Here is a 144179-nt window from a genome sequence, read left to right on the forward strand (position 1 = left end):
GGTTCAGCTGAACAATCGATAGAGCCTCACTGTGCCACAACACCAGATTTTTCTTGTTGCCAAATGTTGGAGTAAGGGGATAGATGTAAACCAATTATCAAAATACAATCGATTGTTTCCTGGTTGGATGTTTTGAGCCAGATGGAGCACGACATTTGAGGTCACTTTCAGATCGGGAACCTTGGAGTCACTGACTGGATCTATCGTTCCTATATATGGAATGCATACATGTAGCCATCATAACCTGCCAGCACAAACAACTTGAACCCCCACTTCATTGGTTTATTTGGTAGATACTGCTTGAGTGTAAATCTACCTTCATAGAGTACAATTTGTTCATCAATTGATAAACGCTGTGACTTGGGTAATTCTTGAAACTTTTATCATTGGCCTTACTTTGTGCAAGGGATCATAATTTGGGCTACCCCGAGTTCCTTGTTTTGTGTTGTCTGGTATATGCAAGTTCCTTTTTATAATTTCGAAGCGATCCCTTGACATATAGTACATTCTGCAGCATAATCAGTCATTTTGAGATTGAGAAACATTATATCAATCCCAGCCACTTCAAGCTCTTCTTTGGCGAGATACAGGGGCTTATTGATGTTATTTTGCATTGCATAGAATTTCAACTGTTCAACAATAATATCCATCATTTTTTCATCGAAAATCCTTTGAAAATATTTGAATAGTGATAGAAGTTCATCAATGCAACAGTCACGGCTGTGTCCGATGCCAAAATGTCTCCATCAACATGGTCATCTATTTCATTCTCATCAGGATCTGGAAAGATATACAGTACATGGGTATTTTAGAAAAAACATATGGGCACAGCAACATTCATCTCATCTCATCTCATTTTCCATACCGCTTATTCCTCATTAGGGTCGCGGAGGTTGCTGGAGCCTATCTCAGCTGTCTTCGGGCACAAGGCAGGGGACACCCTGAATTGGTTGCCCGCCATTCGCAGGGCACACAAAGACATACAACAGTCACTTTCACACTCACACCTAGGGACAATTTGGAGTGGTCAATCTGCCTGCCATGCATGTTTATGGGGTGTGGGAGGAAACCGGAGGACCCGGAGAAAACCCACGCGGGTCCGGGGAGAACATGCAAACTCCACACAGGGAGGCCGGACTGGGACGCGAACCGGCGACCTCTGCACTGTGAAGCCGGTGTGCTAGCAAAAACTATACCAAACGAACCATTTGATCTCAATGCTCTGATCTTACCATGAAATGGGCATCTCTTTCCTTACATTACATCACAAACAGAATTTCAGTCCTTTCAGATGCTTTATCTTCAAGTCAAAGTACTGTATTTGAGAATGTGAAATGTAGTGGGGACTATTTTGTCCACTAGGTGGCAACAAAACCTTACATAACACAAGTGGAAATGCAACCTATTACGTTATTCAAAACAATCATTTCTACATTTTCTGATTACAAATTCTTTCTCTCAGATGATTTTACTTCACATGCCAATCTAATGTCCTCAATGCCTTCAGAAGTAATTTTGCTGTCTTTGATTTGCCCCAATGATGATGTCACTGACGCTCTTAAAGGCATAGCTGCACATAACCTGTGTTAAAGGGACATGTAACTTGTGCTGCATCATTTCCAATCGAAACTTGAACTGCTACCTTTAATTTTTTCGATCTATAAGCACTTATCTTTAGTGTACCAAATATGACCCCATCGTCTGTAAAGGGTTAATAGCGATATGCAGGACAGCAATGCGGTCTCACTGCAGAGCAAGCCAGCACAGTAAGCATAGTGATTGTGCAATTCACAGCGAGGCTCAGCCGGCTTCTGCCTCACCGCTCGTCTCTACTTAGTATTTGAACGGTAAATGTGAAAATTCAGCGATTTTGAAAAAAATCCTAAAACGGTGAAGTTAAATGGACAAGAACTTTAAAGTACAAATCACTAAATACATATAACTGTTTAATTTATTTTTTCATTTGATATTTCCATGACAGCTTTCCATGATGACGGGTGAGGCACTGCCTCACCTGCCTCCCCTGACTGCACGTCACTGGTCAGCACTAAAAAGGAAAAGCCCATGTTGCCTTCTCTCGACCTTCCGATTCCATCAGTTCCAGTAGCGCCACATGCCGCCAAGCAGATGCCACATCAATGCCCTTCACAAAGCCCTACGCCGTCCTCGTGCTCCTTCACCTCCTTCCCCGCTGTTCTCCAGAGAACTCACTGTCAGCATTCGAAGTTGGAGATGTCTCGCTGGATGCAAGTGTCAATTCATGGCAGGTCAGCCAAATGCACCCAAGCATTTTGATATCTGTCTGCAACCATTCCCACCTGCCCTTCTCCTCTCCCCTGCCCCTGCTACTTTCCCACATTCAATTATCAATAATGCAACGCGGATCTCCATGAGCAGCAGGTGCATGCACACGCACCCATACATGCACGCACGGTCATAAATGCACCGAGTTGAAAATACAGTGGTACCTCGGTTCTCGAACGCCTCACTGTTCGAACAAATCGGTGTTCGAACAAAATATTTGAGATATTCTTGCTTCGGCGTTCGAACATCAATCGGTGTTCGAACGCCAATACGCGTCATATTGGCGTTCGAACACAGATGTGTGTGCGTACGCGAGGGTGGGGAGCTGAGCGGTGCATGGGTGTATCGCTCTGTCGTGACCAACTGTTGTCGCTAGCGGACGTGCTGCGTTTTGCTCTAGCGTTTAATATAGGTGTACGAAGAGTTTTAGCCCCTAATCATGCCTCTAAAGAAAGTAAGTGCTGCTTAAAGTGACAAAAAAAAAGTAGTGCGTACAACTATTGCATTTAAGAAAGAAATAATGGCGGTGTGCGAGTGTCTGATCGGGCGAGGGAATACAGCATGGCGAAATCTACGATCTGTACGATATTAAAGAATAAGGAGGCAGTGAAATCTAGTGATGTGACTGTGGGCGTGACAACAAGTGTCATTGGATAGATATTTTAAGAGAAAACAACATCCTGTATCCGAGTCATCCGTAGCTGTCACGTTCCGAGCGAGAGTGACGGCAGCTGACTCGTCAGAACGTAGTGGAATGTTTGGGATCCCAAAGCAGGCGGCAGAGACGTACTACCCAAGCAGGATGTTTATTCACAAATAAAAGAAAACACAGCGAGTAAGAAGGCAGGGGGTGATCCGACCCGCTTACTACGCCAAAAAGCAAATGGCACACGAGGGTGCAAAATTACGCAATCCCGGAAGATGACATAAATTTACGGGACGCGGGGAAAATACATCGGACCGGATACACTCGCGCATCAAAGGAAGAGTCCAGGCACGGTGGCGAGTTGAGTCAATCATCCGGCATTGGCGAGGTGATCGCGAACCGTATAAATGCCCCCTGTCCGGGATTAGAGAATGACAGTGGGTGAAGAACGGCCGGGAGAGGCAGCCCCCTCCCCCCGCTGTCAACTCGCAAGTGACAGGAGGAGAGAGGTGGTTTCGGTGTTCGAAAAAAATCGCTTTTCGAACAGGGTCCTGGAACGAATTATGGTCGAGAACCGAGGTACCACTGTATTTAACGCAGAAGGCTCAGTCAGCTCTGTGTCCCCTGTGTGATTTATAGATCGGCACTGAAAGGGGCTCCTCCTGTGAAATCCATTATCATGCAGGCTGGCACATCTGCAGACTTCAATGAAGGTGATCGAGGGGGGTCCCAAGGTCCCCGCCATGTGGTGCTTTTGGCGTCAGCGCGATCCCTCCTTCATTGTCGCCGTCTTTTCAAAAGGGGAAACAACAAATGGCACCTCCTCATTTCTCCACACTGACTGTCTGTTGGTGGGTTTGAAGAACTCAAAGAGCAATGGGCCTCCCAAGACGTGTATTGACATGGGTGAGGCCAAAGAAGTAACTCAAACCAAGAGCAAGACAAAAAATGCACTTACTCAAATGAGGATTTGTGTTTTCCATTCAGTTTTTTTTCTTAGAAAAAGTGAAGACCACAGTTACATAATACAGTAATCTGTTTGCTTTGACATTCTCCAAGGATCAGTGGTGGGCCGTCAGAGCCAGCAAGGCCTTCTCTGCTGGCCTAACATAATCAGACATCATTATCATAATTATAATAAAAGTCAATTTCATTAAAAAAGTATTTTTTTCTAAATATATATATAATTATTCTACATACTGTTTTCTTGATGTTATATTATATCCATTTGGTTATGCTCCTTTCAGTATTGTAGTTTTAGGTCAGAGTTTTTAATCCAATCAGAATTCAGCTAGCTTGTGTCGCCAGGCTGTATGAAATCTGACCGACGCCTTCAGAATCAATAGTGAGGGTGTCTGTGCGCTGTACATGAACGGGCACATCAGAATCAGAATCATCTTTATTGCCAAGTATGTAGAACACACAAGGAATTTGTTTCCGGTAGAACACGCTGCACTAGTATCGTCGTCAAAAAAACTGCTAAGTGGAACTATACAGTTCCATTTTGTTTTATATGTAGTTGATATATAGTTGCGATCGCCAATCAGGTCACGCGTTGGCACAGTAAGGCCAGCTAGAGGGCCTCGCGTTGAACATGACATGTACGCGTCCTGTGATTGGATACTCATTTTACTTCAGCCCTCAGCGGAGGCAGCGCTATGCAAATCAACCAAGCTAGAACAGATCAGACCCGGAAACTTTAGCAGAAAAACAAGTATATCTACTCGCTTTTTTAACCCACAATGGCTGAAGGAGAGAACAACTCGCTGTCACATGTCGGTAAGCCTATTCTCAAGAACAAATGAAAAATATTTGTTTACTTTTATTTTCAACAAATAGTTCGTTTTGTGAACGTCTTGTTGTTTTTCTTATATTAAACTGACATTTTGTAATTTAGCGTAAAATCTTGTTAAAGATTGCATATTCTTGGTGGACTTCATAAAACTTTGTGGACAAATGAAAAGTGTTTGCTGTATCACGTATAGTGACAAGTTCTAATTGCTGATGCAGATTTATTGATGTGTAATTGCTCCGGAAAATAGCCTGTGTTGTAGACGATTAAGGTGATGCCACGCCCAGTATTGCGTGCGTGTGCTTTTGTAAATGATATCTCCAGCCGTTGCGTCATAAATTATGGTATTACAAGGGATATTTGTCGGACGAAGCAGGACTTCACTGAAGGCCTAGGTGTGAAATGCACGGACCACCACTGGCAAGGATATAGCTTTTTCCACATCTGAAGGTTTTACTTCTGTTCATGTACATTAACAATCCTATCCATAATGTTGCATTTTTCACAAATAGTCCATATCTCAAACACTGAAACACTTTTTTAGAATTGTCGATCACCTTTTGTAGGACCTCTCGTGGCGGTTGATGATCTGGCCAACGTGAGTGTTCTTTCTGAAATTCATTTTTTTGCAACAGCCATCAAAAAAATGTTTCGATCCATTTTATAAATGGAGTTTCAGAGGATGGAAGACAAGAAGCCTGAAAACAGACCAGTAGGCTAACGGCAAGAGAAGGACTGGGTGAGAAAGAGGGAGAGTGTCAAAGTCAGAGAGATCAATGCGCAGACTTTGCATGCCGCATCCAAGGGAGCAGCAGACTCAAAGCACTTCAAGCCTTCAGTTCAAAGTGGTGACATGCCTGTTAGAATTTCTAATTCTGAGCTCATTGACAGGCACAGGGCGGCAGGAGAAGCCGCGAACAGGGCAATTGGGACTAAGACTGGGATATTCCTCCATGCTATTTTATTGCATCACTATTTAAAACATCCACCTGCTAGTTCTTAAGTGCATTAATAAATATCCATCATTCATACATTCGGCAGTGAAACGTTTCTTATAATAATAATAATAATAATAATAATAATAATAATAATAATAATAATAATAATAATAATAATAATAATACATTTTATTTCAAGCGCCTTTCAAAGCTCTCAGGACACTTTATAGTCACACACAAGCAAAGATACAATAATACATAAAATACAATTATAAATAGAATCTTCTTCTTCTTTGCCTTTCAGCTTTTCCCTTCAGGTGTCGCCACAGCGAATCAATGTCCTCCGTCTATCCCGGTTTTGTGCATGCTCTTCTCTCACACCAGCTACCTTCATGTCCTCTTTGACCACATCCATAAACCTCCTCTTCGGTCTTCCTCTCGGTCTCCTGTCAGTTCAAGGCTCAGCATCCTTCTGCCGATGTAGTCACTCTCTCTCCTCTCTACAGATCACAATGTCATCTACAGATCACAATGTCATCTCCAACCCATCTCAGTCTGGCATCTCTGACTTTCTCTCCAAAGCCTCGAATATGAGTTGTCCCTCTAATGTACTCATTCCTGATCCTATCCAACCTGGTCACTCCCAAAGAAAACCTCAACATCTTCAGCTCTGCTACCTCCAGCTCTGCTTCCTGTCTTTTCTTCAGTGGCACTGTCTCCAGTCCAAACATCATGGATGGTCTCTCCACTGTTTTATACACTTTTGCTTTCATCTTAGCTGAAACCCTTCTATCACACATCACACCTGACATTTTTCTCCAGCCGCTCCAGCCTGCCTGGACACGCTTCTTCACCTCTTTTCCACACTCTCCATTGCTCTGGACAGTTGACCCCAAGTACTTAAAATCCTCCACCTTCTTTATCTCTTCTCCCTGTAGCATCACTCTTGCACTTGGATCCCTCTCATTCACACACATATTCTGTCTTGCTGTGACTGATCTTCATTCCTCTCCTTTCCAGGGTGTATCTCCACATCACTAGTTTCTCCGCCACCTGTTCCCCGTTCTCGTTACAGATCACAATGTCATCTGCAAACATCATGGTCCAAGGAGATTCAATTATAAAGGAGACAATTATAAATAGAATACAATAAATAAAATACTATTATAAATAGAAACAAGAGATAGAGCTACACAGAAAATGCAATTTTAAATAGGTGGGGTTTGAGATGGGATTTGAAGGTGAGAAGAGAATTGATGTTACGAATGTTAGGAGGAAGTGAGTTCCAGTGTTTGGGGGCAGAGCAGCTGATAGCAGTGGTGGGGGGATGAGAGACGGGCGAAGATGATTGATATTGCATAGGTGGAAGTACGCAGATCGGGTTATTTATATGGGAGTGGAAATATAGTTTGCTGTCAAGGATGATTCTTGTGTTATGGCCACCTCCCGTTCGAGCTAATGTACAGTAAATCGAGATTATCCGAAAAGAATGGAAGAAAGTGTCCTGCAATAGTGTGTCAAGTCTGTTGTCTTTTACTCAAGGGGCTGCTGTGTGTAATGTATCTTGTAATTTAATCATAAGATTAAATACATAAGTGACTTTTCATTCATGATGACAGTATTGAGTGTCTTTGCTACCTATGCAAGTCATCAGTGTGATATTAGGAGCACAAAAAGAAAACAAAACATTTGATATACAGTACATTCAAGACGAAATATAAATATGTCAAGGTCATAGCTTTTGATTTTCTGGTAGATATCGGGTGCCATACTCGCAAGCCTGTCAGTTTTGAAAGTGGTCCAATGATATTTTCTGTTGTCACTTTTCAATTATGTATAAGTTTGTGACATCAATGTCAATCATCATCATGTATTTTTCACATTTTGCTTGCGTTGGTGCCAAGTGAGGCAGTGACCCACCAGATCAGCGAGATGAAATAACGCTTGTTGTGTCGAGCAGTTGGCACCCTTTTTGAACGCCCTCCTCGTAGACACTCAGGTCTTTGGTAGAATAGTATCGCCCAACACTTTTGGGTCTTTTGGTCTCTGCTCCACTTGTGGTGCCTTAGTTATGACTCAACAGGAAAGAAAAGAGCTGCCAAGTAAGAAATGAACGCTGAAGTCATTGCCGAAAGCATGCTCCACCTGTATGGCTGCTTTTTGATCCAGTGGTGATCCTTTCATACCGTTCGCTATTAAGACCTGAAATCGTTCAAATCAATGTCATACGCATCAATAAGGAGCCTTATTATTGTGAGAACGGGGACAATTTGCTGGCTGATGGGGGATGTGATGACACCGGTATAAGGCACCGAGGGGGTGGCAGGAAATTTGTGGGATTTACAGCTTAATCTTCTTAGGCACTTCCCTGTCAGCTGAGCTGCAGACTGTGGCAGAGGGAGTGTGCTATCTTAGCACAGCTGTCAAGAGCCGCCTGCCACCAGATCAATACTTGTCTTTTTCCACTCTACCTTTCACGTACATACTCTTTCTCATGGATGCAGCGTATCGTGTTCCATCGCTGCCTTCTCAGCCTCATCCTGTCAGCCTCTCCTGCTGGTACTAAATCAATGCATCCTGAAGCTGATTAGCAGGTTCACATTCAGGTCGTTTCACACAGCCAGAGGACACTTACTCGAACGACCATGCTGGCAGCTATTCACCCCGACTGTGCATGAAGACCGTGCTTACTGAATAGTACATGCATTAGCATAAATAATGATTCTCAGTGGAATGCCGATTTATTCCAAGCCAACATACATTTTTTTTCTGAGGAAAGCACGAGAGTCATTATTGTTGATACTTGAGTGTAATGCACAATTTGTCTGGGTCAGATTGCGTGAGTGATGGGCATGATCATTTCTAGGCGTGACATCAACTTCTGATTGTGTCTGCGATTTACTGGCGACCAGTCCAGGGTGTAGCCTGCCTTTTCTCCAAAATTCTCTGAGGTGAGTGAAGGATACTACAGTGACATTTTTCAGCTGCACTTTTGGGGTCAGCGAGGGGCGGCGAGGTTATTGTAGTCGACAAAACTAGCAAAATAACTGAAACAAAAATTGAAATAAAAAGCCCAAAGTTTTTAAGAAAATGAAACAAAATTGAAAATGTTTTGGGGAAAAAAATTAATGAACTGAAACTACATCTTACATTTCTAAAATTAAAACAAAAATATCCGCTGTCGCAATTTGCAATGTGAGGGTAGTGGTGGACCCCAAAAAAGCAGGAATCAAAATCTCGGAAAACAAAGTCACAAGAGCAAAAAGGTCCAGAATAGCAGACAAAACCATGAGTAAAACATGATAAGATGAAACAAACCCGACAGGGTGAAAAAAAAACAATTACCCGTGACTGAATGGTCGTGCCAGGAGTCGTTTTAACTGCCACTGATTAAAACGACCAACGTGCAGCTGCAGGCGTGTCCCTACAATGCCACACGTTGCTCGCAAACTGAACATGTGACATCCGCTGTTTTCATGTTTGTCAATTTGATGCATTGATGAGCTTTCAGGTTCATATTAAGTGTATTACATTTAGTCTTGCTGTCCATCTGTGTCGAAAAGGGAAGGGTCAAGCAAAAGGTTGAGCATTGTAGTGTGCTTTCAGACGCACAACTAAAACTAATAAAAATGACATTGAAGCATTTTCAACAAAAATAAATTCGACAAATGTGCTCTATAAATAACGAGTAAACAAATGTCAAGGGAACCACCCTGGGTTAGCATATCTGGCTCACAGTCAAGATGTTTGCGCAAAATTGAAACCCTCTGATGTACGGTTATCTGGTTCCAGAAAGAAACATCTGAGTTTCACGAAAGAATAAAATTTCTATAGGTGTCAGCCGGGGTAATATAGCAATAGATGAATGATGATGACGGCACATTATCGACACTCATGGCCAGTTAAGTCTTCACCAATAAACGGCAGGGAAACTTGGTGGCATGCTTTCCAGGAGTACCTGAAATGCAGTGACGTGCGGTAAGGTTCATGTCATCACAGTCAGATTTACAAAAATATGAACTCCGCAGAGTAGCTTATTCACCATTTGATTGTCAGCAGTTAATGTGTTTTGTTTAAAATGTCATGTCAGCATTCTTTATATACTGTTTACAAACTGTAGCATAGAAAAAATAATTTAAAAAAATTATTATCGTGTTACCTTTACTTATAAATGAAGTCCACGTCTTTCTGTCTCAATGGAGATCACTGCCAGTGAAGAAAGTCGTCCTTGATCAGTCATGTTCCGACTGTACGTTTCAGTCTTTTGTGCTGAGAATGACCGCTCCATTGATGCCGTTTGGAAGGCACAGCCTCACCTGCCTCCCCTGACAGCACGTAACTGCTGAAATGAATGAAAACTGCTGCTTGTCAGTAGAAATCCAATAGCACACTCAAGAGGGGAAAGGGAGAAATAACTGCTGTCAAAACTGCAACGAATTCCATCCATTGACTCATTTTCTATGGCCACGGTTGCACTTGAAATAAGGTTGGCGTGGTTATCAAAGAAGTGCTAGGGGTTATTGATTGGAGCTGGGTTTTTCTTTTTGCTCGTTGGAAGTTACAGCAGTGATGCTCATTTTTTCCCCTTTTGCCGAACAAAATCAATGGGAGAAAATGTCATTTCATCGAAGCAAATCTTGATTTTTACACTACAAATTGGATATGTTGCAAAAAGGGAAACGTTGAAAATGTCGACTCATGCGTGCTATGGAAGAAACACATCAGTTGTAGCACAAGTGGTCTCAAAGTGGGAAAATCAACTTAGTCATACTCCTTTTATGTTTTTGAAGCATCACATTCTTACTGGCGAAAACTGTAAATAGCATTTCTGCTGGAAAGCTGGATGTTTCGCATTCTACTTGGGATACTGAGACTCCTGCACTTTTGACTTGATATTTGTAAACAAAATAGCCAATTCTGATCGTGTTCAGCAGCACTTGGCTGATGGCAACTTCACCTAAGTGCTTCTGAATGAAAATATTCCGCCACATCTGGTGCAACATATGTTTTGCACCTTGCCAGGCGTCTCAATAATTTTGTCCCTGCAATTGACATGCATGATTTGATCCTCCATTGCTGGTGAGGTGACTTACTCCTCTGATGACTTCACCAATCATTCCTTTCCAGTTTCCGCTGGAATCCATGGCTCCGTAGCGGTTGTCCTTCAGCAGTTGCACTTTGTATTTGAAGCCGAGCATTTGGCTAAGCTCTGACATCAGGCCGATGCAGTAGCCCTCCAGCTCTCCTCCTGAGCCTTTGGTCATTGTGTATGGGTCTTGCTGAGAAAACAAGTGGAGTATTTGATTTTGATTGAGCATTGGAAATGCTCAATCAAATGAGCAAAAAAAATCACCCTGAACTGTGACCAGTGGTGTTCCCAGCACGTCTGTGGGACCTTACATCAGCGGAGGGCAGCGGGGATCAGGAGGTGCCAGGGGCGCATGTTCATCATAATTTCATGCAAAGACAAAAGTGGTCGCCGCTGGGTCAAACGAAGTTCAAGACACCCGGTCAGCCTCCTCCAGAGAGGATTGCAAGAGCTACGATTGGTGGAGATGCCTATCACTTCGTCGTCTGCCTGCCCGCCTGCCAGCGGAGTGTCGGTGACGGTAATTGATTTATCACAGTGCTTTGAAAAACCCAGCATGGCTCCAGCCCCTCCACTGGTGAGAAATGCGAGGCCATGATACAGGATTGTGCTGTGACAGGCCCCCGACCGTCTGGCAGGGTCAGAATCGCATTGAAGAAAACCAGTTGGGATCGAGACTTTTTTTTTCAAAAGGTCAGCCAGAGCTCAACGTCTGCAAAAGTGAGCTTAACTCCACAAATGCAGTTGGGTGTCTGCGCTATACTCAGAAAAAGTTGTATTCGATAATTAGCTTTGGAGTGAAATTTTAGGACATGCCCATAATGCACTTCAACATTTAAAGGACAGCCGACACCATTTTTTTGTTTCCTAACTGACATCAGAAAAACGTTTTATAGCATCTAAAATACCCCAAACACGCAGGCTGATATTTTTAGTGTAATGAAAAACACCAATTAAAAACTACTTCATAATGCCCTCAGAAAGTTTCACTTTCAGAAGGTCCCGCCCCCTTGTTCATGACATCACGCCAAGATGTTTTGCCTTGCTCAAGAATCAAAACAATGGCTTCAGATTTCTTGTTACTCATCTAGTTCTGAAGAGGAAAGGATAAATGTTTGCACTCGATTAAAGAAGTCCTGCCGTGTCATTTTGTGGTGTCTGGACTGCAATGTAGCGTTCCAGAAAATGCACAAGATGGCGCCCAAGCTCCGTTGGAAATGGGCTGATTTGTCTGCTGGGAATTTGTGTCAGCTAATATCAAATAGTAGTCTTGGTGCAACACACAATTCACCATCACGTTATTCATTTGTTTTCTTCTAATTTCGCCATGAACACAAAGTTTTCAGACCAAACAAAGTACCCAATATGCATTGTGTGTCGCTTTCTCGGTCAGTGACGATACCTACCGTGACATCACGGTAGGTATCGTCACCAACTCAAAAACACGACTTCCTGAATATTCAGCGTGAGTCTTAAAACGTAAAATATAGCTATATGCGGTGGAATCTCTGTAAAATATGCTCAATAGAAGTCATTTGAAGTGATTTTACAGATTATGGACACAACTTGTCCGGGGGCGTCGGTTGTCCTTTAAAGTTGAATTTAAATTAGACTGCAGAAAAAAAAGTTGGGTGAATTAAATATTCCACAGTAGCAAATTCGATAAAATTTTAAGATAGACAATTCCATTGAATATTTTGAGTTTGTAAAAATTGGCTTTGCAGCATTTCCCAACAAAACTTTGCCAAAGAAAAAGTTAACAAAACGACTGACATTTATATCACACAATATACCTCCTACATTGACTCCCTCAACTTAAAGACAAAAGAGAAAATAATTATAGTGTTAAAGTTACTCCAACTTAAAGCACCGATTTATCCCCCAAATTATATATATTTTTTGGTTAGTGTAATGTTTTTAATCAACACTTCCAACATTAAGTGGTTAAGTACTGTATTTTCCTGTGTATAAGGCACACCGGGGTATATGGCGTACCCCAAATGATTAGTGTATTTTCAAACTTTTTCCATACATAAGGCGCACCAGACCATAAGGCGCACCTTCGATAAATGAAAAAAGTTTTACAAGTGTAATATATGAATATATAAAAGCTTTCCAAATATAATATATACAGATATAAACATTTTCGAAATACAGTATAGGGCTCACTACATTATAAGGCGCTATTGTAGAGGCTGCAGTTACGCACGACTTCTTCTCTGGGGAGAAATGGAGTCAGTGGCTGCTGACAGTAGTTGCGAGACCTGTTATGACTCAATATTACTTCACATATCAGGCCCAACCGCATGCAAGGCGCAGGCTCATTTTTTGAAGAAAATTGAGGCTTTTGGGTGTGCCTTATACACCGGAAAATATGGTAATTTTTGCACCACTTGCTGTTCGCCAACAAGACGCTGAATGGCAACATTTTCTGTTTGATCAACGACGGGTGGACAAATACGTAGACTGGTTTGATTCTAATTGTTATTTTAACAATAATTTTTGTCAAATGTTGAAATGATGAGAGGAAAGGAAACCTCTCACAATGGATCACCAGCGCCACACCGTTAAAAGCCTGAAACTGAAGAATCTCAGGGGGGAACAAGCGGCCACTGAGCGTAGAATGTCACAAAGTGTCATCAGCAGGTTGCAAGAGCAAGAAATGTAGATTGCAAGTGGAGCGGAAAATCATTCAGGTGGATTTCCTTGTGAGAGACGTTTTGCAAAAAGTCATGTTTACACATTTTGAAAAGTGAATTTTAAAGTTAAAAGACCTCAAATTGAGTCTTTGGTCTTCCTGAATTTTCAATGGAAAGAATCAGAAAACCTTTATTCGTCCCACAATGGGGAAATTTGCAAATCATTTCATTTTTCTTCTTTAGACAATAGACAAAAATTACACCGGAGTAATCATCAGTAAATGATATTGCATATTTATGCCCATCAATAGATTCGGTGCGCATAGGGCCTGTAAGGTCAGTGTGTATCAACTCAAGAGGGTTCTTCGCTCTTGTATCAGGATTCCTGATTCTATTCTGAGTGAATTTCCTCTGAATACACACCTCACACTCTTGCTCAGGTTTACATGCTTTACCCTTAATCTGCATTCCATTAACCACATTCTGCAATTTAAGAATATCATCGTAATTGCAGTGGCCTAATACCTCGTGCCATTCTCGTATATCACGACATGTGTTACATTTGTCATTAGGCTTATTTTCACCATGTAAGTAGTACAACTTTCCATCCACATGTATACCATATTTTGTCCCACCTTTCGTAATCAGTGAATCTTTACCGTCTTTAAATATCACTGTTGCCCCGTTGGTGGTTGCCTTCTTTACAGAGAAAATGTCTTGGGGGTAAGAAGGAATGTATAAAGCGTCTCTCAGCGTTGCTTTATGTCTTTGTACTTTGATGTCAATCAAAGAGACCTCAGCATCTCCCGTTTTATGTGCGACTCCGCTGCATTGTGTGCCGTCCGCGAGCTCCACGCGGTGTCTTTCCGGTCTGAACGTGCTGTCGAAATTCTTGAACATGTTCACGTCGGTGATGATATGCGAAGTGGCTCCCGTGTCCATATCCAATCCATCCAATCCAAACCTCTCTCTCGGATGTTGCGACTCAACTGCTCCCTGGACCTGGTCTCGCCGTCCCTCATCTCGAGCAGGTTGTCGGTGTCGCCATCTTCTGACACTTTACTGGCGTCATCTCGTCTGTCCTTACGCCTGCACGTGATGTCTTTGTGTGTCTTGCTTTTGCAATGACTGCGCCATGTCTTCTGTCGATATTCTTTTGGTTTGTGGCCTTTGATGCCACACTTGAAACACACTATGCTTGTGTCATCACTGTGCTGGTCACGGGTGTTGGTTTTGGTCGTTTGTCGTCCACTCCGACCCTGTGTCTTCATCACACTGTCCCCTGACTCAGTGTTCAATTTCTCAGTTGCTTCAAAACTCCGTAGCTTAGTCTTGAAATCTGCAAATTTGATTTCATCATTTGAATGCGCCACATGTATTGCAAACGGCTTGCAACTTGCTGGTAGTCCTTTTAATACTATGGCCACAAGTAGTCCATCCCCCAAAGTTTCACCCGCATTTCGAAGTGCTGTGATGGCGGTTTCGGCTTTGATATATAGTCTGTAACACTTTCATCGTTCCTCTTTTGAAGCGACGTGAGCGTGGTGTGCAGATTTATTTTCCATGGTTTTCCTTTCCCGGCATAATATTCTCTCTATATCTTCAAAGACGTTCTTCCATCATCAGGTGCATCTCTCATTATTAGTGAGAGGCTCTTGTCATCAAGCATATTTATCAATTCGGTGTACGCATCTGCATTTTTCTCTGCATCCATAGCCATTTCGGAACTTGTTGCCGGCTCACTTAGCACGGTCTTCTTTAGTCCCAATAAATGAAAATGTCCGAGCATTTTTGTTTCCCATATCTCGTACTTAGCTTCATCTCTGTCGAATACCAGTCGAAGGTGCCTGCTTGCCCTTCCTTGATCTATCTTGACCGCTGTTTAGCCGGTTAGAGATAGCCTCGTTTGCTCTCCGCTCTTTCAAGTCTGGATACACTTCTGGCTTCACTTTATCTCCCAAACGTCTCCAGCGCCCATAACCTGTTGAGATCTTCAGCGCTTTCGCGATGCATTTGGGAGAATAATGATAGAGTGTTTATGCACATTAGTAAACATATTATGTTATCCCATGTTAGTTTAGTACATATTATGTTATTGCATGTTCAATTCAGTCTAACCGTATGAAAGCAGGATGTAACGAGTATCAAGTTTCCGTCTATGTCCAGCCAACACTGAGTTGTCCGTAGCTGATTGGACAAGAGATCGCTGCTGTGGACGTTCAAAAACTAGTGAGAGCGGGAGCTCTCCCCTCTTTGTTCCTATCTTTGTTCGTGTGCTCTGACTTCGCTCCTGCCTAGGCCATAGAAGTGCTTTTTCTGTCTCACTAGAATAAAGTAGTTTTTTGTTCACCATCTATCATCGTCACTGATATTTTTATCACTGAACTTCGTTGAACACCGAACCAGAAGAGAAACAAGAATTTGAACCGAACAAATAGAGTCGAGATGGTCCTCTTGTTTAGATCACACAAGTAGGATATTTATTTGCCGGAGCACAGAGAGCAGCCGCTGCGCTCATCGTCGTACGAAAAGTCAAACACATACACTGGCTTTTATCACTGTCAAGTCACGTGATGTAGCATAGTGGCTGGGTTGCCAGATCAGCTCAGTATGACAGCATTACACAAAATGAGGATACAATTTTCTTAACAAAGGGACTACAACGGGAGAGGATATTTTTGACCAAGTGTACCAAACCATGGAGAAGTTGGACCTGAGTTACAGAACTGTGATGGTCTGAAAGACGCATTCAAGCCCAACAGTCTCATTGACTTCTATGCCGCCCTCCCAAACGACAAATATCCAAACATCAAAAAACCCACAAAGAAAATGTCCACAGTTTTCAGCAGCACGTATATCTGCGAGAAAATCTTTTCTCACATGAAACTGCTAAAATCTCCGATGAGATAAAGATTGACAGAAGAACATTTGCATCAGTGCTTGAGACTGGCTGTAACTAGAAGGGAACCTAATATTCAACTTCTCACCAGCCAGATGCAGACCCACAGTTCACACTGATGAACATACATAGGTAAGCTCACTTTTCTGACTTGAATGAGTCATTCTGAGCATAAACAAATATAATCATAATAAAATTTACTGGGATAAAATCCATCTTTACAGCCATACTGGTAGTGAAATGTATTGTGTTGTGTAGGTGCTGTATAACTTAGTTCACTTTCTCAATCTGCTTCCTTTGTGGTTTTCACAGGGAAGTTGATGAGAGAGAGCTGCAAACAGCGGTGTCTACAAGCCTACTGGAACCTACAAAAGGATCATAAGGAACACAAGTAAGAGACTGCTCATATGTGTCAGAGAGATTCTGCTCTGACAACTGAGATTAACTTTTATCTGTTAAGATTGCGCATGGCACAACAGTAAGTTAATGTTCCACGGCTTTTTTTTTCGATGAACAACACAGAGAGAGTCATTTAGTTATTATTTATTTCATAAATAGTGTTATTTATTTCCAATTTTTTTATGTGAAGAACTCAGAGAGGGTTATATAGTTGTTATTTATTTAATTAATAGTGTTATTATTTGTTTCCTGCCTTTTGCTGTAAAGAACCTGGAAAGGGTTATTTGGTTATGTGTGGCTTTCTGGAAAACATTTTTTTAAGCTCCCCTACGATCGTCACATTTTTTCTGTTACAAACTGACACCGGTCCCCCATCACAGAAGGCAAAAGTTATGTGGCCCTCACAGGAAAAGGTTTGGGGACCCCTGGTGTAGACAGTTGTTGTCCTACCACATCTATTGTATTATTTTCTTTTAAAAGGGGTACCTCAGGAATAACCAGGCAGTGGGTACATCATGTACAGGATTTTTGTCTTACCTGCAGCAAACGCCCATTTACCTAGAGCTGCCACACAGAAGATAACCGCAATGAAGTTTTCCATCTTGCCAAAAGCCTGAAAATGACATTTGCATTCATCTCAAGTTGAAGGATAAAATGGCTATCTGATTTTTTTGTCTTTTTGTGGCTGTGGAATTAATTTTGTACTCACCGATGAAGTGTGGATGTCACATTGACGGAAAAAAGGCAAACAAAAAGTGGAAAAAATGGTCAACAAACGCTCCAAGGGGTAAGTAGTTGTGCACAGCAGACGGTTGTGGGGGAGTTCAAATGTGAGAGATTGAGGGAGGGTCTAGATGGGGGAAATCTCAAACTTGTTTGTTGAGACAGAAGATGGAAAAAAAGTCTCAAGATGAATGGCGCTGTCTGGTATGGAAATCAGATTTGGTGGTCGTCGTCGTAGATTTTGCAAGACACCAAGTTAAAACAAAACACATTTTCTGTCTTTATCAATACTTCGGCCCAGATCGAATGTTGCATGTTTTTAACACTGTCAACTGACAAAAGCGTTTAATGAAAATAAAAGAATACTTCCCCCCCAAAAAAAAATGTGACACCAATGCAGATCAATCTTAGATCTTAATTGTGATATAGTTATTTGTTCTTAAAATGTAGTCATGAAAAGTATTTTGTTTCTTTAAAAAACATGGAAAGGGATTAAAGTCACGCCAAATGTAAATAATATTAGAGATGTATATCTCAGGGTGGCCAGTGGCCCAACCCACATGATTCAGACCAGTGACGTGCAGTCAGTGGAGGCAGGGGAGGCAGTTTAAAGTTCTTGTCCATTTAACTTCACCGTTTTAGGATTTTTTTTTAAATCGCTGAATTTTCACATTTACCGTTCAAATACTAAGTAGAGACGAGCAGTGAGGCACCAGCCGGCTGATCCTCACTATGGATTGCGCAATCACTATGCTTACTGTGCTGGCTTGCTCTGCAGTGAGACCGCATTGCTGTCCTTCTGCATATCGCTATTAAAGCGTTCAAACACGTTTAGTATATGAACTAAATTTCTACAGTTTAGCTGGTGTATATAACGTAGAGTCATTGTACATTATAAACACTGTACTCCAGTGTTTATTTTGTTTTATTTTTATCAAAACGCTGTGCGTAGGTGAGGCACACAGTTCTCCCGCCTCATGACAGGCAGGGGGCGCTTGTGATTCCAGAGATACTTCTTACTCCACGTCTAGAGACAATTAGAAAATTAGAGACAGAAAGCTACAGTAAACAGTTAGCAAGTAAAGTGCAACCGTGCAGTCATTTTTTCGTGTTGCTTGGCCTCACTTTCAGAATGGAGGATTACATATCTAAATTGAAAGAATTTTCTAAACTGGACTTTCAATCGAAGCAGGAGGTAATAATTAAAGGAAGACCAACACCGGAGCTAAAAGGTTTGCTTCAGACAACGGGACACAATAATCGCTCTTTTCAGGCGGACTGGTACACACGAAAAGGCTGGCTGTGTGGATGTCCAGCAAGAAACCGCCTTTTCTGCTTTTCCTGCCTTCTGTTCTCAATTATTGACAATGTCTGGACTCAAATGGGATATTGTGACCTGAAAATTTTACAACGGAGCCTCATCAAAAATGAGCGAAGACTCAACATCAGCATCCACAATGCTAAAAGGTAAAGGAGAACCGGGAGATTTTAAAAGATCTCATCAATGCCACCTGCTTCCTTGCCAAACAACAGCTGAAAGTAAGGGCTCTGCTCATCGTGGCAACTATGTTGAACTATTACATGCTTTCGCTCAGAAAGATGACAGGCTAGCGAGTCATTTTGGGACATCCACTATATTTTCTAGCCTGTGAAACAGAATACAGAACGATTTAATTGAAGCAGTTGGTGATGTCATTAGAAATGACATTAAAAAGGAGATCGGTGCAGCCCCATTTGTTGCTGGAGAAGTAGACGAGATTGTCATTCTCAGCACTGAAAACATACAGTCGGAACAGGACTGATCAAGGACGACTTTCTTCACTGGCAGTGATCTCCGTTGAGACAGAGAGACTTTTAAAACTGAAGAAAGATAAGGAAGGCTTCTACAAAGAAGTTATCGATGCCTTTCTTCAGAAGGAGCGGCGCATGGACTAAAGGTAACACGATAAAAACTTTTTTTTAATTATTTTTTTCCATGCTACAGTTTGTATATATAAAAATGCTGACATGAAATTTTAAACAAAATACGTTAACTGTTGCCAATCAAATGGTGAATAAACTACTCTGTAGAGTTCATATGTTTGTAAATCTGACTATGATGACGTCAGTGCCTCACCAGCCATGAACCTCACCGCACGTCACTGATTCAGACTTGATCGTAGAGTTGCTTTCTACTATCTTTGTGACTGTTTATGTCCTGTATATGATATCTGTCAATGTTAAGTGCTTTGTTACAGTTTCAGTTCTTGTTAAAGCGCTATATAAGTCAAGCTATATTGTATTGTATTGTGGTACCAGCTCTGGACTCGCTGTGTGGAGTTTGCAATGTCCTCCCGTGCATGGAATTTCTCTGGTTTCTCCGGTTTGCTCCCACAGTCCAGAAACATGAATGGCTGGCGGATTAAAAACTTCAAATTGTCTCATGGTATGAGTGTGAGCGCAGTTAGTTGTTCATTTTTTTGTGCCCTGTGATTGGCTGGCAAGTGGCTCAAGGTGTTCCCCGCCGACTGCCCAAAGACAGCTAGAATCTGCTCCAGCATCTCACACGACCCTTCGAAGGAAAAAGCGATTCACAAAATGAATGACTGGATACATGTGTATTTCAGACTCAAGAAAACTCAAGTCCAGCTACAGTTGACCACATCATTTTACATCGCTCGTGAAGAAAACACAGCACTTCATGTTTTCTGACTAAATTGATTGGTCCTTTTTGGGGGTAAAAAAAGCCCTTCTTAACATAAATTGAAAAAAAGTTTAGTGGCCCCTATTCTTCTATAAAAATTGGCAGTGAGAGACAAAACAAGTAATGATGCAGAAGTGACTTTTTAAGCGTGCATATCCTTTTTTGTTTTGTTTTAGTACATTATTTTTTTTTCATGTCCTACACTGTAAACCCGAACAGTTCTACTGACTCAAAGTCATTGAGGTCAGTCAACTCAAAAGCCGATTTTTTGTTTCAAAAACTTAAACGTTTTGAGTTTTCTGAATAGTCATGCGTTTTTAATTTGCAGTAAATCAATACTTTTGAGTTCATGGCTGTCGTATACTTATATATTTTGAGTAAACGGCAGAACGCTGCGTGATGACGTCACCGTAGGCGTGGTCTCACCGGGCGCGGTCTCACCGGAGCCATTTTTACTTCTCGACGGCTGAAGCGTGCAGAGACCCACGAATTCAGGTGAGAAGAAAAACAACATTATTTAATATTACAAGGACCCAGTGTATCAATGCTGTAGTCGGTGCACAGAAAAACGATATTTTGTTGTGTCGACGGCAAAATTGGAAAGTCAGTTTGTGAAACTTGCCGCCTTTCACAAGTTAGTCTTTCACAAGTTAGTTAGTTAGTCCGTGGTCGTGCTTGCGACTGAGGCCTTCTCATCCACTCTTTCAGCTGCGTTGTCTTGAGCCCGGGACTTCTCCTATGTTAAGCGCTGTGGCGATATATGTATGAATTTTTCTTAAACGTCTCTTGTCTGTTGAAAGACACAGAAGTGTTATTTAGAGAATAGTACCGCGCAGGTTTAGTTGGGCGGTGGCCGAGTAATATCTGTTGCAGGTTATGTTTGTGTCCGCGAAGGTCCGAGAGTAATCGTCAAATGGGTGTAAAATTAAGATTTATCTAAAAGGGTCACACGAAATCCTCCACACCGTGGCTGCAACGGCCAGCAGGTTAGTGCTTTGAGTTAACTTTGTTTGCAAACGACCGTACCGCGTGTCATTGTCCAGCACAAGCTATAGGCTTAAGCTATCTATACACGTGCAGCGGTAGTGCTGCAGTTTTAAGAATGCACTAAGTAAATATAATGATAGCCAAAAATGTACAGTGGATTGGAATATGTACCATTGATGCAGTTTAAATGGTTATGCATGTGTAAATTAAACATGAACTTTTCTTAATATGTATTTTTGGCATATTCAGGATACCGAGAGAGCTGCTGGAGGCCAAGTCATCAAACTGCAAACGCCTGACTGGTTTGATTGCATCATTTAATCTGGTACTTTAGATTTATTAAACTTAAAAAGTTAACATGGATAAATGTGTTTTATTAAATTAAAGGATTACATTCATTGTCATGTTTTTTTCTCTTCAACCTTTCAGCCCCCCGGTGCAAATTGAGCAACACCACCATTATCGAAGGTATGTTTACATTTTTATTTATGCTATATTCTTAATTACCTGATGAATATCATACTACATGTAGGTATTTTTTATATTGAACAGAATTTTACCTTTTTAACATATATTGGAGTATTTTACACCATTACTTGAGACTTCATTGATTGTTCTTTCTTTAAAACAATCTCAAGTCTCACATTCTCCTCTGCTCTTACCAGCAACTGATGTTCATTAATCATTACAGTGATGCAGTTGTTAAATTGCAATAGGGATAGTGCGGAGGTTCCAAACTATTACGAAGGATATGCTTGGATTTGAGCTATAATAATCCGTAACTGTCTTTAATTTGGACCCACTAGAATCACACCAATTTTTCTTTGCTTATCCAAACACGTACTGATTCTTGAAAAATGTTTAATGTAATTGCAGGCCTAACATGGACTGGAGATGCAAACTGTGTTCTACATCCCTGGATACTCGGGCGAAGATGACTCCGAGTTCTTCAAGACATGCAATGTATGTATTACCTGACTTAACACAAATGTCTATCTATGGCCACAATATATGCTATAACCTTTTACTTTATTCTGTATGTGAACGTTTGTGTGTATTTTGCAGTGGGAAGAGGATCCAGACATTGAAAACACTCCTGTCGCACTTCTCTCCGTAACAACTGACAACCTCACTAGTGCCATCTTGTTTAACCCCGACAGCATTTCTGTTGTGATAGAAGATGGCATTATTGTGAGATGTCTCCCCAGGTTGGCTGATGCACACCTCCTCTTGTTTGGTTTAATGTATGCATTGCATTTAGATTATCCAAGAAAATTAATCCTCACATTCACCTTCATTCAGAAAATACTGCTGTGTCTTGATGATAACAGACCACTCAGACCACGCTTGCTAAGTTTGAAAAATGCTTTGTTCCGCAATATTGAAGGCACCAGTGCCTCCAATATTACGGAACAAAGCAACACTCGATAAGTAACTTCAGTTTTACTCTGCTTTGTATACCTGTTTGTGACTGATTTTCTATTAATACGTTGATATGTAGACTTGGATTCCACCAAAATGTCTTTTTTCGTTTTAGGAATACTGTGTTTGTTTTTAGTAAGTTTTACCTTGATTTGCACCTTATAACGAGTACATTGAAATGTATTCAGTTGTATTTATTCAAGTATATGCTTTTCAAAGAATTTATTTTTTTAACAGAACAGCAGAGTATAATTTGTTGTTTTTTCTGTTGTGTTTATTTCACATCTTCTCAGGGGTTTATTTGTTGTTTTGGTACGTGGACATGCTGTGCATTTTGGTACTGTTATTTGTTTTATCAAAGGTTGTTTTAAACCTTAATAAAAAAATGTGAACTAAAACAGACGTGAGGTGTGTTTTTGTCACATCTCGTTGCCATCCGGGGCGCGCCCCGCCCCTCCTGTCACCTCCTCCGCCAATCTTGGGAGACGGCCCCTCCAATCATCATTCACCTGGGTTCCCACAGCTGATTGTCATTCACTGATTGTGCCTTCTGCCTATATCTGCCTGTCGCTCACTACCGTCTCCGTCGGAGTATTTTTGGACATTGCCGTTTCCACTTCCGTGTTGCCAGGTCTGCTGTCATTTAGTTATCTTCCTCCACTCTTCCCTGTTTGCTATTTTTTGATGCATGTTCCAGTAAAGACTCTTGCTCCATCCAAGCCTGTCACGCCGTGTATTTCGGGTCCTTCCCTATCGCCAAGATTCCGTCGCTCGAGTCCTGCCTCTTTGCACTCGAGCGTCGTAACAGTTTTTGTTTTTAGACATAGAAGGCAAATGTAAGTACAGTATACATGAATATATGTTTTCATGAAACATTATAAATTTGAGTTGGTTAAGCTTAAATATAAAAACTAATTTTAATTTAAAAATTAAGAAAACATTAGAGTAAACTGAAAGTACATCTTTTAAGTTCAGGCAAACTCATAACATTTATGTCCAAACAAACTCATAACATTTAAGCTCAATCAAACTCATAACTTTTAAGTTCAGACAAACTCATAAAATTTATTTACACTACTCAAACATTTTGAGTAAACTACTTGAACATTTTGAGTTAACTCTACTCAAACATTTTGAGTTAACTGTACTCAAAAATTTTGACGTAATCAGTTGCCATATAAATTTTGAGTACTTTCAACTTGTTGGGTTTTACAGTGTATGAAATCGATGTTCCTGTGAGTTTTGGCATCGTCCAACAAGTTGATGGACCTTTAAAATAAGTGGTGACTTCATCACGAGGGAGGAGTTATATTCACTTTTTGAGACAAAGCATTCTGTTCGGCCTGAACCAACGTGCCAAACTGTGAAGGCAGTTGCGGCAAGCTTTCTAGATAAATACATCTTTAAAAGAGCACCTGGGATTATCTGGGAATCCTAATGAAGCCGTCTTTTGTATTTCTTTGCCGGCTAAAACGAGCATGTTGCGCTTTACAGTCTCTCAGAGCTGAAGAAGAGGCCCAGCAGAATGTGACAGCCCACCAGAGGAGGCCATCACTTTTTGGAAAGCACAAAGTAACAATAGATGAGGCTTGGAAGAATCAGTGTCGCGAGAAAGCATCAAGTGGCTCTGTGCCTTTCTGGATGTGAAAACTGAATGACCCAACTTGGTGTATTAATTGCTCTGCCATGCAATGCAGATTGTGATCTCACTCATTACAAAAAGAGAATTAAAAGGGCTTGTCGGCGTTTAAATTGATTTGTTGATCGACATGTTCTAAAGATTTCCAACTGATAGTTCTCTTGACAAATTCAATTTTTGTAATTTAGTAATCATGAGGCAATGGGTGACCGTTTACTGGCAGAGGATGACATCCACTGCGCAAACGGAAAATAAACCACAAACAGAACAAACAAAAAAAACATTGTCCCACCCGCAGGGGGTCTGCTGGGTTTTTGCCAAAGGTCACTATTGGAAAAGACACCAAATAGTTGATAATTGGACCTGAAAGCACAGGCACCAAATCCAAGGTCAAATCCTTCCACATGTCAGCTTTGGTAAGGCTCATTGACGGTGGAACCTCTGAAGCGGAATGCCTCCAGAGCAAGTCCACAATTCGACCAAAACTTTCAGCCGCTTCAACCTCAGAAAACTGGAACCACAGAGGTTTTTTGTTGTTGTTGTTTTTTTTTGTCACGGATCAGGAGCACTCAGAAAAAAAAAAGAAAAAAAGAATGGCATCTTAACTTGCTTTTAGGAATTTATTTATTTATTACATACTGCTAAATTAAATATTGGCCCTAAAATGTTCGGACACAGAAATGGCATGTCAGTATAAACAATACAGCAGGCCCACAAATAAACATGCTTTGTTTTAGTAGCATTGACTAATCTTGGGAACACCAATAAAAGTGTCCTACATGACGTTCGGGAGATCATACAACTAAATAAAAAAAAAAAAATCTTATAAAGCCCAGCCACGGGATAAATAATAGAGTGCATATAACGCATGCAGTCACCTAAAAGGGGCTACTAAAAAAAGAGGCGTTCTCTCAGTGCTTGCAGCTTAGCAGCTTGGTTTCAATACAAGAAAGCACGACACAAACTATTGCATAAATAAAAATGTTGCTCTTGCATTGCAAACATATGAACAGTGTTAATTTTTCTCAGCAGGTAAGACAGCCCAGCGTTTAGCACAAAACTGCACATTATGTTTGTGACAACAACACCGTCCTTCTTCTAATATTGCTTGACGGGTGGGCTTCAAATAATAATCTTCTTCTTTTCCTTTCGGCTTTTCCCCTCAGGGGTCGCCACAGCGAATCAATGTCGTCCATCTATTCCAGTTTTGTGCATCCTCTTCTCTTACACCAGCGACCTTCATGTCCTCTTTGACCACATCCATAAACCTCCTCTTCGGTCTTCCTCTCGGTCTCTTGCCTGGCAGTTCAAGGCTCAGCATCCTTCTCCCGATATAGTCACTCTCTCTCCTCTGGACATGTCCAAACCATCTCAGTCTGGCCTCTCTGACTTTCTCTGCAAAGCCTCTAATATGAGTGGTCCCTCTAATGTACTCATTCCTGATCCTATCCAACCTGGTCACTCCCAAAGAAAACCTCAACATCTTCAGCTCTGCTACCTCCAGCTCTGCTTCATGTCTTTTCTTCAGTGGCACTGTCTCCAGTCCAAAAATCATGGCTGGTCTCACCACTGTTTTATACACTTTTCCTTTCATCCTAGCTGAAACCCTTCTATCACACATCACACCTGACATTTTTCTCCAGCCGCTCCAGCCTGCCTGGACACGCTTCTTCACCTCTTTCCCATACTCTCCATTGCTCTGGACAGTTGACCCCAAGTACTTAAAATCCCCCACCTTCTTTTCTCTTCTCCCTGTAGCATCACTCTTGCACTTGGATCCCTCTCATTCACACACATATATTCCATCTTGCTGCGACTGATCTTAATTCCTCTCCTTTCCAGGGCATATCTCCACATCTCTAGTTTCTCGGCCACCTGTTCCCTGTTCTCGCTACAGATCACAATGTCATCTGCAAACATCATGGTCCAAGGAGATTATTGTCTAACATCGTCTGTCAGCCTGTCCATCACTATAGCAAACAAGAAGGGGCTCAGAGCTGACCCCTGGTGGACTCCCACCTCCACCTTGAATTCCTCAGTCACACCGACAGCACACCTCACAACTATATAATAAATATAATAAAATAAGGATTATACATGTCTGGATGTTTTACCTCCTATAATATGCAAACACAAGATGAGATCAAAGTCATCATCAAGAAACGTAACATAAAAAAAATCCACTCTAACATTGAGTGTAGATTTACAGGGGTTTCTAATCTTTTGCTATGAGAAGTGAAATCTATTTCCATGTCAGGAAAACGTTTTGGAAACGGAGCCACCTTGACGAGACCTCAAGTAAATAAAACAATACTTTTTACAAAAGTGGATCACTGTCAGTGTGTCACACCTGTACATTTTAAGGGATCCAGTTACCAAGCTTGAAAAGGACCTCAGTGTTTTCAGGCTCCGGGAAATTTCTTGAAAAGGGGGGACCGAAAGATGTGGCCAGGCCGAGCATATTTGGGCTGGCACAGGGACTCCTTGCAATGCAACAGGCCCCTTCGGGATTCCCCCTCTGCTCAATGGGGCAAGCGATACTTCCGTTGATGTTGTCAGAATAGCTAAAGCTTGGATGGCCTTGATTCAAGCTTTGCAGCCGTTGCCTTTCCTGCGCCTTCTTGGCTCGATTCGCAATGTAACGCACTCTGCTTTGGCTCCTGGAAGATTACCTCCGAATGGATTGGGGCTCATCAACGAATTCCTTGTGATAATCACTCGATCTGTTTTGAGGGGCAAAGTCACTCGCCGTAAGGGGCTCCACGCCAGTCAGCTTTCGTAGCCTCTCCGTCAGGTCGCTGTTGTGTCCAGCTTTTGGCAGACCGCCTTTGCGCTGACGGTCCCAGGTTGATCTGATGACGAAGCTGCGACTGATACTACGGTACTTGCTGTCAAAGTGACAAGAAATATCATCCGATGTAAGATCGCCGAAGCTTTTGGATAGGGACACGGGGGTTGAGGTTGGAGCAGCTGATGAAGTCCTGGCTGATGACTGCTTGAGTCCTTCCATGAAGAGCAGGCTCCAGGTATGGTGTCTTTTAGTGAGCCTGTGGGACGGGTCAACAGGTGACACCAGGTTCTGCTGTGGATCAGCGGGCGCGGAACACTCAATCTGCCGAAGATTAGGGTTCGACTTGCTTCTGGTGATGTGCGGGCTATCAAAGGAGAGGAGTCCTGAATGCTGGCAGCTGGCGCAGTGGGAGTCGCAAGGGACGATCGTTTTGGATAGACTCTTCCTGGGCAGGCTGGACGAGTCAATGACTGTGTCGCTGGAAGACACGCTGGAGGATGAGGACATGCTGTCTTGATGGCTACCTGGCTCGATCTTTCTCCAAAGGTGATCGTTCAGAGTCGCATCTGTGCATATTTCGGGTACGACTGAATCGGCCCTGGCTCGAACATGGCTCCCACTCCTTGATCTTCTTTTCGGTGCGTATGATGACAGAGTGCCGTGCGTTCTGCCAGCCGCGGCTGTTTGGGATATGTTTGAAGGAGATTTGGCTTGCACTGGTGCAACAGAAATGTCAAATCTGGGCTCGGACATCACCACTGCTACCTTGTTTGTGTTGTGCGTAGGAGCCATTAAGGTTTCTTTCTGGGTGTGCTCCAAGTATGCCTGAGTACTTGTGACTTGTTGGGGACCTTGGGTGCACTCCATCTGGATATTTTCTTTCCCAGAATTCCCTTGGAGAAATGCTGTCCGAGTAAATGTTTGGAGTTTTTCGTTGTCTAGATTAATTGGATTAGGACTGCTGGATAACTCATTTGAATGAACTGCTAAATGAGATTCTGTGTTCATTGGAGTGGGGGATGGCACCAGCAGTGATGGGGAATGCTGTGGATAAAAGCCATTCTTTGGAATGGTGACAGAGGAGATGAAATGTCTTCTTAGCATCTCCATAATTTAATGCAGGAAATTGAAGTGGAATAGATGGACTCTGAACTGTGGAGCAGTCTGTGGATGAAAAAAAAATCCCCATGATTATGAGTGTGATTAATTGACTATTATTTGGATTTGATTTAAGTAATTAGCTTCATTACCACTCCGGATAGTGGACGAGATAAATAAAAAAAACATGTGTATCATATTTCATACACTCCACTATATAAATCTTGCAACACAACTGGAAAAACATTGCCCACATAAATGTAGGTGCAAAAGTATATATGCACATGCAGTAAGAGGTCAAATGCAAGAGGTTGCTTGAAAAAGTAGCTCTTGGGAGAAAAACATTGTCGAGCAGACCCTGCTGCATATGTTTTGGAACAACATCAACGTTATGCTTTCCCCTGATTAATTCCTTGTTATTGTGACAGTGTAACTCCTCGTGCATAGTGTAAGTAGAACAATCCAATTTCTGTCCACGCAAATTTATTTGTTTTTTTATTTTCTTTTTTTTTTTTACTTACACAGCCATTTTAAAAAAGAAATTTCCCTGACATACAAATTGTGAAAACTAAATTGTTGAGATTGACAATGCAATACTGTGACATGATCATCATAAAGCATCACACGTAACCTTTACAGAAGGCATTGTGTTGCGTTTGTTGGATTGATTTTAAGGTCTCCAAATGACCGAAAAGGATTTTGTGACTAGTTTCTTCCAGTGGTAAGATCAAACTTGGTGTGCCAGCATCGAGTTTGTGTTTATTTTTTTAATTTCAAACCAAAATCAACCCTGACAAAGAAAGCACCCAAAAGTGAATGGTGAGGAGAAGGAAAAAATGCAGGTAAGATGGAAAAAAAATTATGGGTGAAGTGGAGAAGCATATAACATTTAAGTGCAGCGTTTGCTTGTGTGCTTTGATCAGGTTTACCTGGCTCTGGTCATCCCCTCAATTCTGCACTAGGAACAGAGAGAGCGTGCAAAGGGAAAAACAGGAAAAAGGAGTTCAGCAAAAACTGGAAAGAAAAGGAGATGGGGGAGAAGGAACACCTTCTGGAGAAAATAATTTATTAATAGAAGTAATGCATTGATCTCCCAATTTACGGAATATATACGGAAGAGGATTAGGGCCACTGAAGAAAAAAAATACGGTTGGCAAAATTCTGACTATAATCTCAGAATTCTGACTTTATTCTCAGAATTCTGACTTTAAAGTCAGGATTCTTTTCGTTGCGACTTTAAAGTCAGAATTCAGACTTTGTGATGTTCGTGGAGCTATTCAATTTTGGCCCCATCAGCGTGTACAGGACGTTAAGTGTGGCTCGGAAGACAGGACATACAGTAATGTCGTCACATATCGACTTTTTACGTGGCCGAGGAGTGTCGGAAGACATCCTTTCTCTTTTGGAGGAGCAGAGGGTGAGTAAACAGTGCGTTCTGGTTGTTTCGTTTAATGGCCGTTGTGTCCATAGTTGGAGAATCACTGCAGTTAAAGTCATCGTGAATTGACCACACTGTGATCACACGTTCTGTCGTAGTCCTGTGAGTACATCGTTTTAAGAACTGTTGAGGCACACGCACGCATCAACGAAGTCAAAAGTTGATGAACTGCTGTCTGAATAGGGACTTTATTTTGATAGTTGCATGTTGTAAGGCAAATATTTCCCAGTTTTTTGTATTCTTCTAATAATTCTATGACCGATGCACCCTTGGTACAACAATTAAAGTACCATTTATTCGCCATGATTTTTCAGCAGAAAAGTGGAAAGCAGTTGGGAGAATCCTTGTGAAGGGTTACCGAGATTGTTGCTATTTCCCAAACAAACTTGCGTTTCCTTTCCTTGAGCAGGTGTTTTTCAACTCGGTCGACAGTGATCTAAAAGCACATTTTCTGCAGTTTGTGAGCAGTCAGGAGCGTGAAGTATCGATTGAAGCAATGAAGGACTTTTCTGAAGTGGACCTAGATGATCCTGTGGAAGTCCTTGACAACTACGGCTGTAGAAAAAGAATCTCTGCTGAAAGCGTTCCCAATATACTGCAAGAAATAGCACACAAAGAGCTGATCCAAAAGCCGATGTTTGTGATTGACTGTTGCAGGGAGGTTAGGCTCCACCGTGTCCTGATCAGTCCAGAAGAACTGAACAAGTTGTGCTCGGACTTGCAACCTACCTCAAAAAAGGTCTGCCAACTGCTGAAATTTGCAATTGATTTAACCTCAAAGCAGAAGGATGTGGCAAATCCTCTGAAAAGGTTAATTGGATGAATTCATGCTTCAGAAGTGTTGCCGTTTTTGTACTGGATCTGATCTTGTTGTAACCAACGCCATTCTTGTGGAGTTTTAGGAAATGACTGAGTTTAGTAGAAGGCCGGTGGGGCACAATTATTGAAATGTTCTGCATATTGCTGACAACTATGATAATTTCCCAGATTTCCTATCTGAATTCAACGCCGTTCTTGAAAGCAGTATCTACGTGATTGACATTGTGTAGCTTTTTAATACCAAGAAACTGTGACTAAGCCATCATAGTTTGCATCAGCACTACATTGCTTTTACACTACATTACAGTATATTTGTGTCATCAATACGTTTGTGTCATCAATACGTTTGTTGAAACAATCTTTGCATTTTTGCTGTTTTATGATTTCTATACAAATCACTTGCATTTGGTGTAATATTACAGTAATAGTTCTGTGGACTTTTGTTTATACAAAAAGGCCTAAGAAGTTATGCATAACCATCAGATGGTTGTTTCAACAGTTTTGCTGTGTTATTTAGGTGCATGTTTCTTTTATTCAAAATAAAAGATATCATTGCATTCAATTTTTGACTCCACATGAATGTTGAAAGTTAATATCCTTGTGTGTAAAGGTGGTTTAATAACATTTTACAGGTATTTTCTAATGGCTTTCTAATTTTCACATCAACCTCACTCTAGAGGTGCAAGGTTTGATTCTGGTTCTGACCTGTTTGGGGTGTCCAGCCACTCCGGATCCTCCAATATTTCACTAACATGCGTGGCAGGGTAATGGAACACACTAAATTGTCCTTGTCATTGTGAGCAATGGTGGTTGTTCGTCCGTGCATTGCGCTTGGCTGGCAACTGGGTCAGGGTGTCCCGCGCCTACTGCCCAATGACTGCTGGGATAGGCTAAACAGCACACCTCGTGACCCTTGAGGATAAACAGATCAGAAAATGGATGGAGAGGTTTTATATCACGATTAAGACATTCATCCTCTTGTGATCTAGTCACCCTCACAAGGGTCACAGGGCAGGCTGGAGGGAGGCATGGCAAAGTTTTTTTGAATAATGTCTGTGTACTTCCAACCTACGACTGAATGCCATTGAGAGGAGTCGGAAAAAAAAACAACTGGTTTGTGGAGTAAATTTGAAGCTTCATTTTCACATCAGTACAAAGTCCAACGATTGCATCAGTAGACATGTCAAATATACTTCAGTAATTCCTCTCTCAACTTAGCATACAAGTCACTCGCATTCAATGGATCTGATGATGTGTGCCATTCATTTTCCTCCATAAGCAGGCAACACAGTTCAAATACAGTTTCATCACATGGAAAATCGCCCTTTGTCGTAAACTCTTCCATACATGCAGTGATCTCTTCCGTTTCAACAGGTTTTAATTGATCCTTCCTGCAGGAAATGAATTCATGATCACTGGTCGACCCAAGCTGTATCATTGTGCAATCTTCATCTTATTTTGTGTGAGTTCCACGTTTTCACAACTTCGTCCAGCTCATCCTGAACAAAAAGCAGCATTGTTTGAGTATGATATTTTCACCATTGATCAAATAAAAAAAATGTCCAAAAATATTATTCGACCTGACCTGCACAAGATTAAGAAACCAAAACCGGATCAGACTTTTATCCAGAAAATCTCCTGTGAAGTGGCCATCATCCTGAAGAGTTTGAAATAAATTAATCCACAAATGTACACTGTTTGAGAAGGGTGGACCACCACCCTTCAATGCGTTGATTGGCTGTACTTCTTCCATAAAGGAAACTTTTCTCCGGAGCAAAATTGTTTGAGTGGTTCAGAGGCAAAAACATTTGCATCTGTTCGACACAACCGTTTTCTGTGCCCCTGTCAGCACGGATCCTCTCTGGACATCCACCGACGCGTGCAACTGTTTTTTTGCAACCACCTTAGGGTCACTACTAGTGGTATAGGCTTGCGCCCATAGCACATACCGGCTAAACCCATCAATGCCAATCCCATCGGGTTTTAATTTGCCATAGCCATCCAGGTGCCAAAGAGCATTTGGCCCTCTACAATTGTACTGCCGCCGTTTTAGGCGTGCTCTTCTTAATCCCACGCCTACAGGGTCAGCCAATTTTATAATTTGTTTTATTGTATCTTGTGACACAACAAATCCTTTCGAATGGCACGTAGATGTCGCCAGCGATAACCTTGCATCTGTCCACTAGTCAGGATCTCGTGCTGGACAAAAGGCAGCACATCTCTCAGGTCTGACTGGTTCTTTCTTCGAAAAATACCTAGTCTTTTGCATATCCTTTTCAGAGTCCGAACACTTAAAATAATTTGAGCATTATGCGATAAAATTGCAAGTATTTCTTTCTTGCTGAATCCAAGTCTAAAGCGTAGCTTGATCAAGTCACCCAAATCTGGATTTTCAGCCACTGTTTGGGCTGCACCCTCCATCAGTCACTTTATCTGCACAAGAAAAGAAAGACGACAATTACAATCTGACAAAAACACCAGTGGGCATTTTGAAAACATGACTGTATGACATGATGCTTGTTGTATATAGTTGTTTTTAATAATGTTTTCGCTTATGATAGTGTTAGTTCAAACGTAAGTAACTTCATATTCAAGCAGTCTAAAAGTAAATACAGTAGAGGGCGTGTGCACATATTGTACTGTACTTTCTTCGACGCGCCGGTTACTGGTTACTTTCTATTTATTCGCGAATGTAAACCGGGTGCATCCAATTATTATACAGTATTCCGACTAGCAACGGAGATATCAGCTCCGCGGAGCACGTTAACTATGGACACAACGGCCATTAAACGAAACAAACAGAACGCACTGTTTACTCACCCTCTGCTCCTCCAAAAGAGAAAGGATGTCTTCCGACACTCTTCGGCCACGCAAAAAGTCGATAGGTGACGACATTACTGTATGTCCTGTCTTCCGAGCCACACTTAACATACTGTACACGCTGACGGGGCCAAAATTGAATAGCTCCACGAACGTCACAAAGTCAAAATTCTGACTTTAATCTCAGAATTCTGACTTTAACGTCAGAATTCCGAGAATAAAGTCAGAATTCTGACTTTAAAGTCACAACGAAAAGAATTCTGACTTTAAAGTCAGAATTCTGAGATTAAAGTCAGAATTTTGCCAACCCTATTTTTTTTTTCTTCAGTGGCCCTAATCCTCTTCCGTAGATTTGCCTTTATTAGTCTCGCAGTGGAGAAATTTACATTTCACAGCAGCAGAGCGATGAAACAAGTGATTAACACTTATTTCAAATTAAAACCAGAAAGGCGGGTGCAAAAATATCACTTTGAAACACAAGTGTCATAATTAAGGCCCGGGGCAAATCTGGCCCGCCACATCATTTTATTCGGCCCACAAAAGCAAATGAAGCAAGTGGCACGATGCTTGCTAAAGTCTGAACCAAAATTTCAAATTTTCATATGCAAACCACAATAACCGTCATTTTTTACTTCAGATTTAAAAACTAGTCATTCATCAATTTGTTGTGAGCTCTATATGTAATATGTGGAGGGGATGAAACATTCTAATGGCTTCCCTAAATTCATAACTGTCACATCTCATCGCCATCCTGGGCGCGCCCCGCCCCTCCAATCACCTCCTCCGCTGCTCCCTGGAGACGGCCCCTCCATCATCACTCACCTGGGTTCCCACAGCTGTTTGTCATTCACTGATTGTCCCTTCTGACTATATAAGCCTGAATCCTGCCTGATAAGTCTGTCCCAGCGCTCTCCCACTGACCAGAAGCTACGCCCATGCGCCTTTTTCTCCCGCCGGCTCAGCCCCGCCGAAGCTAACTATGACGTCGGCAACCAGGAACTGCTGGCGGTCGTCCTGGCTCTGCAGGAATGGAGACAGTGGCTTGAGGGAGCTAAACAACCCTTCACCGTCTACACGGATCACAAAAACCTGGCGGTCATCCGGTCTGCCAAGAGACTTAACTCACGACAGGCCCGATGGTCACTCTTCCTCACCCGTTTCAACTTTTCCCTCACCTACTGCCCAGGGTCGCAGAACACCAAGCCCAATGCCCTATCCCGCATTCATGAGCTGGCAGAAAGGGAGGAGATCACCGCCAACATCCTGCCGGCCCAGTGCACCCTGGGCGCCCTGAGGTGGGAGGTTGAGAGGAAAGTTCAGCAAGCCCAGGGGACGGCCCCCATCCCCAGAGGCTGCCCCACGGATCGCCTGTTCGTCCCCCCTCCTCTACGCACTGAGGTGCTCACCTGGGGGCATACCACCAAGATAGCCTGTCACCTGGGGGGGCAACAGAACGATCCAACTCATCGCCCAACGGTTCTGTTGGCCGGGGTCCAGGAGGGACATCACCCTCTTCGTGAAAGCCTGCCCGACCTGCGCCCGTGGTAAAGCCTGCCAACAGCCCCCGGCAGGACTCCTCCAGCCTCTACCGGTACCATACAGACCCTGGTCCCACATCTCCGTCGACTTCGTGACAGGCCTCCCCCCCTCCCGTGGCAAGACGGTCGTCCTCACCGTAGTGGACCGATTCTCTAAGTCGGCCCACTTCGTCCCGTTAACCAGGTTGCCGTCCGCCATCGAGACGGCTCAACTCTTGGTTAATCACGTCATCCGTCTCCACGGGATTCCGATGAACATCGTGTCGGACCGGGGACCGCAGTTCGTGTCCAAGGTATGGATGCATTTCTGTCGGTCCCTAGGGGCGTCGGCGAGCCTGTCGTCTGGATACCATCCCCAGACCAACGGACAGATGGAGAGGAAGAACCAGGACCTGGAGGCGGCCCTCCGGTGCGTGTGCTTCCACAATCCGGCATCGTGGGCTCTTCACTTACCCTGGGTGGAGTACGCCCACAACTCCCTGGACTCCACAGCCACAGGTCCCCGTTCATGTCCGCCTGTGGCTATCAGCCGCCTCTGTTTCCCACCCAGGAGGGCCAGGTGCAGGTCCCGTCTATCGAACATCACCTCAGACGGGCCCACCGAGTCTGGAAGGAGACCAGGGACGCCCTGTCAGGCACGGCGTCCCAGAACCAGCGGGTCGCGGACCGTCGTCGGCGACAGGCACCCAGCTACCAGGTCGGGCAGGAGGTTTGGCTGTCCACGAAGGAATTTCGGTTAGCAAGGACTTCAGCCAAACTGGGCCCACGCTTCACGCTTCCCCATCGAGGCCATCCTCAGGCCGGTCTCGGTGAGGCTCCGGCTGACACCCACCATGCGGATCCATCCCGTATTCCACGTTTCCCTCCTCAAGCCAGTGGAAACCAGCTCCTTACTTAACCGCCCCACCTTCCTTCGTCACTCGAGTCCGGTCCGCAAGCCTCGAGTGCCTCGACAATAACAGCTCTCGAGAGGAAACCGTAATGACAATTGGCCCCAGCAAAACATGAGTTTGACACCCCTGCCCTAAAACACGTCAAATGACCTAAAATGTGTCCAGAATATACATGACAATGACAGAAATGTGGTCTCATTGTTCTTAAGAACAATTGAAAGCTGGAAGAAAACGTCATCATATTTGGATGGATGCACTTATGTTACCCCGATTCATAATGAACTGCAAACTTACCATTTGTGTTATCTGTATCGGAAGGCGGATTTTGGGCAAAGACAAACAGAATATGAATGAAATATTTGGAGGGGAGGGGCCTAATCACTTTTTGTTTGTACATACGTTTGGGGAAAGCTTCTAGATAAGATCATTGGAAGAAGGAAGAGGTGTTTTGGACAGTGGAAGTTTACGCTCACTATGAGGGCAAACGGGAGGAATATTCTTGTCAAATTGACAGGAGGTGCTCTGAGAGGATATAGGGGGTCAACTTGAGATAAACTAAAAAATGATCTTCTACAGTCGACATGGGCAACTACGGAGCAAGTAAACCACACTTCGTAATCTTACCGGTGAGGAACAGGGGTGATTTATGACGCAACTCCTCCATTTTCTGGGTGAACAGGGCATTCATCTCCCGTTGAAGAGTGCCTACCGCCCTCTTGCGGCTGTCAAGGACAGAACTTCGAGGCAGCACCGGGAGGGAGTCAAAGTTGCTCAGGCTGCCAAAGCTGTCACAGCTGCTGCTGTCATCGCTGAGCGAGAGTCTCTGATTGCCATCACCATTTGTGAAGGGTATGAAGGTGGGGCCACACACAGTACCGTACTTAGGCATTGTCGTCTGATGCCAACGGAGGTGAGTTTGATAATCTGGTGTCAGGCTCTGCACCGGTGCGACAGCATTGGGAAAATGTCTTCGGGGAATGTTGCAAGACAGAGCGTTCGTCTGAGACGCATAAGGCAGAGACTGGATATGCGGGGAAGCCAGCCTTTGCCTGGCTTTGGATCTGGGGAAAGGCTTGGGTTGGAGGAAAGCCTGGGATGAGGACTGAAACCGCTCCTCTTTTGAGTGAGGAAGTGACTGTGAGCTTGGCACAGAAGCTCGGAGGTGGCGATGGGCAGTATGTCGTGGCTTTGTTATTTTTTCAGTTGAACCGTTATGACTGTCCCGATCGTCTGGCAATTTTGACTTTGATTCGCGCCTTTCCGCAACAGCGCCCTTTCTTTCGGCGTCTGGACTCTCCTTGGAGCCGATCACGCATGTGATACAGTTAGAGGACATTCCCACCCTGCTGGAACTGTTGAGAGAGACTCGAGCAAAAACCCCCGCCTTGACATCTGTGTCGTGAAAGCGCAGTCGGCTGGCCCGTTTCAAAGGCTCACTCAGAGGACGGCGATGAGCACAACGAGGGCTCTTACCTTTACCCTCGCCGTGAAAAGTCCCATTGGTGTCGGGGTGTTCCCATGGGCCTTTGGCTTGGCAGGATGCCAGTGAATCGCCATTGCGCAGTTGTGGTGGTGTTGGCTGGTGAGAGGAGGAAGCAGAGGCTTTGCCCTCGGACTCTCTGTCCTCGCTTGTGCCCTCCGAGTTGCAGTCTTTGGTGTTCATAGTGATCTCGGGAAGGCTCTTCTTGACTTTGGGCTGACCTTTGGTCGGTGCGCTGGCAGTGCGTCGCAGGAGGTGAGCGCCAAAGGGCTGCTTACGGCTGTGCTGTGCAGCAGCATGGCTGTCTAGGGAGGCCTGCTTTGGATTTCTGTGAAACAGGCCTTTTATGCCGCTCGCTGCTTTGGCCTGATGAAAGCACAACAAACAAAACTGTCAAACACTTGGTGAATGACCGATTCAAAAGTTGAAAAATCACAAAGGATAAAGCAAAAATAAAAAACGCCATAATGCAGATTAGTTCGGGGAACTGCATTATTGTGCTAACACGTTTTTCGGGGGGCAAACATGCTTTTTGAAGGAGGAACTAAAAACACAATACCCCACAATGTACTTTGCTGCTGCACAAAATGGGTCAGCCAATGTCTACAAACACCTTTCAGTGACACGTCACACGTTTCCTCCAAGTGTAATGAAGTTATTTGCAAGTTAGGATGGCTTCACACATGTGTGGAACAACAATGCAAACATTTGCAATTTTCAGATTATCAGACTTCAAATGAGCCAACTAATGAGCAATGGATGCTTGAAGCAATGAGCATGTAATAAAAAAAACAGAGTCCACCATATTTGGTGCAAACCTTACTGAAAGCCAACATACAGCAGAACAGTTTGACACAGTTTGTGTAACAAGCCAGGGGGACTGAACACTTTTTTTCAAAAATAAAAAATAAGATTGCACAACAAGTCAGTATAATGTTATTGAAATTCAAATGTATGCATGTTTTTCCTGTGCTGCAAAGTAAGGCTAAAAATAACAATGGCTGTTTTGACAATGAGAACATCTGACTATCAATAACCTCCAGACAATGTGATGACTGTGTCCAAAATAATTTCAAAACTTCATTCAATGCCAAATCGCTCAGTGTGATGAACCAAGTGGATTCTGATTTTCATGAAACTCGATGTATTTATTAATAGTGATGCCACAACACAAGAGCTCAAATTTCAGGTCAATCGCAGCACAAGTCAAGCTACGCTCCATTGACTTTTTTGGCCACAAAAAGGGCATGGCCACCATCCTTTGAACCATGATAAATGAAGAATTTGGGTATAGTTGAAAAGGGAATTCAAAAAGCGATCCACATTGTATATACTGTATTGTTTTACAAGAATTGTCCCAGTAGTTCTTGAGATTGGAGGGTTCAAATGAGGACGGCAATACCCCTTTTTGCCAAATGAATTGAAACTCTGTGATATCTGGACCTCTGCTCAGATTAATCAAGAGCAAATTTGATTCAAATTAAAATCCGCTCTCTCAAATGTTTCTTATTTTTATTAGGTGATTTTGCTTTGGAATGACCACTGAGTAAACACTGATGAATATGAACTTATATAATGTGGGAAGTAGATCAAAGTAGTTCAAATATTGTAACTGAAGTAACAGAAACAGTAAGGATACAGATAACATTAAATAAAGCAAGTCTTCTCAAAATGAAGTCAGTGTCCTAAATATTTAAAATCTAAAAAGTAAGCCTGTTTTGAATTGCAAATGTTCACTTTGAAAACCCTACCCCACTCGTCCTGATTAAACTACATAATTTCACCCCAAACTCAAGTAAAACCATGCACCTTCCAAATCAGAATCTTTCAAAGATCCCTGCAAATTACATTCCTCCAACTTGGCCCATCCAATTTTGTTTTAACTAAATTCCTCCACTTTCAAAAGAAAATTACATCAGCAAGAAAAGAAAAAATCATAATTAGCTGGCATTGTTTTGCGCTGACATTATCACGCAACCGTCACACTGAACGCAAAATGAGCGTTTCTGGCAGGGTGATTCCATGCATGGGGGATACAGTTTTATCCGGGCACAAGGCATGCGCTGTAGCTTTGGTGACGCGTTTTCAGCAAAAATCCATACATTCACCCATGTTGGGGAAAAAAATGGTCACAAATCGCCTCTTGATAGTCAATTGGTTCCGAGAATGTATTGGGTCACAAACAACATCATGTACTCGTGAGTTTTAACTGGAAAACAATGGAGTACAAAAATAGATCATTGCAGTCTGTGGTCACCTCATGCTTTAGTAAACGGCCAACTATGAAAACCTTTGTACATCACACGCAGCACAAGCACATATAGACACACAAGGTGGTGAAACAAAATAATTTTGGCACAATATTGGCGCGGTCTGTGACTAACAACAGTTACAGTATACAACACAACTTCTAACATTGATCGGGGCCCCGGGCCAAAGAAAAGCAGGTTTGGATAATGGGGAATGAGGAGATTTGAGAATCTATAATATATTGTTTAGTTTGATGCATTATCCTTTTTTTTTAATTGATTGATTGATTTATTTTGCTATCCCCATGAGAGGAGTAGGCGCCCATATTCTCTGTTACAGGCAGCTCTAGAGTAGCTCCCACAGAAATTCACGCAAGGTATGCAATGGGCACCATATTTCATGTTCAGTCTGAATGCCCCTTACTTCATCTTTCAATAGTCCTGTTTTCCCATTGTTAGGCGCCAGTGTGTTTCATCCTCAATATCCTCGCACCTAAGATTGATCAGACCTCCAAAAAATCTCTAAATTTACACTGATCCATGCAACCATTTCCTATGTCCAAGCCTGGTATTGACAGCCTTAGAATTGCAACACGATCAAGTCATGGTCATTTGGTGCGAAAATAAATGTATTAAACTGTCTTAATAGAGAAATATTAACTCATTCACTGCCAGACGATGGGCAAAAATGTGTCCACTCCAGTGCGAGGGTTTTTGTCATGTTCACTCAAATTCCAGTACCCACAGAATATTAAATTTTAGGACTACATAAACATTCAATGCATCGTAAGAAACATTAGATTAGTGGTCACCAAACTACGGCCCGCGGGCCGTATCCGGCCCGTCAGCACATTTGGCCCGGCCCCCTGAACAATACCAGAGATGCTATCAGATCTTTTTCCTGTTTGGCCTCCAGAAAAATAAAAAAAATCCTTTTACAAGTCAAAGGTCGGTTTTCGATCATTACCTGTTCCTATTTTAATCAATGTAATCAATGTATGTTGTTTATAATCATGATTGAACAATGCAAATAGGCCTGCTCACAATAGAACGCTAAAGGAGTCGGTCACAATGCGACACAACACAAGAAAGTGACGTATGAGGAAGTGGAGGTGTGTCCGGTGGTACATTCAGGTGCGCTCAGTTTGGCGCTCTATTTGGTCCGAGACCCGTTTTCTCTTGTAAACCTTCTTGTCAAAGAGAGAACGGAATAATGGTGAAAAGGTTAGATAAGAGAAAAATAGATTCAGAATGCAGGGTATTTAACCTGCAGTGGACAAACGATTATTTTTATGTTCATTGCAAAGACAAGGGTGTTTGTCTCATCTGTCAACAGGCGGTGGCGGTATTCAAAAAATACAATCTTCGCCACTATGAATCCCGTCACAAAGACAAGTACAATAGCTTGCAAGGTCAAATACGAGCAGACAAACTCTCAAAGCGAAAAGTGGACTACTATCTCAGCAGAATACATTTGTACGCCAAGCTCAGCTGAAGAAGGCATCCGTTCGGGCCACCTTTCAGGTTGCTAAGATCATAGCAAGAAGTGGTAAACCTTTCACGGACGGAGAGTTTGTTAAGAAATGTATGTATGCTGTCGCGGAGGAGTTGTGTCCCGAGAAGAAAGATGCATATAATCCCGTTAATCTGTCGGCGTGTACAACCACCAGACGCGGTGAAGAAATCGGGATTAATGTATATGCCCAGCTGCAGCAGACGGCGAAAGAATTTGACTTTTTTTCATTAGCACTGGATAAGAGCACGGACATGCAAGACACAGCGTAACTGCTCATTTTTATTCGTGGAGTTAGTGCAAATTTTGAGATATGCGAGGAGCTGGCAGCCCTCCAAAGTCTCAAAGGGACTACAACAGGGGAGGATATTTTTGACCAAGTGTACCAAACCATGGAGAAGTTGGACCTTAGTTACACAACTGTGATGGTCTGAAAGACACATTCAAGCCCAACAGTCTCATTGACTTCTATGCCGCCCTCCCAAACAACACATATCCAAACATCAAAAAACACGCAATGAAAATATCCAGTTTTCGGCAGCACGTATATCTGCGAGAAAAGCTTTTCTCGTATGAAACTGCTGAAATCTCCGATGACATCAAGATTGACAGAAGAAAATTTGCATCAGTGTTTGAGACTGGCTGTAACTAGAATGGAATCTGATATTCACCTTCTCACCAGCCAGATGCAGATCCACAGTTCACACTGATGAACATACATAGGTAATCTTACTTTTCTGACTTAAATGAGTCATTCTGAGCATAAACAAATATAATCATAAATCAAATCTACTGGGATAAAATCCATCTTTACAGCCATACTGGTAGTGAAATGTATTGTGCTGTGCAGGTGCTTTATCACTTAGTTCACTTTCTCAACCTGTTTCCTTTGTGGTTTTCACAGGGACGTGGATGAGAGAGAGCTGCAAATCGCGGTGTCTACAAGCCTACTGGAACCTACAAAAGGATTATAAGGAAGGAACACAAGAACTTTAAGAGACTGCTCATATGTGTCAGAGAGATTGTGCTCTGACAACTGAGCTGAACTTTTATGTTAAGATTGTGCATGGCACAACAGAAAGTTAATGTTCCATGGCTTTTTTTCTATGAAGAACACAGAGAGAGTTATTTAGTTATTATTTATTTCATAAATAGTGCTATTTATTTCCTGATTTTTCTTTATGTGAAGAACTCAGAGAGGTTTATTTAGTTATTATTTATTTCATTAATAGCGTTATTGTTTGTTTCCTGATTTTTTTTCTGTAAAAAAACTGGAAATGGCTATTTGGTTATGTGTGGCTTTCTGGAAAACAATTTTTCTAAGCTCCCCTACGATCGTCACACTTTTCCTGTTACAAACTGACACCGGCCCCCCATCACAGAAGGGAAAGGTGATGTGGCCCGCACAGGAAAAAGTTTGGGGACCCCTGCCTTGGACTCTCCTCTTTCCTAAGAAAAAAAATGAGTTAATTCCTTAGCTACAATGGGTCTGGAGTAATATGAGGTGCAAGTGGGGGGCGGCTGTACAAAAGGCAAATGCTGCCCCTTGTGGAAGGGAAAAAACATTGCTAACCAGCACTTTATCGGCACCCGCCCGCAAGAAAAACCAAAACCCCTAAACATTGGGGGATGGCGCTCCGCGTCATATTTTGAATTCCCGAAAAAAATCGGGATTTGCAGTGAATGAGCTAAATGTGATGAGAGGTTATATCCAACTTGGAATCTTCAGAGCCAATATTTATCTATGCAAGTACAATTGAAGTTCGAATTGTCAGCACCAGCAGTGAGTGTAATTAGGTAAAGTCAATCATGTAACCATTCATTTCAAGTAACAATGTTTGTTTGAATATACTGGGTGGATTTAAAAAAATGGAAAAATCTAATTCAATGCTGAAAAAAAAGAGTAAGAAGCTGGGCAGATTTCTGAATGAGCATTTCTGTTTTCAAAAAGCTCTGGCGTTAAAGACATTGGATGTACTTGATGGATCACGGAAAGTGGAGAGAGGCCGAGCCTTCAATAACTCATGCGAGGCATGAGTTGCTTTTTGTAAAGCGGATGAGAGGGATATGTGCAAGGAGGTGGGAGGAGTGTGTCAACTGGGCTCATGCAAGGTGCCGAATGGGTGTCACTACACCTGAGCTTTGATTGGCAGCTTCAACGTTCCTAAAAATATCCTGCTTCGAAATGAATCATTTGGTAAAAGAGGGGTCCACTGGAATTACAGACAGTCAGAGGCAGAGTGAGAGAGAATCAGACGGGAACAGATGAAAAAGACATAAAACACTGGTGCGTTGGGAAGTAAGCTAGAAAGCACAATGAAAAGTATAAATTCTCAACGAAAGACAAAGTTCAAAACAAGGACAGCGTGAAGAACAGATTTACAAGTGACTGGAAACGGCTGAGTACACTGAAACAGGGGAAGCAGCACAGTTGTTTTTTATAGCAACAGCTGATATTTCTTTTTCAAAGTTGAAATGTAAACAACAATGCAGACAAACTCTATTTGAAGCCTCCAATAATGTGCACGTTGACGACAAAAAAGCAAAACAACTACCACTATGCATCTACTTTTAGTCATTTGGGTATTTTAAAAAAGATATGTCCACTTGTAATCAGGCATGCCTAGCCAGGTGTAAATCAATCCTCGATTTACAAATCATCTGGTCAAGAAATTACACATTTTTATTTCAGTTTTCAAATGTTTAAATGTTCAGTATTAGCTATTCAATTGTCTTTGACAGCAATACCTACCTTACCAGCGATGTCATGTACAGCCACATGAACAAAGATGGAAGCCTCCTCCATGCCTTCTAAGTACACATGGCGATAACCTGCAAGCAAACACAAAACGTGGGAGGAAAAAAAAGTCATTTCAAAAAGATTCGACGCAAATACAGATATACTGTATATGTAGGCAAGACAATATATTTTACCCTAAACAAAACCACACCCACAAGTCTTTACCTTGCATCATGCTGTTGAAGGCGATGGTACGCTGACCAATGAAGTCTTGACCAATGGGGTCGTGGTCCCACACGAGGAAACGTACCAGGGTCAGTTCTGGCATGTGGACGGTAAACACCAGAGTTTCTTCCCACATCGGGTTGAAACCTGCAAGTGCGTTCCGAGTGTGAGTTGAGGTGTTATTAATGGAAGGGTTCCCTTAAGGGTTATATTAGAAGTACATAGTAGAAAAGTAAAAGAAATGAAAGGTTTATACATATATAGTACAAGAAAACTGAGACAAGTGATTGAGGGAGAGCGCAGAGAAAATAGAGTCAGGAGACTGTCGTACAGTGGAACACAGTTTAGTACCAATACATTATTAAAAGTATGTTTTTATGTGCAGACAGTTGCATGTGTGGGTCTCTTTGGACTCGTCTCATCAATAATACATCCCAAGCCCATACAAGCAGCCAAAAGTTGTGCTTTTAACTCAGGCGGTGTTGTTCGGTTCTAATTCTTGTTTCTTTGGTCTTCAACGAAGTTCTGTGATAAAAACATCAGCGAGGATGATAGATGGTGAACAAAAAGCTACTTTATTCTAGTGAAACAAAAGGAGAACATCTCTCGTCGGGACGGGAAGCCAAGAACACACGAACACAAGAAGAACAAAAGCACACAGAGAAAGAGCCCTCCCGCTCAACCTAGTTTTGAAAAGGCACAGTTGCAATCTGTTGTCCAATCAGCTACGGACAAGTATTGGAAGTCACACAGCAGCGATCTGTTGTCCAATCAGCTACGGACAACTTTGTTGTGAGAGAACATTTAGACTGAAACTTGATTACTTGTTACATCCTGCTTTCACAACGATTCAACTAATAAACTTCATAGATCCATGTAGACTAAGCTAAACATGGAATAACATAATGTTTACGAATGTGCATAAAAACACTCTATCAGGTGTCATCCTGGAAAATAATATAAATCATGATTTCTCCTTTATTCAAATTGACTTTTTGGATTCAGTGAAGAAAATATTTTTGTTAAAATGTAACATCTCACTTAGCCAAGAGTGAACTTTGTTGAAAGGTGGATGACAAGACTGCTTTATCTATTTACTAGCACTGCCTTATGACAAGGAACCGATCATAGCAAAATGTCCATTTATGGATACTATTATTCTGACTATCTAATCTGATTGATCTCTGTCTTCCATATTGATAATCCATTGAGCAGGCTTGTCAGGGGGTTTTCAATTTTCACCTTAGATACAGTCAAAGGAACAATACAAAAATCGGTTTTAATGTAAATTGTAGTTTTAATAATCATTTACTCATACATTCATGGTGCAGCCTTGCTTTGCGGATAAAATGTTTCCAATTTGCTTATACTGTAGTTTAAATGATTAATAAAAGCCCACCTATCTAAGAAACAATAAAAAGGAGTGTTAAAGTGAATTTCAATTTTGTACTAACACAGTCTCACCATTATCATCCACTACTCGAGTTTGCTCCTTGGAACAGTCCACCGGAAGGCCAATGATCTCCACTTCCACGAAGGGATCAATGATCTGACACGGATAGATCATAACGATGATGTCATTTAAGTTTTGCAAGATGTCACCATGTAACTGTTGCATTTACGATCAGAGGAAAGTAATTAGAAGTGTGTTTACCTCTCCTCTGTCCCCCAACATGGAGTCTTTGGGTTTGGGCAGCTGTTGTCCACTGATGATCTTTAATACCAGTTGTTTCTTCATTTGACCTGGCAGCGGATCTTCTGCATTGGGATTGAAAGCACCTGCATACTCAAAAAAAGACATGTAGTGCGTGAACAAATTACAAATGGAAATTATTACAAAGTAGGAATGCTCACCTTCGCACATGCAGCTAGGTTTGAGGATGAAGCCACAGTTGCCATTACTATAGAACTTGGCTCTGTTGAGCTGAAGGACCCGACCCTCAGACTGGTAGTTGAGTGCAACTGTCAAGAAAGTTATTCCATACTACTCTCAGCGAGATACACATTGGGGCAATCATGGTTTGATATGGCAGCTTCATTTCAAAGGATCAGTAATTGCATAGTGCTCCAATCACACGGGACAACTAGCACCAAAGTACCAAATATAAATGCAAACAGTAGACCAGGGAAAGACTTTGTTCCATAAATATCGGAAATGACACAAGAGTAATGTTTTTCCCCCCTTTAGGCAAATATTTCCATTCTTATAACTACTCCATGTATCATTTTGGAGAAAAAAAAACTGAAATGTTTCCCCCCTGTGCCATGCGCAGCCGCACTCAAAACCAAATTATACAGTCTGGCACTTGATTGTGTACCTTTTCTCTCTTTTTTCTCCCCCAAGTCAGGTGCTGTTAGCCAGACTGAACGTGTTTGCCCAAATGCCAAACAAATGGATTCAGTGAAAAAAATAAACAAACACAAAAACATGCTGTCGGAGTCACAAGCAAAGGCAGCAAAACTTATATAAAGAGAGAAGAGAGTGTCAAAGTGTGCACGAGCATACCAAGTTGGCAACCTGCATTCCAGAAGGGCTGAGGGTTAAAATTTGAGGAGTCCACACGATAAGAAGATGGGTAGATGCGTGAGAGCTGTCGCTGGTTAAAATGGTTGAAGGAGCTGGCTTTCTGCTGCATCACCTGATGGGCTTTGGTTTCACTCAAGGATGAAACCTGCCAGCTGCAGTTGGCTACCATTCATGGCACACAAAAATGCATTAAAATACGAAACAATTGAGTATGATTATAACATTATAAGCAGTGTTTAACGTCACACAACTGCTTGCAATCTTGTCATCAATATTTTCGTTTTTTGCCTTAATCGTCCTCCATGGTACTGGCCACCTCTACCAAATTAAGCCAAATAATTAGAGGTAATTTTTATTTTCCACCTGCAATAAAATTATGAATATTAATCACTAACGGGTATAGTTTATCACAATCTAAAAAAAATATAAAATTACATATTACATATTCTTGCTATTTCCCTGTCCTTCCTGTTGGGCTGCAGTTGGCTGAAAGCACAATTTTGATTCAATTATATGACCTAACAGTTGGCTGAAAGCGCAAATTTGATTGGCTGATACTGACCGTTGATGTTAAAACAGAAAAACGCCCTCTTTTGAATAAGCCCGACGGGTAAAAAAAGATGACGAGTATTGTACACTTGAGGTTGAATGGACCGAAGGATTCGCCTTTTTGGAGAGAACAGGTTCTGCCGTGATTGGCAATGAAACAATACCATCGATGACAGTCAGAATCAGAAAACATTTATTCGTCCCACAATGGGGAAATTTGCAGTCCAAAGCAGAAATTTGAAAGGGGATGGGTTGGGGGTGATGAAAGGATAGAAAACAAGATATTCTAAGCATAACAAAATAAAAATGTCAACTGTATACTGTGCAAATGTAAATGTGCAAAACCGTTTGATAAAAAAAACTGTACAGAGTGCAAGCATCAAGAAAGTCCTATTGATATATTGCATCAACCCATATTTACAAGTGTCCAGTTTTTTTTTTACATATGATCATTGAGAATTGCAAAGCCTGACAGCAGTCGGTAGGAACGAGCGGCGATACCTCTCCTGTGTAATAGTCTCTGGCTGAAGGAGCTACCCAGTGCTGTCAGGGTGGGCAGGAGGCTGTGGGAGGGGCCGTCCATCATAGCTTTTAGTTTAGCTAGCGTCCGTCTGTTGCCCACCTCCTCCAGAGAGTGCAGCGAGCAGCCCAGGACTGAACTGGCCCTCTTGACAAGGCGCTCCAGTCACTTCCTGTCCCAGGTAGTGATGCTGCCTGACCAGCAGACAATTCCATAGTGGATGGCTGAAGCCACCACAGAGTCAGAGAAAGTTTTTAGGAGTGACCCCTGAACTCCAAAAGACCTCAGTTTCCTGAGTAGGAAGAGGCGACTCTGTCCCTTTTTGATTAGGGCAACCGTGTTTGTAGTCCAGTTTATTGTTGAAACACCCAGGTACTTGTAGGAGGTCACCCTCTCAATGCCCGAACCTTGGATGTTCAACGGTGCCGGTAAGGATTGTTTCCTGCAGAAATCCACTACCAGCTCCTTGGTTTTCCCAGTGTTGATCTGAAGGTGATTCTGCTGGCATCAGTCCACAAAGTCCTTTGTCAGTTCCCTGTACTCCCGCTCGTATCCCTCTGTAATGAGGCCGACAATAGCTGAGTCATCAGAGAACTTCTGAAGGTGGCAGGTTGAGGTGTTGTAGTTGAAGTCCGAGGTGTAGAGGGTGAACCGGAATGCAGTCAGGACTGTCCCCTGCGGCGCTCCGGTGCTGCAGAGAAGCCTGTCCGACTCACAGTTCTTTACCCTCACGTATTGTGGCCTGTATGTGAGGTAATCTGTAATCCAGAATGGGAGGTGGTGGTCGACTCCGGAATGCCGCAGCTTGTCCCCCAGTAGATTTGGCTGGATGGTGTTGAAGGCACTGGAGAAATCGAAGAACATGATCCTCACCGTGCTCCCAGCATTCTCCAGGTGCAGCAACGCCGAGTGCAGGAGGTAGATGATGGCATCCTCTGTAGCGGGTCAAGCGATGATCTTGCCAGCGGTCGCAGGTGGGCGAGGAAGAGTCTCTCCTGCGTCTTCAGGCTCAGGTTGAACAAGTGCTGGACAATGACACACAACTGGTCGGAGCAGGTCTTGAGGAGTCGGGAACTGATGTCATCCGGACCTGCTGCCTTCCTCACCTGCATCCTCCTCATTTGGTTCCTCACCTGCGCAGTTGTGACAGACAGGCAGGAACGTGGAGGCAGAGTGGCAGCTGAGGGTGTGGCAACAGTTGGGAGGGCAGTTGTTGGTTGCGGGAAGCTGGTCGTGAGAGGGGGCAGGGAGGGTAAGGCCCCAGTGAGAGTTGGTGCAGGTGCAGCTACAGGTGAAGTTGACGGTGGGCCGGGGGCGACTGGCGACTTGTCAAACCGACTGAAAAAGCGGTTGAGTTCATCTGCCCAGTCCTTGTCTTTTTCGTTCAATGTCACTGGGCTTTTGTGGCCTGAGATGTTTTTCAAGCCCTTCCAGACACCAGCGACATTGCTGGCTTGCAGCTGCTCCTCCATTTTCATCCTGTAGGCCTTCTTCCCCTCTCTGATCTTCCTCCTCAGTTGGGTATGCACGGCCTTCAGTTCCTCTCTGTTGCCCGACACAAAAGCCCTTTTCTTTTCCTTCAGGAGGGTTTTTATGCCGGGATTAATGCGTGGTTTGTTGTTGGAAAAACACGGCACAGTCCTGGCGGGTACGGTGTTTTGTTCACAAAAGTTAATTTAGTCTGTGATGGTGTCGGTGAGTGAATCAATGTCTTCCCCATGAATCTCAGTGAAGACCTCCCACCTGGTTGAGTCAGAACAGTCCCGCAGAGCTTCTTCAGCTTCTGTGGACCATCTTCTGACCGTGCGGGTCACAGCTTGTTGCTCTGGACAAGGGGTTTGTACACAGGCTGGAGATATACCATATTGCATTCTGCTCTTCCGAGAGGGGGGAGGGTTTGTGTGCATGTTTGGCATTTCAGTAGAATAAGTCCAATATGTTATTGTCTGTGTGAATGTGTTGGGAGGGAGCATTCCAGGGAAACGTGATTGAAGTCCCCTGAGATGATGAACAAGGCATTGGGGGACTGGGTTTGCAGCTTGTTTACAACAGTCATGAGGGCATCGGAAACGGCGACGAGTTTTTCCTTCACCGTGATGTGCCCAGGGTTGCACCATTTGTCATTCACAAACACAGCAATCCCCCCTCCTTTCTGCTTACCGCTGCCTGCATTTATGTCCGCTCGTACGAGTTGGAAGCCCTCCAACTCAGCGTGAGTGTCCGGAGTAATTGTCGATAGCCATGTCTCCGTGACGAGTAGCAAGCTGGCTTCCCGGTACTCCCTCTGGTGCCGTGTTAGCGCCGCCAGCTTGGTATTTTCTCGTTCTTTTGTGGCGATCTTTCCCGGCCCGACATCCTCGTTTTCTCCTCCTCAGCTAGTCGGGGATGTCCGGTGCGGCGGCCGTTACTCCGCTATTGGCTCGCCATGCTAGTAGCTGGTCTCGACTGTACACAATGGGATTCCGAGTGCGAGTGGTTTCCCCGTTAACAGGAGCGGTGAAAAAGTAAAAAATTACAGTCATGAGCAAAAGTGAAGATGCCCATCTCCTCCCCGCTGGTTTAGGGAACGAAAGTAAACAAAGCACAAACAGAAAATAAATAAATGAAAAAGTAGAAAAGAAAAGGAAAGAGCTGCTGTGGAGGCAGCCGCACAGGGGTGGGCGCCGTCTTGTCCATAAGACAGTCGAATGTCAGTGGCACTTTGAGAAGCCCCATGCTACATTCGCATCAATATACTTCTGTGAGAGACAACAGAAAGTAAGCGTGCAAGCTAATGTGCAGTATGCCGGTTAGCAATCAGTAATTTTGCATATGGACCTGGCAAGTTGACTTTCCTTTCGATCATTTGGCTGGATTTTTACCAATCATGAGGAATATGAAAATAATTCATGTCAATGGTGAGTATTTCATAAGACATTTCATTACTGGAATAAAAACCTTGTAATAATGTAAATGCATGGTGAGCAAACCCTCTAATATTGAAGTGCCAATATTTTTTAATCCATTAGGCACTTCTATATTCTGTTGTGTTATTGAATTTGTACAACACATGTTGAACTAACAATTGTATAATATGAGAGTGTGAATAAGTGTAGTGAACACACCTTGTGCTTCAACATCATAGAGGGCCACAGAGCATGTGTATTTGACCAGGTCTGACAATGCTCTGGACAACTTCATGGTTTTCTTCTTTCTGGAGGGTTAGAAATTGGCCACAAATGATAAATACATGTACATCCATCCATTTTCGGAGCCAGAAATGAACCCCAACGCACTAACTAGTCAACTACCGGGCTGCCACAAATGATAAATCTGACCTGTTTAAATTATGATTATTGAATTAGAGGCCTGTGAGTTTGAGATATTTGATTGATTGACTGATGGAGAATTTGTGGAGAGGGAGCCAGAGACTCCAAGTAACAACAAAGTATGATGTAACCGTTTTGAAAAAGCGAAATATTATTCTCTCCCCCCAAAATTTTCCAGTGTATTTGAAAAACTAAACATGAATAACAGTCACGTGGTTTATGTGTGTGTGTGTGTGTGTGTGTGTGTGTGTGTGTGTGTGTGTGTGTGTGTGTGTGTGTGTGTGTGTGTGTGTGTGTGTGTGTGTGTGTGTCTTACTTATTGTGATGTATGGGTGCTCGTGATGCACTGCTGGAGCTTTCTTGGTCCGTATCTGTGTCTTCCAAACTTGAAGTCTTCTTCAATTTTGTTATTTTTTTCTGTTGAGGGAAACAATAACAGCACAGAATATGAATAGCCGTCCTAGAGAACAACTCCTCACCAGAAACATTTGCAACTGTGGCGTTTGCCTCACAGATTTTTTTTTAAAGGAGAGGACCTGGCTGCCTGGTTATTTACTGAAAAACTCAAATATGTGCTGTTATGTTACAGATGGTATCTTAACGGCAAGTGTAACAGGTTGGAATGTATCTTATTTAGTATTTTGGTTACATTCGCATAGTTACATTGGTTTACAAATGATATACGTATATCGAAAATGTTTATTTAAACAAGGAACGCCTGCTTCGGTTAGTGTTTCGTGTCGGACCGATTTACAGGGTTGGACAGGAAGTTGTTGTACCACAGTTGAGTCAAGACGTATCGCACTGCGTGTCTTGTGGTTTTTTTCTGGATCCCACAACACCGTATCTCCCTTACCATAGTGGAGAGCGTAACATTTTGGCAGTACCGCTGGGATATTTGCGTTCAAGTGTTGTCTACTCGCCGTGGGTGCAAGCTCGCGCGGAATATCCCCAATCAACCCAGTCGGAGTGGCATCGCCGTTTACTGTTTTTTTTCTACATGAGCTCTGGTTGCATCTCTGTGTGTACATCCACCACTAGAGGGCACAGGAAGTCTATGAAATGAATCAGGCCAGTTGAACTGCGTGTACCCTCTCGAAAATGGAGTTAGAGGAATTACAGTTATTTGGACTGAATTTTCAACAGTTGTCCGAGTTATGTGCTGGAATCTAAATATCTGGACTGAAAAGAGAGCAACTTACAGGTAAGACTCGAGGCCAACTAATTAATATTGTGTCAAACTACATTGAAAGAGCTGAATTCCAGCTAGAAGACGGAGGAATGTCTTATTTGCTATGTGTAAAGGACTTGATTGAAAGTAAAAAAATATTTTGAACTAGGGATAGCCAAAACAAGTGAAAAAGGTGAAGATGCAGTGCGAAAAAGAAGCATAGTGCCCCCTGGCGCAAAGATTTCAAGATATCTGGACAAATAGGTGAGCTCGGACAAAAAGATAAACTCACATTTACTAGTTTGGTCAAAACAGATAGAAAGTGGGCTCAGTAAAGGCTACCAGGGGTATGAGATCATCGACGCAGTGGTTTGTGCCATAACACCAGGTCTGCAGTTGAGAAGCTATCTCGAAGGGAAAGAAAACCTCACCCTATCTTCTTTGCAAAGGATTCTCCGCTCTCACGATGAGGAGAGAGGAGCCACTGAATTGTACAAGCAGCTCTCATCGGAAGTGCAGACTAATAAAGAGTCCCCGCAGAACTTTCTACTCCGTGCAATGGACCTTCGTCAAAGGATTCTTTTTGCATCTCAAGAGGCCGAATCAGGTGTGAAGTATGATCCTACATTGGTCCAGAGTTTATTCCTGCACACAGTTCTGACAGGGTTACTGAGTGACAATGTAAAGAGTGACATGCAACCTTTCCTCCTGCTAACCACCACATCAGATGAAGTACTATTAGAAAAATTAAACATAGCATGTGCAAATGAAAAAGAGCGACAGGAAAAAAATGCTGCTGCGTGGGTGACTACGGTGAACACTGTCCAGTTAGATGACACACCAGCCCCGATTGGGAAGAAGACAGTCTTAAAGCAGAGTACTGTTACTGTGCCGAATGAACGACTATTTAGACCAAACCAACAGCCACTTCTCAGCCCACCAGCGGAGGACCTGAACGCCTGCCTGACCACTACCCTGAACAGGTCGTCTTCACTCCACCTTCACCATATCACAGGGGTCGGGAACCTTTTTGACTAAGAGAGCCATAAAAGTAAAATGTTTAGAAATGTTCTTCAGCGAGAGCCACGCGCGCGCGCGCACACACACACACACACACACACACACACACACACACACACACACACACACACACACACACACACACACACACGCACACACACGGGTGTGTGCGCACGCCCATACAAACGCGCGTGTGCGCGTACACACACGCAAACACGCGCGGCCACTTTTCAACAAAATATCAGAATGTATTATTTAAAATAACTTTGTGATAGTACTCACCGTTAACATGAATGGTTTTCCGTTCCTCGTGATGAGTAAAAATCCAGGCAAACGATCGGAATGAAATTCATCTTGCCGGTTCAGAGGCGAAGTTACTGCTAGATAGCCTGCACACGGCTCATAAGCTTCCACACTTGCTATCTGCAATATACTTCTCCCAGAAGTATGTTGATGCTAACGTTAACATGGGACTTGTTAAAATGTCACTTACACTCGACTGTTTCATCAATGGTATTGTTTCATTGGAAATTAGAATCAGAACATTTTCTCTCCTCAAAGGCTAATGCTCCGATGCATTCAAGCTGAAGTGCACTTGTGGGGCTCATTTAAAGAGGCGTTTACCTGTTTCGACTGACGGCCAGTGTCATCCAATCAAAATTGCGCTTTCCGCCAACTGCAGCCCCAACGGGAAATCAACGGCGGAAAAAACGAGAATATGTATTTAGTTTTATCGGTGAGCCATATGCAATCATCAAAAGAGCCATATATGGCTCACGAGCCATAGGTTCCCGACCCCTGCCATATCAGGTAGATCCACCAGCCAGGCACTACTACACCCATCACTCCCCAGGAGCTCTTCAGCAGTACCACCCAGCACCAGGCCCCAGGCCGATGAGGGAGGCAGCACAGTTCCAGCAGTGGTTCGCCCTTCAGCAGTACTACATACCACCGTCGCCTGCGGCTCAGACATGTGAAGAATATTGTCAGCACTGTTTTAAATGTGGAAGTAGTGAACATTTCAGAGCAGGCTGCAAAGCCCAGAACCCAGCCAGGAGCCACGCTTTAAACTAGAAAGGGTTACCCCAGTGGGACATGGTGTGACCACAGAGACAGATAGGTCCCAGTGTTACAGTGGTGCTATGAAAATGGAATGTATGCCCCATACATGTGGCCCCGTTCAGAAGAGACATAAGCAGTCATTTGTCGAGTGTACAGATAAGAAACAGTGTGACAAATTACCTTCGGTCAGGGAGTTAGTGGGAAATAAATGTCTTATTTGGTGCTTTTTGGGTAACAAAAGGGTTCAAGCACTCTGGGACTTGGGGTCACAGGTGTGTGCTGTAGATGAGTTATGGAAACAAACGAACTTACCTGACATGTCATTGAAAACTGTGAATGAGCTTATTGACCCTGATAATACTCTCAATATTGTGGCAGCTAATGGAACAGATATGCCTTATGTAGGATGGATTGGATACCATTTAAACTTGGTGTTAATGACCCAGGGCTACTTGTACCAGTTTTAGTACTAAAAGGTAACCAGCAACAGTGTCCTATCATAGGGTTTAATGTCATTGAGCGTCTTGTGTTAGATAGCCTCTCTGATGAGACACACAAAGGAGATACAGAAAAGCTCTTGAAATCGGTTAGCTAGCTTTTCCCCACCTTAAGCGCAATAAAGCATCCACTTTCATAAAGGCACTTAGTGTGGGACAAGCGCATGAGTACCGTGTAAAAACAACAAATGACAGATTCACTATAGCTAGGCATAGCTCACTTTTTATTCCATGCAAAGTACAGGCTAAGCCCTTTAAGGAAGATGTTGCATTGGTTTTTGAGCCAAGTGTAAACCCACAGTGGCCAGGTGGCTCGTTGGTCTCAGTCAAGGCAGGTTCTATCCCTAAGATAGTTGTTAGTGTCCAGAACCCTACCAACCATGACATTAGGTTACCAGTAAAGACTGTTGTTGGTTCAGTGCAGTCAGTAGGGTCTGTCTACCCAGCTAACATATTTAAAAGAGACCTTCCTTCAGCGGTTGTCAATGAGGTCCATGTCCAGGATACCACCATCCCTATTAGTGAGCAGTGGGACCCCCCCAATTGACCTTTCTCATCTGGACGAAGATAAAAGAAAGACTGTTCAGCAGATGTTGAGAGAGGAATCGGCATCATTTTCAAAATCGGATGACGACATAGGGTGTGTGAAAAATGGACATTTTGTTAAAAGACACAGAGCCCGTTTCAAAGACATATATGTCTGTACCAAAGCCACTGTACAGAGAAGTGAAAGACTATTTACAGGACTTGATAGCGCAGGGGTGGGTGGAAAAGTCCACTTCCTCCTACTCATCCCCTGTCGTCTGTGTCAGGAAAAAAGATGGTGCACTGCGCTTATGTATTGACTACAGAGAGCTGAATCGGAAAACACACCCTGACCGGCACCCCATCCCACCGGTACAGGACGTGGTGGACAGCCTTGGGGGTAACACCATCTTCTCGCTTCTGGACCAAGGCAAAGCATACCACCAGGGGTTCATGTCCAAAGGGAGCCGACACCTGGCCGCCTTCGTGACCCCTTGGGGCCTTTATGAACGGATTCGAATCCGTTTTGGACTCATGAATGCAACAGCAGCGTTCCAGCGGTGCATGGAACAATGTCTGGAGGGTCGATGAGAAGGTTTCTTCAGCCGTCATCTGTACTTTTTGAAAAAAGTACAGATGAAGAAACCTTCTCATCGATGGACCACTCCTTTATGACTGAGAGCTTACACAAACGTAATGTCTGGAGGGATTACGGGACAAAATATGTGTGCCCTATCTTGATGACATCCTTGTTTTCAGCGGTTACAACCAGCGGTTACAACCACGTTGAGGACGTCAGGCGAGTGTTGCGACATCTCAGAGAAAATGGAATAAAACTCAAATCCCGAAGTGTGACCTCTTCAAGTCGGAAGTGAGGTACCTCGGTAGGATTGTCTCTGCTGAGGGGAGCAGGATGGACCCAGCAGATACAGCAGCAGTGCGTGCCCTGAAAAACAGGCAGCCAGGCACTGTCAGTGAGCTTCGAGCCATTTTGGGACTATTAAGCTGTTATAGGCAATACATCAAAGATTTCTCTTGTATTTCTAGTCCCTTGTATGATTTGCTTAAAGCCCCTCTGAATATCGAGACTCAGCAGCACCAAAGAAAAAAATGGAAAGTGAGACATAACAGTGTGTCTTCCAACACACGTATTGAGTGGAGTGATGAGCATCAGTCAGTGTTAGAGCAGCTTATAGTCTGTTTAGTTCAACCACCAGTTTTAGGTTTTCCTGACTTCGCGCATCCTTTCATTTTGCATACAGATGCCACCAACCGGGGTTTAGGTGCTGTGTTGTACCAAAGACAAAATGGCAAACTTCGCGTGATAGCCTATGGCTCTCGGACTTTAACGGCAGCTGAGAAGAATTATAACTTACACTCGGGCAAGTTAGAATTTTTGGTGCTGAAGTGGGCGATCACAGACAACCACTGGGAGGATGTTGTTCATATAGTCGTTCGTCAAGTCAGCAAAGACATTCCAGTTTATGAGCTGAAACCTGAGAGGGGGAAGGGCAGATCTAGGATACTCCACCACAATCTCTTTCTGCCATGTGATCATTTGCCATTAGAGACTTCACTACAGCCCCAGTCAAAGAAAAAGTCCACTCGGCAACGATCGAATAAGATGCCAGAGATGGATTCAGAAGAGGATGATGAGGAGGATGAGTATTATCCAGTGTTGCATCACCAGAGCGCCCGACCAGACTCGCCAGAACTGCGGGATGTGAGATTCGTGGAGACAACCCATCATGATGACAATCAACCGGGGAATGAACTGCCGGGGACAGAGCCGGCCGGGAGCTGCGGAAGTTGACCAACCTCAGGAGGGCAACATTGGTCAGGAAGATGATCCACCTGTGATGGTGTGCCCCCCTTTTCCCCATCCACACCCCAGTAATTCTGATATTGGGAAAAATCAACGACCACGACGAGAGCACAGGAGACCCAAGGTATTCCGTATGATAGGCTTGGTTCGCCATCTTGTTACAATGTAGGGACAGCACCATGTTATGGTGAACAGACAATGCCTTGGATGTATGGTGCACACCCTTATTATGTTCCGGATTACTACAGAGATGGTTAATCGACACTTCTGTTTGATAGTACAGTGAGATGGACAAAAGAAGACCTCTGATGAGTATAATTCAAACGGAATGTATGAAAAGAGTTCCAGTCTGTAAACTGTTATTATAATCTAAACAGAATGTATGAAAAGAGTTCCTGTCTGTAAACTGTTCATTATTATAGTTCATATTTTGATGCAGTTCATAATACCATGCGTAATTGTGTAGTTAGTGTTTCGTGTCGGACCGATTTACAGGGTTGGACAGGAAGTTGTACGAATACGTTTGCATTACATCTGGGCATTCGAAGTAAACCACTGTTGAGTCAAGATATATCAGAATCAGAATCAGAATCAGAATCATCTTTATTGCCAAATATGTAGAACACACAAGGAATTTGTTTCCGGTAGAACACGCTGCACTAGTATCGTTGTTAAAAAAAAAAATGCTAAGTGGCACTATACAGTTCCATTTTGGCGTTGAGTTAATGGCTTGGGGGAAGAAGCTGTTTAAATGTCTGCTGGATTTGGTGCGCATGGATCGGTAGCGCCTGCCTGAGGGGAGTAGCTGGAAAAGGTGGTGGGCAGGGTGCGGAGGGTCCAGTAGGATTTTCCGCGCCCTAGTTTGGATTCTTGCAGTGTGCAAGTCCTCGAGAGTGGGTAGGGCGGTGCCAATGATTTTTTCCGCCGTCCTAACTGTCCGTTGAAGTCGCACTGCTTGTCTTGTGGTTTTTTTTTCTGTATCCCACAACACCGTATCTCCCTTACCATAGTGGAGAGCGCAACATAAGCAACTATGTGCGGTCAAAGCATTGTGAATTGGTGCATAGAAGATTATTGTCACGGTTTGCAAGGTGGTGATGGCAGTCGCGGATCCCAAAAAAGCAGGCAGGAGGTTGTGTTTGACAGATTGTATTAAAATAAAGTGAGCAGGATCAAAATCTAAAACATCAAAATCATCTGAACAGAAAAATACAAAGTATCAAAAGAAAACCAGGAGTAAAAGTCCAAGGTGAAACAAACACATGCACAGCATCCAATACATGCAAAATGCATAAAGCATACAAAGCATACAACAATGACCTAACAGCGAATGGTCGAGCCGGGAGTCCTTTTGAGTGTCACTGATTGGGAACGACCAGCACCTGCAAGGCAGCAGCCAGCTGACAGCACTACCTGTTGGTCGCCAATCCCAATGTGGCAGTCCGCCACTGATCGGGACGACCAGCACCCGTGCAGGTGCAGGTGGGTCCGACATATATATGATATATGAACAGCATATGATGGGCGGCGGCCTGATGGGAACGGGACTCGGCCTGAAGTGAACGTGGACGCAGCACGGATCATCGTGAGCGTGAGTGCGATCCATCTCACACGTTCACGTGACGACGCATGGCGCGACGGAGACGTTGTACTGCTAGGCGCAGAGTGGCACCCCGGACGGCCGTATGGGAACGGGTCTCGACCGGACGTTGGCGTGGACGTTGCGGCTCGTCGAGGGACTCAATTCAAACTCGACGCGGTGTGGGCTAACGTGGACGCGAACTGCCCGGCACCAGGGAAACAAGACCAATCCATAGCAGCTCCGGGATCCAGCGGTGAGTGGGGTCTCGGACTGACGTGGACGCGGACGTTCCACAGCTTGTGCATACACATACAGCATACAATGCATACACAATGCACAATGCATACAATTGCATACAAAGCATACAACAATGACCCGACAGCGAATGGTCTTGCCGGGAGTCCTTTTGAGTATCACTGACTGGGAACAACCAGCACCTGCGAGGCAGCAGGCAGGGCTGACAGCGCTACCCGTTGGTCGCCAATCCGAACGTGGCAGTCCGCTACTGATCGGGACGACCAGCACCTGTGCAGCTGCTGGCGGAGCCGACAGCGCCACCCGTTGGTCGGCAACCAGATCATAACAATTATCTTGCGTTAATATTAGTCATCTATTTTTTACATATCAAAGTGTTTCAAATCGGCACATAATTGACTTCATCGAATGCTATTGATATTTACTCATATTCATTTTCATTATGATTGAAAAGGGTTTCCAATTACAAAGACCCCACAGGCGTCATTATATTCCAAAATGCCTCATGTTCATGTTTGGTTCCCTTGTATGGGAAGACCAAACACTACTAGAGAAAACATAAGAGGAAACAAAAAGCAAACCTTGCGTTTTGAGAAGCTCCCTATGAATGAGTGGCCAGTGCGCTTATTGCTGCTGGTGTTTGCCTCTTCCGATCTCACTGCTCCATCCTGCCCTTTAGCCTGTTGACGTATATAACACATTTTTGAACACAACTTTGATATTCATTATGAAAAACACTCCTTCAATTCTTTCGTGATTAGATTTTTCTTTCTCTGAATGTGTCATTGCAATTTATCCTCCATTTCCTCATCTACTATTATGTAGAACTCTGTTATTTGAGCATACCTTTGACCCAGTTACATCCAAAAGCCCAGAGGGTGGAAGTGCAGCGATGGTGAAACTGTCTGGGTCTTCCCTGTCTCGAATTTTGGACTCCTTCATCAGATTGTCAAGCTTTTTCTTCGCCATGTTCTCAATTTGCTTCCTGTTGGCAGACATCTGCAGGAGGAAAGAAATCACATGAAATCGCTAAGAATTGATAGAAAACGGGAAAACATTGTTTTGTGTGCATTATAGTGTAGCTTGTACTTTGTATGTAAATTATAATAGATGTGAGCCTAAATTCAACATAGATGAAGGTGCTTAAAAATGCGCAGATAGCCCATAACAGATTCATATATTTCAAGTGGATAAAAAAGTCAAAGTCAGCTTTATTGTCAAATATGCTAATATGCATGACATACAGCACAGATGAAATTACTGTCCTCTCGGACCCAGCATGCAAGGCACTTATAATGACTTTAACAAACATAATAAACATGAAAATGCCAATTTTCCAGGAGAGGGGAGCCACTGCGTGTTCACGCGGCGCCATCTTGGGAATAAAACACAAAAAACAAAAATAACAAATATGACAACACAAAGACACAGAGTCATTCATTCTTCAGGACTTGCTGTACCCTCTTTGTGATGACATGAAGCACTTCTAGATGAAAGAGGAGAGGATCAAGGCATCCATGTCAGCAGTGGATCAGGGACGTCATGGTGGAATTTGTACGTTTACTACAAGCTAAATGTTGAAAGCAAACACGAAGCTGTAGCATCCATTGACGAAAAGACATTGTCTCACATCTCATATCCCACATAAATCCGCTTCAATTCCAAGCCGCGACAGTTCCACATACGCATTGGCGCTCTGCGCTGACGCTGCTTTCTTCTTATTGTGGGCTCCTCAAGCCATGCATCCATCCAACCACAGAATGTCCAACAGCACCGACCTTTCCGCTGAACAAAGCCGGGCTGTGAAGATGCTGCCCATTACAGGCGCAAAAAAGCACAATGGCCTCAGAGCTGTCCAGCGATGACAGTCAAATGGCTCCGACATTCCTCCCATTCAAAAACAGTACTGGCATATTCATCCTGCCGAAAGCCGCATCCGCTCAGCACAGTCTCCTCGATGATTGTCATGGCCAAAAATGCTGAAAAACAATCTGTATCCGTTCCATGTGACGCACAACAACATAAAGTGACAAAAGAAAACACAATAACAAGACAAAAACAACAAAAAAAGCAAGGCTCATGAGAGCACTTGCTGATGGCTGCCTACTCAGGCGTCATCTTGGAAAAAAAGCATTATTAATGGACACTATAGAAAAACATATACAGATTATAGATGCCAGTATCTAAAATGCATTGAAATTTAAATACAGTACAATTAAAATTAATTACCTGACCAAAAATAGGCGGATGCTGCGTGCAGCCACATGATGGCAGAATACAGCAATAAACCAAGAGAATCAAGTGCGGAGCCAGACTGTACTAAATGTGCTCGAAAGTAAACAGGATGGCTCGCGTTTTATCATCAATCCATGGATTTAAATTCATAGTCAGCTAATAAATTCGACATTAGTATGAACAAGTGAGAGAGCATTTGGGTTAAACCATTCAGATAAATGCACTGTATGCACATACACATAAAAAAAGTGTTATCACCTTCCATTTTAATCAAACCAATGCCCACCAAAGAGGAAACACACAATAAAGTACAGTCCAGCTTTAAAAAAAGCTTACATCTCCGTTCATCAGCTTGCAGTCATCCTCCATCTCATCTGCACTGTCTTCATCCGACACATCACCCTCCTCTGCATTTTCATCGATGTTTGGAGGCAATTTCTTACCCTGATCGAGAAAATTTGTGACATTTAGAAGTGGAAAGGAATTTAGAAATCAGTGTCCTTGCTAAGTGTAATTTGCATTTGTGTTCTTGCAGGAAAATTATGTCAGATGAGCAAATAATCATCTGGTGGCTACAGATCAATTCATTGGATGTATTTACTAGACCACTTTGTTCATCCGTAGTATCCATATGCTCCCTTTTGGACTTATTTGGTCATTTGCAGCGTTCGAGTCATTATGGAACCTTGTCATGTCAAGTTTTGCTTGAGTACAAGCTCAAGCAGCTGCCCCTCCCTAAAGGTCAAAAACTAGTTTGAAACGACAATTTTTTCTACTTTTCAAGTTGAAGTGTGTTAGGGTACACCAACAGACTCAACTTACTTTAACAAGGATCTTTCCCTTCAGGTTTTCCGGTGAGGGAAGCCATCCAGACTTTTCCGCTTTGATGTTGGAAACATCGAGTTTGTCCCCTAGAATATCAATGAGGTACTGGGCCATCTTTTTTTGTTGAGGGACACTGCAGTGGTTCTCTATGGAGAGGATGACTGGGAAACTGGTAGTCGGCAGAAATTGACACACAGGAGATTGGCATTACGATGCTGAGACGCAGGAGAGAACATACACAATATGGTCTCATTTGTTTGGAATGTCATGCACCTGGGTCCATCGGGTTGGTATGGTATAGAAATCAATTCACTTTGGGGGTTTCATATGCACTGCTACGTGAAATATGAATAGGAAGTGACAAGTAGATGAAATGAATAGCAAAAGCACCTTTTGGTAAAATGTGGACAAATATATGTTCCTTTTTAATGTATGATTGATGCGTTATATCACATAATAGATTCCTTGTCGTCGCTGGCAGTTTTAAATTCCAATGTTTCCCATATCTGTCATCTGAAGGGCTGTTTGGTCGCTAGGATATGTGATTGTCCTTTCGTATGACAGCAATTTTTTGTTTCGACTTATTTTGACCCTTTCAGGTAGAGCAGTGTCCACGATAATTCATTTAAAAATACAAAAGGATGAGAGCCGACGTAAAATGACATGACATACTGACTTTTGATTAAAATTTCACTTGGTTTGAAAGAAAAGATGACTGACAATAACAGATGGGTGGCCAGGCTGTAGAATAATTACAAACGATGGACTGGTAGAATTCTGTAAATTGCCCAACTCTGGATTCTACTCTGGCAGATCAACAATAATGACATTGGAGTAGCTGTGTGTGTTAGATCGATGAAAAGGTTTCTTCAGCCGTCATCTGTACTTCTTTGAAGGTGTCGGACGTTTCGCTTCTTATCCAAGAAACTTTGTCAGCAAACTAACGTCGTACTGGTAGTTTAGGCCCTATATATATATATCCCTACTGTCCAGACATGGCGGTGCCGGATTCTGCTATGATAGGTCCCTGCTCTCAGGTGGGAGGAGCAGAGGACTACTCCCTGCAGCTGCTCCACTGATAGTTCCTATCGTTCTGACTAACGGCTGGCCTGATTGCCCCACTTCGACCGGTATCACCTCATCAGTATTACTAATCCTATGTTGCCTAAGCAGGCTATTGTATGAATGATCCAAATTGAACCTCACCCCACCAAACCGGTTTGGTGAAGGATTTAGTTGTTTTATGACAATTGCTTGTTTTACTCCCCTTTCAAATCATCTATGTTCTTTCGCTAAGATTTTAACCTCATTGTCGTCAAATGAGTGGTTGCTAGCTTTTAGGTGCATATTTACTGCCGATTGAGGCCCACTAGTATTATCCCTGCGATGTTGATAAAGTATTTTTTTGAGAATTTGTTTAGTCTCCCCAATGTACTGTGTGTGTGTTAGAACATACTCATTCTTGACAAAGGCATATTTGTTGATGGTGTCAATCACGTCTTTGAAGAGGATCTTTGAGGTAAGAGTGTAGCCGTGATGAACGATCGGCTCTCCATCCTGACCATCCCAGCAATCCACTGTGCACAAGAGAGACGTGACAATCATTAGCATCTTTGAAATGCAGGAACCGGCCATTTCAATTTTAAAACCAAAGCATGAGCCAATATTGCATCAATTGGACAAGTGGTAACCCTCAAACAATTTTTCTTGGTCCACGTAACCTTGTCTGACCACAGCTTCTTTTTCTGAGCATTATCGATCTCACTCCAATTTAATAACATGGCAGCTGTGTTGGTCTATTTTTTTACACAATGCCCCTCATCAATTGTAACATGTTTGTACTCGAGGAACATGCAGGCTACAAACAACACATCTATTGTATGCCAATGTTGTCTTCTTCATTAAAGGCCTTAATGATAATGTGGGTCATGAACATATCCTGTCCACTCGCAGGAGGGTTTGTTGGTATTTTTTCCACTAAGGCCCAACTGATCAAGATTTATGAGGCCAATTACCATATAAGGATGAAAAACTGCTGATGCCTGATTCAATTAATTTCAAAAATATATAATGCATAAAATAACGTCTCTTTTGATCTCCTGTATATCCCAATACGTATAGAATTTTCCTTCAATTCATATGAAATTAATGGCATTTTCTATTACCTTCTTTCCTTCTGTGACCATTCTTGTGCAATTACCTTTTAATGGAGTGGGTGATGACCGTTGTATCGTAGATAAGGCAAGATTCCCACCACTATATTTGTATCATTCTCTTTGTCGTAAATTGAAACGGTGAATTTCTAAATTTGAAAATTGCAACTTTGGTTGTAAATAGGAGTTTAACCCAGTTTTGAAAAAAAATGCAACATAGGGGGGCAACATGGCTCAATGATAGAGTAGCCATCTCCGAACACATACCAGCTTTTTTCAGAATGGATTTATCCCATAGCCATTGTTAATGAATCTATCTTTGTGTCGACTGTCCTTGAACAGTACAGTACATGTGTGACTAGTGGTGGTAAAGTACCTTCAACACAGCGGCAGCCGGCCTGCAGAACCCAGGTGTACATGTCCACTCTGGACTGGGACATGAGTTGGTCTCCCATCAGGTAGGTGTTGTGTGAGGAAGCGATGAAATAGTTGCACAGCGGCTGGCTCATGTCCTGGTTAACACTGTAGTGATCTGGGTTGAAGATATCACCAGCAGGGCTGCGCATGTAATTAGTAAACCCTGAAAGAAGATTAAAGCGCTGTTAAGATCCAACAAGGTTTTGTTTTTGTGCTACATTTCTGGCATACAGTCTGGTCATCCAATAGACTCTATTGGATGCATCCAACTCTATTGGATGTATGCTTCAGGCATACTCTATTGCAGGGGTGTCAAAGTCGTTTTTTGCCGCGGACCACATTGTAGATATGGTTTCCTCCCGAGGGCCATTATGAATTTGGTGAAGCCATTAGAATGTTTAATCCCCGCCACATATTACATACAGAACGCTGAATAAAATAATTAATAACTAGTTTTCAAATCTGAAGTCAATAAAAATGACTTATTGTGGTTTATATCCGAAAATATGACATTTTGGTGAGGATTTTAGCAAGTATGATGGATTTCACAAGTTTGATTTGCCTTCGCGGGCCAAAAAAAAAATGTGGCGGGCCGGATTTGGCCCCCGGGCCTTGACTTTGACACCTGTGCTCTATTGCATAGAGTATGCCTGAGGGTCCAGTTATGAATTTGATCTTGTGGACATTGATTTTGAAAATAATGTGTGAATTTGTTTTATATATATATGTGTTCACATATTTTAAAAAATAATTCCACAATCAAACAACACTGTATTAAGACTGATAGGCTATCCTGCAGTTTGTGAAAGAACTGTGATACAAGATCCCTTCCTCAATGGATAATACATTAGAGACAGTTTTCTGTTTTTGACAGAAAATCTGAAAAAGAAATCTTAAATATTCGAACAAAAGTGCAGCATTCTTACCATCAATTCCCAAAACGCCCTTCTTCTGGTTCTCTGAACACGGCTCAAATTTGTTGATAATCTCCAAACAATGGTCCTTGTTCACTTTGGTCATCTATAAAGTATAAAAATTCATGTAAATAAATGAAACTGTATTTATGTTGTCATGGCATGTTATTGGAAGGAAAACAATAAAATGTTAGTGATTATTTGGGTGAGAAGCCGCATGCATGCATGTCTTCCTGCCTGTGCTCTAAATGGTTCTGTGGTAACTGCTGTGAAGGGTGAAATGGCCACAGGTATTGATTGTTTTAAATGTGGTCGGACAATTCTGGGTCAGTCATTGTCTTCACTCTGACAGGTTATGCCATGCAAGTGCACAGGATTTTAGCCTGGTAGGATATCCGTTTCATTGGGTTCTCTATGTTGCATCAGTGCATCAGGTTATGCAGAGCAAGTGGTGTATACTGAACATTTTATAAAGTCTTCCCTCATGTCCTAAACACGTTCAAATGCGTTGACCTACATTTATATCTTACACTAAATTGTATTAATTAATTTTTTTTTTTTTTTTTAATCTTCATTCCATTGCATTTGTCTTGGATGCACACCTTACACTTTATTTATTTATTTATTTATTTATTTATTTATTTATTTCCAAATTATTATGTCCAATCAGATTTCAGCTTCTGTGTATTGTACGAAGAATGCAGGCTTCCCTGTGACTTCAGAACTGTCCGATGCCAAATACATGTTCATTTTTTTTACCCAACAATTATAGTTTAGATTCCATAAACAGAGCAAGTTAGAAGGCTCAGGGCGATGTCAGCATTATTCACCCTCTCAGTGATCAGAGCTACTTGAATGGGATCATTAAAAAAAATAAAAATTCATAAGTCATATCCAGGTTATGTTGGACAAAGGTCTGTTGCTTGCACATAATCACGTCACGAAATGGCATCAATTATTCACCAAAACCAAGTGTGATTTCATGCTAAGATGCTGACTACTTGCTGACAGAGAATTCACGCTGAAAAAATGACTGCATCTTGAAAAATCCTGCAAGGGTGCTAATTGGAGAAAGGAGCACAGTCTGGCTATTTAATGAAGAACTTGCCGTCACACGTATTTTTTTTCTACTCTTACAGCGCTGGGGTATTTTCAAGAAGAGAAAAAAAACTTTATGGATTCAATTCAAGTGTGGCAAGAGCACTGGAAATTTCCCTTTTGTAGAACCTCATGCTCTATACATTTTCGCACACTAAGCACCACTTCAGTAGTGCCAAGTAAAGTTGGTTACATATTTCATCCGACCAAAAGTCCAAGATAAAATCTCCACAAAGCTAAGTCACTCTTCACTTTAAAATACGTGGAAATGAGAATGATAATGGAGAAAGAAGGCAAAGGCTCCAAATCAGCTCCCATCATCTTTCAAGTGCGGTGAAGGTAGTTTTGTAACATACAATTTTTGCTGATACTGGAATTGGGTCACCATCAGGGTGTGACTGCTGACACGGTGGTTATATGAATTCTAAAATGTATGGAGTTCATCTATTTGCTCATATGTAGCCAAAAGACCTCAAAGAGTTTTCGGTTAATGGCAATCCTGACATTGTGATGTGGAATGTTGACAAACATTCGAGAATAACGATACGTAAAATCAATGGTCTTCACCCATCTCTCACTCCTCACACCACTGATATCCTCGTTCATAGTCTTGTCACCTCCCTATTGCAATTCACTTCTCTTTGGTGTCCCTCAGAAACTTCTCCACAAACTTCAACTCGTCCAGAATTTTTCAGCCCGGATCATCACCAGAATCTCATCCTTTCACCACATCAACCCCGTCCTCCAAGAGCTCCGCTGGCTCCCGGTCAAATATAGAATAAACTTTAAAATTCTTCTTTATACATTTAAAGCTATCCATAACCTTGCTCCCCATACCTATCTGACCTTCTTCAAATCTCTATTCCCTCTTGTTCCCTCAGATCCTCTTGCTCTCTCCACCTCTGCGTGCCCCCACCCCCTCCTGTCCATCTCAGCACAATGGGTGACAGAGCCTTCAGCTGCTCTGCCCCCAAACTCTGGAACTCACTTCCTTCCAACATTCGTAACATCGATTCTCTTCCCACCTTTAAGTCCCATCTCCCCACCTATTTAAAATGGCATTTTCTGTGTTTTAGTTGTATTTTATTTCTTGCATTCTATTTGTGATTGTATTTTATTCATTATAGTACCTATACTTGTCTGTGACTGTAAAGTGTCCTTGAGAGCTTTGAAAGGTGCTTAAAATGAAATGCATTATTATTATTATAATATATAGCAGGGGTCCGCGCATGTGCACCGGACGTCAGCCCGGTTGGGACTAGTCCATGCAGCGACAGACCTGTGAGCTACATCATATTTTTTCATTATTTTTTGCCAGACGGGCACATCAAGTTGAGACTATAGAATGCTAACAAAGTAAAGTAAAACAGCTTCATATGCAACATGCATGCCAAAAACTTGCACATGGAAAAACCAAAAGCAAAAACCAAAATTCCAAGTCAGCCGTTGTCACATGAAGCAGACATATTTGTAATATTACTTTGGTTATTTTTAACAAAGTGAGTACCTTCTGCTCTATTTCTAAGAACCGGGTCAGGTCATCTGCATCAAGGTGGTCTTTGTGGTTGCTATAGGTGAGCATGAGCAAGTACAGGTCTCGGCGAGTCGACATCATCTTGTAGAAGGAGCAAAATTCTTCAAATCCCAGTGTTCCTTGGTTGTCATCAGTGTCGGCCTCCTGCAAAACCCGTGCAGGCAAATCCATCAACTTCACGCATAGTACTTTGGCATTTTGGACAAGTTTGTGATAGTATTGTTCAAAGAGAGGGTTATTGATCACAAACCTGTTCTGTAAACAATCCATAGAAAGCATACATTATTTTCAAGTCTCAGTGCAGGATGAACTCTTTTCAGAAGCAATCTAATTTGTGTGAACATATCTTCCGCTGAGAACACTGCAGCAAATGCTCAGTTGAAGAACAACGTTCATTGGACACCAAACATCAATCAAGCCTTGCTCTTTCCAATTCATTATGTATGAAACGGGCACTTAACTTCTTACCAGGCTTCCGCTCAACATTTTAGTTCAATGGCTAATATGGATTATTTCATTAGTAAGAATTGCTGTAGCTGCCTCTTCCAACCGGGCTTTCCCTCCTCGGCTACATCCACAAGTCTGCTGTGATAAATCATTTAGCAAAGCAACAGTAGTGAACCCTGCTTTTTTGGCAGTTTACAATAAAGCAATGACACTGGTGATGGATTCATTCTACTTCAGCACAAGAAACACATGAATAATAGCACTCCCCCAAAAAAATGACATCAGTCTACTCTAGCTCATGAGCGAGTGTCATAAAAATCCCAAATTTAAACTGTTTCTGGCTATAACAAAGTAAAACACATTCCGAGCAACATACTGTGATCTCATTTTCAGTTTGTGTTTTGGTTTTTGATACCAGCTGAACAGGGATTCCAAAGTTTTCTTTCGATATTCAATTTCACAGAATCTTACTAGGTAATGTTGCAATGGCTCTTGCTGCTAATTATTAGAACATGTTTGTCTGAATCTATTTTGTTATGTTCAAGGCCCTATGTTTGTGCAAAGCACAAGCTTAATGCAAAGCATGTTTGAATCAATACTAAAAAGAAGACGATAATATAAAATGAATTTATGTCTCCAATGATTCAGGGGTCTGATGTTTTTTTATAAATGAAATACAATCTACAACACATAGTCAGAGTGCAGAATTTTCTGTCTGCGCCTCAACTTGGACCTGCTTCCAGCTGGTCTTAAGTCTCGCGACCTTTCTGGAACAAGGATCGTGAAAAAAGAAAATGCCCTCGTTCTACTGGACTGCACAGCATGGTGCAGCGCAGTCTGCCAAATTCCCAAAGAGTGAACAAAATTTGCCCTGACATGAAAATGAAAACACATCAGGTTTCACGCCGCGGGTACGTGCGCTGTCTATGGGAATGGAACCCACACTCTGAGTGGGATTTTCATTGAGGAATACAAACCTATCTCCCGGTTTACTAATTTTATTAACATTTAAAAATTGTCACCAACCACATACATTATTTTTTTAAATGTGAACTACTTGTGAGATACTTCTCTGCTTGCTGGCTACCGCCGCCGACGTGCCTTTAAGCAATGCATAGTGCCTACCACTCCAGTTTAAGTAGTGCAACAACTCTGCACACCTCTTTCACTGAGAGGGTTCTATTTTTGTAAATAGCGCATCTGCGTCTCAGCACAAATGCCAGAAAATCCTTATTTTTGTATTGCTGCAAGGCTCGCTGCACATTTGCCAATTTGGCAGGTCGGCCCCACGAAGAAGAAGTGGCTCAGAGATACGCCTGGCGGAGATACACTTCAGTAGCAGAACGCCTAAACCTTACATTTGCTTCGGCCATGTCTAACAGCAGGGCAGAGTATACATACTTAACAACAGAGGTCACCAAGGAACACATGAGTAGCCCGAATGCTTGTTCTACAAATCGCTCACCAGTGAGGGGATATTGTGAATTCTTACAAGTTCTATCGTCTTAAATTCTAAGAGTTATGTGCATTCAATTGCTGCAGTCTCTGGGGAGCAGTTGAGGCTGTTAGGTGTGGTGTTTATGGACACAGGAAGAGCAGGTTGACAGGTTTAAGATAGGACAAACTACTTTTACAGTATTGTTGTAGGTACAGGCATATATGGACAATGACTACATTTGACAGAATTGGGCTTTGTAAACCATCACGATAAATGTGAAATACAACTATGAATGAATCATCAATAATTTAAACTACTTTAGGATTGAGATTTCACAATATAGTAACTTTATTCAGGGTTTCCCAAAAATGTATCAAAGTATGTCCTCGGCAAACTGAGTGAAATAGGCTGCATGTTGGGGGAAACATCATTGATAACAATTCCAACAATGTATTCAATAGAACATAGATTTTGTAATTGATTGCAAAAAAAATACACACATGTACAAAATGTAAATTGTATGAAGACATAAAAACGTACTAATTAACAACAGAAAAATGTCAACACAATTATTTAGATTATAAAGTTTTTTTTTTTTTTTTTTTTTAATTGTGCAGCCAGTGATGGCTAAGCGGCATCAAAACTAATTGGCATGTCAGTCAGGCGTGTCTTAACCTCCCTGGCAGGGGCGCTGTCGAACTTCTAAGAAAGATTTAACAAACCCCAAGGGTTCGATTGAACCCAGGCTATGACCCACTGTGTTAGTTTCAATTATCTCAGTTGTCCAAATACTTCTGAGCCTCTTAAAATTTGAGTTATTTTTCATATTTTTGTGGATGCTATAAAATTACGGTTAATGTCTACACTATACGACACCCACAATGTGATTGTTTATTTCAAATCAAATCAATTGCGCAGATAAGTAAATAAACATGCAGTGTTCATCTACACTGTGACTAAATTATCAAGGGAATTAACTGCCATTTCGTGTCTTCAAAGTAGCCCTGGGATCAACTCCATAGGTGATTTGCGGTAAGTGGGTTAAGGGCAGAAATTAAGATTGTCAACACACAAATCGTCATCGAAACACACCGGGCCAGATTGGTCTCTTGTGTGTAAACCTTGCGCTACGTTAGAAGCCACTTCTAGCACGAAAGGCACCATATGGATGCCCGTCATCAGAGCAATGGATTAAATCCAGTAAACAGGCTCGCTTCACTGTGAGCGGAAGGCTAGCTTAACATGGCAATGTGCTAATCCTCTTGAAGAGAAGAGTTAGTGACAAAGTCATGTGTTTCTACAGCTCTAGAGGTATTTTCTATTTAATTCATTTATGCCCATGGTGCTTCTTCACCATTTTTTTCTGTACAAGTCATTGAGTCATGTTAGCTGATAGAGTGTTTTTATACAATTAGATTCCAACATTAGCACTCATTTAATGGAGTACACACCAGAATTAGACAAGGTGGAATGACAGTAAGTGTGAAGCTCAAAATCATTCTCACAATCATTTTGACTTAAATAGTTTTGAAAAGTAAGATTTTGGAAAAATGTCATTAATTAAAAATAAAATGTTTATTTGCATACTTTCGGAAAGTCCATATAAAAAGTATTTAAATTGACTCAATGATAACAAAAAGTGAATACATATTACATTTCCTACTGTACCTTGAACATCTGTTTGACCTTTTGTCGGGGTAGGTTGACGTTGAGTTTATGAAGGAGCTGGAGGACCTCACTGATGCTTAAACTTCCGTCACCATTCTTATCGGCCTCCATGAAGGTCTGTTTTAGCCACGTGATATCAAAGAGAGTTAAAGAAAGTTTAAGTTTGAAGGAAATGGATGTTATTTTGTCCTTTATTCATGCTACTATAAGCAAAGAAAATTATTGTACCCCTTTCATGCACAAATAATGATAACCTCTACCCTGATAATATTGATAAGTTGTCCACTGTACCCACTGCTGTCCCTGAAAGTGTTAAAATGTCAATTTATGATTGTGCAATATAGAGTACATGGTTAAAGCGACACACAACAACAAGCAGTCACAGCCAGCAATAACATGAAAGGATATTGGTCTCGTGTACGCTGCCTCTTGGCCAAGCTGTCCTCATCACTGATACCAGCCACAAGGTATTTGAAGCCTGTGATCCAAGTTCGCGCTTCCTCGCCGGTGCCAGACACAAGATCAAGGGACTCCATGTGTTCGCCGTAGTACAAGGTGAAGCAACAGTTGGGGTCAAAGCTGCCCTCGGCATAACGTTGGAAGATCTCGGACTGCTTACCCTCACACACTTCCCGAATGGAATCTATAGAGACTAGTGAAGAAAAAAGAGAAAAATGACCATTTAGGCAACTTTTTATTAATACTGAGAGTAATGTAAAGAGTGCAAAGACATGAAAAGCATCTGATTTTTGTTCTCTATATGCCATTTTTAAATATTTTAAAAAGCATCCAGGCAAGTCTTGTGGATAACCACAACATTCATTCATACAACATGACATGAATGAAACACTGCTGACATACTCATCCATACATAATGAATTGGTTCTACCTGAACGTTCAACTATGCTCCATACGAGACAAGAAAATAAACTCACCTTACTTGCTTACTTACTTGCTCCTGTACACGACATCCTCCCATGTGGTTTTCACTATGGTTAGAATCATTTTTCCTCACGGTAGTTCATGAATAATGCAATGATATACACCAGGTTACTGAGAGCGTAAGATGATTTTCATAACCTGCAGTGGGGTGATGATTCTTCAGCTCTAGACACCACAGGGTAAAACCTGACTTAGCCAACACTGACACTTGTCCCACCAGATTGGGCAAGATTTTTTTGCCTCAGTCTCATGTTTCCCGGGAGTCCTCTGGTCCACTCTGATATCACGCGTTTACAAACTTTGCAAACACTCAATTTTGCACTCACTATTCAGGATCTTTGTAAAAGACTGATCTTCAATCTTCCACAACTCTCTCTGTTACAATTAATGATCTCTACTATGTAAACTCCAAAGTTACAACTTATTCAGATCTACAGTAAATATTGTACCTGCGCAGAAAAACTCAACGGTTGTCCATTTTCATTCTTTTGTGTGCAAGTTTCTAGTCTGTAGAAAGAAATTAAGCATTTGGTCTCTGTTACAATACCTTCGGAGGGGAAAGTGGTTGAAACAAACTAGCAAAGCACAGTCAGACTGATATATAGATATCTAACTAACTTAACTTAAAAAAATGGACACAAACTTAACGATCATGCCTCTCCCTCTCTAACCTGCATATCACTATCTCACTCACTTGCTCACTCAATTAATTCAGATATAAGAGAAAGTCTTTCAAAATGTGAAACTGTCATTTTTTTGTCATTATATTTTTTGCATCATAAAATAAAACAATACTTACACCCAGAGGGGTTATGAAATTGACTGTGAAATGTATTTATTTGCAGTAGTTAATGCAACTACCCAGTTTATCCTATCCAGACTAAATGAAATGTCAAAGTATCAAAATGGGTTGAAAAATACTGGAAATCAGCCAAGCTTCCCCCATTAAATGTTGCGTCTTTCCTCCATATATTTGCAGCGTGAATGCAGGTGTGATTACATTGTGGTCTCAAGGAAGATGACACTCACTCTTGGCTTTTTCATTCTTGCGTGATGGCCTCCAGCGGATGCAAGATTTGTGTTCGTCCAGATAGAAGAACCGCACCAGTCCCTTGGAGCTGCCACGAAGCTTCACCATCTGTGTACCCATCTGCATGGAGCTCATACATTTCTCCACTGGGGAGAAAACCAAACAGACAAAACAAAGCGTTGGAAAAGATGGAAAGTTGACAATTAGAAAAACAATCAGCTCCATGCAGGTGTCATATTTTTTAATAAGGGCATTGTGTGCCGTACGAAAGGTGGTGGAAAGTAAAATGTCTGTATGATATTACAAGATTCGGGTGTGGCTCATTGGAAGAACAAGTAAAGGGATTGGATAAACAAACCATTTTTACAATATATTTAAAACTGTTTGATCCCCTCAAATATCAGCTAAGTAAGTTTTTTTTTAATGGAGGGGACCAATCATACGTAAAGATCAAACACACTGAGAATAGAGGATATGTACTTGACATCTTTTGTGGGTGAAAAGGTCCAGTAACTCCACAGGAACCTAATGAGGTCATGTTTGGCAGCGAGTGGGATAACTACAAGCCCCATGGAAGCAGGGATGTGGCCTTCCAAATAACTGTCACCTTCCAGCACAGCACAGCAAATTTGGCACCCTTTTAAAATGCCACGATCTAAATAAGGACAGCCCACTGCTAGTCCACATGACCTTTAACAGGTCCGAGCTTGTGTCTCAATCAAAGACAAGTAGTTTGACAAGAGCAGCATCTTCACAGCCCCGCTTTGTTCAGTGGAAGGTCAGTGCTTTTGGCAGTCTGCGGCTGGATGGATGCATGGCTTGAGGAACCCACGATAAGAAAGGAGCGTCAGCGCAGAGCGCCGATGCGTATGTGGAACTGTTGCAGCTTGGAATTGAAGCAGATTTATGTGGAACAGGAGATGTGAGACAATCTCTTTTCGTCAATGGATGCTACAGCTGCGTGTTTACTTTCAACATTTAGCTTGTAGTCGACGTGCACATTCCACCATGATGTCCCTGATCCACTGGTGGAAAGATGCTTTGATCCTCTCCTCTTTCATCTAGAACTGCTTCATGTCATCACAAAGAGGGTACAGCAAGTCCGGAAGAATGAATGTCTCTCTGCGTCTTTGTTTTGTCATATTGTCTCCATGCTGTCATATTATTTGTTATTTAGTTTTTTTTTGTTATTTTGACTTCAAGACGGCGCCGCGAGAGTGGCTGCCTTTCCAGCAGCTCATGTATTTTGTTTTTCTACTTTCATTCCTTTCATCACTTTGCTGCTGTGAAATGTAAATTTCTCCACTGTGAGACTAATAAAGGCATATCCAATCCAAGAGTGTGTGTTGCAGTTTCAGACTAAACTGACCTATGGATGGATTGGCTTTTAATAAGTAATATGGAAATTGAATCAATCATTATGAAGTTGTTTCAGTTGCATTAATCGCACCTGTGTCTGAATGGGTGAGAATTTTAATAAGCAACTGCACATGTGCAAATAATATTAATCTCCGGTGCCTCCTCAGAACCTAAGGCTAATGCACAGGGGAATAACATTGTCTGGCAGAAATATTACCAAAATCCCACATAGTGACAAACTTCTAAGTAACAAAATTTGAATGACAACTTTATTTTCATGTTTAAAAAAAAGGACAAAGTGCAGCTTGAAGCAAAACTTGCCCTCAGGCATTTAAAAAAATCCTCCAGGATCTTCCATAGCGTCACGTCAACATGTCAGTCAGATGACAGGCAGCAGATGAAAAAACAGCTGCTTCAAGGTAATATATATTGTGAGAATTTGGATGGTGCATTTGACAACAGCCTGTTTTGACACTAAATATATTGTATGTATTACTTTTATTCCGACATTTTGAGTGCCATATATATATATATATATATATATATATATATATATATATATATATATATATATATATATATATATATATATATATATATATATATATATATATATATATGTAATGGAGTTGTGCACTTAGATTATTAAATTATGAAGGAAGTGACGCAACGGCGCACAGTGTGGCACCTTGTCCCGCCCATAGTTTCCAGAACAATCTGGAGGAGATTAATGGTGAGTCGCAATTTTCTGTTGGTCTCGATTAACGCGCATTTTCATGAAAATATCTTATTTTTGTTTCCCCTTTTATACTGTCTAGTGTTATCTAATTAGTTCCCTTATTCATTTCGAGTCCAGATTACTTTTTTGTTATTATTTAATTCACGTTTTGTCGAGTGGAACTTTGAAGCACATGTGCTTCATAGTGCTTTTCTATTGCGCAGTTAATCACAAGACGAAACAGATGCGACTTCACCCATCCCTTCTCCAATACTGTGTTGCAGGTAATAATTGCTTCATTTCGTTTTTATTGTACAATATTTAGTTTCTTGTGTTGTGTTTCATTTGCCCGTGAATGTTCGTGGCGGGTTGAACTGTACGCCCTTGCAAGCGCACCGCGTGTTCTCCCGAGTCTCCGCGTATGATGCATTCAGGGACATTATGTAAATAAAGTTGAACTTGTGTTGTATTCTATTTTTCTGTAAATAACCACTATACGATCACACGTTGTTAATTATGTTTTGTTATCTACAATGTTTTGCATTTGAGAACAATCTGGAGGAGATTTATGTTAATCATAAGACGAAACCCATGCGACTTCACCCATCCCTTCTGTACGGAGCCCCTAAGGGGACATCGAAGAAAAAAAAAAAAAACTTTGCGAGATCTCGCAAAACTTTGCGTTCCCTCGCAAAACTTTGCATTCCCTCGCAAAACTTTGCATTCCCTCGCAATACTTTGCATTCTCTCGCAAAGATTGCGAGATCTCGCAATCTTTTTAAAAAAAAAAAAGTGCGTTCCTGTACTTCCGGGTCAGCTTGGCTCAGGTAGACGGTCGCGCGCGCTGCTTATTGAGAGAAGGCAACAACTCGGCGCATCATGGAGGAAGACTTGGAACACTTCTTGCAGTCAAGAAACGTCCCTCACGTGGACATTGCACGTATGAAAAGCGACAAGGTGGGCATACAGCTACAAAGTCTGATGTAATAAGCAAAACAAGAGAAACATGGACATTTTTTTTCGAAGTAGTATTGGTAGTAGGTCAATAAAGTGAAAGTGAAGCTAACATTTCTATCTACTCTACCTGTACTGTTAATTCTATTTTAATAATGAGGTTATTAACACAATTTAAAATCGATATTACAGTTAGTAATTGGGCTGCCGCTACCTAATGTACTATTCTCGTGTAATACTGAATACAAATAATGATGACTGTAGTGTCCCATCACTCATGTGAATATGTTAAATGTATTAAAAGTTATTGATAATTAAATAAACATGTCAAGTATTTATTCTCACAATTTATCTTTGCAGGTTGACATGGCAGTAATTGCTATGATGACCGAAGAGCAAATGGGCAAATATATCACTTCTTATGGTGATCGAATAGCTGTCCTTTGCTTTTGTCATCAGAAAATGTCCAGTGGTGATAATGAACTGCTCCTCCAAAAATTAAGAGGCAAAATAAGATCAAGGAAAAAAGGTGTACTGGCTGAGACTTCGGGAGTACTCCAAAACCATGTTGATGGGATGGCAAGACATAACAATGTTTCTGCAGAAAAGACTCAAAGGAAGATTTATGGCAACGATTACCATCAAGTGAGGACAAGCAAAGGTGGAGGAACAAGGTATGCCATCCTGGAAAAAAACAGCAACTGTCGCTCAAATTTTGGAGCTGGGAAAAGGGCTATTTTTCCCAGGTGGAAGCTCAACCAAAGGACCTGTTGAAGACTTTACTTTTGAGGTCTGTGATTTCAAAAGAAACCACATTGCTTTAGATGAAACAATTGGCAGACTCTATGAAAAAAAACAAATTGAAACTGTTAAGATTTTACATTGGCACAAAAGAAAATACTCCAACATCTCATTTGGATGAATGCAGTGAAGCTCATTCATCTGTCACCAACATGGTGGGAGAAAGTGCGCAATTGATTGATTGACTCTCTTATGTCTACACACACATGCACACACATCAGTTTAGGAGCATTTCATTATTTGTACTTTGAGATGTAAAACATCTGTCATGGTCAACCTTGCATAGGGCAGTCTACAGTTGTATTTTCCATTTGTGTCTACAATTGATTTCATGGTTATTATTCATTCATTCCATTTTCCATATCACTTATTCTCCTAATGGTTTCGGATATGGTGCCACTTTCAGTTTGACCTAAAGGTTTGAAGTTGATATGTCATGTAATGTTGCAAATATTTGCACTGTTCAAACAAAAGCAATTATTTTTGTACTTGATATTGTATTCTATTTATATGTTTGTGATTTCTGTTCATACAAATTTGTCAATGTTAATAAAATTTGTTCCAAATAATTCATGTTTTTTTTTAAACACAAGACACCACCTGCTGACGAAATTGAAGAGTGACAATTATGTTATCATTTACAGGCAAGTGATTGTGTACTGGGGTGCAGGAATACTATTCAGATCCACATTGGTTAAGTATCTGTGGTTAAAATCAGCAACCAAGACAGTATATTTATTGACACCCAGAATGATTTGACAAATGAACATTTCATATTGATCAAATATGCTTTCCTTATACAGTAACAAAAACAGCAGACAAAAAATGATTTAAATTGTGATTGCAATATATTATTCGTCCTCAAATGTATCCCAATAATCCATTTAAAGTGAAGTGATAAAAGAAATGATGAACAAAGGGTTGAAGAAATGGCAATGGTCGTCGGATTCAGCCTTCATTAAATGTTACTTCGAACCAGTTGAGGAGCCATAAAATGGTTTCACCCAAACACACACCAAAAAATATATGGTTATTGCTTTGAGTAATTCATGTTTAAATTTTAATGTAATATAATTCCAGTATGACTGGTATTGTTACGGTACTCGAGGCAAGGACGCCGGGCTCGAGTGGCGAGGGAAGGAGGGAAGGCTTGGATCCGAAATGCAACGGCGAGACAGAGATCAGGGTAAAGTCTTTTACTGGAACACGCATGCAAAACAACAAACTCATAAAGTGGGGAATGTGCGTAAAGGCAATGGAAGAAATAGCGAACCTGACAGCAAGGTAGTAATGGGGGTGACTTCCGAAATATTCCGACGGAGACAGGATAGCGCAATCGGTAGATATAGTCAGAAGGCACAATTACGGGAATGACAAACAGCTGTGGGAACCCAGGTGCGTGATGATGGGAGGGGCCGTCTCCAGGGAGCAGCGGAGGAGATGACAGGAGGGGCGGGGCGCGCCCAGGACGGCGACGAGATGTGACAGTGCCCCCCCCTCAACGGACGCCTCTTGGCGGCCCACCAGGTTTGGAAGGGTGAGCCGCATGGAACGCCCGGATGAGAGATGGGTCGAGGATCCAGGCACGTGGGACCCACTGTCGTTCCTCCGGTCCATAGCCCTCCCAGTCGACCAGGTACTGCACTCCTCTGCCCATGCGCCTGGAATCCAGTATCTCCCGCACGGTGTAGACCGGTCCGTCGGCCAACATCCGGGGGGGAGGTGGGGGGGTGGGCGTGGGGGCTAAGGAGCTGGTTTCCACTGGCTTGAGGAGGGAAACGTGAAAGACGGGGTGGATCCTCATGGTGGGTGGCAGCCGGAGCCTCACCGAGACCGGGCTGAGGATGGCCTCGATGGGGAAGGGACCCGTAAAGCGTGGGCCCAGCTTGGCTGAAGACCCTGCCAGCCGAAGGTCCCTCGTGGACAGCCACACCTCCTGCCCGACCTGGTAGTTGGGTGCCTGTCTCCGATGACGGTCCGCCAACCGCTGGTTCCGGGATGCGGTGCGTGTCAGGGCGTCCCTGGTCTCCTTCCAGACTCGGTGGGCCCGTCTGAGGTGATTACAGTTAGTAATTGGGCTGCCGCTACCTAATGTACTATTCTCGTGTAATACTGAATACAAATAATGATGACTGTAGTGTCCCATCACTCATGTGAATATGTTAAATGTATTAAAAGTTATTGATAATTAAATAAACATGTCAAGTATTTATTCTCACAATTTATCTTTGCAGGTTGACATGGCAGTAATTGCTATGATGACCGAAGAGCAAATGGGCAAATATATCACTTCTTATGGTGATCGAATAGCTGTCCTTTGCTTTTGTCATCAGAAAATGTCCAGTGGTGATAATGAACTGCTCCTCCAAAAATTAAGAGGCAAAATAAGATCAAGGAAAAAAGGTGTACTGGCTGAGACTTCGGGAGTACTCCAAAACCATGTTGATGGGATGGCAAGACATAACAATGTTTCTGCAGAAAAGACTCAAAGGAAGATTTATGGCAACGATTACCATCAAGTGAGGACAAGCAAAGGTGGAGGAACAAGGTATGCCATCCTGGAAAAAAACAGCAACTGTCGCTCAAATTTTGGAGCTGGGAAAAGGGCTATTTTTCCCAGGTGGAAGCTCAACCAAAGGACCTGTTGAAGACTTTACTTTTGAGGTCTGTGATTTCAAAAGAAACCACATTGCTTTAGATGAAACAATTGGCAGACTCTATGAAAAAAAACAAATTGAAACTGTTAAGATTTTACATTGGCACAAAAGAAAATACTCCAACATCTCATTTGGATGAATGCAGTGAAGCTCATTCATCTGTCACCAACATGGTGGGAGAAAGTGCGCAATTGATTGATTGACTCTCTTATGTCTAGACACACATGCACACACATCAGTTTAGGAGCATTTCATTATTTGTACTTTGAGATGTAAAACATCTGTCATAGTCAACCTTGCATAGGGCAGTCTACAGTTGTATTTTCCATTTGTGTCTACAATTGATTTCATGGTTATTATTCATTCATTCCATTTTCCATATCACTTATTCTCCTAATGGTTTCGGATATGGTGCCACTTTCAGTTTGACCTAAAGGTTTGAAGTTGATATGTCATGTAATGTTGCAAATATTTGCACTGTTCAAACAAAAGCAATTATTTTTGTACTTGATATTGTATTCTATTTATATGTTTGTGATTTCTGTTCATACGAATTTGTCAATGTTAATAAAATTTGTTCCAAATAATTCATGTTTTTTTTTAAACACAAGACACCACCTGCTGACGAAATTGAAGAGTGACAATTATGTTATCATTTACAGGCAAGTGATTGTGTACTGGGGTGCAGGAATACTATTCAGATCCACATTGGTTAAGTATCTGTGGTTAAAATCAGCAACCAAGACAGTATATTTATTGACACCCAGAATGATTTGACAAATGAACATTTCATATTGATCAAATATGCTTTCCTTATACAGTAACAAAAACAGCAGACAAAAAATGATTTAAATTGTGATTGCAATATATTATTCGTCCTCAAATGTATCCCAATAATCCATTTAAAGTGAAGTGATAAAAGAAATGATGAACAAAGGGTTGAAGAAATGGCAATGGTCGTCGGATTCAGCCTTCATTAAATGTTACTTCGAACCAGTTGAGGAGCCATAAAATGGTTTCACCCAAACACACACCAAAAAATATATGGTTATTGCTTTGAGTAATTCATGTTTAAATTTTAATGTAATATAATTCCAGTATGACTGGTATACGGAAACAAAAATGCTTTCACCAAAGGTTAATGTCTCTGACCCCTGAAAACATCATGCTTCTAATTTAGAATTGCAGTAAGGGCCTCTCTGAGGTGCAAGTACAAGTTCACAGCCTGATACGGCTCTTTTGGTGGCATCAGACCAGACTGGGCCATTAAGGAAGCACACAATACAAATACATCCGGATCACAAGGCATAGTTAAACGGAAGACACACTGGCTTTTGCATAGTTGAACTTGTTCATTGTCAACTGTGGAGAGGAAGTCCCTTGTGCCATAAAGTTCAGGTAAAGAATACATCACGTTGGGCCGACCACTGGGGACATTTATGTTCTTTGAGGGCCTGATGAGATGGCTGTTCCAAACACGGGCAGTATCATCCAACTCATCCTGTTGAGAATAAGATCAGAATCAGAATCATCTTTTTTGCCAAGTATGTAGTACACACAAGGAAATTGTCTCCTGTAGAACACGCTGCACTAGTCTCATCAAAAAAATGGAGGCACTATACAGTTCTATTTGGGTTACTTTTTAGAGAGTTAATTGCTTGAGGGAAGAAGCTGTTTAAATGCCTGCTGGATTTGGTGCGCACATACAGACAGATTTAGGAATAGTTGCACAGTCATAGCAGCTCTTATGAGCAAGAAATTATAGAATTAGACTGCTTTTCTCTCCCTGCTCCCTCCTTTCTACCTTACACTCGTCACTCATGTTTACTACTCTGCCCATCCCCACTTTTCCTTCATCTTTTCCTTGATCATTTCACCTTCACCCTATGTCCCCACACACACAGACCACTATCTTCTTTCCACTATCCGATTATTTACCTTCTTTTGTGTCCCATCAACACCCTCTCAAATACAAAAATACATATTTCATAAATGGAGCTACAGAATATATGAACTCACCTGAATAAGTTCCATGCAACAAAATTGCAGGATGCTTTTGTCCAGAAATCCACCATCAAAGAAGCCATTGTCTCTGAGGTCTTTGAAGAGTGATAACCAGAATTCCATGCATTGGCTGCGAAGAAACCCCCACCAATATTCAATTCTTTTATTGGCGGTGCTGGCTCCATCCAAGTAACTGTCAAGGGTGCTGCCTGGCGGTATGGGCACCAGGAAACGCTGGAAGCCTTTAACATGACCATTTTCAGTCCCCAAATCAGCTCGAACGATTCGAGGACAACCTCCCAAACGGTGCACAACTTCAATGTAGTAACCTCCAATTAACTTTGGGTCACTACTTGTTGTGTAGGCATTGAGCCACATTATTTTCCTTGAAAAGCCATCAATAGCCCCATTGATGCAAATTCCAAACGGTTTCAGTTTGTCATGAATCCATATGCCAAATAAAATTCGAGAAGTAGTTTCGTCGTCTCAGACGTCTTGCTTGCCTTAAAGACACTCCTCTCGGATCCAACTCTTTCAGGACCAGACGAACATCCTCTTTCCTGACAAGAAGCCCATGTTCTCTGCACTTACTGTACATCCACCTGTAACCGTGTAGTTGTCCGGAATTCTGCAACTGGTTGTGAATAAAGTCAACCAAGACGCCCAAGTCATCGAACGTTTTTCGGCGAAATAGTCCACTTTTGTTCACCACTCGCTTCAAATGTCTTTCACTTATTAGTAAGCCGTGTTTAATCTCGAGAACGGATTTTATATCTTTGTATTTCAAGCCAATTTTAAAGTAAAACTGGATTAAAGGAACGAAAGGGTGAAAAGGCTCCATGTTTGTTGTTTTCGGTTACACTAACAATGAACCGGAAGTACATGTACGCGTATTTTTTAAAAAAAGATTGCGAGATCTCGCATTCTTTGCAAGATCTCGCAAAGAATGCGAGATCTCGCAAAGAATGCGAGATCTCGCAAAGAATGCGAGATCTTGCAAAAGTATTGCGAGGGAACGCAAAGTATTGCGAGGGAACGCAAAGTTTTGCGAGGGAACGCAAAGTTTTGCGAGATCTCGCAAAGTTTTGTTTTTTTTTCTTCGATGTCCCCTTAGGGGCTCCGTACTTCTGCCATACTGTGTTGCAGAAATAAAAGAAATAAAAAGACACATCCACACGTCTGGTCTCATTAATACGGCAGCATCGTGGTTGAGATGAATACAGTCACTGTTGTGACACCCGTCATATATATATATATATATATATATATATATATATATATGGGTGAGACGAGGAGGATTATATATATATATATATATATATATATATAAAATCCGTTTTTCGTAAGATGGCGCCCCCCTGTGTGGCTGCCTCCACAGCAGCTCTTTCCCTTTCTTGTCTACTTTTTCACTTCTTTACTTTTCCGTTTTTGTTTTGCCTGATCTCGCTCCATAAACCTACGGAGAGGAGATGGGCATCTTTTCTTTTGCTCATCGCCGTTATTTTTTACTTTTTCATCGCTCCTGTGAACGGGGAATCCACGCGCACGCGGAATCCCATTGTTTACAGTCGAGACCAGCTACTAGCGTGGCGGGCTAATAGCGGACTAGCGGCCGCCGCACCAGACATCCCCGATGAATTGAAGAGGAGGAAACGAGGATGTCGGGCCGGGAAAGATCGCCGCAAAAGAACGAGGAAATACCGACACGTTCTCCGGTCCGTCATCATGGGGAACGTGAGATCGCTCCCAAATAAAATGGACGAGCTGGCGGCGCTAACGCGACATCAGAGGGAGTACCGGGAAGCCAGCTTGCTACTCGTCACGGAGACATGGCTTTCGGCAATCACTCCGGACGCCCACGCAGAGTTGGAGGGCTTCCAACTCGTACGAGCGGACAGAAATGAAGGCAGCGGTAAGCAGAAAGGAGGGGGGATTGCTGTATTTGTGAATGACAAATGGTGCAATCCTGGGCACATCACGGTGAAGGAAAAACTTTGCACTCGGGACATCGAGCTGCTAGCCGTTAGCCTTCGGCCGCATTACCTGCCACGGGAATTCTCACACGTCATAGCCGTGACGACGTACATTCCCCCTACGGCAAATGGCGGCGCTGCCTCCGATGCCCTCATATCTGTTGTAAACAAGCTGCAAACCCAGTCCCCCAACGCCTTGTTTATCATCTCAGGGGACTTCAATCACATTTCCCTGAAATTCTCCCTCCCAACATTCACACAGTATGTAACTTGTGCCACCAGAGACAATAACATATTGGACCTATTTTATTCAAACGCCAAGGATGCATACAAACCCTCCCCCCTCCCCCCTCTCGGAAGAGCAGACCACAATATGGTTTATCTCCAGCCTGTGTACAAACCCCTTGTCCAGAGGCAACCAGCTGTGACCCGCACGATCAAAAGATGGTCCACAGAAGCTGAAGAAGCTCTGCGGGACTGTTTTGATTCAACCAGGTGGGAGCTCTTTACTGAGATTCATGGGGAAGACATTGACTCACTCACCAACACCATCACAGACTACATTAACTTTTGTGAACAAAACACCGTACCCACCAGGACTGTGCGGTGTTTTGCCAACAACAAACCATGGATTAATCCCGACATAAAAGTCCTCCTGAAGGAGAAGAAAAGGGCTTTTGTGTCGGGCAACAGAGAGGAACTGAAGGCCGTGCAGATCCAACTGAGGAGGAAGATCAGAGAGGGGAAGAAGGCCTACAGGATGAAAATGGAGGAGCAGCTGCAAGCCAGCAATGTCGCTGGTGTCTGGAAGGGCCTGAAAAACATCTCAGGCCACAAAAGCCCAGTGACATTGAACAAAAAAGACAAGGACTGGGCAGATGAAATCAACCGCTTTTTCAATCGGTTTGACAAGACGCCAGCCGCCCCCGGTCCACCGTCAACTTCACCTGTAGCTGCACCTGCACCAACTCTCACTGTGGCCTTACCCTCCCTGCCCCCTCTCACGACCAGCTTTCCGCAACCAACAACTGCCCTCCCAACCGTTGCCACACCCTCAGCCGCCACTCTGCCTCCTGGTTCCTGCCTGTCTGTCACAACTGCGCAGGTGAGGAACCAACTGAGGAGGATGAAGGTGAGGAAGGCAGCAGGTCCGGATGACATCAGTTCCCGACTCCTCAAGACCTGCTCCGACCAGCTGTGTGACATTGTCCAGCACTTGTTCAACCTGAGCCTGAAGCTGGGCAGAGTTCCACAGCTGTGGAAAACGTCATGCCTGGTCCCAGTGCCCAAGATTGCCAACCCCAAAGAGCTCAACAGCTACAGACCGGTGGCGCTGACGTCTCACCTGATGAAGACGCTGGAGAGACTCGTCCTCGCCCACCTGCGACCGCTGGCAAGCTCATCGCTGGACCCGCTGCAGTTTGCCTACCAGCCCAGCATCGGTGTGGAGGATGCCATCATCTACTTCCTCCATACGGCGTTGCTGCACCTGGAGAATGCTGGGAGCACGGTGAGGATCACATTCTTCGAAAAAAAAAAAAAAAAAAAAAAAAAAAAAAAAAAAAAAAAAAAAAAAAAAAAAAAAAAAAAAAAAAAAAAAAAAAAAAAAAAAAAAAAAAAAAAAAAAAAAAAAAAAAAAAAAAAAAAAAAAAAAAAAAAAAAAAAAAAAAAAAAAAAAACCCCCCCCCCCCCCCCCCCCCCCCCCCCCCCCCCCCCCCCCCCCCCCCCCCCCCCCCCCCCCCCCCCCCCCCCCCCCCCCCCCCCCCCCCCCCCCCCCCCCCCCCCCCCCCCCCCCCCCCCCCCCCCCCCCCCCCCCCCCCCCCCCCCCCCCCCCCCCCCCCCCCCCCCCCCCCGGACAGCCCCTCCACGCCCCTCCTGCCCATCCTGACAGCTCTGGGTAGCTCCTTTAGCCAGAGACTATTACCCCAGGGGACTTCAATCACATTTCCCTGAAATTCTCCCTCCCAACATTCACACAGTATGTAACTTGTGCCACCAGAGACAATAACATATTGGACCTATTTTATTCAAACGCCAAGGATGCATACAAACCCTCCCCCCTCCCCCCTCTCGGAAGAGCAGACCACAATATGGTTTATCTCCAGCCTGTGTACAAACCCCTTGTCCAGAGGCAACCAGCTGTGACCCGCACGATCAAAAGATGGTCCACAGAAGCTGAAGAAGCTCTGCGGGACTGTTTTGATTCAACCAGGTGGGAGCTCTTTACTGAGATTCATGGGGAAGACATTGACTCACTCACCAACACCATCACAGACTACATTAACTTTTGTGAACAAAACACCGTACCCACCAGGACTGTGCGGTGTTTTGCCAACAACAAACCATGGATTAATCCCGACATAAAAGTCCTCCTGAAGGAGAAGAAAAGGGCTTTTGTGTCGGGCAACAGAGAGGAACTGAAGGCCGTGCAGATCCAACTGAGGAGGAAGATCAGAGAGGGGAAGAAGGCCTACAGGATGAAAATGGAGGAGCAGCTGCAAGCCAGCAATGTCGCTGGTGTCTGGAAGGGCCTGAAAAACATCTCAGGCCACAAAAGCCCAGTGACATTGAACAAAAAAGACAAGGACTGGGCAGATGAAATCAACCGCTTTTTCAATCGGTTTGACAAGACGCCAGCCGCCCCCGGTCCACCGTCAACTTCACCTGTAGCTGCACCTGCACCAACTCTCACTGTGGCCTTACCCTCCCTGCCCCCTCTCACGACCAGCTTTCCGCAACCAACAACTGCCCTCCCAACCGTTGCCACACCCTCAGCCGCCACTCTGCCTCCTGGTTCCTGCCTGTCTGTCACAACTGCGCAGGTGAGGAACCAACTGAGGAGGATGAAGGTGAGGAAGGCAGCAGGTCCGGATGACATCAGTTCCCGACTCCTCAAGACCTGCTCCGACCAGCTGTGTGACATTGTCCAGCACTTGTTCAACCTGAGCCTGAAGCTGGGCAGAGTTCCACAGCTGTGGAAAACGTCATGCCTGGTCCCAGTGCCCAAGATTGCCAACCCCAAAGAGCTCAACAGCTACAGACCGGTGGCGCTGACGTCTCACCTGATGAAGACGCTGGAGAGACTCGTCCTCGCCCACCTGCGACCGCTGGCAAGCTCATCGCTGGACCCGCTGCAGTTTGCCTACCAGCCCAGCATCGGTGTGGAGGATGCCATCATCTACTTCCTCCATACGGCGTTGCTGCACCTGGAGAATGCTGGGAGCACGGTGAGGATCACATTCTTCGACTTCTCCAGTGCCTTCAACACCATCCAGCCCAGTCTACTGGGGGACAAGCTGCAGCATGCCGGAGTCGACCATCACCTCACATCCTGGATTACAGACTACCTCACAAACAGGCCACAGTACGTGAGGGTAAAGAACTGTGAGTCGGACAGGCTTCTCTGCAGCACCGGAGCGCCGCAGGGAACAGTCCTGGCTCCATTCCTCTTCACCCTCTACACCTCGGACTTCAACTACAACACCCCAACCTGCCACCTTCAGAAGTTCTCTGACGACTCAGCTATTGTCGGCCTCATTACAGAGGGGGACGATAGGGAGTACAGGGGACTGACAAAGGACTTTGTGGACTGGTGCCAGCAGAATCACCTCCAGATCAACACTGGCAAAACCAAGGAGCTGGTGGTGGATTTCTGCAGGAAACAATCGTCACCTGCACCATTGAACATCCAGGGTTCGGACATTGAGAGGGTGACCTCCTACAAGTACCTGGGTGTTACTCTCAACAATAAACTGGACTGGACAACAAACACGGATGCCCTAATCAAAAAGGGACAGAGTCGCCTCTTCCTCCTCAGGAAACTGAGGTCTTTTGGAGTTCAGGGGTCACTCCTAAAGACTTTCTATGACTCTGTGGTGGCATCAGCCATCCACTATGGCATTGTCTGCTGGTCAGGCAGCATCACCACCCGGGACAGAAAAAGACTGGAGCGCTTTGTCAAGCGGGCCAGTTCTGTCGTGGGCTGCTCGCTGGACTCTCTTGAGGAGGTGGGCAACAGACGGACGCTAGCTAAACTAAAAGCTATGACGGACAGCCCCTCCCACCCCCTCCTGCCCATCCTGACAGCTCTGGGTAGCTCCTTTAGCCAGAGACTATTACACCCGCGCTGCAAGAAGGAGAGGTACCGCCGCTCGTTCCTACCGACTGCTGTCAGGCTTCACAATTCCCAATGATCACATGTGAAAAAAAAAAAAAAAAAAAAACAAAAACTGGACACTTGTAAATATGGGTTGTTGCAATATATCTAAATGCATTTCTTGATTCTGCACTATGTACAGTCTTGTTTATAGAACGGTTTTTGCACATCTACATTTGCACAGTATACAGTTGACATTTTTATTTTGTTATGCTTAGAATATCTTGTTTTCTATCCTTTCACTCCCACCCCAACCCCATCCCTCTTCAATTGCTGCTGTGGACTGCAAATTTCCCCATTGCGGGACGAATAAAGGTATTCTGATTCTGATTCTGATTCTGATATAAAATCCTCCTCGTCTCATATATATATATATATATATATATATATATATATATATATATAAAATCCTCCTCGTCTCACCCACCATGGGTGGTGTCTGTCCACCATTTCAGCTCGGGTCCTCTACCAGAGGCCAGGAAGCTTGAGGGTTCTGCGCAGTATCCGTGCTGTTCCCAGCACTGCGCTTTTCTGGACCGAGATATCCGATGTTGTTCCCGGGATCTGTTGCAACCACTCGTCGAGTTTGGGGGTCACTGCCCCGAGTGCTCCGACCACCACAGGCACGACTGTCACCTTGACCTTCCAGGCTCTCTCCAGCTCCTCTCTGAGCCCTTGGTATTTCTCGATTTTCTCATGTTCCTTATTTCTATTGTTTCCATCACTCGGGACCGCTACATCCACGACAACGGCTTTCCTTTCCCCTTTATCTATGACCACGATATCTAGTTGGTTGGCCATTACCATCTTGTCGGTCTGTATCTGGAAGTCCCACAGGATCTTTGCTCGGTCATTCTCCACCACCTTGGGAGGTCTTTCCCATTTTGACCTTGGGGTTTCCAGTCCATACTCCGCACAGATATATATATATATATATATATATATATATATATATATAGTAAAGTCTCGTTATATCGATATCGGATATATCGATAGTCCCGGTTATATCGATACTATTTCTATGCACGCACGGAGAAAATTACATGCAAACAGGGTCGGATATATCGATAGTCCCGGTTATATCGATATTTTTTCGGACTCCCTTCAGTATCGATATAACGAGACTTTACTATATACAGTAAAGTCTCGTTATATCGATATCGGATATATCGATAGTCCCGGTTATATCGATACTATTTCTATGCACGCACGGAGAAAATTACATGCAAACAGGGTCGGATATATCGATAGTCCCGGTTATATCGATATTTTTTCGGACTCCCTTGAATATCGATATAACGAGACTTTACTGTATATATATATAGTACAAAATTCAAGACCAACTACAATAGATAGATACAATAGACTTCATCTTTACTCTTTTCCAAAATTCATAACTCGAAGTGAGTTTTATGGAATCCTGCACTTCTGAGTGTGTTTGGTGAAAGGTTTGACCCTACAAAAGTATAACTTTGACTTCAAGATTATTTTCCAATTTATCGAAGACATTACCAATAAGTGAGATCCTTCGGTCACAAAGATGAATGGCTTAATCTTGACTTTTGTCTGTGTTGTTGCTGCAGGCTGACAGCATCTCATGTGTGGGGACTGTAACACAGCTCTGGATATTTTATCTTTTGGGCAGTAACCCATAAAATTAGTTGCTCAAGATTTGATTGGGAAAAGAAGATTGATTGGCGTACTTTTGAATCAGAGAAGAGAAACTCCTTCTTGACATTGACGTAGAGTGCATGTGCCCACACTGAACATTCATCATGGCCTTTAACCAGAAATTGACATCCTGAGAGACAAAACAACTGTCTTTAAAACTGACTCTACCATATAGTCACATGTGGTCACATGGTTTGAGGGTTTGACTGTAAATATCAAAAATCTATGTGTGCAAAGATGTTCATCCTATCTTCTCATTTGTTGAAATAGGTTTATAGTCTCTGTTGTTCAGACAATTGTGGAAAACTCTTACCTGGATGACAGTTACAACTTTCACTTTAGCCTTTGTCGGCGGTACAGAAGGTAAGAGTTTTTCTATTCACAAAAGAAAGACTATCGTCTGAAAAAAAGAATCCTTAAACCAATATCAATTATTGTAGGCCAGGGAATGCTTGTCAGTAAGAGTACAAAACCTGGCAGTTTGCCACCCCAAGGTGTAGTAATATGACCAGGAAATTTATATTTCTGAAAATATTAAATGACAGTGACCAAAATTCCCTTGATTTGCCTATGATGCAATGACACTAGATTTGTGCAATCTTCTCCACAGTTTGGACTCAGTCATCATTAGCTATTATTACAAATCTAAGGGAGGAATCATCATGGCAATATGACAACTCTGTTGCATTGTTGTGTTATGCATGTGCTTGGTAGGAGGAAAAACAATGCAGGGAGTCTCTTTTAACAGCATTCAAGTTGAGGAATTCAATCATGCTCTGATTTTAGAGGCCACTTTGCTTGATTCCAATATATAAGTGCACCATAGTAATTGTCGAAAAAAGTCACCGTTGTTCAGACAATTGTGGAAAACTCTTACCTGGATGACAGTTACGACTGGGTGGGGGGTCGGGGACTGGGTTACGACATGGGTCAATTTCAAATATCAATACCTAATATATTTGATTCGTCTGGTCAGGCGCTTTAAGGCCACCAAACACCTGTCCTACTGTAAAGTGACATATGTCATTAAGATTAACAGGATAGGATTCATTTCCTGGCCAACTTCTTGAGAAGGCACTGTTTCCATAGATAGAAATGACCTATATCCACACTTGAGTAGTTGAATGGCACGACTGCTTGAAGCCAGCTGCTGTGGCTACGAGGACATCAAACCAAATTGCTGAGGCTAAAATCAGGTTAGAAGTTGAAACAGAGAATGCCAAGAGTCGGGTTCTTCCGCCAAAGTGACAGGATGGCCCAAATTGGCCCTTGTTTAGTTACGAGACACCATCATGGCAGCAGGTTAATGCGTGCCATATGGCGCTGACCCAATGAACTCGCAGATGATCTCGAGGTTCAGGGCTAATGTACAAGCAGCAAGCCTGATGCCAGGCATAATATACAGTTCTACAATATATAAGAGGTTTAAGAGCAGGGTAATGACCCACATCAAGACTCGTGCAATGGAACAAGCATTCGCAACCAAAAATAGTCTTAAATAAAATTGGGTGAGTGTTGACCTGTTTTGAGTAATCTTGTCAGACAGACAGAGCAGCGGGCAGCTTGTGACCTGGATTGTTGACATAGTGAATTCCTGTAGTCTTAATTGTTTATCAAACATGAAACGCTGGATCACGATGTACTTTATGTCTGTATCGAACAGAGTAGCTGAGCTGCAAGCAATCTGAATTACTTTTAGTTCCTCCACTGCTTTTCTTGGTAACATTTGAGGATGTATTTGTTATCTTTTGCTATCGCGCGGAATATTGCAAGGCATACTGGAGGCAAATAAAACTGTTAGTCACACAGTGGTAATAAAATGTGAAATAAATTGAAAAGGTTTGATGCACAAACCACACCATTCAAGACCATTCAAAGTACAAGCGCGGGGTAGAAAAGTTTCGATGATCAATTTTGAAGGTTGTGAATCGTGCGCACCAACATAACAATACAGTAAAGTCTCGTTATATCGATATTCAAGGGAGTCCGAAAAAATATCGATATAACCGGGACTATCGATATATCCGACCCTGTTTGCATGCAATTTTCTCCGTGCGTGCATAGAAATAGTATCGATATAACCGGGACTATCGATATATCCGATATCGATATAACGAGACTTTACTGTATGTCATTACTTGGTACAAGAAGACATGCTCAGTTCTCACTTTTGTCAATGTTTCCATTTGAATTAGAAATTTACACCATGGAAGTATTTTATATGAGTACATCTGGAAATGTAAACTAAGCTGCATTATCATAGGACAGTAATGAGCCTCACAATTATGACAGTTATGGTTCCCCAGAGGGGATACAATTCTACAAGCCCAACTGATACCCTGACAATAAACACCACACAGACTTGGACTATTATAGCAAAAGAAGTAAATAAATGAATACAAAAATCATCATAACTCGCAGGCGCTGCATATCAGAAAGCCTGGAAACTTCTCAATTGGCGTATGATAAGCTCGGGTTTGCGACTCATGTGCACAAACAATATATCATCAATCATACTTGTCTTACCCACGTATCCAAGCCTCCACTTTGAGAAGGCTACAATGCTGCTGCCTATCCAGAAGAACTCATCCACCACATAGGATGATTTCGATTCCGCCACCTCTTTGTCTTTGACAAAGAAGGCTCCTTTAGCCGGAGGCATGTTAATAGTGGCCACAGCAACTGAGCACATCAGGCCCGAAGCCACTGGGCCGATGGACAAAAGTTGCTCTTCTTGTGGACACTCATTGAAAATAATGGAAACGTTAACCGAGCTGAAATTGTATTCTGTCTGCTGTCTGTCTTCGAAAAGGACAGTTTTACTGGGGCAGTTCAATGGACATCTCGTTTGTCATCCACCGCGTCATTGGATGGGTCCCGTTTTCAATGTGCAATCCAAGGGGGGGTGGGAGATCACAGTAAGGCACCCTCTCACTGACTGTTTCAAAGCAACAGTTGGTCAATAATCCTTTAATTTTATTGCTTCAGCAACCCTGCTTATTGCACTGCCATCTCCTTAATATTCCTCCATCGCAAAAAGCCATAGGAAAAGGAAAAAAATGTGCTGCAGCAGTTTGTTTTCAAATCTTCAATTTATCTCCATTATGTGCCGTTATTTCTTTTAAACCGTATCGGGAGAGCTGAAATTGCTGAGGTCTTCTGAAAGTGTCGGCAGTATCAGGCAGGTAGAAGAGACGTGGAAGCACAATACATGAATTGCAACTGCAACATGTGTGCGGCGGGTCGAAATCCTAAATCCCTTTGGAGCCATAATCCCAGTCTAAGAGATTTACAATAGTGTGGATTGAAAGAGAATGACCCACAGAAAAAGAAGGCAAAGAGGCTAACTCGGGAATAAATGACTGCCGATTACAGAAATAAAAGCTTGATTTCAGGTTCACAGAGTATGTGCTCAAAGGATTGTGAACATAAAGGGTATGTGAGTCAAGACACAATTCCACTACCAACCCTGCATTTCTGCATGCGGTATAATCCACTGCTCGAAAGAACTTGTAAAGGCAATAAATTGTTTCATTGATTTGAAACAGCAGCCTTCTCATTTCCAATGCAGCTTCAGAGTCATGATCAGCACTTTTCAGATCCCATGCCCTATTAAATCGTATGTTGTCAGTCAAGGGGGTATTATTTCTTGTACAGTAAAGTCTCGTTATATCGATATTCAAGGGAGTCCGAAAAAATATCGATATAACCGGGACTATCGATATATCCGACCCTGTTTGCATGTAATTTTCTCCGTGCGTGCTTAGAAATAGTATCGATATAACCGGGACTATCGATATATCCGATATCGATATAACGAGACTTCACTGTATTTAACCTTTATTTAACCAGGAAAGGTCCAATTGAGTTGCAATAATTTATCTCACAGCGCCTCCTGCCCAAAAGCAGGTAGTAACACATAATAGTGCAACAGACATAAGACAAAACAAAGCTACACATAAACAACTATTGTACAATTAAATCGGAATAATATTTATTGGCCAAGTATGTAGAATACACAAGTTGTCTCTGGTGGAACAGGCTTACTCGCATCATAAACAAAGAAGTACGGAAGGGCATTGGTAATGTAAGTGTACTGCTGTGAGATGGTACCACCCTGTGACATCTGTGAGACAACGTACAAATTACAAAGCAGAGCATAAAACGATCAGTGGTAGAATTTACACGTTTGATCCATGCGGTTGCGCGTCAGAAACCAGGTGTAAAATACAAAACAATGAAGTCAAAGGCATCAAAGGTTAGAAACAGTTGCATTGTTCTGCAATGATTGAATGATTGAAGTATTTTTAGAGGAGTTATGTATAGACAGATAGATATGTAGTTGCCACACTCGTTGAAAATAACAGGCATACAATATGTATGGAATAAAGTACAGTAAAGTCTCGTTATATCGATATTCAAGGGAGTCCGAAAAAATATCGATATAACCGGGACTATCGATATATCCGACCCTGTTTGCATGTAATTTTCTCCATGCGTGCATAGAAATAGTATCTATATAACCAGGACTATCGATATATCCGATATCGATATAACGAGACTTTACTGTAGTATTCCTGTAGGAGTACATCTAGGTCAAGATGAACCTAAACCCCTACGTCAATTGTTTATATAGATGGAGGATAAGACGGGGTCCAACACTGACTCGAGTGGGACGCCCATTTTTACTTCCAGTAATAATAAGGAAGAATTGTCCAATGCCACACTCTGAGTTTTACCACTTAGGTAGTTAGTTAGGTAACCATCTTTGTTCACTGCCACTTAAAGGTATGCTTTGCAATTTTTGCGGGAGTAGGTGATGATCCACAGCATATCAGTGTCGAATGACAGACCGGCCGGGTTTAAAATTGAGTTATCAAGTCAAAGTGGTTTTAGTTGTTTATTTATCAGAGACCTGATTTAGCAAAGACCAGACAGTTTTGAAACGGGCGCTAAGTGTTTAACAATGAAGGATTACCACTTTTTGGAAGAGGAAGGACACAAATCAAAGTGGCAGGTGTTTAAATCAATAAGTCATGTTTTTCAAGTTTGCTACTTTCAGGATATTTTCCTTTCCAGCTCAAAACAGCACAGCACACACTGTCACAAGCATCACTTGTTGACTGTAACAGGTCAGGGTGGGATATGGTAGTCTGAGCACGTTGAATGGTGTCAAACTATATATATATTACAAATCTGGAGGAAGAAGAGTACCACAAAACGGGTATGAGCACACTTGCAAATTATAAATTGGATGGTTTAAAAACAGTAGGGAGAGGGCGGTTCATGGACAAAAACTCAAAACCAATAACGGAAAATAAATCATCCAGCACATCACCGTCTGAAAAAAGATCCAGCAGCAGTCAAACAATTTCCACTGCATTCTATCAATTTGTCAGAATGTTTCAATCATCCAGCCAACTCCTCGAAAAATCCAAGATGACAGTTTCTCATTTCACACCATTTGAGTTACTTGAGTGCTTTGTAGGTTTCTTGGCCGGTATTCCTCCAGTCCACAAAGTTTCAGATAAATTGGTCAAGTTTTTGTGAAACCCACATACGGACGCATACACACGCACACACACGTACATAGACACGTACAGACCGACACACACCGACACACAGATACACACACACAACAAGTAAAAACTATGAACTGCTTGCAGAACATAATTGGGCTGAATTTGAACTACCTGACATGATTTAAGTGACCTATTTCAGATATATTTTGCATGTCATGGCAAACTTTAAAAAATGAAGTGGAGCAGGGACCGGGCCGGCCGCAAGCAGCGAAAATCCACACACAGTTGATGAAATGCATTGAAAATAATAATAAAATGTTATTTAACAACTTTTTGGGAACAAAATGACAAACTTCTAATATGCATTTTCCATTACGAAGAGGGGTTACAGTACTATCCGTTAACACCAAAGTGAATGACTAACAATACAGACTGTTCTGCCCCCAGTAATTGCGTTACTATGCAGTACAGTGCCTCCTAGTGGTGGAAATAGTTAAAACCACTCAAAAACGTTGTGGAGTAGCCATTTTGAAATCTAACTCTGGAGAGGCGTGATTACATCCATGTCCATCCTCTTTCTTTTGACTTGTTCAGGCACAATCTTTTTAAAGAAAGACTTCCATAAAAATACTAAACGGTGTATTCTCATCTTCGTGTTTTTATATTGGAAGATTGTTAATATTGCTGTCTACACACGAACATATTGGTTAGGGCAGAAGAGTAAAACGATTACCTATATGTCGAAAGCATAGCTGTGGATTGTATATACATTACATCTTCTTCAAAAGAAAAATGTCAGAGCCCAAGTAAATGTCTAACCTGGAGATAAGGTCAGTGTGTGAATCCTCAAGTGCTAACCAGTCATCATCTTCCAAATGCTCTTCCAAGTCTAATTCAAGCCAGTTTGCTGCAGCAGCACGGGCAAAGGCGGAGGCCGCCCGCAAAAGAGCTGAATATGCTAAACTTAAAATTGACATGGAAGTTGAACGAGCCCGCATTGATGCAACGTTGAATGCCCTTAAAGAAGAGAGTGAAGCTGAAGCTGCACTGGCTGCAGCAAAGGTGCTTGAAGCAGCAGCAGAAAGTGAGAGTAGTAAAGTTGACTTGGCTATCGTACCTCCTCTATCGCCGACTGTATCAAAACAACAAGTTGAATACTACATTGCCTACCTGGCCTCAGTTTCCTCGATTCATCTAGGGGCATAAATTCAATTGTTGACTTCAGCCCCCAAAATGACGATAAAGGGAAATCAGTATACCCTCCACAGCACCATTATAAGGACATTTCTCATAATAGCCCCAGCGTGTTGCAGCCTGTAGCATCTCGTACAACCCAGCGTTCTGAGCAACCCCAGGCCACATGGCGGCCAGTCTTCCCTCGTGCCAATGTTGATGCCTTCAGATCCCACTCACCGCAGGGCAACATTGCAGCAAGCTCTCCACATAAAGTCAGCGACAGGCTTACACCGAGGTCTACGGATGTTTCTGACCTTGCTGCTTTTCTCGCTTGTCGTGAACTTCTCACAACAGGGTTCAAGGTGTTTGACAATCGGCCTGAGAACTATATGTCATGGCGATCTGCCTTTTGCAATGCCATAGACGGCTTGAATCTCAAACCTAGTGAGGAGCTAGATTTACTTACAAGGTGGCTTAATGGGGAGTTACTTCACCATGCCCAGCGGATCAGGGCTGTGCATGTCAATGATCCTGCGGCTGTACTCGACAGGCTATGGCAACGATTGGACAAGGCTTATGGTTCTCCAGAAGTTATTGAAGCATCACTATTCAAACGTCTTGACAATGTGCCTAAAATCTTTCCCAAAGATAGCCGAGGTCTTCAGGAGCTTGCAGACCTTCTTCTGGAGGTGGAAGCTGCAAAGAATGAAGGTTACCTACCTGGCCTCAGTTTCCTCGATTCATCTAGGGGCATAAATTCAATTGTTGAGAAACTTCCATAATAATAATAATGCATTTACTTTCAAGCGCCTTTCAAAACACCAAAGGACACTTCACAATAAAAACAATAAAACAAAGCACATAACAATAAAACCATAAGTAAAATGATAAATAATAAAAATTGAACTAGTCATTGAAAGCAATTTTAAACAGATGGGTTTTGAGGTGGGACATTATAATAAGGAGGGAGTCATTATTACGGCTGTTGGGTGGAAGTGAATTCCAGAGTTTGGGAGCAGAGCGGCTGAAAGCTCTGCATCCCATCGTGGTGAGACGGGCAGAGGGCACATAGAGGTGAAGGGAGGATGAGGATCTGAGTGTCACGTCCACTCGAGGCAGGGTAACAGGACTCGAAGGACGCCGAAAGGTAGCGGGGATCGGATCCGAAATACACGGTGGAGACAGTGATTCAAATAAAGTCTTTTACTGGGCAACATCAAACAACAGAACGTAGTGAACAAGGAAGGTGGATGACCATAAACAGACCTGCGTGCGGAAGGGTGACGGGGGGCTTCCAGAATACTCAGACAACGACTGAATGTTAGGTGTGGCTTTTATAGCCAGAAGGCATAATTAAGGTAATGGGGAACAGGTGCGTGAGCCAGCTGAGCCAGGAAGGGAGGGGCCCGCTCCGAGGAGCAGCAGAGGAGGAGACAGGAGGGGAGAGGCGCGCTCCTGACGGCGACGACGATGTGACACATTTGAGGCAGGTCAGAAAGAGAGGGACGGGCAAGCTTATGGATGGCTTTGAATGTAAACAGAAGTATTTTGAATTCCATTCGATGTTTAACAGGAAGCCAGTGAAGCTGCTGGAGGACAGGGGTGATGTGGTGAAAGGACGGGGTTCTAGTGATTATACATACATACAACCTCCAGGACAAATGGGTTACCCAGGAGACCAAATACAAGAGATAGAACTTTGTCCATTATCCGCCATTCTCCTTTTTCGTTAACTTTGTGAACAGTTACGTAGAAATGAAGATGGATCCCCGTTTTACCCTCCAAGGCTCCAGCACAGGTCCCTACAAAGATGAGAAACCTCCCACCAGCCAGTGGAGGTCAGGACTCCCATCTCTGCTAATAAAACTGAGGTTGAAGCCTCCAACCTATCAGGTGGTGACAGGCCTCCCATAGACCCGGAAAGACATTGTCCCATTCATAATAAGCCCCATTCTCTCAGGAAGTGTAGGGGTTTCAGAATGAAGACCCTATAAGAGAGGAATGCTGCATGTCCACAAACCATAGAGCCAAAGACTGTAAGACTGCAATTCGCTGTTCAGAGTGTGACAGTGATCATCGCATCTCAGCTCTCCATGATGGTGCCTCCTTGGATGGCAAAAGAGGCAGTGACTTCCGAGGGTGATGGTGGGGAGCAGGCTGAGGAGAACTCCACTGTGAGTACATCCAGCTGCACTGAAGTTTGCGGAGAGGGCTTGCATGGGAAGTCATCTTCCAAAATATGCCTGGCCAATGTGTATCCCAAAGGATATCCTGAACAGAAGAAGAAAATTTATGTTATGCTGGACGACGAGAGTAATTTGTCAGTCGCCAAGTCCGCCTTCTTCGACATGTTTAACGTTCATTGAATGGTCTCTCTATATACATTGAAGACATGTTCTGGCATGACAGAAACCAGTGGAAGAAGTTCATCATAGAGGCTATTGATGGTGGAGTATCCATGGTACTGCCAACACTCGTTGAGTGCAATTGATACGTAATAACAGTTTCAACAGTAGCCAAAATGGAACTGTATAGTGCCACTTAGCAGTTTTTTTGACGACTATACGAGTGCAGCGTGTTCTACCGGAAACAAATTCCTTGTGTGTTCTACATACTCGGCAATAAAGATGATTCTGATTCTGATAATAGAGAGGAGATACCAACTCCAGAGGCTGCTACACATCATCGCCATCTCAAAACAATTGTTAACAGGATACCACCGCTTGATGCCTTAGCCGAAATCCTTCTGTTGCTTGGAAGAGATATCATCCTAGTTCACAAGGTTCGCAGTCAGTGTAATGGACCACACAATGCCCCATATGCCCAACTCCTTTATTTGGAATGGGTAATTATAGGAGGCGTCTGCCTCAGGGGAGCCCACAAACCCACTGTGAACACTTTCAGGACAAGTATGCTAGAGAATGGTCAAATTAGCTTCTTCATACCCTGTGAGAGCAGCATCTACATAAAGGAGAGATTCACAATAGAGCACCCTTAACAACCTCCTCAAAAGCCAATTCAAGATGGTCTTGGCAAGCAGATCTTCAGTCACACCATTGAGGATGATAGACTGGCCCTCTGTCGAAGATGAAATCTTCCTCCAAATCATGAATAAGCTACAAGGCAGTTTGGCTTTTGATATTGTCTGTCTTCTGCCCTGACCAATATGTTGGTGTGTCGACAGCGACCTTAACAATCTTATCCAATAAAAAACACGAAGATGAGAATAACATATTGGACCCTCGGAAGTCACTGCCTCTTTTGCCATCCAAGGAGGCACCATCATGGAGAGCTCTTAGTGCTCTTAGTGTGTACAATATCAACAAGTTATGCAACATTAACATTTAATTTCTCTGATGACTCCTTTTCACTGGTACAAATGAGTTGCCAGAGGAAAATTTTCTCAGTTTTCTGCCTAGTTGATGCTACACCGTTCACATGAATGGATTCTTTTCCAGCTCCCGACACCAACAGTCACCAACTAACTTGCATAAGGAGTCAACTTGGAAAGTAGTAGTGAGTTTTGATATCCGTATGGACATGGTGGTCAGCATTCTGTATTCAACAAAGGCTTTCACCTGTGCCTTCCCACCAATATCAAAGCTGTGGAAAATTGATGCAATGAATCGACAAGCGTAAATCAAATCACCACAATGCAAATGCATCTTGTCCAGGACAACTTCTGATCATTGCTCTCCGGGCCATGTTATATGGACATGCATTCATTCAAATGAATTCATTCATAAATTAATTATAATAAATTAGACAGGTGGAGGTCAATGAGAGCATGTTACGAGCACTTTGCCATTAGTGAAACACAGCAGCAGAAGGAGGCTGAGCATTGGTTCACATGGCCAATATCAATCTAATTTAGACAAGTTATCATTACCGAATAAACTCAAGAAACAAAGTCCCCAAATCAAGCTCAGCTGACACAAATTCTTTTTTAAATAATTCAAAGTCTTTTTTTACACATCTGGACCATGATCCAGAGTTAATCATTTCAACCCTGGGCCTAGCCCATCAAATAAGACAAATATTTTTCATAATATTCGTCCAAACCTTGAGCATACTTGACATGATTGTTAGAGCCTCTAATTGTTAGAGCCTCTGAGATATGATCTTATTAAACAACTCATTATCAATTAAACTGATGCAGGCAGAGTGATGACCCAAAGGAAAATTATGCACACAAATACACAACAGTAAAATAATAAAGTAGGCGGCATAAGGGGCAGCATGATGATGGGATTCGTTTCAAGGACACTGATCTATCAGTGATGCTCCAAGTACAGGTATTTGGGAAGTGGGACAGCATGAGATCACTTCTGTCCAATGAAGGACTATTTCACCATTGAGTGCTAAATGAGATTTTGCCTTACCCACTGTGTTATCTATAATTAAAGAGAGGTCGGGACTGACCTGGAAAAGTGTAGAATGATCCGGATCAGCCGAGCCTTCCTGTAGTGTCAAGCTGGCTGCATTTCCGTTCAGCGGCCATGAGTCATTTTTTTTTAAACACGCCAGCAGAAAATCACCTACTTTAAGTTATCACCATCATACGCGCTTGACTGTTCGGCTTTAAAACGTAAAACGAATTCCTGCCGCAGATAGAAGGCTCATCCGTATTCAAGTGTTCGAAGGGATTAAAAAAACAATTGAATAAACTTGTAGTATGAACATGTCACCATGAACGTGACGTTGTCTTTTTTTGCTTTTTCCAGTTCGGCATTTCGATACGCTGTTTTCAAAAGGTTGACCAGAAATGTAATTTACTGTACAGTTTTCTAACTATTGGCCAAGTGACGTATTGTATAAATTTAAAGTCAGACGTAGTTCCAAGCTTGCACCTATTTCACAACATTAATTACATTACTTATATACTTGCACTTTGGCACTGTGATGTTATTTTCAATCAACAATGGCCTTTAGCTGGATAAAAAAAAACAGGTGGATTTGCTGCTGAACTCATCTTACAAAAAAATTCCCATTGAACATATCTTTTTGCATTAACACCAAAGATGGTAAGGACCTGCAGCAGGTTTGGGTGATTAAGGATAGAGATGGCAATGTATTAATGGGTGCCAGTAGTGTGATGGCAAGATGGAAAGAGTACTTTCAACAATTGATGAATGAGGAAAATGAGAAGGAACAAAAAGTAGAAGACGTGACTGTTGTGGACTAAGATGTGGCAAACATTAGCAAGGATGAAGTGAGGAGGGCGCTGAAGAGGATGAAGGGGGGAAAGGCACTCTGGCCTGATCATTTACCAATCGAGGTATGGAAGTGTCTTGGAGAGGTGGCGGTGGTGTTCCTGACTGGGTTATTGAACAAGATCTTAGATGGTGAACAGATGCCTGAAAAATGGAGACGAAGTGTACTCGTGCCCATTTTTAAGAACAAAGGAGATGTGCAGAGTTGTACTAACTACAGAGGAATAAAGTTGATGAGACATACAATGAAACTCTGAGAAAGAGTAGTTGAAGCTAGACTAAGAGCAGAAGTGAACATTTGTGAGCAGCAGTATGGCTTCATGCCAAAAAAAGAGTACGACAGATGCAGTGTTTGCTTTAAGAATGCTGATAGAGAAGTACAGAGAAAGTCAGAAGGAATTGCATTGTTTCTTTGTAGATCTGGAGAAAGCGTATGACAGGGTGCCCAGAGAAGCGCTGTGGCATTGCATGAGGAAGTCTGGAGTGACGGAAATGTATGTCAGAGCGGTGCAAGACATGTATCATGACTGTAAGACAATTGTGAGGTGTGCTGTCGGTGTGACGGAGGAATTCAAGGTGGAGGTTGGACTCCACCAGGGGTCAGCTCTGAGCCCCTTCTTTTTTGCTATGGTGATGGACAGGCTGACAGACAAGAATCTGCTTGGACCGTGATGTTTGCAGATGACATTGGGATCTGTAGCGAGAACGGGGAGCAGGTGGCGGAGAAACTAGAGATGTGGAGACATACCCTGGAAAGGAGAGGAATGAAGATCATTCGCAGCAATACAGAATATATGTGTGTGAATGAGAGGGATCCAAGTGCAAGAGTGATGCTACAGGGGGAAGAGATAAAGAAGGTGGAGGATTTTAAGTACTTGGGGTCAACTGTCCAGCGCAATGGAGAGTGTGGAAAAGAGGTGAAGAAGCGTGTCCAGGCAGGCTGGAGCGGCTGGAGAAAAATGTCAGGTGTGATGTGTGGTAGAAGGGTTTCAGCTAGGATGAAAGGAAAAGTGTATAAAACAGTGGTGAGACCAGCCATGATGTTTGGACTGGAGACAGTGTCACTGAAGAAAAGACAGGAAGCAGAGCTGAAGGTAGCAGAGCTGAAGATGTTGAGGTTTTCTTTGGGAGTGACCAGGTTGGATAAGATCAGGAATGAGTACATTCGAGGGACAACTCACATTAGAGGCTTTGCAGAGAAAGTCAGAGAGGCCAGACTGAGATGGTTTAGACATGTCCAGAGGAGAGAGAGTGACTATATCGGGAGAAGGATGCTGAGCCTTGAACTGCCAGGCAGGAGACCGAGAGGAAGACCGAAGAGGACATGAAGGTAGCTGGTGTGAGAGAAGAGGATGCACAAAACCGGGATAGATGGAGGACATTGATTCGCTGTGGTGACCCCTGAGGGGAAAAGCCGAAAGGAAAAGAAGGAGACCAACACAAATGCATCTTGATACCAAAAATTCTTCTTTTGGGTTTTATCAAAAATAGTTCATCTTTGTTACTTCAGTTCTGTTGACCTTTAATGCTACTGGAGAGCAACATTAGCTTGTTGCAATACACAAGATAAAACTGTGAGTTAAAGTGCCAGGATGAGGGCACCATTGTGGATTCATAGCAAAATCAATAGTTATTTTCAAAGATAAGCATGAAATTGTGAAACTGTTCTGTTTATTGTGGTCTTTACCTTTATTTAGTGATTAGTTATTTAGTAGAGTCTTTAAATATAAGAGTGTTCTGGGTTTAATAAGTATGCAACAAAACGTGCACATTTATCAGCAGAGTTTGAAAAAGAAGATATTGAAAAGTTAAAAATAACCAAAAACTAATTCACCAATTGAAAAGAGGACTTTAAGGAATGTCTATTTCCACCTGGGAAACATTTACACATACAAAACCATGACAGCAAAGATGGCACATGCATTTATTTAATCATTCATTTTTACAAGTAATTTTACTGTTGTTAGTGCAATTTCTATAAATTGACCTATACACGCACAACCACAACACAAGGGAGAGAGAGAGAGAGAGAGAGAGAGAGAGAGAGAGAGAGAGAGAGAGAGAGAGAGAGAGAGAGAGAGAGAGAGAGAGAGAGAGAGAGAGAGAGAGAGAGAGAGAGAGAGAAAACTACCTTACTCCCCCTTAGCAGCTATAAATAAAACAGCATGGGACATTACATAAACCTCTGCATGAACACAGGTCATATCAGGGCCAGTTAGCTCAGTCTGCAGCAATGTAATGTCCTATAATCATTTTAGATACCAGACTAGCAGACTAATGTATAACCACCACAATAATAATGTAATAAATGCAACAAACGTAACAATCAATTACTTTGCAATGCATGAACTGAAGGGTGAGAGATAAGATGTGCCTCCTTGAAGGTGACACCAACATTATTTACACTGGGGCTTTTGAACAGCCACTGAACAACTTGTTCCCGTTGTTCTAGGTAATGAATGAGCGTTAACATGTGTGCAGTTACCAAAACGTGTAACATTGCCATATGGTATACTGTCACAGAGAAGGCAGAGGCCTGCTGGCTATCTCTGCAGGGGAATGATCCCAGCTTGTGTGTGTTAGTGAGTTTGCTGGTTTCAGTGCAGAGGATTAGCTGCTGCAGAATCCCCTAAAATTGTCTAATATTTTAGGAGACACGATTAGATGGCCAATTGGAGGCAATGATAGAAGGTTCTGTTGTGTAAATCTGCTTCCAAACTGCTGTTGACGCTTTGTCGATAAACACGGCATAAAGACTATGTGGTGTTGTGTTAGTATTTTGCCTCAGAGCACACATCTTCAAAATAGAAAACTTGACAAAGGACAAATGGAGTCAAACTACCCATCATAAAAAGCAGACTTGAGATTTAAGTATGCATGTATGGCTCTATTTTAGTGACGTGCAGTCAGTGGAGGCAGGTGAGGCCGTGCCTCACCTGTCATCATGGAAATATCAAATGAAAAAATAAATTAAACAGTTATATTTATTTAGTGATTTGTACTTTAAAGTTCCTTTCTATTTAACTTCACCATTTTTGGATTTTTTTCTCAAAATCGCTGAATGTTCATATATACCGTTCAAATACAGTACTAAGTAGAGACTAGCGGTGAAGCAGCATCCAGCTGAGCCTCACCATGGATTGTGCAATGACTATGCTAACTGTGCGAGACCGCATTGCTGTCCCTCTGCATATCGCTATTAAATATACACTTTTAGTATATGAACTAAATGTCTACACTGTTTAGCGTGTGGATGTAATGTACAGTCACAGCACATTATAGACACTGTACTCCAGTGTTTATTTTATTTTTATCAGAACTGTGTGCACAGGTGAGGCACACAGTTCTCCTGCCTCATGACAGGGGGCGCTGGTGATTCAAGAGATTCTTCTTGCGACTCCTCGGCTGTAGAATAATAGAATTAGTGACAGCAAGCTACAGTAAACAGTTAGCAAGTCAAGTGCAACCATCCAGTCATTTTTTTTTCATGTTGCTTGGCCTTATTTTCTGAATGGAGGATTACATGTCTAAATTGAAAGAATTTTCAAAACTGGACTTTCAATCAAAGCAGGATATAATAATTAAAGGAAGACCAACACCGGACTGTATAGCTAACAAACGGTGAGGGATGGATGTAAATCTCCTGGACAGCTTCTTAGCTTTTTGGCCCAGAAGGATCTCATTGAAACTATTCCTGAGGCGACAAAGTTGCTTGAGCTCGTGCTCACTGTTCCATCTACTACAGCATCAGTGGAGCGGTCATTCTCAGCACTGAAAATACTGAAAACATACAGTCGGAACAGGACTGATCAGGGACGACTTTCTTCACTGGCAGTGATCTCCATTGAGAACTTTTAAAATTGAAGAAAAATAAGGAAGGCTTCTACAAAGAATTTATCGATGCCATGGACTTCATTTATAAGTAAAGGTAACATGATAATAACGTTTTCTTTATTTCTTTTTTTCTATTCTACAGTTTGTATATATAAAGAATGCTGACATTACATTTTAAACAAAACATCTTAACTTTTGCCAATCAAATGGTGAATACGCTACTCTGTAAAGTTCGTATGTTTGTAAATCTGTGATGACGTCAGTGCCTCACCAGCCATGAACCTCATCGCACGTCACTGCTCTGGGTGCTCTGGGTGCTCTGGGTAATCCTGGACCCTCCGCACCCTGCCCACCACCTTTTCCAGCTCCTCCCCTCAGGCAGGCGCTACCGATCCATGCACACTAAATCCAGTAGACATTTAAACAGCTTCTTCCCCCAAGCCATTAACTCTTTGAACAGTAGCCCAAATTGAACTGTATAGTGCCTCTTTGCAATTTTTTTGATGATGATACTAGTGCAGCGTGTTCGACCAGAAACAAATTCCTTGTGTGTTCTACATACTTGGCAATAAAGATGATTCTGATTCTGATTGTGATTCTATTTATATCATCCACATATTCACATAATGACCGTTGACAGATGTTTATAAGGAATTCATGTTTATATAGTAGTGTGACCTCAACTTCATCACACCAGACAGCATCCGACAGTTTTCAAAACAGGAACTATCCATTTGATCGACTAGCACTTGCCCTCATTTGGGTTGTTGGTAAGATGCTTCTGCATTGACCTAATAGACGAGCAACCATTGAGACCCAATAATTATTATTGGTTGGAACAAAAATCGGTGCTTCCGCAGCATTTATGATCCCAACCTCTTTATGTTTGGGACTGAATTTCTCCCTGGATTTGCCAATGTAACTCTCACCGATTGGCGAGAGTTACATTATTCACATTAGTAAAACGTCCTTTCTCTGTGAAATGTCTTACGGAAAATCAGCTTCTGGATTTGAGATGTATGAAATTGTGTAACAACATGAATGTGTATGTAGTTGGTTATATGCCTTTATTTGTCTTGTCTTGTTTTTTCTTTGTCTAGGGGTAGGTGGAGATGGGTTCAAGAGGGTTGGCGGTTGGTCACCACAATTAAACATGCAGAAATAAAACTTCTCCGCTGCAAGATAAAACTGCATGTTGTTTTACTTCACTGACCTGCTTCACCTTGCGGAAAATCCATACTCATGATGTTGGTAAAAATATAATCAATATAACGAATGGAATGTCTTTTAAAGTTGAGATAAGACATTTCACCAAGATGTTTTCAAAGACTTTTTGGCCATTAAACTCTCGCCAACCGGTACGACCAGGAACAACAGAATTCAAGAGGTGCAAGTGAATACCCACTTTTTATTTCCAAACTGCTATCATCAACAAAGAATCACTCCTTATCTAGCTGAAATTTTAATAGTGCAAATAGAGGACAGATGAGAAAATAAAGGAGGAAAATATTTGCATTGATAGATGAATGGGATTGCACTTTAAAAGTCAATGTTTATTTCAATGTATGATTTCAAAATATATCATTTCATTCACACACCAATATGCTACTGCTTCGGACCATCAATCATCATTATATTCAAAATCAAATCCTGATGAGGTGAAACGAGAACGCACTATTCAATAATGCCCAATTACAGCGGCTGTTTGCTATTTGGTGGTAGTAAAATATGCTATGAGATTTGAAATCAAAAGAGTGTATCCATCCATCCTGTCGCACTAACTCAGCCATCCATCAATATCCTTTAAGGAGTGTGTATTTTCTCCTAATGATCATTTACATTCTCTGTAGGTACACCGGATTTCTTCCACTTGGCCAAAACTCTTCATTGTCTGAGATTGCTTGAAGATTCTGAGTAATTCGTATACGGGTTAATCGTGCTATGTCTATAGTGTACGTGCAATTGGTTAGTCCATGAGCTTAATAAGGAGAAGCACACTGCAAAATAGATGGATAATGAAGCTTGCAATCCATTGATACAAATCAATATTGAGTGATTTGTAGTTCATTTAGTCAACAGAGGCTAAGATTTGACAAAATGTTGACGTTACTTCGAGGGAATTAAAAAAAAACTGTTTTACTCTAAACTAAGAAAGAGGTACCAGGCATAATGTTTAGACACAACATTGAGATGTAAATTCAGATAGGTCAGCATATCTTGGTTTTGAGTGAAGTTTATAGTAATGATCCCTGATAGCGAAAATAGAAGCCGGAGATCCCTCACACATTGTAGTGATTGGATTGGAATGGATTGGATTGGATTGGATTGGATATGCCTTTATTACTCTCACAGTGGAGAAATTTACATTTCACAGCAGCAAAGTCCATTGTGCAATGTCCATTTCACCAGATCAACAGGGACAAGAAGATATGTACAGTATTTGTGTCTCCATCCATCTATCCTTTTTACGACCTTTATCCTTACTTTTCAAACATCACTAGAAAATCCCAATGTCCCATCACTAAAGAGGCATTTTTAACACAGGCCTGCGGGCTACTCACCTCAAAGGCAACCTGGTTAGTGACCCCTGCTGTACAGGATAAGCCCTCAAAATTGTTTGGAGGTATGTGCACACATTGTGTGCATATCCATACTCATGATGTTGGTAAAAATATAATCAATATAACGAATGGAATGTCTTTTAAAGTTGAGATAAGACATCTCACCAAGATGTTTTCAAAGACTTTTTGGCCATTAAACTCTCGCCAACCGGTACGACCATGAAGAACAGAATTCAAGAGGTGCAAGTGAATACCCACTTTTTATTTCCAAACTGCTGTCATCAACAAAGAATCACTCCTTATCTAGCTGAAATTTTAATAGTGCAAATAGAGGACAGATGAGAAAATAAAGGAGGAAAAAATTTACATTGATAGATGAATGGGATTGCACTTTAAAAGTCAATGTTTATTTCAATGTATGATTTCAAAATATATTATTTCATTCACACACCAATATGCTACTGCTTCGGACCATCAATCATCATTACATTCAAAATCAAATCCTGATGAGGTGAAACGAGAACACACTATTCAATAATGCCCAATTACAGCGGCTGTTTGCTATTTGGTGGTAATAAAATATGCTATGAGATTTGAAATCAAAAGAGTGTATCCATCCATCCTGTCGCACTAACTCAGCCATCCATCAATATCCTTTAAGGAGTGTGTATTTTCTCCTAATGATCATTTACATTCTCTGTAGGTACACCGGATTTCTTCCACTTGGCCAAAACTCTTCATTGTCTTAGATTGCTTGAAGATTCTGAGTAATTCGTATACGGGTTAATCGTGCTATGTCTATAGTGTACGTGCAATTTTACTCTAAACTAAGAAAGAGGTACCAGGCATAATGTTTAGACACAACATTGAGATGCAAATTCAGATAGGTCAGCATATCTTGGTTTTGAGTGAAGTTTATAGTAATGAGACCTGATAGCGAAAATAGAAGCCGGAGATCCCTCGCACATTGTAGTGATTGGATTGGATTGGATTGGATTGGATTGGATATGCCTTTATTAGTCTCACAGTGGAGAAATTTACATTTCACAGCAGCAAAGTCCATTGTGCAATGTCCATTTCACCAGATCAACAGGGACAAGAAGATATGTACAGTATTTGTGTCTCCATCCATCTATCCTTTTTACGACCTTTATCCTTACTTTTCAAACATCACTAGAAAATCCCAATGTCCCATCACTAAAGAGGCATTTTTAACACAGGCCTGCGGGCTACTCACCTCAAAGGCAACCTGGTTAGTGACCCCTGCTGTACAGGATAAGCCCTCAAAATTGTTTGGAGGTATGTGCACACATTGTGTGCATATCCATACTCATGATGTTGGTAAAAATATAATCAATATAACGAATGGAATGTCTTTTAAAGTTGAGATAAGACATCTCACCAAGATGTTTTCAAAGACTTTTTGGCCATTAAACTCTCGCCAACCGGTACGACCATGAAGAACAGAATTCAAGAGGTGCAAGTGAATACCCACTTTTTATTTCCAAACTGCTGTCATCAACAAAGAATCACTCCTTATCTAGCTGAAATTTTAATAGTGCAAATAGAGGACAGATGAGAAAATAAAGGAGGAAAAAATTTACATTGATAGATGAATGGGATTGCACTTTAAAAGTCAATGTTTATTTCAATGTATGATTTCAAAATATATTATTTCATTCACACACCAATATGCTACTGCTTCGGACCATCAATCATCATTACATTCAAAATCAAATCCTGATGAGGTGAAACGAGAACACACTATTCAATAATGCCCAATTACAGCGGCTGTTTGCTATTTGGTGGTAATAAAATATGCTATGAGATTTGAAATCAAAAGAGTGTATCCATCCATCCTGTCGCACTAACTCAGCCATTCATCAATATCCTTTAAGGAGTGTGTATTTTCTCCTAATGATCATTTACATTCTCTGTAGGTACACCGGATTTCTTCCACTTGGCCAAAACTCTTCATTGTCTTAGATTGCTTGAAGATTCTGAGTAATTCGTATACGGGTTAATCGTGCTATGTCTATAGTGTACGTGCAATTTTACTCTAAACTAAGAAAGAGGTACCAGGCATAATGTTTAGACACAACATTGAGATGCAAATTCAGATAGGTCAGCATATCTTGGTTTTGAGTGAAGTTTATAGTAATGAGACCTGATAGCGAAAATAGAAGCCGGAGATCCCTCGCACATTGTAGTGATTGGATTGGATTGGATTGGATTGGATATGCCTTTATTAGTCTCACAGTGGAGAAATTTACATTTCACAGCAGCAAAGTCCATTGTGCAATGTCCATTTCACCAGATCAACAGGGACAAGAAGATATGTACAGTATTTGTTTCTCCATCGATCTATCCTTTTTACGACCTTTATCCTTACTTTTCCAACATCAGTAGAAAATCCTAATGTCCCATCACTAAAGAGGCATTTTTAACACAGGCCTGCGGGCTACTCACCTCAAAGGCAACCTGGTTAGTGACCCCTGCTGTACAGGATAAGCCCTCAAATTGTTTGGAGGAATGTGCACACATTGTGTGCCTATAACTAGATGAAAGACATATAATATCATCCATTGATTCTATGTGATCAAGAAAGTAATGTTCCTATCCCATGACTGTAAAGTGTCCTTGAGAGTTTTAAATAGAGCTTTGGAAATAAAAGATATTATTATTATTATTATTATTATTATTATTATTATTATTATTATTATTATTATTATTATTATTATTGAAAATCAATTGAGAAGCCTTGAAAATGGAATAAAACATTTTGACAAGCTGCTAAATGAACTATTAGTTGCAAACCAGGCCACCATAATTAGTTTGCATTTCATCTTTGACACCCTCAATAATAACCTTGTGATCAATGCAAAATTAACCGGATGTTGAGATGGGAAAGCTGTGGAGTGGAGGGCCACAGATTGGGTGAGGAACAGGGACAGTCGGCCATGTGTGAGCAGTGTCCCTTTGCTTTGATAGTTTTCATTCACACACACAACTAATTGCATGCTGTGGCAAATTCTATCGACCCGTGCATCAATCATTTGACAAGTCTTCGCAAGCGAACGTCGCATTCTTCGTTCTGCGGGCCCTGCAGGCACATCTCCAATGACAAAAATAATGTTTTGACATTAGCTTCCATATAGAGGCCTCGTGATGAGATGAGAGGAAAGTGAAAATGTTTCCTTTAATCAAAATCAAAATGATTAAAAGAACCATTTGGCATTTCTTTGCTCGTTTGACATTTAAACTAACGTACGGCAGCTTACATGCTCTCATGCAGTATGTTTTCATGCTACTAAGGCATGAGTATATGCATTTGACTAACAGAACCTTTTTGTCATGTTCTTATGTCTCTGCCTTCCTGTCTTCTTGGGGTTCGCCGCTGGCGGGAGCCTGCTCTGTCACAATTACTGTCAGTCACGTAGCATCAGATGGAAGAAAGACAACAAACAAGTGTATTGCTTACCTGCCTAGGTCATTGTGATCAATAGTTCTGGAGTATTTTTCATTCCTGACGAGTTTTTTTTTTTTTACTTATGTAACTTTTGCATGTGCTCAGTCATTCTGTGATTTTGTTTCTTGAGTGGTTTTATTTGATATAGTTAGATTGTCTGTGCTTATTTCTGGATCAGTCCACCACTTTGAGTTACAGGTAGTGATATTTATTTCTCTATTTCGGTTGTTGTTGCGGAGTCTGGTTCAAGGTCTAAGATTTGGCGTCCATGCCGTTATCACACGTTTTTTGCTAAAGTAGTCTGACAATAAATTCTGACTCATGTACCACAACTTCTGTCATCAAAATAAACCAGTAGAATCAGGCAAATAATATTACATATTGATGAAGACAAACTGGCACCGATAAACGTATACACACCTTGACCGTCTTTTCCAAAATCACACTGGCAAGAAGGTTGAACTTTTTTTTGTCAAAACTTTTAGGATTTTAAAGATTGCTACATCTGTTAAGAGCCACCATTTCAATTGAGTCATTAAGTTGAAGCCTGGGGTTTGCTTTTGGAATAACGCTTCTTTACCGGGAGAGTGGCAAAACTCAGTCAGAGATGATGGGTCTCTTATTGTACCGTAAATGATAGCACCAAGTTGCCCGGACAACCCCTAGAAAGCTATTTGTCAGTATTTCTTTCCACAGAGCTGCACTTGAGGTCACAAAACACGCCTCACAGTCAACCGATGCATTGCTGTCATAGAGCTGCTAATGAAACACCAAAATGTGTCGAGGTTTATGGATCAACAGATTCCAGGTATCATGACATATATACTGAGGCATGAGAATCTGGATTTTCACATGGAACTCATTCATATAAAACTCAACTAACTTATGGTAAAACATATTTAAATACACAGTTCTTGGTTGGAATACCACGAGAAGTAACTGTGCAAAATGAGAATGAATCATAAAATGAAATTCTATACGATTATTTTATTGGGTTTACAGTGAACCCTTGGCTTACAAACTTTTCAGTTGACGAACGTTACATTTATGAAAATGTTACCTTGGCATACGAACTATTTTTCGGGATACACACGGAGCTGGCACAATGAGTGATGGGTCGTTCGCGAACGAGCCCGTTCTCCTAACAAGAAAATGGTGGCCACTGTTTTTGTACTCTATTCCCCACCCCCAATCTTCGGTTAAAGCCACGTGATTGGTCAAGAACGCATTAGTGAGGGGGTGGGGTTACAGACAGAGAGAGTGAGGCCGTTCTCCAAAAAACAAAATGGTGTCTTTGGTAAATGCCACATGATTGGTCAAGAACACAGCAGTGAGAGGGGGGGGGGGGGTTAAACATTAAAGAGACAGGCAGATGACAGAGAGAGATTGAGAAAACACACACACACACACACACACACGAAAGGGAGACGACAGAGCTTGAAACAAAGAAAACAAAAGTGAAAAAAATCAAAAGTGAAATGGTGAGAAAATGGATAGAAAACACTGAAATTTGGACTAGTTTCAACTTTGACTCCGAGCTTGAAAATATTATTTTCACCTCAAAAATGTGACCGCAAATATGATCCGATCTGTTAAATTCTGACCTGTTACAGCAGGCATGGAGGACGAACTCTGAAGATGGGATCCACAATTTCAATATGTCAAAGATCATATTGATGATTGCCACTGATGAATAAATTACACGGATGGCTTTTTTTTGTGGCAGCTGCTGAAAGCCACATACAATCTTACCATTTCCACAGATTGGTCATTACTGGTGTGTTTTCATTATCAATGTTTAGAGCAAATAGCTTATATGGAACAATACTTTTTCTTCAATAAATTCCTCTCTATCAAGGTCCTATGAACAGCGGAAAGGAGACAAATCCCAAAATGCATCATTTTTATCACATATCCCAAAGCAACAATATTGGTCCATGGGGCACACACCGCCTCCAGAGTAAGAACCAAAAATATGTTATCGCTCATCATAGTTTGATGGAAGTTTTATTTGGAAAATCAGGCTCAATTGTCTCTCCCTCTGTACATATTAAACCACTTGTCACGGTCATTTGCTCCTTTAGGAAAAAGAAAAGTGTGCCTAGAAGGTAGCAAGAATTAGTAAATAACATATCTTTTTGGAGAGCTTCACGCAGGGCACGCATAGACGAACAACCATCCACACTCATACTCATACGTAGGGACAATTTCAAGTGTTCGAATCCTGCACCTCTGCACGGTGAGGAGGTCAAGCGAACCAGATGACCATCGGGCTGCCATCATAATACTAAACAAAGTCGAAATGAAAACTCAAAGAAACAAAAACTCACCAGAACAGCAACAATTAAAACAAGTGAAGCGAAAATACAGTAAATACAGTACATGCAGACTGAAGACATAAAGAGGAACAGTGGCTGGGGGCAATTGATTGGTCGATATAAAAGAATATTTCAACATAAATTACCAAATTTGGATCCTTGCCTTTTGAAAAAAAAAAAAAAAGCTGGCTGAGCGCTGAGAGGCTGCAAGTTCGCACACCTCAGAAGAACACGAGTTGACGGCATTAAACCTCCATTGTATAGATTTGTGTGATTATAAAGCTCCACTTTCGCTGTAGGAAGCTACTCTGCTCCTGAGAGCCACAAATGAGAGCCACTAATGACTTGCTCTATGGTTACGGGGGCTTGTGGGAATGCTGGAAAGCACGAAGGGAGGAGGCGGAGGGGTTGGCAGCTGTGCTAAATCCTGATGAGGGAGTTGTCAAAGATGGATGACTTGATTTTTACTCGCTGTTTTTCTGCCGGATGTGTTTGAAGGTCCTCGCCTGATACAGTTTACAGAGAAAATGGGACTCTGGAAAGAGGCTTTTATAAGTAGTGTGTCAGTACTCTCTCTCCACTCAAGTGGCCACTAAAATGTCGCTAGGCTTGGCCTCATCTCAGTATCAACTTGGGTCAATAAATGAAAACAAATTGCCAACAAACGAGCCATAGGATGTCAAAGAGGTGAGAGAACCCCCTTAGAAATCCCAACAGGATATGATCACCATTGAGATTGTCGCCTTGATTCGATTTTGCAGCATAAGCCAAAATTACAAGTGAAAATAAAGGTACAGGCAAAAGTCATAAGTCGATGGTACTTTCCTGTCGCATGGTGGAATAACACAAGAAGCTGAGTCTCGAGCTGGCCTACTTCTTGAAGGCGACAATGCAGGAAAAGTGCCAACGGTTGGCTGCTTACTTGTCTTACCTTGCTCACGGCTCAGGCTGCGAATGTTGCTGGAACCGTCCATTGTTGCATTCCTCTAGTAAGCCAGAGCTCCATGTGATGCGAAAAAAGGCTGGTCGAACTGGCTTCACCCTAGCTACCATGTGGAGGGCTGCTGTCACTTGTACTGTCTCGCCCCACGGGTGTCATTATCCAGGGTGTGACTTGAAATGTTTTGGGGAAAAGTCACTTGTTCTTACGTCTGTCTATGCTACCGCTCTCCCACAGCCTTGCTCCTCTTCTTGCATGCTCTCTTGATGCACGCCCATCCTCCATATCTCTATGAGCTAATTTAGCAGCAAAGACAATAAATGTGTGGTTCACACATCTTCTTCTACAGTACTGAGTGCATGGACAGTGTGTGTGTGCATGTGTGTGGGGAGGGTTTGCCTGGAGAGCTTTCGGTGCGCGCTGAGCACAGTCAACCACTCACAGCTCTTGTAGTGAAGGCGAAGCACTTGGTTCAACGGCGATCACCTGGGAGAGCGAGCGCTATTAGATGGATTGGGAGGGGGGGAATAGAGGCAAAGGAGGAGCAGGAGCAAGATGGGGAGAGGAAATGGACCGAAATGCATCTGCTGAGATAAAAGGGAGGAGAGGGATGCGAGAGGCGCAAAGGAGCCAAGGTGTCCGTGATTTGCAAGTAGGGAAGAACAGCAGTGTGCGGCATACATGTTTTATTCAGCACGGAGAGATGCTGAGAGATAGAAGCAGCCAAGCATGGATGGGCTTGTCCCGGCAGTCGAGCGTCGGGTAGGGGGGGCAGCAGGAAGGACTGGCATGGTGATAGACTCTTTTGAGGACGCACATCATGCCAGAGTTTGAAAAATGAAATGTATATGCTACAGAGTTTCCGGCAGGGTGAAGGTGATACATAAGAATGTATAGTTTCATTGCTTGAGTATAAAATTTTAAAGACACACATGTCTAGATGTATACACATTCAAAGTCAAAAGTCAAAGTCAAAGTCAGCTTTATTGTCAAATATGCTAATATAAATGACATACAGCACAGATGAAATTACTGTCCTCTCGGACCCAGCATGCAAGGCACTTATAATTACTTAACAAACATAAACATGAAAACTCCAATTTGCCGGGAGAGGGATTGGAAGCTGATGCTATTTTAATGATTCAGAACCCTAAAAAAGTAATAACTTCTGTGCACTTTTCTGTTTATCAATATTGTGTGAGACCAGGATGAACATTTGCACATTCCAAAAACAATAACAAGCAGTGGTATTGGTTTACAGTTGCGGTCAAAAGTTTACATACACTTGTGAAGAACATAATGTCATGGCTCTCTTGAGTTTTCAGTTTTTTCTACAACTCGGATATTTCTCTGATAGAATGATTGGAACAGATACTTCTTTGTCACAAAAACATTCATGAAGTTTGGTTCTTTTATGACTTTATTATGGGTTAACAGAAAAATATGATCACATTTGCTGGGTCAAAAATATCAATACAGCAGCGCTATTATTTGGGAACATGTCCCTTGGCCATTATCACTTCAATTAGGCACTTTTGGTAGCCATCCACAACCTTCTGCCAAGCTTCTGGAATGGTGCAGAAATTGTGCAGTTCAGTTAAATTTGATGGCTTTCTGACATGGACTTGTTTCTTCAGCATTGTCCACAAGTTCTCAATGGGGTTTAAGTGAGGACTTTGGGAAGGCCATTTGAAAACCTTAATTCTAGCCTGATTTAGACATTCCATTACCACTTTTGATGTGTGTTTGCAATCTTTTCTGACTGAGATTCAGGTGATACTATCTGCATCTTGGCTACACCTGGATAAATTCTGACCTAGCAAAGAAGAGGAACCCCACTCCCACAAACAAATATCAAATTCTTGTTGCTGTCGAATGGTCTGTACTGACTCATTGAGCACCCACCTCAGGAACATTTTCTGACTGTTGAGTCCCAAGTGCTCGCTATAACACAGGGGTCAAACTGACAAATTGGGCCTGTCTCATAATTATTTGTTTCATGTGAAAGACTTAAAACAATGCATGTGTCTATATGCCCTTATTTTATTCCACTCAAATTTTACAACTGTATCATTCCACTTTCATAACCAGTCCCAGCATAGCAATTAAAACTAAGGTGTGATCAGTGGTGAAATACTATTTGACTGTCGCATATTGAGCTGATGTAATCATACTTGCAGAATTCCACAAAATATGCCTGAATAAACTCACATCGTCATTTCACAATAATATTTCCACTTTCCAGCTATATTGTTAAAGGTGAGTCATATTAATGCATCAGTGAACTAATTCATCCATTAGTGGTCATTGATGCCTTTAACCTGAAACGATTATCATTATTACATCTCTGACCTGTGGATCCCTTCTTAAATGCAGAGCAACTGAGCATCGCAAGCTCCTTTATGAAGGCAGTCAATTATCTTAGTAGAGTTTGCAGGTTGGGAGAAAGCTATTTAAAGTCCCACTATATCACCAGCGACACAACAAACTCTATTTACGATACATTCAGGAACAAAGAATAATGCATGAATAATACACCTTGCAAATTGTCTCACCTCATGTATGTTTCATGAGGCACAAACACAGATTCTCAAATGCTCCAGCACCTCGGGAAATACAGGAAAACCTGCACTTGCACCAAAAGTCACACTTCATTTTGATGACAGTGTCTTCTCTGAATGTTGGCGTGCATAACCTCATGCTGCTTGAATGAGCTCTGGGAACATTACATGTCCACTGAGTCACAATACCAGCAGGACCCGTTTCACACACATGAGGCCTGATGACATTTGTGACACAGCAAAAGGTTAGCTCAGATCAAGACGTGACACGCGCGGCTGTGTGCAGTGGTCAGTGGAGATGATCCTTGATCCAATGGCTCTCTTATAAACACATTATTGTTCCCAGAGAGCAACACATGAAACTCCCACTAATAAAACGAGCCAATGAGTAGACAATCCAGAATAAGACCATGCCATTAACGAGATATTACAAGTTAGATACATTGAGTTGGGAATTACTGAACAAAATGAGTGAATTAAGGGGGCACAAACAAAAGTATGATGAATATGTTTTACGTCTTTTGTCTGCAGTGAGACATATTTTTAACTCATATCATTTTAGTGCCTGTGTTGTTAAATATGTTTAATCTATCTACCAACCATCGTATCCATCCATCCATCTAGGTATCTAGCTACCTACTTACGTATCTCTCTGTGTCTTTCTGTCTCTATGTTTCTCTGTCTCTGTTTTGCTCTTTCTCTCGCTCTATCTTGTTATTACATTATTATTCAGTCATCTACTTTTATACCCGTTTTCGTGATGCGGTTCAGGCGAGCTGGGGAATTTTCTCAGTCACTGAAGATACTGAAACCCAGATTGGAACCCAAAGACAAACACTCTGAGGTACCTCTGGAAACCATTCATTTACTGTGCCATTGTAATGGTTATACATCAGAAAACAAAAGGCTGTCAAAGACAGTGTTTTTCCAGGTATACTTTGGGGATTTACGAGTGAAAAATGTGTCCCACCTATTCCAATGAGGAAAAAAACATATTTTTCCCTGTTATTTGCACAATTTTTCCATTACTTTTAAATACACTTTTTCTAATAAGCTTCTGGCAGTGAAGGCATGGAGCATATTGACTGACTGACTCACAGAAGAAGACCATGCGCTGGTGAGGTGAAATATAACATCCCACGTAAACATGAAATGCAGAAATCTGACACACTAGAACCTCTAATTAGATTTAGCATCAAGGCTACTCAAAACAAATAAATAAATAAATTAATTAATATATTGTAGCCGTTGAGGAAGGAGCACACACGATTGAATGTGAGACGTGTTTATTCCAACGGCTAACAAGTGGATCTAACTCAAAAAGAAAATGCAGTCAAATATATGTAACAAAAACCTGCCCCCTCCCGTACACCTGCTGGGTGAGATGCCTGGTCCGAGTGCCCGACAAACAGCCCCCCCCTAGAACACCCTGAAGGAAGGTCAAGGTGAAAATTTTGCAGGGGGCTTGACCAGCCTGCCACAAGACTACGCAGTCCATCGTTCGATGGTGTAGGTGAACTCGTTTGGGCAGGTGATCCGGGTGAGACCTGAGTGGGGGAACGACACTCAACCCTGGCATGCCGCGGTGAGGGACCTGGGCCGGCGAAACATCCTCGCCTGCAACTAAATGAGCCGGTTTGAGTCTGTCTATTGAAATGCCCTCCCTTCGCCCACCCATATCGAGCACAAAACTCTTTTCGCCGTGTTCGAGCACTCTAAACGGCCCATCGTACAGCGGCCGGAGGTGTGAGCGGTGGGCATCGTGATGCACAAACCGGGCTGACCTAAGAGCAGACGGAACGAATATTTTGGGGACGCAGTGGTGAGTCAGGGGCTCTCCTGGCAAAAAGGGGGAGGAAGGTGTAGCCGAAGCTTCAGGCAGAAATTCACCAGGGGCTGACCAAACACTAACTGCCGGAGTGGCGTTAAGGTCTTCGTTTGGGGCCGAACGTAACCCGAGTAGGACCCACGGAAGCCGGTCGGCCCAGTTACCGTCCGATAGTGCAGACCGTAGCGCGGTTTTAAAGGACAACCGACGTCTCCGGACAAGTTGTGTCCATAATTTGTAAAATGGCTTCAAATGAATTCTACTGAGTGTATTTTAAGATTCTTTTATTTTAATATTCCACAGCTTATAGCTATATTTTACGTTTTATGACTCGCACTGAATATTCAGGAAGTCTTGTTTTTGAGTTGGTGACGAGTCCATATGTGACGTCACTCAAGGAACGCCCCTGACCGAAAAAAAGAAACATTGTAGCGGTCCTTCCATCACGTCAATGTATTTTGCTGTACTTGTTTGGTCTGAAAACCTCGTGTTGCACATAAAAAGCCGCCAGAAAAGGGCGTCCAAGCTCCATATAAGGAATTTATCAGCCTGTGGAAACGGAGGTGGCCACAGAAGGTCGCCATTTTGTGCTTTTTTCTGGGACGCGACATTGGAGTCCAGCTGCCTCAAAATGACCCGGAATAAATTCTTTAATCGATTGAAAACATGTATGCTTTCCTCTTCAGAACTATTTGAATCATACTCATAACTGGGTGTGTAACAAGAAAGCATATTCTCGGAATCTGAAGCCATTGTTTTGATTCTCTAGCAATGCAAGACGTCTTGGCGTGACGTCACGAACTGGGGGAGGGACTTTCTGAAAATGTCCAATTCGCAGCTCAATTTTTTTGCAGATTTTGGACACTTAAAGTCATTTTTATTGTTGTTTTGCATTGGAATTGGTATTTTAGATGCTATAAAACGTTTTTCTGATGTCAGTTAAGAAACAAAAAAGTGACGGTTGTCCTTTAAGTGACCGGTGGAAACGTTCACACATCGCGTCAGCCTGCGTGTGGTAGGCCATAGTGCGGTTTACCTGCAATATAAAAAGAGTATCATATATATATATATATATATATATATATATATATATATATATATATATATATATATATATATATATATATATATATATATATATATATATATATACAGTGAGACCTCAACTTACAAACACCTTATCTTACAAACTTTTCGTCTTACAAACGTCAAATTTATGAAAATTAAACCTTATAATAAGCACTATTTTCATAATACACACCCACCACGGCTGGAGGTGTGATCTTCTGCGGAAGCACACGGCCGAACAGCACCAGAGGTTCCGTTACCAACAGTCCTTATGGAAGGTGACTCTCCTTCCATAAGCCATCAACGACCATCAAAAAGGTAAATAAAACTTTATTTTACAGCACAGTTTATTTCTTTAATTACAGTCCTCATGTAATGCGCCTCTTTTTCCAAACAGCAATTCCCTTTGACCTTCGACCTCCAACGCCATTCCATCAAGCCATAAATGACCATCACAAATGTAAATAAAGTGACTTTATGATACAATGCAGTGTATTACAATACAATAGCACATTTATTATACATAGAATAAGGTACGTCTGTGTAAGCTCTCAGTCGTACAGGAGTGGTCCATCGATGAGAAGGTTTCTTCAGCCGTCATCTGTACAAAAGTGAAGGTTTCGGACGTTTCGCCTCCTATCCAAGAGGCTTCGTCAGCGAACTAAAGTCTGACTGGTCGTATCGGCCCCATTTATATATCCCTAATGTCCAGACCTGGTGGCGCCGGACACAGCTATGATAGGTCCCTACTCTCAGGTTGGGGGAGGCGCGGGACCCCCCCCTGTGGCCCCACTGATTGTTCCTACATTCCTGACTAACGATTGGCCTATTACACCCACTCCCCCCGGTATCACCTCATCAGCATAACGACCCTCATCAGCATTGCGAAAGTTGCCTAACCTGTTTTGCCTGAGCAGGCTATTGTATGAACGATCCAAATTGAACCTCACACCACCAGACCGGTTTAATGAAGGATTTTGTTGTTTTATAAGAATCGCCTCTTTTACCCCCCTTTCAAACCATCTATGTTCTTTCGCTAAGATTTTAACCTCATTGTCGTCAAATGAGTGGTTAGTAGCTTTTAGGTGCAAATGTACTGCCGATTGAGGTCCACTAGTATTATCCCTGCGATGTTGATAAAGTCTTTTTTTGAGAATTTGTTGAGTCTCCCCAATGTACTGCTCTTTACAATTTTCATTCTTACAATGTATGGAATAAACTACATTACTTTGTTTTTCATTTGGTAGCCTATCTTTTGGATGCACTAATTTTTGCCTTAACGTGTTTATCGGTTTGAAATAAGTAGGAATTTTATGTTGCCAAAGGACTCTTTGTAATTTTTCAGAAACTCCTGCAATGTACGGTACTGCTACTCCTCTCCTTTTAGAATCTTGAGAATTATTGGTTTCGTTCGCTATTCTTTCTTTCTGACATTTGTTGAATGACCACTGAGGGTACCCACAGTTAGTGAGTGCTCTCCTGATATGTTTTGACTCCTTTTCTTTACCTTCAGTGCTAGTTGGTATTAGTTTAGCCCTATGCTGGAGGGTTCTGATAACTCCTAGTTTATGTTGTAAAGGGTGGTTAGAGTCAAAAAGTAAGTATTGGTCAGTGTGCGTAGCCTTCCTAAAGACTTCTGTTTTTAGCGCTCTGTCCTCTTTTATAATTACTTTACAATCCAAGAAGGCTAGTTGGTTCTCTTGAATGTCCTCACGAGTAAATTTAATGTTGAAGTCTACAGAGTTGAGATGATCTGTGAAGGATTGAATTTCTTGTTTCTTAATTATGACAAAAGTATCGTCCACATATCTAAACCAGTGTCTAGGTTTTGTCCCTGGGAAGGATGTGAGGGCCTGTTTCTCCATCTCTTCCATGTAAAGATTAGCCACTATGGGTGAAACTGGTGAGCCCATAGCACAACCATGGATTTGTTTATAAAATTTTTCCCGAAATTGAAAATACGTAGTATTAAGGCAGATTTCTAATAATTGGGAGATGTGATCCGGTTTCAGTTTGGTTCTTACATGCAGAGAAACATCCGCCAGCAGCCTCGTCCTCACCACTGAGACTGCTGCTGGGGTTGGGACAGATGTAAAGAGAGAAGTCACATCGTATGATGCCAAAGTTTCCTCAGGTTCCAATATGAGGTCTTTGATCCTCTCTACAAACCCTGTGGTGTTCTCTACGTGGTATTCTGTGTTACCAACCAACGGAGCTAAAATAGTTTTTAAATATTTGGCTACATTGTATGTAGAGGAGTCAATGCTACAAACAATGGGTCGGAGGGGGAACCCTTCTTTATGTATTTTTGGCAGGCCATAGATACATGGCGTGGCCTCTCCCGGGTATAATCTAAAATACATCTGTTTGTCTATATGTTTTCCTTTCTCTAGCTTTTGGAGACAGTCAATCATTTCTTTCTTGTATCTATTGGAAGGGTCCCTTTTTAGTTGCTCATACGTGTTAGAATCACTGATTAACCTATTTATTTTGTCTTCATAATCCAATGTGTTGAGCAGCACTGTGCATCTGCCCTTGTCTGCTGGCAAAATAGTAATATTTTTGTCTTTTTGTAGAGTAGTTAACGCCTTTCTCTCTTCTAATGTTATGTTGGACGGAGGAAGTTTGGCACTACTGAGAAGAGCTGATATTTTAATGCGTAGATCATCTGCCTCTGCATACGAAAGTTTGTTATTTTTAATAGCCGATTCAGTAGCTGTGATATAATCTATTGTAGGTATAGTTTTAGGAGTCACTGAGAAATTTAAACCTTTGGTAAGTACCGCCTTTTCTGTCTCTGAGAGATCTCTGTCTGACAAATTTTTGATCCAATTCTCCCTTGCAAACTGTTCATACCTAATTTTACGCGTGTTTACCAGTAGCTGAGATTGTTTCAGTAAAAGTAATTTTTGAAATTTACCCTTTTGTCTCTCTTTGGTTTTGCTGTGGTGCCTCATATAACCGGATTTAGTAAATTCACACACTTCCTGATAGATTTTGTGGGTAAGATTAGTTTGTAATCGCTGATAATAAGTTTCTATTTCTGACTGTTTGTTTTTTATCTCTATGTTAAGTCTCCTAATTCGCAAATTTAGAATTTTCCTGGTATAATTTTGTTGCATTTTATCGGCTAAGAATCCGGGTTCCAGGGGTGCTTGCTTCAAGCATTTAGGAATTAACCGGCTCTGTCTACATCTAAGATTGAATCTGAGGTGGTTCTTTAAATCAGCTAATTTAAAGGTGGCCTTTTCTAAGTTACGTACCAGCAGAAGGATGTCTTTCCCAAAGTTGGCAGCAATACGTCTGTGTAAGCTCTCAGTCGTACAGGAGTGGTCCATCGATGAGAAGGTTTCTTCAGCCGTCATCTGTACAAAAGTGAAGGTTTCGGACGTTTCGCCTCCTATCCAAGAGGCTTCGTCAGCGAACTAAAGTCTGACTGGTCGTATCGGCCCCATTTATATATCCCTAATGTCCAGACCTGGTGGCGCCGGACACAGCTATGATAGGTCCCTACTCTCAGGTTGGGGGAGGCTCGGGACCCCCCCCTGTGGCCCCACTGATTGTTCCTACATTCCTGACTAACGATTGGCCTATTACACCCACTCCCCCCGGTATCACCTCATCAGCATAACGACCCTCATCAGCATTGCGAAAGTTGCCTAACCTGTTTTGCCTGAGCAGGCTATTGTATGAACGATCCAAATTGAACCTCACACCACCAGACCGGTTTAATGAAGGATTTTGTTGTTTTATAAGAATCGCCTCTTTTACATTAGGGATATATAAATGGGGCCGATACGACCAGTCAGACTTTAGTTCGCTGACGAAGCCTCTTGGATAGGAGGCGAAACGTCCGAAACCTTCACTTTTGTACAGATGACGGCTGAAGAAACCTTCTCATCGATAGAATAAGGTATGGTGGGTATAGTTTTAAGGCTTATTTAGTTGAAAAGTATATTTTATGGAAACCCGGGAACGGATTATTCCCATTTGAATGGTTTCCTATGGGAAATTCATTTTTGAGATACACACTTTTCGCCTTACACACTCTGTCTGGGAACCAATTAAGTTCGTAAGTTGAGGTCTCACTGTATATATATATATATATATATATATATATATATATATATACAGTAAAGTCTCGTTATATCGATATCGGTTATATTGATAGTACCGCTTATTACGATACTATTTTCATTTCCCTTGCACATTTCTAGTCTTTTTATGTATAATTAGTACCGTTTAGTACGATACCCGGTTATTACGATAATCCGGTTATTACGGCGCTCCTTTTCATCCCCCGCCGGCCATTTTTGTTGTTTATATCGATATATCCGTCGCGACATTGGTCAACTTGGTCACGTGTCTTGTTACGTGAGCCGCCATCGGTCGCGCCATTGGTCGACTTGGTCACATGAGCCGCCATCGGTCGCGCTATTGGTCGACTTGGCCGTGTGACTTTGTCACGTGACACGCCATCGGTCGCGCCATTGGTCAACTTGGTCACGTGTCTTGGTTACGTGTCACGCCATCAGTCGCGCCATTGGTCGACTTGGTCAGGTGACTTGGTTACCTGCCCAGCACCCGTGTAGCAGAGCCATTTTCATTTTCAGACGCTAGCTCGTGTGTAGCAGACGAGATTGAAGTGTTTGTGTTAAAAGGTAAAATGGGAAGCAGAAGAAGATTGATGACTTTTTTAAATTGTATACATAATACAGTAAGATGTAAGCGTTGCAGTTTCCCTGTTGTGTTATGTACATGCCCACTGTACTGTATATGAATGCAATCGTTTTTTGTAACAATGTTTCTTGTTTTGTCTGCTGAAGCGCGATGATTTTGAAAATTATTAACATTCCATACTGTGTATTAAAGGACAGCCGATGTCACTTTTTATTCAAATGCAAATAAAAATGACTTCACGCCAAGACGTCTTGCATTGCTTGTGAATCCAAACAATGGCTTCAGATTCGAATAATATGCTTTCTTGTTACACATCCAGTTATGAATATGTTTCAAATACACTGTAGTTCTGAAGATTAAAGCATACATGTTTACAATCATTAAAGAATTATATGTGCCATTTTGAGGCAACATTGGGGGAACATCTCTCACCCAAAAAAAAAGGGAGCTAATGGCCAGCTCCGTTTCTTATATGGCGCTTGGCTGCCCTCTTTTGGCGGCTTTTGTTTAATGCAGTTCGGCGCAGGATCGGATATATCGATAGTCCCGGTTATATCGATATTTTTTCGGAGTCCCTTGAATATCGATATAACGAGACTTTACTGTATATATATATATATATATATATATATATATATATATATATATATATATATATATATATATATATATATAATGTAGCCACAAGGGGGCACAAGCCAGTGTCTTATTGTGCCGGTCCCAAGCCCGGATGAATACAGAGCGTTGTGTCAGGAAGGGCATCCGTCGTAAAACATTCTGCCAAAACAAGTATGCGAAACAAACCTCTGAATCCTATACCGGATCGGTCAAGGCCCGGGTTAACAACGGCCGCCATTGGTACTGTTGACCTTCAGGGTGCCAGTGGAAAATTGACTACTGTTGGTCAAAGAAGGAGAGGAGGGATGGGTGCCCGGAGGAAAAGAGAGAAATGGAACGCCAAGATGACGCAACGGCACACAGTGTGGAACCAAGTCCCACCCATAGTTTTCAGAACTACTTGGACGAGATTTATGGTGAGTCGCATTTCTCTGATGGTCTGGATTAACGCGTATTTTCATGACAATATCTTATTTTGTTTCCCCTTTTGTACTGTCTAGTGCAGGGGTGCTCATTACGTCGATCGCAATCTACTGGTCGATCGCGGAGGTAGTACTGGTCGATCGCAGCGTGACAGTAAAAAACCATTTGTCAGCCTGTCAAACGTCCCGTCACTTGATTGACATACAGGGCAACCATTCAGATGACAACTGAATGTTTACCTTTAGGTCGCCGTGCATGCGTAAACAACGGCGCTAAACGCAGCAAAATTTACAAGCTAGTCAGCGAATTACCTCAGATTTTAAGCCCTTGCTAAAACATATGGTGATCAAAATGAGTGAGAAAGCTGGACCAAGTTAGGGGGCAACCAATATTACTTTCATACGGATTGGGAAAATGTGGAGCGGCATTTTCGGACTGTTCATAGAAAATATGACATTGACTTCCCGCCGAAAAGCCAGCTGAGAAAGAGAACGGTGGCCGAACTAAAATCCCAGTTGTCCGGACAGCAGTCATTTTTCACTCAACATACTTCAAAAGCGAAAGCCGCCACCGAAACATTGTTCCGGGTGAGTCACGCCATCGTTAAAAACAATAAGTCCATCCAAGGCGGAGAGATGGTAAAACATGTATTCGTTGAAGCAGCTGACTCCTTGTTCAGAGACTTTAAAAATAAGGCAGAGATATTATCTTCAATCAAAGCTCTGCAGCTGTCAAGACATACAGTTACACGGCGCTGTGAAGCCACGGCTGAGGATTTCACCCAGCAAATGTGGAAAGACATCAGAGATTGTGAGTGTTCTCACTGCTGAAGTCCAGGGCTCATGGACAGTTCTGGAACTTACTCACAGAGGAAAAGTACCCCAACATGAGGAAATGTGCTACCTCCTTGACTGCATTATTCGGCTCCACTTATTTATGTGAGTCAGCCTTTTCCTACATGAAATTCATTGAGTCCAAATACCGTTCCACCATTACTGATGAACATTTGGAAATGTGCTTGAGGCTGGCTGTCAGCAGCTACTGTCCGGACTATGCATCCCTGGCTGATTCAATTCAGTGCAAGTGCAAGTCATCACAGTAAACTCAGGTAATTACAAAAAATGTTAATAGTTATTTATTATGTTATGTATATGTAGTTATTATGTGTGTTGTGCAATATTGGCTTATTCAGTTATGCGAGGTACATCAACATCCATTGTATATACATGTACATACATTTGAAAATAATTATGTTTTGCATTTTTGTAGTGGGTAGATCATTTTGACTTGGTTGTTTTTATAAGTAGCTCGTATGCTGAAAAAGTGTGAGCACCCCTGGTCTAGTGTTATCTAATTAGTTCCCTGATTCCTTTCGAGTCCAAATTACCTTTTGTGGCATTATTTAAGTTTTAGGTTTTGTCATCATGTTGTGACACCCGTCACACACACACACACACACACACACACACACACACACACACACACACACACACACACACACACACACACACACACACATATATATATATATATATATATATATATATATATATATATATATATATATATATATATATATATATATATATATATATATATATATATATATGAACATTGCAAAGTTCTTAAACATTGCAGTTCTTAAATAACTTCTTCACTCCAACGTGAAGTGCTGCTGGCTAAAAAACAAAAAAAACAAAAAACGACACACACACGCACACACAGACACACAAAAGACTTTCTTTCAAATAATTTTTGAAGTCTTCTCCAAACTGTCGCTTACATCTAAGACGAAGAGGAGGAGGTTTCAAATCAAATGTGTGTGCATTTTGTGTGTGCTTGTAAGTTGTGGGTATCCTGAGGTTAATTGAAAGAGAAAATGTGTAATTTTACTATATACAGTCTGAAATTAGGGTCACACCATTTTATTGATGAAATACTGTAAAACTCAGCTATAACTCAGCATAAAAGCGCAACAAAGGTACAGTGGGCTCTGTGTGGTACAGTTTAGTGGGCACGCAAACACAACATCCTACGATTTGCCATCCATCCATTGGTTATGCTACTTATACATATGTGTCATAGCGCCAAAATTAGCTTACTTGAGAGACTTAAAGAAGCCGTCACAGAGAATCCCTTTTGGAATTAGTCGAAACATCATCCCACTTTTGAAAAGTTCCTTCACCAACTCCTTCAACAATGCTGACAGCGAGGCAGTATATTCAGTGAAGTCAATCCTTTATTTGATTGGACGTTCATGATGATTTACAACACACGCATGACTCAGCTCAAATTAGAAAAGAACAAAAGGATTCAAGAGGTGATTCAACTTCACTGAATAGATTAGTTTTTTTCATGGACGAAAATAACATCACACAACCATAAATCGGAGTGTCCCCTGTTTAAGATGATGTCGCCTATGTTTACATACCTGCATTGATAAAACTGTTTTTTCACAGTTGCTGCCACATATCAATCTCTTATCGGAATTACGTACTGTAGGTAGTTATGCACACGCGTTTTATAAAATAAGCACAATATGCCCTTTAATGTTATTTTTTTTAAGTGTGTGTGTGTGTGTGTGTGCGTGTGCGTGTGTGTGTGTGCGCGTGCGTGCGTGCGTGTGTGTGTGTGTGTGTGTGTGTGTGTGTGTGTGCGTGTGTGTGTGTGTGTGTGTGTGTGTGTGTGTGTGTGTGTGTGTGTGTGTGCGCGCAGGGACACGTGACGGAGTTAAACACAAACTCCATATTCATGTGATGAAACCTTGCGAGTACTGCTGTTGGTTGTAGATCATCATCAGAATCAGAATCAGAATCATCTTTATTGCCAAGTATGTAGAACACACAAGGATTTTTTTTTTTCCGGTAGAACACGCTGCACTAGTATCGTCATCAAAAAAACTGCTAAGTGGCACTATACAGTTCCATTTTGGCTGCTGTTGAAAGAGTTCAAAGAGTTAATGGCTTGGGGGATCATTATTCAATAGTGGAAAAAATAGGATTAAAAACATCTTCACAAAGTGTGCGGAGGAGTAAGGACATGCGGTGATTTACATGCCATTGCAGATGAAAATGACACTTTGAGAAATGGTTCCACCAGGAAATTGCTGCACTTTTGTGGTCGTTTGTACTACGATGCCTCGCAACTAAGACCATCTGATGAATGACTGATAAAAAATATCTTCGTTTTTCCATCTGCTGGGAGATGCATATCATTATTTGCTTCTCTCTAGCATCCAGGCTGGTTTTACTCCAGATTACTGGAAGATAACAGCAACTTGTATATTGCAGTTGACTAGTGAAGACAAAGGCGTGTCCCCCTGAAAATGTCTCGTGTTGTCATCTGAGCATGCATCTGAAGGCTTAATTAAGAGCTCATTATGTTCAATGGGGTAAAATAAAACAAGTGTTTCAGTACCATGTACGGCGGCATAAACCTCAAGCCACAAGCTAAACCAAGGGTGTTAAAACTCGGGTCGGGCCCCAAGGGCCACTGGCCTTGCTGATCCTTTGAATCAGGTGTGTTGCTGCAGGGAGTGGTAGGATAACATGTAGGATAGCAGCCTGCGAGGACTGGAGCTAAACATCCCCGACATGAAGGATTATTTAGGCAATGCTCCTACATTCAACATTCAAAGACTGTGAACAAGTGCTGTGAGGGGAAACATTACAGCTGACATGTGCAACAACAAATTACATCCTGTTGTTTCAGTGCTGGATCATCAATCAGTTATTACGACAGCACTTTTTGTTTGGCGTGAACAGTTTGAGGATTGAAACAGTCCTGTGTTTGCAAAAACAAATGCACATTTGTTTATTATAATACAATACAATACATACAATATATATATATATATATATTTATATTTACATAGCGCTTTAACAACAGCTGAAGTTGTAACAAAGCGCTTAACATGGACAACTATCATATACAGAAAATTCAGCCGTCAAAAAGGTAGTAGAAAGCACCAGTGAGTGAAGTGGTATACAATGAATATAATTCTACATGCCATCCAATTTCGATTATTATATAAATAAATCATCTTTCTAATGTCCCGACCAAGATGTACAGCATTGCGTCGGGGACATTACTCAGATGGACACACAATGTGTAGAAACAAGTCTTAGTCATGCATGTGATTTAATATCAAAGGTAGGGAACTGGAGGAAGAAATGAAAAGATTCTCTTTTTTGAGAGGCTTTATTTGCGTGCCCTAAAAAGGTCTCAGATCGCATGTTGGTTCAGTCCGCTTGTGTTTGCCTGGCATTTGAGAGTGTAGAAGAACTCGTGCAAACCTGTGTGCTTCAAATACAAGCCCCATACGATTTTTAGGCCAAAAGAGTTATATAAGATATTCTAATACTGAAGCATTGTGTTACAGTGTTATGCAAATGTGTGGGCATATATTTAAATAAATCCCACGAATAACGCACCCTGGTATCAAATTATGTTGCCGTGAGAGAAAAGAGTATTATTTTCAAAATAAGTGAGGGATGATGAGATGCTTTGCTTCTTAAAAATACAAATTGTCTAGTGTACAGTGCATCTAATCACAGCGTGCATATACAGTAGCTGCAAACAATCATGAAATTTAGTTTTAAGAGCAATTGAGGCACATCAATGAACCATGCATGTTTCTACACCTGGAGGTTGGAGCCCTAAACCGAAACTGCAACCTCAGACTTGTGAGATTGATGAGTGATCCATTCTTGTTCAGACCAGGAGTGAAATGTGGAATCACCTCCCTCTTGAGACGTCATTACTACTTCACGACACCCACCTATCATGACGCAGCCATCATTTTGGATCAGCTGTCTCTATACAAAATCACACTAGGCAAAGATTGGTTTTTTTCCGTGTCAGGTGCTATTAGTTTAAGGGTACGCGGGTAGATTAAATGTGCTCCTGAGATGTTTTCTGAATCAACTATAATGAGAGAATTGGTCAATTATTTCTAAAAAAAATGCCGGCCCGGTGGTTAGCATGTCAACCTCATAGTGCAGTAGTTGTGTGTTCAATCCCCGCTCAGGCCTTCCTGTGTGGAGTTTGTACTGTATTTTCTGGTGTATAAGGCACACCCTCATTCAATGAAAAAGCTTTTACAAATAGATGAATATATAAATGCTTTCCAAATATAAGTCAAACACATTATAAGGCAGTAGTGGCTGCGGTTATGAACCACTTCTACATGGGGGAATGGAGTCGCTGTCTGCTGACAGTAGTTGTGAGACCTGTTGTGATTCAATATGACAGATAAGGCGCACTGGCGTATAAGACGCAGGGTCATCTTTTAAAGAAAATGAAGGTGTTTGGGTGCAAACTATACACCGGAAAATTTGGCATTCTCCGGAAACCCAATTTCCTCCCACATTGTGTTATTCACAGATTTTGTTGAAAACATTCGTGGCAGGCTGAATGAACACTCCAAATTGTCCCTCGTTGTGCGTGTGAGTGCGGATGGTTGTTCATCTATGTGTGCCCTGCGATTGGCTGGTAACCAATTCAGGGTGTCTCCCGCCTGTTACCTGAAGGTGCCTGGGATAGATTCGAGCGCTCCCTCGGACTCATATGAGGATAAGTGGATTGGGAAATGAATGATGAATGTTTTTTTTAAACCTGTTCTGTTCATGTTACGGTAATCATAATAAATGGAGGTAGTGTACAGTATAATATTCTGTACTATTAGTAACACTGGCAGTCGGCGACTGATTCACACGTCATTTAAATAAATGTAATTGTAATGCTTTGGCCCAGCGTTGCTTTTTTTTGCTTTTTAACTTAATGAAAAAAATGAGAGATGACAGTGTCTCTGATTCTTGGTTGATCAAGTGCTCCCTCTATTGCACCGTAATAAATGTTGCAGACATAGTCGGTGTCTTCCTGTGAATCCCTACTCTTCACCTTACATTACTACACATGACATGAGTGTATGTCTGAGAGTGTGTGTAAAATGGCAGAGGCAGAAAGAAAGATTTAAGAGTATAGCGGCTTGTGAAGTTTTTATTTTTACCATTGATGAGACTCACCCCCCGTCGCACTTGCTTCAGGAGGCGTCCAAGTGTGTCGTCTTGCAGCAGCTCATTAAATGAAAGCTGATATTTTCTCACGCGTGACAGGAAAATTTTGAGAAGTGTACAAAAATTCTCTGCACTTCGAGCCTGTTATTGAGTCAGACTTGTTTTCATCCCAGTCATCTCTCTAGTTGGATGTGATCCAAATAAAAATGCTGATGTGCTGCATATTGTATACTAAATACTCATCATTGTCTTTCATTCTATTGTTATATTTAGTTTTAATACAACTGACATTCTCTGCCTGTTTTCAGAAAGTTTTGGATGAGCCAACTACTTTTTTTGCAGACGTGACAATTTGTTCCCATGAAAAAAAATGTCCGATTTTGAAACCAGTGTTTCAGTGCAAACAGGTGTCATTGGCCTTATTGCTCGTCTTGCCTCCAACCAGCTTATGCAGATTTTATTTACATGTGGACATCAAAGAGAGAGAGTGTCTTATTGAAATTAATTGACATCTCAGCACAGATCAAATAACGGTCCCCTGTGGGTTTGCGATTTTATTTTTGGGGAGAACGGAATGAAAGTTTCTTTGAAACATAGCAAATTTTCTTAAATATGTAATATTAGGGGGTGAAGCATTTTCAGGATGAAGTATTATTATTATTATGAAATGCTACTCAAACTGCGCTGGATTAACTGTATCGGTAGTTAAAATACAGAAATAACTAAATAATACTTTGGGTGTAGGAATTTACAAACATTTCAGGTATGTGTTTTGCTCGCATTTACTGATGCTGATGAGACAGTTTCATCCATCCGTCCTTTGAGCCATATGGACAAACAAGCATTTATACATTTAAACCTGAAGACAATTTAGATCCCTCACTGAACTCGACAAGCTTGTTGTTGAAACTCAGGGGGCGAGGGGTAGTTGAAGTAAACCCAGCCAAGTGAGTGGGACAATTGCACTCAGCAAGGGTGGAGTTAAGATTTTGAGCCCTGACCCTCGAAGCAATGCTGTAAACATGCCAAAAGCTCTCCATTGTGCTGCCCATACCTTTACAGAGTGCAACTATTCACTTCGAGTGAACACATTTGGGTTGCAATCAAAGTGCGCAAACATTTTTATGATCAAGAGAACTAAAATGGCAGAAGCTTTGCATTTCTTGGCATTAATGACTTTTGCCTATGTGAGAAAAATGCTTGTAACAAAAAGCTGCAACCTAAGAAATCTGCCGATGAATAAAGTTGAGCTAAATGCTGAGAAATTTTCAAGCATGCAATCTAACTGTAATTGTTTGGGGGCTGGGAGATAAAGTCAAACTGATGATCTTCAGTTGAAGGACTTCACATGCTCATTTGGTATTTAACTTACTGGTTATTTATGGAGCCTGGTTGATGGGATATTTTAGCCTTGCAGTCTACACTCTGCCTTTGAACTATCAAAGTGGAAACAAGTCCAAATTTCACTGTTTTCTATCCATTTTCTCTGCCTATTTATTTAATGTTTAACCCCTGCCCCCAAGCTGCATTCTTGACCAATAACATGGCTTTAACCGGGCGCGGAGAATAGAGGACAAAAACAAGTCAGCTGCCATTTTCTTGTTTGGAGAATGGCCTCACTCTCTCAGTCGGAAATAGAAAGTTATTATCAGCGATTACAAACAAAACTTACCCACAAAATATATCAGGAAGTGTGTGAATTTAGTAAATCCGGATATATGAGGCACCACAGCAAAACCAAAGAGAGACAAAAGGGTAAATTTCAAAAATTACTTTTACTGAAACAATCTCAGCTACTGGTAAACACGGGAAAAATTAGGAATGAGCAGATTTCAAGGGAGAATTGGATCAAAAATTTGTCAGACAGAGATCTCTCAGAGACAGAAAAGGCGGTACTAACGAAAGGTTTAAATTTCTCAGTGACTCCTAAAACAATACCTACAATAGATTACATCACAGCTACTGAATCGGCTATTAAAAATAACAAACTTTCGTATGCAGAGGCAGATGATCTACGCATTAAAATATCAGCCCTTCTCAGTAGTGCCAAACTACCTCCGTCCAACATAACATTAGAAGAGAGAAAGGCTTTAACTACTCTACAAAAAGACAAAAATATTACTATTTTGCCAGCAGACAAGGGAAGATGCACAGTGCTTCTCAACACATTGGATTATGAAGACAGAGTAAATAGGTTAATCAGTGATTCTAACACTTATGAGCAACTAAAAAGGGACCCTTCCAACAGATACAACAAAGAAATGATAGACTGTCTCCAAAAGTTAGAGAAAGGAAAACATATAGATAAACAGATGTATTTTAGATTATACCCGGGAGAGGCCACGCCATGTATCTATGGCCTGCCAAAAATACATAAAAAAGGGTTCCCCCTCAGACCCATTGTTTGTAGCATTGACTCCTCTACATACAATTTAGCCAAATATTTAAAAACTATCTTAGCTCAGTTGGTTGGTAACACAGAATATCACGTAGAGAACACCACAGGGTTTCTAGAGAGGATCAAAGACCTCATATTGGAACCTGAGGAAACTTTGGCATCATACGATGTGACTTCTCTCTTTACATCTGTCCCAACCCCAGCAGCAGTCTCAGTGGTGAGGACGAGACTGCTGGCGGACGTTTCTCTGCATGAAAGAACCAAACTTAAAGCGGATCACATCTGCCAATTATTGGAAATCTGCCTTAATACTACGTATTTTCAATTTCGGGAGAAATTTTATAAACAAATTCATGGTTGTGCTATGGGCTCACCAGTTTCACCCATAGTGGCTAATCTGTACATGGAAGAGATGGAGAAACAGGCCCTCACATCCTTCCCGGGGACAAAACCTAGATACTGGTTTAGATATGTGGACGATACTTTTGTCATAATTAAAAAACAAGAAATTCAATCCTTCACAGATCACCTCAACTCTGTAGACATCAACATTAAATTTACTCGTGAGGACATTAAAGAGAACCAACTCGCCTTCTTGGATTGTAAAGTAATTATAAAAGAGGACAGAGCGCGAAAAACAGAAGTCTTTAGGAAGGCTACGCACACTGACCAATACTAACTTTTTGACTCTAACCACCCTTTACAACACAAACTAGGAGTTATCAGAACCCTCCAGCATAGGGCTAAACTAATACCAACTAGCATTGAAGGTAGAGAAAAGGAGTAAAAACATATAAGGAGAGCACTCACTAACTGAGGGTACTCTCAGTGGTCATTCAACAGATGTCAGAAAAGAAGAATAGGGAATGAAACCAAAAATTCTCAAGATACAAAAAGGAGAGGAGTAGCAGTACCTTACATTGCAGGAGTTTCTGAAAAACTACGAAGAGTCCTTTGGAAACACAAAATTCCTACTTATTTCAAACCGATAAACACATTAAGGCAAAAATTAGTGCATCCAAAAGATAGGCTACCAAATGAAAAACAAAGTAATGTAGTTTATTCAATACATTGTAAGAATGAAAATTGTAAAGAGCAGTACATTGGGGAGACTCAACAAATTCTCAAAAAAAGACTTTATCAACATTGCAGGGATAATACAAGTGGGCCTCAATCGGCAGTACATTTGCACCTAAAAGCTAGCAACTACTCGATTGACGACAATGAGGTTAAAATCTTAGCGAAAGAACATAGATGGTTTGAAAGGGGGGTAAAAGAAGCGATTCTTATAAAACAACAAAATCCTTCATTAAACCGGTCTGGTGGGGTGAGGTTCAATTTGGATCGTTCATACAATAGCCTGCTTAGGCAAAACAGGTTAGGCAACATTCGTAATGCTGATGAGGTGATACCGGTGGGAGTGGGGCAAATAGGCCAGTCGTTAGTCAGGAATGTAGGAAGAATCAGGGGGGCCACAAGGAGTGGTCCTCTGCTCCCCCCAACCTGAGAGTAGGGACCTATCATAGCTGTGTCCGGCGCCGCCATGTCTGGACATTAGGGATATATAAATAGGGCCGATACGACCAGTCAGACTTTAGTTCGCTGACAAAGCCTCTTGGATAGGAGGCGAAACGTCCGAAACCTTCAAATTTGTACAGATGACGGCTGAAGAAACCTTCTCATCGATGGACCACTCCTGTACGACTGAGAGCTTACACAGACACACTGACCAATACTTACTGTTTGACTCTAACCACCCTTTACAACACAAATTAGGAGTTATCAGAACCCTCCAGCATAGGGCTAAACTAATACCAACTAGCATTGAAGGTAGAGAAAAGGAGTCAAAACATATCAAGCGAGCACTCACTAACTGTGGGTACCTTCAGTGGTCATTCAACAAATGTCAGAAAGAAAAAATATGGAATGAAACCAATAATTCTCAAGATACAAAAAGGAGAGGAGTAGCAGTACCTTACATTCCAGGAGTTTCTGAAAAATTACAAAGAGTCCTTTGGCAACACAAAATTCCTACTTATTTCAAACCGATAAACACGTTAAGGCAAAAATTAGTGCATCCAAAAGATAGGCTACCAAATGAAAAACAAAGTAATGTAGTTTATTCAATACATTGTAAGAATGAAAATTGTAAAGAGCAGTACTTTGGGGAGACTCAACAAATTCTCAAAAAAAGACTTTATCAACATCGCACTTTATCAACATAATACAAGTGGGCCTCAATCGGCAGTACATTTGCACCTAAAAGCTAGCAACCACTCATTTGACGACAATGAGGCTAAAATCTTAGCGAAAGAACATACAGTAAAGTCTCGTTATATCGATATCCAAGGGAGTCCGAAAAAATATCGATATAACCGGGACTATCGATATATCCGATCCTGCGCCGAACTGCATTAAACAAAAGCCGCCAAAAGAGGGCAGCCAAGCGCCATATAAGAAACGGAGCTGGCCATTAGCTCCCTTTTTTGTTCCCCCAATGTTGCCTCAAAATGGCACATATAATTATTTAATGATTGTAAACATGTATGCTTTAATCTTCAGAACTACAGTGTATTTGAAACATATTCATAACTGGATGTGTAACAAGAAAGCATATTATCCGAATCTGAAGCCATTGTTTGGATTCACAAGCAATGCAAGACGTCTTGGCGTGAAGTCATTTTTATTTGCATTTGAATAAAAAGTGACATCGGCTGTCCTTTAATACACAGTATGGAATGTTAATAATTTTCAAAATCATCGCGCTTCAGCAGACAAAACAAGAAACGTTGCAAAAAACGATTGCATTCATATACAGTACAGTGGGCATGTACATAACACAACAGGGAAACTGCAACGCTTACATCTTACTGTATTATGTATACAATTTAAAAAAGTCATCAATCTTCTTCTGCTTCCCATTTTTACCTTTTAACACAAACACTTCAATCTCGGCTGCTACACACGAGCTAGCGTCTGAAAATGAAAATGGCTCTGCTACACAGGTGCTGGGCACGTAACCAAGTCACCTGACCAAGTCGACCAATGGCGCGACTGATGGCGTGACACATAACCAAGACACGTGACCAAGTTGACCAATGGCGCGACCGATGGCGTGTCACGTGACAAAGTCACACGGCCAAGTCGACCAATAGCGCGACGGATGGCGGCTCATGTGACCAAGTCGAGCAATGGCGCGACCGATGGCGGCTCACGTAACAAGACACGTGACCAAGTTGACCAATGGCGCGACGGATATATCGATGTAAACAACAAAAATGGCCGGCGGGGGATGAAAAGGAGCACCGTCATAACCGGATTATCGTAACAACCGGGTATCGTACTAAACCAGGGGTGGGCAAACTTTTTGACTCGCGGGCCGCATTGGGTTCTAAAATTTGACAGAGGGGCCGGGCCAGGAGCATTTGGAGGGAGTGTTTGGGCCGGAAATACTCCGAACAAGTTATGTCCATAATTTATAAAATCACTTCAAATGACTTCGACTGAGCGTATTTTACAAAGATTCCACAGCATAAAGCTATAGTTTACGTTTTAAGACTTGCGCTGAATATATGAAGTCTTGTTTTCGAGTTGATGACGATCCCCATGTGACATCACGTTTGGACCGCCCCTGACCGAGAAAGCGACACATAATGCAATTTGGGTACTTTGTTTGGTCTGAAAACTTCATGTTGATCTGTGTTGATGGCGAAATTAGAAGGAAAACACATAAATAACACCATGGTGAATCGTTGTGTGTTGCACCAAGACAACTATTTGATATTCGCTGACACAAATTCCCAGCTGACAAATCAGCCCATTTCTAACAGAGCTTGGGCGCAATCTTCTGCTTTTTCTGGGTGACGTACGGACTCGTCACCAACTCAAAAACAAGACTTCCTGAATATTTAGCAAGTCTTAAAACGGAAAATATAGCCATATGCGGTGGAATCTTTGTAAAATACGCTCAATAGAAGTCATTTGAAGCCATTTTACAAATTATGGACACAACTTGTCCAGAGACGTCAGTTGTCCTTTAAAATGTAATGTATTATTATTATTATTATTGTTATTGTTATTGTTATTGTTATTATTATTATTATTATTATTATTATAGATCCCCTCCATGAGTCGTCACCTTACCGTGGTGGAGGGGTTTGTGTGTCCCAATGATCCTAGGAGCTAGGTTGTCTGGGGCTTCATGCCCCTGGTAGGGTCACCCATGGCAAACAGGTCCTGGGTGAGGGACCAGACAAAGTACGACTCAGAAGACCCCATATGATGAAAAAGAGAAATGGATTCAGTTTTCCCTGGCCCGGACGCGGGTCACCGGGGCCTCTCTCTGGAGCCAGGCCTGGAGATGGGGCTCGTTGGCGAGCGCCTGGTGGCCGGGCCTACACCCATGGGGCCCGGTCGGGCTCAGCCCGAAGAGGAAACGTGGGTGCCCCTTCTCAAGGGCTCACCACCCATGGGAGGGGCCAGAGGGGTCGGGTGCAATGTGAGCTGGGCAGCAGCCAAAGGCGGGGACCCTGGCGGTCCGACCCTCGACTGCAGAAGCTAGCTCTGGGGACGTGGAATGTCACCTCTCTTACAGGGAAGGAGCCTGAGCTGGTGCACGAGGTTGAAAAGTTCCGACTAGACATAGTTGGGCTTGCCTCCACACACAGCCTGGGTTCCGGTACCAGCCCTCTCGAGAGGGGTTGGACTCTCTTCCACTCTGGAGTTGCCCACGGTGAGAGGCGTAGAGCAGGTGTCGGCATACTTATTGCCCCCCGACTCGCCGCCTGTACATTGGGATTCACCCCAGTAGACGAAAGGGTTGCTTCCCTCCGCCTTCAGGTGGGGGGACGGGTTCTGACTGTTGTCTGTGCATATGCACCAAACAGCAGTTCAGTGTACCCATCCTTTTTGGAGACCTTAGGGGGTGTGCTGGAGAGCGCTCCCCCTGGGGACTCCCTTGTTCTGCTGGGCGATTTCAATGCTCATGTGGGCAATGACAGTGGGACCTGGAAGGGCGTGATTGGGAGGAATGGCCCCCCCGATCAGAACAGGAGTGGTGTCTTGTTATTAGACTTCTGTGCTCAACACGGATTGTCTATAACAAACACTTTATTCAAACATAAGGGTATCCATATGTGCACGTGGCACCAGGACACCCATGGTCGCAGTTCGATGATTGACTTTATAGTTGTATCATCGGATTTGCGGCCTCATGTTTTGGACACTCGAGTGAAGAGAGGGGCGGAGCTGTCAACTGATCACCACCTGGTGGTGAGTAGACTCCGTTGGTGGGGGAAGATGCCAGTCCGACCTGGAAGACCCAAACGTGTTGTGAGGGTTTGTTGGGAACGTCTGGCAGAATCCTACATTGCTGTCATTGACGGCTCGAATTGATATGGGAGGACTCCTAGAATCAATTGCAAACATTTATGCTTTCCTCTTCAGAAGAACAAGAACAAGAAAACATCTTCTCCGAATCTGAAGCCATTGTTTTGATTCTCGAGCAAGGCACGACGTCTTGGCGTGACGTCACGAACAGAAGGGTGGGACCTTCTGAAACTGACCATTTCCGGATTCATTTTGAAGTCATTTTTATTGGTGTTCTTCATTTAACTAAAAATATCAGCCTGCCTGATTTGGGTATTTTAGATGCTATAAAACGTTTTTCTGATGTCAGTGGGAAACAAAAACAAAAAATGGTGCCGGTTGTCCTTTAAATGTAGTATGTACAAACCTCATAGCACAGTAAAAACACTACAACCCAATTTATTAACTGTCTTTCAAATGTGAAAAATATCCCTGATCAGTTAATAAATTTGTCTCAAGGAATATGGCGTTTGCATACTATTTCGCAGATACTTGGAGGAGGAAATGGAAATAGATTAAAATAACATGCACTGTGATTTATCAAGATTGCGTCTGTTTTTAAGTTTCCATCGAAGGGGCAAAGAAATCAACATTTATTGAAAAATGGAATAACTTTCAACATTCAAAACATATTATTACACAATGAAATATTCAAGCTCAATAATACCTACTTGTGTTAAATTCCGCCAAATCATAGATGGTTTGTCCTGACCGCGCGCTCAACAAACTCCTCACTGACGCTCTCTCCTTCACGCGCAAACAGTACACGTGTACCGTCGCCGAGCAAACAAACATAGACTACCTGCAGTTGAAATTTGCATACTCGGCTCGGTAGCCAATCAGAAGCCTGCTTCTTTCTTCCGGACTTTCGCAAGCGTTATAAAGTCGTGCAATTGCATGTCATTTTCCAAAATAGATGCACAGAACCTCAAACTAGAAGAAAGATTCAAAAGAAGCTAACAACATATGTGACGCTACAAAACGTAAATTTACATTAAACCGTGACTGTAAAGTGTACGTGAGACTTATGAAAGAGGCTTAGTGGCTCGTAGGAATCAATGCAAACGTTGCATTGTGCACCACAATGACAATCGACTACTGTAGCAAAATTTACAGCCATGCGCATTTGCCGTAAATTAAGCAAGGTAGCATTTATAGTTGGTGCATTCTTGATTTAAAAAAAACTTCATACTTTGTGACAATGTTTCTTAATGGGATTGGTCTCATTTTGCTTCAAGTTGGGAAAAATGGGGCAGGCAACTTTTCAGTTATCTGCCCTGTTGTTCGCTAGCTTTTTGTCATGAGTTTTAGACACTGTTTGTACTATAATTTGGGCAAATTCGGCGGGCCGGATTGACAAGCCTAACGGGCCGTATGTGGCCCGCGGGCCGTAGTTTGCCCATGCCTGTACTAAACGGTACTAATTATACATAAAAAGACTAGAAATGTGCAAGGGAAATGAAAATAATATCGTAATAAGCGGTACTATCGATATAACCGATATCGATATAACGAGACTTTACTGTAGATGGTTTTAAAGGGGGGTAAAAGAAGCAATTCTTATAAAACAAAATCCTTCATTAAACCGGTCTGGTGGGATGAGGTTAAATTTGGATCGTTCATACAATAGCCTGCTTAGGCAAAACAGGTTAGGCAACATTCGTAATGCTGAGGTGATACGGTGGGAGTGGGGGAAATGGGCCACAGGGAGTGGTCCTCTGCTCCCCCCAACCTGAGAGTAGGGACCAATCATAGCAGTGTCTGGCGCCGCCATGGCTGGCCATTAGGGATATATAAATAGGGCCGATACAACCAGTCAGACTTTAGTTCGCTGACGAAGCCTCTTGGATAGGAGGCAAAACGTCCGAAACCTTCAAATTTGTACAGATGACGGCTGAAGAAACCTTCTCTTCGTAAACCAAGGTATCACTGTACTTGTGCTAAAACAACTCGACCGATGCAAAGTGCAAGTGGGTCCTTTATTTACTTAACACTCATACTGGGACGGTTCAGTTGGAAACACCGGATTAACGGCCCCCTGCCTGTCCCCCGCAGGCCCACAATCACAATGCTCACACTCAATCAGACTTGATGACAGATGTTTACACGCCCATTAACCTCACTTCATAAAACAGCACTTAATGCTATGACTCTCCTGACTTTGTAGATTATTTTGAAAGGTGTCCAAGTCCTAAACAAACTTTCTCATGTGCGTACATGGAACAGTGAAATGAGCCATTTGACACAGGCTAAGGAGACGTTGCAATGGGAAAGCAATCTACAGGTCACACATCTCCAAAGTTATTGCTTTTTTATTGGTACCAGTGTGATAAATTCTGGTATGATGACTTCATGCGCATAACATAAATCAGCGTCTGGGAGGATATGAGAAGACAGCTCGGTGAAACCCGATTTAGTTTTACACCCGCTTTACAGTCCTTGAATAAACTATTTCTCAATGCTTGTAAACAATAAGCTGACCTGCATGAAAAAAATGAAAATAAAGATGTTACAATATTTAAGTATTTTCCGCAATATAAGGCGCACCTTCGTTCAGATTGCAAACTGTCCATGTTTTTATGTTCCTGTTGTGTTTGTTATTTTGCTTTGTGTTGACTATTATGTTATGCTGACTATTAGGCATGTAAATTTTCTCCTAGCGTTCATAGAAATAGTATCGTAATAAGCAGTACTATCATTTCTTGTTTGTTTGTAGTTTGTTTCTTGTTTGGGCTTCAGGTGGGTGAAAGAGTAATGTTGATTGTATGATACTCTCCTAACTAATAATAATAATACATTTTATTTCAAGCGCCTTTCAAAACGCCCAAGGACACTAAGGTGCCCAATGATGATAAAAAAGCAATTTTGATTGGATGATACTAACCTAGATGGCCTATGATGTTAAAAGATGTAAATACCCCCTTTTGAGTAAACCCGAAGAGTAAAAAAGATGACGAGTATTGCACACTTCAGGTTGAATGGACTGAAGGATTCGCCTTTGTGGAGAGAACTGGTTCTGCTGTGATTCTAATTTGTAATGAAACAATATCATCGATGAAACGGTCGAATGTCAGTGGCACTTTGACAAGCCCCATGCTACGTTAGCATCAAGTTGACTTTCATTCCGATAGTTTGGCTGGACTTTTGCCAATCATGAGGAATGGAAAACCATTCATATTAATGGTGAGTACTATTACAAAGTTATTTGAAATAATACATTCTGACATCTTGTTGACATCACACATATACACACACACACACACACACACACACACACACACACACACACACACACACACACACACACACACACACACATATATATATATATAGATATGAAAATATATATATATATATATATATATATATATATATATATATATATATATTTATATATATATATATATATATATATATATATATATATATATATATATATATATATATATATATATATATATATATACAGACACCATCCATGGGGGGTGAAACGAGGATTTTTTTATGCTTCTCTGTGACTGAAAAGTGTCCTTGAGAGCTTTGAAAGGCGCTTAAAGGACAATCAACGTCACTTTTTTGTTTTTAACTGACATCAGAAAAACGTTTTATAGCATCTAAAATACCCAAAACACGCAGTATGAAATTTTTAGTCAAATGCAAAATCTGCAAAAAATTGAGCTGCGAATTGGCCATTTTCAGAATGTCCCGCCCTCAGTTCATGACGTCACGCCAAGACGTCTTGCATTGCTAGTGAATCAAAACAATGGCTTCAGATTCAGAGAATATGCTTTCTTGTGACACATCCAGTTATGATTCAAATAGTTCTGAAGAGGAAAGCATACATGTTTGCAATCGATTAAAGAATTTATTTGTGCCATTTTGAGGCAACATTAGGGGGAAATCTCTCACACAAAATGGCGACCTATAAATTCCTTATATGGCGCTTGGACTCCCTCTTCTGGCCTCCTGGCAGCTTTTGGGTGCAACACGAGGTCCTCAGACCAAACAAGTACAGCAAAATGCATTGAAGTGATGGAAGGACCGCTACAATGCGTCTTTTTTACGGTCATGGGGAGGTCCTTTAGTGACGTCACGTACGGACTCGTCACCAACTCAAAAACAAGACTTCCTGAATATTTGGCACGTCTTAAAACGGAAAATATAGCCATATGCGGTGGAATCTTTGTAAAATACGCTCAATAGAAGTCATTTGAAGCCATTTTACAAATTATGGACACAACTTGTCCAGAGACGTCAGTTGTACTTTAAAATGTAATGTATTATTATTATTATTATTGTTATTGTTATTGTTATTATTATTATTATTATTATAGATCCCCTCCATGAGTCGTCACCTTACCGTGGTGGAGGGGTTTGTGTGTCCCAATGATCCTAGGAGCTAGGTTGTCTGGGGCTTCATGCCCCTGGTAGGGTCACCCATGGCAAACAGGTCCTGGGTGAGGGACCAGACAAAGTACGACTCAGAAGACCCCATATGATGAAAAAGAGAAATGGATTCAGTTTTCCCTGGCCCGGACGCGGGTCACCGGGGCCTCTCTCTGGAGCCAGGCCTGGAGATGGGGCTCG

The 144179-nt window shown here is 42.1% G+C and overlaps 1 protein-coding gene, 1 long non-coding RNA gene and 1 pseudogene across 2 annotated transcripts; 1 reads left to right on the top strand and 2 right to left on the bottom strand.

The window, feature by feature from the left end:
* The first annotated feature begins 20486 nt into the window (after positions 1–20486).
* Positions 20487–22919, top strand: LOC148903466 (uncharacterized). Its single transcript, XR_016115860.1, has 5 exons — positions 20487–20607; positions 21349–21424; positions 21529–21567; positions 21976–22062; positions 22165–22919. It is a non-coding gene; the product is annotated as an uncharacterized LOC148903466 (long non-coding RNA).
* A 1847-nt stretch (positions 22920–24766) lies between these two features.
* On the bottom strand, positions 24767–28140 carry LOC148903468 (1-phosphatidylinositol 4,5-bisphosphate phosphodiesterase eta-2-like; annotated as a pseudogene).
* plch2a (phospholipase C, eta 2a) lies at positions 24767–115078 on the bottom strand. The gene is made up of 25 exons (XM_089003251.1): positions 114624–115078; positions 73306–73452; positions 71743–71986; positions 71335–71464; positions 67755–67925; positions 65162–65255; positions 64195–64398; positions 63122–63242; positions 61663–61834; positions 61177–61284; positions 59452–59604; positions 59187–59285; positions 55824–55889; positions 50985–51085; positions 50465–50553; positions 46271–46453; positions 45619–45726; positions 45419–45543; positions 45229–45313; positions 43765–43911; positions 43552–43631; positions 42935–43012; positions 36182–37403; positions 28979–29063; positions 24767–28115 (listed from the first exon to the last, which is right to left on the bottom strand). Exons 1-24 carry the CDS (start codon positions 114664–114666, stop codon positions 29008–29010), a joined length of 4026 nt encoding a protein of 1341 aa, XP_088859377.1. The 5' UTR covers positions 114667–115078; the 3' UTR covers positions 24767–28115; positions 28979–29007.
* Between the last annotated feature and the right edge of the window lie 29101 nt (positions 115079–144179).

The sequence above is a fragment of the Hippocampus bargibanti genome, linkage group LG01 (genome assembly GCF_051943395.1).
Source record: "Hippocampus bargibanti isolate YZ-2025 linkage group LG01, ASM5194339v1, whole genome shotgun sequence".
Classification (NCBI taxonomy): domain Eukaryota; kingdom Metazoa; phylum Chordata; class Actinopteri; order Syngnathiformes; family Syngnathidae; genus Hippocampus; species Hippocampus bargibanti.

Excerpts from the sequence above, each read along its gene's own strand:
- plch2a (XM_089003251.1), bottom strand. The coding sequence starts at position 114,666 with ATGGACGGTTCCAGCAACATTCGCAGCCTGAGCCGTGAGCAAG. Across the intron at positions 43,632-43,764 it reads CTTCAACAGCATGATGCAAG|GTTATCGCCATGTGTACTTA; the intron begins GTAAAGACTTGT and ends GTTTGCTTGCAG. Across the intron at positions 37,404-42,934 it reads AGCTGCCAATCAAAGCTCAG|GCCAAAGCAGCGAGCGGCAT; the intron begins GTGTAGTGACAC and ends TGCTTTCATCAG.